This window comes from Anguilla anguilla, chromosome 5, assembly GCF_013347855.1.
Source record: "Anguilla anguilla isolate fAngAng1 chromosome 5, fAngAng1.pri, whole genome shotgun sequence".
NCBI classification, from domain to species: Eukaryota; Metazoa; Chordata; class Actinopteri; order Anguilliformes; family Anguillidae; genus Anguilla; species Anguilla anguilla.
The window spans coordinates 45,314,986-45,436,881 of NC_049205.1; the positions used below are offsets into that span (position 1 = coordinate 45,314,986).

Sequence of the window (121,896 nt, forward strand, 5' to 3'; positions counted from 1 at the left end):
AGTTGCACTGTGGGCAACAAACGGAGGAGAAGATTTCACCGTTTAGCACAGAGCTCCGTATCCTCCCTCTCCTTCAGAGCACAGAGCGCTGCTCAGCACGCAACACAAGCATTTACACAGCACTGTTTGGTATTTTATGCCTTAAATATGCACCAAACGCATTCGTTTCCATTATTTAAAAAAATACACATTTTTCCTGCAGATGAATTTTTCCTGCAGATGAATTTTCTGATGATGGATGACTCGGGGTTTCTGAGCGGTGACCAGGGCCAGGCGCTGATCCTCAGTGCAGTGACAGGCCCTGCGGGTCAGATGATGAGTGGATCTCCACGGAGCGGAGGGTGACCCGGCGACCCCGCGGTGTGAGGAATGACTGTCCGCCCCGCCGAGGGTTCCGCCCGCTGGGCGTGTGTTAGCGGCTCCCTGGCCCTCCCTCACAGCGGCCGGGGGAGCTGGGGGAGCCGGGGGAGCCGGGGCAGCTGGGGGAGCTGGGGGAGCCGGGGGAGCCGGGGCAGCTGGGGGAGCTGGGGGAGCCGGGGGAGCCGGGGCAGCTGGGGGAGCCGGGGGAGCCGGAGGCACGGCGGGGGTCTGAGGAGACGGCCGGCCAGCTGAGAATGCCGCGCTTCGGAGGACGCGCAGCTGGACCCTCGTCACGTTAAGGAAAGGAGGGGTTTATTCCAACTGCGGCGCTGAACTTAGAGAAAAACCCCAGGCCAAAACTAAAGCACTCACGCTGTCAGCACACGTGTAGCAGCGACGTGAAATTCACGCAGCGGTTAACTGTATGATAGTTGCATGAATATGATATATTCGTAATATATTTTGCTTTATCGGTATTTCCAGTTTCTCGCTTGCTATCCGCTCCAGTGTGTTATTTTCCAACGTTACCCAGAATGACTTTCGCCAGCCGCCTTCGTGACAACGTCAGCTAAAATGAAAGTCGGAGACCATGGCCATGTCCCAATACCCGGCAAAGCTACGCTGTCGCATTCCGGATGGATATCTGATCTAGTGCCACAGCAAGCTGAATTCACACTCACCTACTAAAATGTGCCTGCTGTGGCAGTATCACCGCATGTGATACGACCACATCACTACAGAACTCCACTTGAACCGCAAACTAAAATACTACACTAAATACGAGAACAGGAGCAGAATTGTGTTTTACATCACCAGCATGCAAATTCTAACAATGTCAACGTGTTGTTGGCTGGAATTTTCCTTCGAAGTTTCCTACGCATCTTTATATCGTTAAATGCTTTATATCGTTAAGTGAAACCCTCGAGCATCTTTTGCAGTTTTGTCCATTTTTGGTTTGGGTTTACATCTCCTTAATTTCTCTCCTTTAAAATCTTAACTTTGCTCGTCTTGCATGCGTTTTTCCCTCTACGGTTTGGTTGCCATATACGGAATGCCCAAATTCCAGTTAGAAAACCCCACCCTATGAGCAGCGGCACCAGCGTATGCCAGCAGGCAGCAGAATGCCTGTCTTTCTGCCGGCCTGATATGTCAGCGCGGGGACTGAAGGGTCGCGTTAGGGCGGTGCGTCAGGCTGTCGGAGTTTGCGTAGTTCGCGTTAGTGCGGTGTGTCGGGCTGTCGGAGTTTGCGGTCCCGAGCGTGCCCAGCGGATTCATCGCCACATCCTGTGGGATCCCATACCGGGGGCTCCTTTCCTCAGCTGCCGCGGAAATGGTTTCTAGGGGTAACGCGCAGGCCGGGGGACTGACCTGAACGGACCCCCCCCCCCCCCCACCCCGGTCACACGGGCACAGAGCAGGGAGGGAGCCCATCTGTCTGCAGACCTGCCCCCCCCCCCCATGTAGTGTTAGTCCCAACACAATAAATTTAATCTGCCTAGAGATATCATGAGCATTTAAGAGCCTTTCAAGTGATCCAGGGACCATAATTAACACCGGGGCAGGAAGGGGTGCTGGTGTGCGGAAAACCCGCCGAGCAGCAGGACCTCACCGTCGCAAGAGCAGTGACGATCTCAGCCGTATCGCTTCTGCTGGTTCCTTGCAAAATGAAAGCATGACACAACCTCTGACATATGAACAGTAGCTGTCTTTAGCGTGGAATTTCTGACAGTAATACCTCAAATGTGGAGAGAAATAGTACTGTACATCAGAGTGCATGACACTTGAGGCAGCCAGGTAGGCTAAGCGCTAACTAGCTAGCTTCCTAAGGCAGACGGCCAGGAGGCCTGTGGTAAGCGTCCTCATTTCTGCTGGCCACTGAACACCCAGCACCCTTACAGCAGCTAACTGGCTGGGGGGGGGGGGGGGGGGTGACCGTTATCGTCATTCTCTCATCAGGTCATCAGCGGTAATCCCTGTAAACTGTGCTCACGGAACCGGTCCTAATAAAAGCAGGGATAACCGTGTGATGAAGATGGCGGTAATGTGGGGAGGCAGATTAGAGTAACGCAGGGCAGGCGGGTGCGGGCGGGGTGCGGGCGGGCCACAGGGACGCGCTTCGCTCAGAGCGGCGACTCAGCACTGATATAAATACTGACCCGGGCACGTGGCGCAGGACATCCCACATGCATTCACCTCACACTAATGCATTTACAGCTCATCTCTCCCTCCCTCTCTCTCTGTGTCTCTGTGTCTAGGATGCACACACACACACACACGTGCACACAAACACACACACATGAAAACACACACACACCCACATGCACACAAACACATACACACACACGTGCACACAAACACACACACGTGCACACAAACACACACACACACACATGTACATTATGCAGACACACACACACACACACACTCACACCTCTCCTTGCTCAGACGGAGAAGCAGACCTCCATGAAAGTCTTTGCAGCCTTGAACACACAGGGCCAAACTGCTGCAGAGCCAGATAAAGAAGATTCTGGCTGTTTCCCGCATCTCTCCAACGGGGCCTGTTATACACCGTGATAAAATTACAAGGGAGATTTTCAGTTATAACTGTCAGAGCTGACAGTTGGGAGTAATATGTCTACGCCTGTGATAGGAACAATTACAAAAAGAAGTCAGTTATTGAAGCTTGACAGAGAAAGAGAAACAATGGGAGCAAGGACACTGACAACTTTTGCATGATTACTTTTCTCCAAGATGAACAATGCAGCACCTGAACCTTAAAATTGCAAATGGGGGGGGTGGGGGGGTGGGGCAGATAATTCACAGTGGTGAGGCCATGCAGATGGCTGTCAGCAACACCCAATGGGACAGCACCATTAAGACATGAGAGAGGGGGACGATGTGGATCAGAAAAACGAGAGCGGTCCTCCAGGTGGCTTGCACCTTAAAGATGCTTGGTCTGAAAGCAACAGCGTTAGCCCTGCCACTGGGTGGTCAAGGCCCAGTTGTGCCATGGCCGGCTATGGCAGGAGGACCACACTGACAAGGCAACAACTGGCCCAGGAGTGACATGTCTACCATCGCCTCCTTTCGTCGGCAGGAAGGGCTGCTGGTCAACAAGTTTGGTTGCATGGGGGCTGGGGAAAATGGGATAAAATACATGCACGGATAAATATTTCAAAAGGAAATATTTGTTCACAGCAACTATAAGCCAATCCAGCATACACCATGAAACACACTTGGGAGCCTCTACCTAGTGCACAGGGGCACCATTCAATGTACGCATGCCACTACATGATCTTACTTCCTCAATAATGTCTTGAACCAAGCTGAAATGACTAAGCATACGTGAAATTACCAACGACTGAAAAACGATACTGAGGGATGTCAACACAAAAGCAGGATGCTTTCTAAGGGTAAATAGAAGGTTTATCAAACGGTAGAGTGAGACAGATATGAAGTTCCGTATCTGGGATTCGATGAGGATGCTTCCTAAAGCCACATTGCTTTGCTCCGGGGTCATTTTTTATCCCACTGGTGGACTCCTGGCTGTGCTACACTAAACCTATTTGTCTTTGTGATCATCATGTGTATGATCGGTAAACACCGCAAGTGACATTAGCATTTTTCCTTTTTCGCAGGAGAGGCAGGGTGGAACTCAGCCTTCTTTGACCAGTTAACGCAAAGCACTTCAAGGGATCTGTGCTATTCTTTGACAAAAAAAAACAAAACTTTGGGAAGTACTTGGCTGGACATACCAAGTGTTTATAAAAGTGATTCAGAGCTTTTCTGTGCCCATTTAACATTTTTCAAGAGGGTTATCATAAAATTTAGCGAATTTATTCTAAAAAAATCACAACAAAACTAAAATTGTACTGTAAAAGTTAAGTGAAACATAGTGTTAAATAAACTGTTGAATGTTACATTCAAACATACACTACTGCTAATTTAGCAGGGTTGAATCCACTGGAGGGAGGTCCAGTAGGGGGGTGCGCTGTTGGGACCGGAGGGGTGAGAGAGGGTGTGGGGAGGGGAGCAGGTGACCCCCGGTGCGACTCAGGCTGCTTAGCAGCGGCTCGGGCGACACGTGCCGTCCCACAAAGCCCTGGCTGGAGCGCCCGGGGGGGGGGGGGGGGGGGGGCGAGGTAAGAGGATTGGGCGCACGTGCCCCACAGACTGGCTGACCCCTGGCCTGCGCTGACACGAGCCAGGTCAGGCCCCACCCCCTCCCCCCCGCCCCCGGCTTTGACAGACAGGCTCGGGGAGGGGGGGGAGGGGGTGCTGGTGTCAGCGCTAGCCAGTCAGTGGCCGGGCAACACTGCAGGATAATCCTGTCTCTTCAAACAGGAATTGACAGGTTTTACCCGTGAGAGAAAGGTTGGAAGCACGAGAATTAGATGGAGCATTGAGTCATTTTATCGTTTCATATCCACACACACACATTAATTACTCTTAAAAATGTCAGACCTTAAAAAAGGTGGGGTTCATTCCCTAATTTATTACCCTACTGTTTTGTCAAAGCAGTCAGTTTTACGACTGACTAATTTGCCTGCTTGTGAAGAAATATGCTGCTTTTCAAGTCCAAAGCCACATGTCTAGGCTTTAGAAATGAACCACAATTCCTCCAGTCATACAGAACATTACAGTTGTCCCGGTAATTAGAATATTGTCAAATAAGCGTTCATTACCAGCCATCTGCTTGGCACTCAACAAACTGAAAGAAGTTCATTATCACACACAATAGCTGACCTTAAATAACCCCAAGCTGTTTTCAACATGCAGTATATCATTGTGTTAGATGATGTTGCTGGGCCAACATCTATTCTTCAAAATGTCCAATCAAAACCATGAAATTTTTTTTTTTTTTTTTTAAACACACAAGCACACAACATAATCAGGACAATGACGAGCAGGCTCTGCATCCACTAAGCACTTCTTAAGAGGAAAGATTTCTTATCTAAACTAAAGCTGATTTAGAGTTTTTTTTTATTTTTCAAAAGCGCTACAAATGAGGTTTCTCGGTCATTAAGGGTCAGGACCGCGGGTACGAACGAAAGCAGCATTCTAAAATCCGCTTGGACCGCCCCCCCCCTCAGCATATTCACCCGAGGGGGGTGGGAAGGGTACCTGCAGGTAGGCAACGATGATGCATCTTTACCACAGAACCAAATAATGCTGAACAACCGATCAATTTCATTTAAAATCTGTTTTTTTTAAAACACACTGCTGGTGCTGAACATTTAATCTTTTTCTCTTGCAATCAGATCCCATGTACAATTAACACAGGCGAACAATGCACCCGCTCCGTTTTTTTTTCCTTTTCTTAAGAAACTGTAGACCACCAGGATTTGGATTTGGGGTAATCCACTTAGATTACAGCGGCTCAGTCTTAAAACACCGGCGCGGAGATCGCACTGAATTAGGTCACGGAGGCTCAATTGGCATTGGAGGTTTCCTATGAAAATGGCGCGTGTACAGCCACAATGCTTAATTGTATTACAACGTGCACGCGTTCCACCTCTTTCAATGGCACACAGAAAAACCTTAAAGACTCCAGGTTGCGCTGAAAATGAGTAATTCCATGCAAATCCCAGAAACTCCGGCCAAAATTCCATTTGATAAAACCGAGCTCATCTCCCAATCCAGGCTTCAGATAAGCGTAGGCAATTTGCACACAATCGGACTGTCTAATTCCCTGACACATCAAGATCATTTCCATATTTACACACTGTCAGAATCAGGAAGGATGAAGGACACACCCCCCTGCACGGCATGTGTACACACACACACAGACACACGCACGCACACACACACACACACACACACGCACACACACACACACACACACGCACACGCACGCGCACACGCACACACACACACACACGCACGCACACACACACACACACACACACACACGCACACACACAGTGATCAACAGCCAGAAAGATAACATTGTTTCAATCATCTCCTCTGCCCCAGCACCCGTTTGTAAACTAAGCACCTTGCATGGCAACCAGTCACCGGGGCAGTTCAACAATGAGCCCGGATTCACCAGCACATAAAACTGTCACGACCCGAGAGGACACAATGATGCTGACACATAATAACTCCCATAAATAACCTTAATCTGTCCTGATATTTCACTCACGTGGAATAAATAAATATGTGATAATGATGACTGAGATCTTTCCCCCTTCTTTCTCTACTCTGGGTTAACACTGCATAGGCAGAACTGACAGTTGCTACAGACTCTTTATTCATAATGCAATTGAACTTTTCACTTGGCTGATCGGATTTTAATTCATTCATTTTTGGGGTACATTAAATGAATTTGAGAACAGAGTGTGAAAAGAAACAGCAGATGCTCCATATGCCCAATGTGCAATTAGGAAAAAGCATACCAAACAATGCTACCTACAAGGTTTAAACCTCAGCATGAATTAGAAACATACAAATATACTGTTTCAGCTCTGGAAGGACAGTATAGCGCAACTGAGGCAGCAATTGCCCCTTTGTGGAGCTGTGAGTCACAGTTTACCATCTGAAACAGCTCTTAGCCCGACAGCACACGGGTTCAAGTGGGCATGAGAGCTGCACTCCAACATTAGTTCAGCTGTTTTTGCACAAGGCTAGCGCAGACCGGGAAATTAATATAAATCCACAAAGCATTTCAAAGGTCATCTTAACCTGTGTTTAATCTAAACCTAAAAGTGTTTAATAAAATTTGGCACATCTGTTGTCTTTGTCATATTAGCCCCCCCCCCGAACCCCACCCCGGCAAACCTCCTAAAATAATCCTTTCTGCCATCGCTGGGGGCCAGTGGTGCTTCTGATTGCTGGGAGCCGGTCTTTTGTGATGGAAAATTGTACTGATGGTGTGACTTTGACCCCCGGGGGAGGGTCAGCTTCTGAAGACTGTCGCCGCGGGAGGAGAGAGGGAGGGAGGGAGGGAAGGAGGGAGGGAGGGAGGGGAAAAGGAAGACCGCTCCAGCGGGCAGGAGGGAGGGAGCAGGGAGAGGGACCGTCTCCTCGGCCCTGAGGGCACGAGGGGGGGCGGATGGGGGGGCACTGGCGCGATGTACGTCGCCTACTCACCCATGATGCTGGAGTTCATGAAAGGTGTTGGGGACAATCCTTCATGGGCCACTAATCGGCTGTCACTCAGCTGATCACCGTAATGAGGGCTGTCTGTGAAGTCCTGAGGGGAGAGGGGAGATCACACGGCATTAGACACATTATTAGGCACCATCGCTAATTGAGCGCTATGACACTCCGCTCATTACTGAGAGCGGGAACGCGAGCGGCCAACTGTCCCCTGCAACAGTACATCTCTCATCTGCACCGTTAAATTTACCTATTTCAATCTTTTTGTGCTTGTGTCCTGGGGGGGGAGGGCTATGTCTGGAAGAATAGGCAGTACAACATGGAATAAGTCACAGATAATACAGAACACGTCTCACATTTAAACAGCCATAAGGTCAACGTTCCACACACCCATTCCACGCGGGGAGTGCAGAGGTAGTGGGCTCCAGGCGGGAGGCAGTGCTTAAACAGCACACGTGAGATAGACGCATCCACGCGGGCGTGTAACGAACCTCAGACCCCTGCGATTGTTGTTTTATTTATTGTTACCGCGGTGACACGCCGACAGACTCCCAGCAGCCAGCGGACGCAGCCCCCACTCTGACAAACGAAGCCAGCCGTCAATCACAGGCGCGCCCCTGCTGAAAGCGGGGCCGCGGGAAGCACACTCCCCCGACGCGCCCCCCCGCGCTCTCACCCCCAGACTTCACCTGCCTACCTGACTCACAATCACACACAGCAATTACCATCTGATCCTGCCACAGCACATATGCATTCCAATTTAACATTCATATACTGAATACAGACCAGTGTTATCATCATTGTTAACGACAACTTAGTTCATTTCGAATAAACATTTATTCTTCTTCTTTCTCTTCCTAGTATTACTATTATTATTATTATTATTGAAGTTCAATATTGTTCTTCAGTTTTTCTTAATCAGAGCAATTTATAGGTGCATCATCACAAAAAACCATGTATGTAGTGTATATATATGTGTATATAGTGTATATAGTAGATACAGTTGCCTTACAAACGTAATTACAGTAATACACACACCACATTCTGTAATGAGCGTGTATGCATGTGTAGTGTGTATTTGCAGTGTGTATGCATGTATATACATAGGTACAGCATGTATGTATGTAAGCCTGTATGTATGTGTACACACACACATACACACACACACACACACACACACACATGCTGTAACCCACATACTCCCAAAGAGCCTGTGGCTTATGAAAACATCCTCTTCCCAGTGCAGCTGAGCAGTGGCCTTTCATGACCGTTATCTGCTCTGTGGCTTTGGTCTAAATATCGGTCACAGCGTGGTCTCTCACAACTCGCCGGCTCCTGCAATGAGATACTGCGGAGCGGCGCTAATCCCAGGCCCTGTGGAAACCCGCCCGCGCCCCAGCCAGAGACGCGCCCGCGCTCCAGCCAGAAACCCGCCCGCGCTCCAGCCAGAGACGCGCCCGAAACGACGTTAGCTCCGCCCGGAGGGAGAGGCCAGCCACGGGCCTGGATCTGTACAGGCGTTTCCATCCAAACTCGCGGCTTTTACGCTCGACGTACTTGCGCTATTATCGGTCTTATTACGATCGCGCTCCTTTTTTTAGAGAAGACGGAGGGTGATGGAGAGATTTCAAAGACCGTGGAGCAGCGAGCGCCTGCGAGCCGGCCCACAGAGATTGGCCCTTTGTGCTTCTGCCAAGCCATTGTTTTGGCTAATAATGCCGTGACCCCATTCATTAAAAACACCACCCCTGCGAGAGGAGCTAGCAGGCAAGCAGCAACAACGAAAACAACGAGAACAAGGGCAAACCCGGTCCTCACAACCTACTCACATCCTGCAACAAAAAAAACACACACGCTCAAAATATCATAATGCATCTTCTGTGCGGCTGAAATGAAGAAAAACGGGGGAGTGCAAATTGCTTCTTAATCAGAACGCTAAGGCTCTTTTCCGGCTTGGCGCTGGCTGCCAGGAAGCCGGAGGAGGAGGAGGAGGAGGAGGAGGAGGAGGAGGAGGACGAGCCTGCAGGGTACCGCTTGGCTCTTGCGGGAAAGCGCGTGCGGCGAACCTCGCTCCCGGAGGACCGTCAGATCATCCATAACGGAACATTCATCATTTCCAAACGCTCCAGGGGCGCGGGAGGTGGAGGGACGGTGACGCGCGCTGTCGCTTCGCCCGAAGGGGGCGGTTACCGCCGGCTACGCGACCGCCAGGCCCCCGGTTACGGACGCGAGACGCGGCTCGCTCCCCCCGCCCCCCTCGCGCCTCTCCCCGGCGTTTAAGAAGCCTTCTTTAGCGGGTACAGCGGGGCGGTCCCAGGTGAGGCCTGGCCTTGCTTTAAGAGCTGGGATGGTGTGAAGGGAATGGGCGGAACCTGGCCCGGCCCACCGCGGGGACAACGGGTCCCCAGGCTACAGCTGCCGGCCGAGAGGCTCTCGGGCCAAAATCGGCGCGGCGACCCGAAGACGGCGTTTGCGGTGGGCTAATCGCGAACGAGAGGGAGCAAGAAGGAAATAAGCCCATTGGAGACTGTAAAAGACTGCTGTTCCTTCAGGGAAAGGCGACATCTGCCTCCGTAATTCTCACCGTCAGCTCACAGAAAAGGCCATGAAACTAAGGGGTTAAAGAGTAAAGCAGGGGTGTCCAGTCTTATTCGAAAAGGGCCAGTGTGGGTGCAGGTTTTTGTTTTAGCCCAGAATTACGACACCTGATTCTACTACTCAAGGTCTTAATTCAATTGGCTGAATCTGGTGTCGTCGTGCTATAACAAACGGCACTTTTCAGATAAGACTGGATAGCCCTGGCCTAAAGTGAATACGTACATACAAATAATACATAAATCAATTCAGCCATTCAGTCTCATTTTTATTTTTGTTCTCACTTTTATAAAAATGTAAAAATAAATAAATAAAACACTTTCAAAATAAAAAATTAAAACATTTATGAATCATTCAGAGTCAACACTGTTGTGGATGAACCATTGCCAGAGTGTCCAATATGCATTTAAAACAGTGATAATCAAGACTTCCCATCTCCCTGCGGGTTTCTACTTCTATCCAAAGGCTCGCACACTGAAACAGACCTCACTCAACAGTATTACATGGTACATGGATTACGCGCCAATCAATAGCTTTGTCCAACCTGTAGAAAAAACAACTTTGTTTAATTAAAATATAACGAAACAGAAGCTAGTTGGAATGGCTTTTTGAAAACCTGTTTTGTTACAGGGACCTTGCCAGTGCAGCTAAAGTGTTTCACCAATTAGCCACCACAATTCAAAGCCAAGTGTCTGCGGTCTGCAGAAATCTGAGGCTTGAACCTTTCTTGGCCAATTAGCATGCGCAACCTCCACAATCGCTTCTGATTTGAGTCAAATGGATGCTTAATACTGGAAGCTGTCAGTTCACAATCGAGAACGACGGCATCGTACAATGAAGTAACAATAAACTAAGAAAACGTCACAGCCCATAAACAGACGAAACGGTAACGGGTTAAAGACGATGCTTGTGAGATTCCTCACACCACCTGCCTGTTGGCTAATGACCGTTGCCTAATTGTCCGTTAGCATGAGAACAGGCAGATTAATGGCAGATAGCTCAAAAATAAGTTGGTAGTAAAAAACGCCGGCTCTGGTTCACGCACGGACTTTACCCGCCGTCCGCTGCTTCCCGTGTGCTCTCAACCTACATACCGCTACACAGCAACCGGATCGCTGTAATGAACAGCTGACCCTCCAGACCATACGGCCATAACGGAAGTACCTGCTACACCGCGGTAAGCGAAGGCAGGGGATGAGGCAGACATGGCGCGTGCTGTGAACACTTCAGAGAGAACGAAAAAGCGGAGAGCAGGGCGGTCAGAATGATGACGGGCGAGGACCGACGCAAACAGCTTCTCCCCGGGGTACATCTTTCCCTGACAATTCAAAGGAATCTAACAGGTGGAGCAAAAAACCTGGCTCTGGAGCGTATACACAGGAGAGGTGTCCTCCAACAACCGGCTACAACTGTATGATACACTAAAGGTAATGCTGACTAACTAGCCTTCAACAAAACATGCCAGCAATCATTCTGTCTTTCATCTGCTCCAAAGGAAGATGAAACAATTATAGCTCAAAAAACAAGTCCAGACTTGCACACAAGTCAAATGCAATTTGGGACAGCAAAAAGTTTTTTTGGGAATAAGAAAAAAATATATGTCAGGCATTAGGGAAGGGTAAGCAAGACATGGGAATTGCTTTGTTGCTGTTAAAAAACTCCAATAAATCTAATAAAACTTTCATTTATTCAAATCATATAAACGACATGCCCTGCTAGTTACTGGAGAGCACCAGGCGGATACTAAGGTGTGGTGCTCAACACGTGGAGATGGTGGAGCAGTTTGCTTATAGAGGCATATTCCATACTGTAGTCCACCCTGACAGCTGAGGCGCGTCAGTGACTGGGGTTCGGGAGGGGGATTTGTAATTTCAGGACAATTTCTCACAATAATGTATTAATACAGTGCAGGGATTTAAGCGTGCAGCTGAATGCACAATTACTACCACCGCAGTAGTGAGATTCCCACACATAAAGATGAGGACTACCGGTATTCAAACAGCGCTAAAAGAGACTTAACTTATCAATAAATGACATTTTTTACGCCAATTAAGGCAACAAGCCCGTCACTCTTGTTAAACTGTTAAAGGCTTCGCAGGCAAATTTTCATATACTAAATTTGCTTTCCTCTTCAGAAAAAACTGAGCCAATTAAAAGAAAATATATTAAGCATAAAAGGAGATTTACATAGTTGCACATTATCCGTTTGCTTATTTCCAGTCGTACTTTGCATATTCCAGCGCGAGTAATCCTGTAATACGGGCGCCCCTCGAGACCCGAGTAAATAAACTCAAGTCTCCGGTGCAGTGCCGGCCCGAGCATGCGGAGTACGGAGGAAAGAACATCTGTCTGTTTGCTGATGCCTGTCCCTCGCCGTGTCAGAAACGCTGATTTATATGCACCTGGAGCTGCCGTATCAACCATCTCAATCTCGAAATTCAAATCGAGTCTGCCGACGGAACTATGGCCTGTGGATGTTCATTCGGGAAGGGCACTGGAGAATAAATAAGGCAATCCAGCCCTGTGCGGATCTGACATTTAGCTGATTTCTAATGAGCAGCGACAGGAGATTGACGTTAAATGAAATCCATACAGGGCAGCAAGTGCAACCACATTGGGAGGGAAAGAAAGCAAAACAAATAAACAAACAAACAATTGTAGTGGAGACGCGTGCCCTTTGCAAGAGTAGGCAGGCTTGCTTCTCCGGAAGCATCCGTTTTATGTTGCACTAGTGCGGCTTTTAATGTGCTTCAAATGACAGCAAACAGCAAGACGCTAGTGCTGCCTTGCAATCTCTTACAGTGCCTGAAACAAAGGGGTGAATGTACTGCTAAGACTGTTCTTAAAACTACAAAAAAATAGTGCCAATACAATTCTATGACAAATTTATGAAAAAGAAACACTGATTTTTTTTAAACAGCTAATTGCTTTTCCAATTGGGAATTGACGGCACACATTTTAACACAAACCATTTGTGAATGTTTGTATTTCCCATAAAATTAAGTCATGTTTAGAAAAAAAAAATAATTTAAAAGCCCATGACTACATGTGAAGGCATGCTGTTGAGAACTCTGCAAATAATTATTGTGTACTAAAATGCTGCTCTTGGCAATTTCAAAATGAGGCTTGTGTCCCTGGGATTTTATTAACCTGTATTCAACCATATCCTTTCAGACATACTCAGTTCCTCTTTCTAGGGAAACTAAATTCATCGGGTATGCAGAAGGCACAATAAGGAAATCTGCTAAACCAGAAAAAATGACATTTTTTATTTCAAATCACTAATACTAAATAGTATTAAACCAAGTAAAGTACAAGTACAAAGTAAAAAGCATTTTTCAAGTATAATGTGCATCTCCAAACTTTAAAAACAACATTTTTTGTGGATAATCTAGAATAGAAGAGCCAAAATTTTGAAAAGATAAGGGTTTTGTGCATCTTCTGTATTTCTTTGGCAAAGGCTCTACTGTTTCAATCCTAATCTTCATACTCAGAATGAATGGAAACAACTGAACTAGTACTCCAGAAAGGTACTGTAAATTAAACTGTACTGTGCATGCTAAAGAGCTAGTTGGGTAATTATAAGGCGCAAGGTTTGCAGGGAGCCTGAGCCTGAAAGTGCAGTCATTACTGCACGCTTGTGTGTGGACTCAAAGGCGACGCGTCTGTCCAGGTGCTGCTAAATGATGTGAGCTGGCGCTGGGGTCGCGGCGCCGCTGCAGGGACGGCTCTTACCCGGGGGGACTCGTAGGAGGGACTGGGCTGGCCACCTGCGGCCCACGTCACCTGGCTGGCCCTCTCGTCCATACCTGCCAAAGGAGACGGAGAGCTCTGTCAGCCCCGCGGCGCTAGGCGGGAAGGGGTGCCCCGCCCGGCCCGCTCTCTGACACGCGGACACACACAGGGACACGCTCGCGGGGTGGGCACACACACACACACAGGGACACGCTCGCGGGGTGGGCACACACACACACACACACAGGGACACGCTCGCGGGGTGGGCACACACACACACACACAGGGACACGCTCGCGGGGTGGGCACACACACACACACAGGGACACGCTCGCGGGGTAGGCACACACACACACACACACACACACACACACGGACGACCTGATGGGACACACACACACGCAAACAGGCAGGCAGATTAACCGACAGACTCACAGGCAGCACGTACACACGGACCACCTGACAGGACACACACACGCAAACAGGCGGGCAGATTAATGGACAGACTCAGGAAGAGGGGTAGGTGTGAGGAGGTTTGAAGACAGCAGGATGAATAAACAGTTTATCCAAATCCTCATATCCTCACGTGTACTCAAAAGTAATTTATTCTTGGTTATAAAAATATATGTATTTAAAAAATCTGTCTGCAGTGCGAGCGTTATTTGGCTTTCACAGTGACATCCCCTTCTCTCAAAATGACACTTCAAATCGATCCTTCATAAACTTAAACCGAAGTTCCAAAAATGCCTTCCTCTGACTGATTTCTCAGAGAAAGCGACAGCAATGGCAAACAGGAACACTCTCTTTGTCCTCCGAAGGCTTGCTAGCTACAAAATGAGGACAAGAGTGCATCTTGAGTCATCCCAGACATTCGGCTGGTACGTTGCCCAATTTCTATTGTTTTTTTGGGAAGGAGGTAAAAAACAGACATAACAAGAGTTTTACTAGAAGCTGGTGACTAATCCATTATGTCTTTGCAAAGGCACCACTCCACAAAAATGAAGCCAATTTTCCGTGCATCATTTATTCTGGTTTGCATAAATCACGCACCAAAAATTAACAAGCCCTCTTTAATATGCATGCGCACTGAAGTTCTCTAAAAAGGCCAACTGGCATACGGCAATTTGGCAGTGATTTATAGAGCGGCCCGATCGAAACAGCTGAGCATCGAAACTTAATAAAACTCATATTTTAAAATGCCCGTGTTGCCAAAGAGAGAGACAAAAAAATAAATAAAGTAGACATTATTGTATGGATTCAACATCTGGTAGGTGATGAACAAATACAATCTCTGACCCTGAAAATTGCATTTATGGAGACTGCTCAATACAGAAATATGAGATCTGAGACTCTCCATCCTGTTTTAGCCAATATTGTTTTGTAGGTAACAGCATTCTATTCACCTCCCCCGTGTGAGCTGCGTAATTGCGAAAGGAGAATGCCATCAACAGATAGCAAGTTATAGATTGCGCTGTTCAAAATGCCATCATATTTGGCTAAACTGCATTACCGTTCATTCGATTCCACCCTCCCGTGGAGCCGAAACCGCATCAAATCAAACATCGAATCACAGAGAGTAGCACAAGACAAGGAGTGGGACACAACAACCATCAATTACAGACAAAAGCCGAAAACACGAGGCCATATTAAACGCGTTTTTTTCCGTCAACGTGCCTTCAGCGTGAAGAATAATCCTGCGGTCATAACAAACGCTCACACGGACGCGTGCGCTCGGAAACGTGTGAAGCTCGCCTGAGACCCGCTCCGCGGCACAGTGAATATGCTGTCCCACCTCTGGCGCGGTTCCAGGGGCAGTTAATCCGGCAGGCTTCCTGTCTGCTGCCTGGGCCCCGCCCCGCAGCCCGCAGAGAGGGTTCAGTCGCAGTCACACGCGCGCTCGGCTAGGCTCACTCAAGTTCAGAACAGAGAGAGAGAATTCTGCCCAGCACTGCAAATGCGTTTGGAAATACAAAGTACAAAGGAAAAGCCAATCATTTAAAAAAATAAAAGTCTTTAATAGTGACTATAAAAAGTACACTTTACCACTACTTCTCTTATTATTTTTATTACTATTACTACTACTATACCTACTATAACTACAACTGCTACAGCAACTACTACTACTACTGCCGCTGCTACAACTGCTACTACTGCTACAGCTACTACTACTACTACTACTACTACTGCTGTGGCTACAACTACTACTGCTACTACTACAACTACTACTACGGCTGCCGCTGCTACAACTACTACTGCTGCTACAGCTACTACTACTACTACTACTGCTGTGGCTACAACTACTACTGCTACTACTACAACTACTACTACGGCTGCTGCTGCTACAACTACTACTACTGCTACAGCTACTACTACTACTACTACTGCTGTGGCTACAACTACTACTGCTACTGCTACAACTACTACTACTACTACTGCTGCGGCTACAACTACTACTGCTACTACAGCCACAACTACTACTACTACTGCTGCGGCGACAACTACTACTGCTACTGCTAAAACTACTACTACTACTACTGCTACTGCTACAACTGCTACTGCAACTACTACTACCACTCATAGCCCTCCACCATGGCAAAGACAGCCTCTGGCAGCACGTCTATAGTAAATCAGCCTGTGTCCTGGAGGTGCTGCCTGTCAGTAACACTGGGCTTCAGCCCTTACAGTGTGTCTGCAGAGCAGGGGTCATTTCCACTCTGCTGGGCACGAGGACTCTCTCCCTCACCTGCAGCACACCTCAGTACAAGCGCCCGACAAATCCACATAAATAAATAAACACTGTCCTTTATCCATTCAAACGCACCACAGCCGCCCAGTCGCACTGGCTGGTAATCCACTTTGATGTCGGCCAAGCACATCACATGATTAATGTATGATTAATCTATCGCTCCCATAGAAACGAGCCACGCAAACATGTTCCGCTGCTGTGGAACAGGCTCGCGTTTTAACCTTTTCCTTTCCGGTGCATGCTTTTGCTCGTCGGTCGCCGCCCGCGCGCCTGCGCGCCATGGAAACGCTTTCAAGCGAGCAGTTACGGACGTGGCAGCACAAGCGCTTCGCGCGGGTCTACACGTTGTAGCCACACTCGGTACTGGCTAGTGCGGGAAGAGGGGTGGCGGGGCGCACTCTTGAATTCACCGTTCCCTCTCTGGAGTGTTAAAGTTAACGCGGACCTACGAGTGAAGTAAATGTCTCCCAGTATGCTCCCACCTCCTTTTGCAGCCTTAGTGCTAACTAAAGCAGGATGAGCTATTCCCTGCCAACACAACCTTTCATTCACATTACAACATATTACGACACATCGCATTAAACACTTTAACCTAAATACCCATTTAAAATGGCCGAAATGTTGCCAGGTTTATTTAAAAACTTTAAGATATTGTTCATGTATTTTCTGTACAATACAATTTTAAATAGCATGGCAACATTCGTGACATATATGAGATCAGACATCCCAACCGCTAGTAACATTAGCATTCAGGCACGCTGCTCATCTTTAATTACCCCACACTAACTGATCCGCCGTTGCACATCTATGATACATTTTGCTGCTTGGTGCTTCTCCGCACGTTCTGCATGTTATGCTACACGCAGGAAAGAATGGACTGTGATGTAATGTCATTTCCCTTGCTGGTTACGGCGCATTTAAAGTGCAGTTTAACCAAATGTAAACATACATCACTGCTGAAGGGACGTAAAGCATCGTGGTTTTTTCTCTCACACCATGGATCTGTACAAGTTTTGCCACTTTTTACTACACTCATCTTTAAATCAACAGATAGAAGCCTTGGTCAAAGTGAGCTAGTGAGATGTATAAATGCATTATGGGTATACTATATTTAAAGTATTGACCAAACTGGGGAAGTCCCTTCAAACAGAAGGAGACATACTGTATAGCCCGAGTAATAAAAAGCACATGCAATTTTGCTTCTGCGAAACAACCAAGAATACTTTGAAACCAGCAGTAGGCCCTAAGCTAAAAATACATAAATGTGAGAAATCACATTTGGCTTTTATAGTGTGTGTCATTTCTGTTATTTTGGCTGTTATGATTCAGCTGTTCAATTTAACTACTCACTACATCACTGGACTCCAGTGTCATGAGACAGTGCACATTAAAGTCAAAGACAGAGTGAGGCCAGTGAGAGTCTCCATCACTGTCCACTGAGGTCAAAGAAAGTCACCATCACAGCACACTGAGGTCAGAGAGAGTCTCCATCACTGTCCACTGAGGTCAAAGAAAGTCACAGCACACTGAAGTCAAAGAGAGAGTCTCCATCACTGTCCACTGAGGTCAAAGAGAGATTCTGTCACTGCACAATGAGGTCACAGAGAGATTCTGATTATGTCACTGCACAATTAGGTCACAGAGAGATTCTGATTATGTCACTGCACTCTGAGGTCACAGGGAGATTCTGATTCTCTTACTGCACAATGAGGTCACAGATAGATTATGTCACTGCACGCTGAGGTCAGAGAGAGCATCTCCATTACTATACACTGAGGTCAGAGAGAGCATCTCCATTACTATACACTGAGGTCAGAGAGAGAGTCTCCATCACTACACACTGAGGTCAGAGAGAGAGTCTCCATCATTACACACTGAGGTCAGAGAGAGCATCTCCATTACTATACACTGAGGTCAGAGAGAGAGTCTCCATCATTACACACTGAGGTCAGAGAGAGCATCTCCATTACTATACACTGAGGTCAGAGAGAGAGTCTCCATCATTACACACTGAGGTCAGAGAGAGCATCTCCATTACTATACACTGAGGTCAGAGAGAGAGTCTCCATCATTACACACTGAGGTCAGAGAGAGCATCTCCATTACTATACACTGAGGTCAGAGAGAGAGTCTCCATCACTGCACGCTGAGATTCTGATTGTCACTGCACACTGATGTCACAGAGAGATTCCTTCATTGCACACTGAGGTTAAACAAGGACTCTGCAACTGCATATAAGGCTCAGAGAAGGAATCAATCAAGCAAACAGCCATGCAATCTCCATTTATAAACACTGGCAGTAGAATGGGTCGTACTGAAGAGCTCAGTGTCTTCCATGTGGCACTGTCATAAGATTCATTGTGCTGTAATTGTGAAGTGGAAACGTATCGAAGCAACAACAGCTCAGCTGTGATGCAGTAGGCCACACAAGCTCATATAATGGGACCACCGAGTACTGAAGCGTGTAGCACATAAAAATCATATGTCCTCGGTTGCATCACTCACTACAGAGTTCCAAGCTACCTCCGGAAACAACGTCGGCAAAAGACCTGCTCGGCAAAAGCTTCGTGAAATGGGTTTCCATTGCCAAGCAGCCGCACACAAGCCCAAGATCACAATGTGCAATGCCAAGCGTTGGCTGGAGTGGTGAAAAGCATATCACCATTGGGCACTGGAGCAGTGGAAATGTGTTCTCTGGACTGATGAATCACGGTTCACTATCTGGCAGTCTGATGGACAAATCTGTTTTTTGCGGAATGCATAGTGCCAACTGGACTGGCCCGAATAGTGCCAACTGTAAAGTTTGGTGGAGGAGGAATAATGGTTAGGGGCTGTGTTTCATGGTTTGGGCTAAACTCCCTAGTTCCACTGAAGGGAATTCTTAATGTTACAGCATATGACTTTCTAGAGAACAGTGTGCTTCCACATTTGTGGCAACAGTTTGGGGAAGGCTCTTTCCTGTTTCAGCATGACAATGCCCCCATGCATAAAGCAAGGTCCATAAAGAAATGATTTGCTGAGTTTGGTGGGGAACAACTTGACTGGCCTGCACAGAGCCCTGACCTCTACCCCATCAAACTCCAATTATTATGGTCCAACTCCATATTAATGCCCATGGTTCTGGAATGATAGATTCACCAATTACATACACGATCATTTGGACATCTAACAAAAGAAAATACAGGCACACACTTTAAGTTTAAAACCAGAGATATTTTTGTCTCTGTTATAGCTAGTGCCAAAGGCAGTTCACTCACGTGCAGTATCTGTTGAGTGGAGGATTTAAATATGGATTTTATTTGGCACGCGCACAGCTCTGCGTGCTTGGCTTTGTCTCTGTTGTTTTCATGTCTGGCAGCCATGACAGATCTTTGTTCAACTTGTTACATTCCAATTCCTTTCATTTTAAGCATTAATAAAGGGGTCCACTTCGCCAGTTCATCCGCTGGCCCTTTTTAATCATCGCCACAGAAAACGCACCAGAAGTGAACGGCAAACGAACAAAGCTAAGCTAAGTCCAGTCAGAGCTACTCTCACTGGTGCGCATTACCAGGTCACCGCTACGAAATGGCGAATAGTCGTCCGGGAAAGCGCCAGCGGGGAAAAGTCGACGGAGGCTCAGAGAGAGAGAGAGACGGCGGGCATGTGACAGCCGATGAAAGGCTTTGCCTCACGGGAGGAGCGGCGGGACTGAGAACTCCATTCATCACAAATGAATTCCCTTCAGCCACAGGACCGTCCCCGACTGCCCTACTTCCTCACCCGCGGCAAATATTCCAGAGATGAAAAACCTTCACCGCCCCCGTCTCCCCGAAGATCCCCCGCCCTGGACCGGACCTCGCAAAAGTTTATCACATTTGAGATGTTTATGTTCAAATTCTCTCAAGTAGCCATTTTATTTCCAGGGAGGGACTGAGGGGGGGGGATGATGAAAAATTTGGCAAGCGCCTTTCTGGCACAGCCGCCCCAGCGGTGCATTATTTTTCCATTTTTAAAAAGGGAGAGGCAGGGACGCGCCGGCAGTGTCAGTGTGCGCAGCGGGCTTAATTTAAACCCATCAGGAATAAATAGCGTTAGAAAGTGGTCTTCGTCAGACTGCTGTAATGATGGGTTTGTCTGTTCTCGGCCCAGCTTAGTCACGCGCGACTGAGGCCAAGTCGCGGCAGAACTTCTCTCTTTCGGAAAAACAAAATAAATAAATAAATAAATAAAGCGCACGCTGGCATCTGCAAGGGAGGATCATAAAGTCTGTAATTGTGATGACATTAATTAGTTATGCTGCCATTTCAAAGAGCATCGTGCAGAATATCTGCCTGAAATAAATGGTCCGGCAACACAGCTTGCAGGAACATATTTTCCAGCATGTGATCACTGAATGACCGCAGTCAAACAGCATTACTCAAAAGGTTAGACAGAGACCAACAGGGATGGACAACTCTTGAATCCATGTAGCATTCTTCTTGGCAACCAAACAGCCAAATCTGGTGGCCTAGTCCTATTTTCAGAAGACCAGATTTATATTAGTGTACCTGTATGTGAATGTGAGTATTTATTTTCAAAGAAGAAATTCTTAGTGGTTTTAAATGCAATATCCAGAAGAAAAGAATTCAAGGAAGTTTGTAAAGTAGAAAGCATTAATAGATTCTGTGAAATTTATTTAATGTGTTAAATCTATTTTATTTCATCCCATTTATTAAGAAAATTAAATATTATGGTAGACTGAACTTCATTTTAATACAATGCTGAAAAGATAAGAGACTCAATGATAAACTAAGTTTCAGATAGATAAACTATGGTTGAGATATACAGTTAAATGCAAAAGTACTGGGACAGTGACACAATTTTTGTTGTTTTGGCTCCGTACTCAGATTGGATTTGAAATAAAAAGATGAATATGAGATTAAAGAATATATAATCTGCATAAAGTATATATATTTCATATAGTCCTCCCACTTTCGGGGACCAAAAGTAATTGGACAATTTGCTGCTCAGTTGTTTCTTGGACAGCTGTGAGCTTTTGCATGATTAGTTCATTAGCACAAGAAAGCTAACAAAAGGTCTGGAGTTGATTCTAGGTGAGAAATTTGCAATTCTAGTCGGTTGCTGTTGTCTCTCAGCATGAAGACCAAATGTCAATGCCAGTAAAGCAGGCCATCATGAGGCTGAATAATCAGCTAAAAAAATCGATGAGAAACAAAGCCAAGACATTGGGTATGCCAAAATCAACTATTTGATACATTGTCAGGAAACAAGAACGCACTGTTGAGCTCAGCAATAGCAAACGACCTGGTAAACCACGGAAGACCAGTGCATTGGATGACTGAAGAATCCTTTCAGTTGTGAAGAAAAAATGCTTTTCAGCTGTCAAACATCAAGAACACCCTCCAGGATGTAGGCATAGATGTGTCAAAGACTCCCATAAAGAGAAGACAACACCAGTACGACCTTAGAGGGTTCACTGCAAGATGATTTAACAGATTCAAAAAATAGTAGCTACCTATGTCAAAATAAAACAACCCTGATAGTTAGAATGATAAAGCCTAGCCACCACACCTCCTTCTTGCTACAAGTGGTTTGTGTACTCTGGAACCTTGGCACACCAATCTAATCAAGGCATAACCAACTGAAGTCCACCCTACACTAATGACTTTTAATATCACTAACAACTCATTTCTCCACAACATATACACGGCATAAAGATATAAAGTGCACATATAGACGTCTCTGGAGTCATTCTCATTAATATTTGTGCCTACATTCACACTGACAAACGCAAAAAACGAAAACATACAATCTGAAAAAAAAACACAAAATGTACACCAGAGGAATTAACCTGACCACAGTTTTAGACACGAATATTAAAAATAAAAACTGAAGTAGACCTTGTATAATGGAAAACTGAATGATTAAACACAGCGGGCATAATTTGCCAACACAAATTTTTTTCAAAGGCAGACTTGCTCAAGCCTGGAAAATAAGCAAATAAAACACACGTAGGCCAAAAATTTCTCTTTGAACGTGGCCAGAAACATTTTCAAGTGCACGTTAACTCATGCGCACTCCATAAAGCGCAGGAATCACGGCTGTGTGTGGTTTAGACCTCGGTTCAGAGCCACATTCGCTCGGCCCTCCGCGTTATTTTCCCCCCCATCCTCAAAGTCGGGAGCGCTTAACATGTTGAACCAACAGCGGATCCCTGCCAACGGGCTGTCAGGAACAAACATGTAATATCCGTCGTCTCTCGCTTCAAACACGTGTGAGCGTAACCTTGAATGGGCCGCAAATATTTCTCTTGGCAGCGTCTGAGTGACTGAGTAGGAGGCCACATCTTCACTGCCTCTTCCAAGTGATCAAAAAGGCAGCAGAATGTCAGCCTGCAACATTACGAGTTTACTATTCTGTCGACCACTTAAAACGGAAATAAAACGCAAGAAAGCCGTTTAATTACTTCAGATGGCTGCTGCCAGCCGCAGTTGAGAAAACAGTTTACCAAACATGGCATCAGAAAGGTCGTGATGGAATTTTTGCCTGCCAAATTGTCGAGAAACAAAACGGTTTTCGGGCAGAGCGAAATGCTGACAAAAATTTCCGGGACCCACGGCGTGGAGGCCACATGAAAATCCTGGTAGTTTTGTTTCACAAACCATTGTGGTTCCTTTCCTGGTTGGTCAAGTGACTGAACAAAACAGGACCACATTCAACAGATAAATCAAACGGTCCTGGTGCCAAAAGGATAATGCAACAGACCCATTGTAAATACAAGCAAGCTAGCCTAAAATGTGTGTGTTTACACATTACTACACATTAAATGATACCAGAACGCTTTACTAAAGATTACCATAAGCAAAGGCCAGTTTCTACATTTGAGATGTAATAATCAGTGAAAACGGAAAAAAGTGGCATATTTCTTTTGTTTATATGAGTAAATAAGAACATGAATTTCACAGTGATGAGACAGAGTACATCCACCTCAGCCCCCACCCCCCCCCCCCCCACCCCCCCACCCCACCCAATACCCCAGGTTCCCAAATGATTACCATCTGACAAGTCCGATATCGCGAGCCTCGCTCGGTATAAAAAGAGCAATCCACAGAAAGGTAACTGCGCCCGGCTTAACCACGTTAAAGCTGACAGGCTGTAAATAAGAAAAGGCGAAATTACGAGATGCGGGAGGGGGGCCCGATAAGGGAGCGGCGGGGCCCGTCACGCCGCCGCCCCTGCCACCGCCGCCGCCGCCGTCGTCCCCGGCTCCCGCCGCCCCGGCTCCCGCGGAAAAAAAAGGTGGCGCCGATGAAAGCCGGTTTGTCAAGGCTATCAAGGTGTCTTCATTAGACAGCCGCCGCACTCCTGAGCTCAGTCATCCGCGCGGCGCTGTCAGGGAGACGCGCGCGGGCCCGGCCAATCGGACGCCCCCGTTATTCCAGCGGGTCGGCGGGACGTTCGGCGGATTGATGGGATTCGCTCGGCAGGCGGTTTGACGCGGGGCTGCGTGTTTGAGCGCGCTACGAAAACGCAGCGGAGAGGCCCGACAGCCAGGCCGGGGTCGTGGAGCACAGCTCAGGTTTATAGCACTTCAAGCGAAGGCACAAGCTGCTCCAAGTTCCTCTCTTCTAATCTACCGCTCCTCGCACTGTCGTGACACGCAAAGGCGAATTTCCAGGAAGAGCCAGCCAAACCCTTCGCCAAAGACATAAAACGCACTGACAATTCAAATAAAGGCAGAAGGTACACGGCCTCTTGTCTCTGCCATTACAACCATAGTCTTTTTCTCCCTCTATCTGACATAATAATCTTACTTGATTCATTAGTATGTAGTGTAGTATGTTGATAGTGGCATTATTATTTGTGAGCTTGATAGTAGCAGTAATTAAATTAAGTATAATTAAATATATTTACAATATATAGCCTACAAGCTTGAATATTTTTCAAGGGCCTGAAGGATGAAGATGCCACCTGTGACTTTTCAGAATCAAAATCAACATCTTTTAATCGTTACATTATAAATAAAGAACTAAAATAAAGAAATACGATATTTAGCACAGGTTGCTCTTTAGTATCAATTGCACGGGGCCCTAAACGCTTTTAAACTAACAAGTTATATGGTGCAAATCACACCACTCCATTAATCTAAAACTTGAGTTGAGGTCAAGCCCAGCGAAGACATCCCAAAATGCTCATCACGTGAAGAAATGTAATGCACACTGTAAAGAACAGGGAGAGAAGCAAGCCTGACGCCACAATCCCAAGCGTTTATAATCAGTGCGTCTGTTACACGAGTCTGTTACACGGGCTCATTTCCACTGCGCTCCTCATTAGGCTGGTTAATCAGAGAACGCGTTAGTGGACTGATCCAGCAACAACGCGACCGCTCTTTCAGCTGCCGGCCAGGATGCTGCCATCTCCTCTACGGCCTCACTACGAGGATTAATATTAAAAACCCATGTCCACTTATCAGGACGCCATGTGACACAATACACAGATACACGACGCCACGCCCGGCCATATCCTGATAAATCTCAATGACTCAGTGATTGGCAATCATAAGCTGCTAATAAAGCCTTTGGGATGATTGCAAAGGCTCCAGGTCCACACACACACTCACATAGATCAATTCCCACCCCCCCCCTCCGCCCTCCAAAAAAAGGAAAAGGAGGCTGGCCTTCCTCATTCTCCCCTGCTGCCCGACCCAGTCACGGAGCTGTCATCGCCAGGGCGCCGTGGCGACGGCGAAGGAGCACGGCGGAGGACAGAGAGACGCGCCGGCTGCCTGTTAAGGCTGACCCGTCTGCGGCCCAGAGAACCCAGCTGCGGGGGGGGGAAAAAGCCCTGCCCTTCAGCTGCAACTCTCCTACAACAGAGAGCACTTCTAATTAACGAAATAACGCAAGAATCTTAATAACGAGGCCGCCGGAGTTCCATCACGGATGGGCGCACTGGCGCACGCGGACGGGCCTGCTAACCGGTGCCCCGGCCGCGTCGCAAACGCGACGTCGCTCTTCGTCCCGTGCGAAAACCCCCCAACTACTCACCGCGCACAAGCAAACACACACACACCTTTCATTGTCCGGTCATCGTTCCCCTGCACCGCCAAAACCACAGACAGCCAGAAGTACAACAGCCATCTTAAGACGCGCGGCTGTAAGCGAATCGTTCAGACTGCAGAGCGGGTAACGCAGAGTCCCCTAAGGTTTGATATTTATGGCTGCCATAGTGGCTGCGTTTCCATTCATTCCTGTGTAGCCTACACATGGCACTGCCCTTGTTAACAAGCACTATTTTCAAGCCTTTGTTCACAAGCACAATGGCGTACACAGATAAGCACGTGTACATTCAGTGCCCTATGAATGCAGCCAATTCCTCCACCCTGTGTGATGACATCATGAAACCAGAGAGAAAATCCTCCTGTTTATCGGAATTATAACCATGGTAACTGACAAAAAATGTGGGGTTACATGAATGTAAAGTTGATGGCTTTAGAAAAGACCGAGATTTAACGAGGGCTCGTTGCCTGTAATATATTGTTCTAAATCCTTCAAAAGACAAATTAAAAGCTCGGAATAAATCAGTGGCACATACTTAATCCCCAAGTCCTTTTAAGAGAAGAGATTGAAGTTCAATTTGATTGGTGTTTAGCGTAGTATAGGGGGAAAAACAAGCCTGCCAGACCCCAGGCCTAAAAATAACAAACCACATTATGCAAAGGCAAACATCCCTGTACATGGGAGAGGCGGTCCTGGCCACTGTTGGTGGATTAGGCCCACAGGACAATGACTTCCACTCATCAGCGTTTTCTATATGTGAAATGTAAATCCTGATAAATGCTCTGCTCTGCTCTGCTCTACACTCAGCCTGACTCACAACCTGGCTGCTAACGTTTGAGAAGCCGAGGACGAAGCATATTTGCAAACATACAAAATGCGCGCTAGAACGTACATCGGCACGCGTCACACATGAACGCGCGTGTGTGTGACTGCGTGGTCGCGTGCAGGTAGGGTGTTAAATTGTCTATATAAACAAAGGCTGATAATGATGATTTCAGCAGAGAGAGCAGACAGCAGGAAGTCTGGAGTCAGGAGCTTAACTGAGTAATACCTGACGGGCTGTGCTGTGAGGGTGCCTGGACTGGCGGCAACGCCGCCCCACACCTGCGCAGTGACCCAGCTGTGCTCGTCCCTTATCGCGCCGCTTATCTCCGAGCACAGACAAAGCCGGGCCCGAGAGGAAACGCAAACAGCCCAGCCGGCGGAGAGCTGGCGCTCGTAAAACCGCGTGGCGGTCGACCGGGGGGGGTGACCGCGGACCGCACGTAGACCCAGGCGCTCTCGGCGGCGCGGGTAAACAAAACGCCCGCGTCCGAGGGGGTCTGAGGGGGCGGGTAGGCGGCCGGCACGTAGCGCACGGACGACCTGCGGCCTCAGGGGACTCTGCCCTCCGCCTCCGCAGGTGCGCTGGGGCCCACCGAGCACCTCCGGTCCCGCTGAGGAGACCTGATGCCGCGATGCGCTCTGTGTCTGTTTGAGCCTTTCGGGTTTTCGCGGCGCGAGCGGATTTGTGAAGGACGCGCGGCGGGGATCTCCAAGCGGGGCGGGGCTCCGGGTCAAACGGGCGGGGCCGGCCGTCCCCGTCTCAGCGGGGCGGTGACAGCGCCCGCGGCCCACAGGGACTGGCTGAGGCCCGTCTCCCGGGGAAACGGGATGGGAAAATGGCCGTTAGAAGCCCCTCTAAGGTCTGCTGCTTGCAGGCTCGGCCGCGAGCTAAGGAGCTTGGGCCGCGCGCGACATGCGCAGGCTTTGGGCTAGGCTGACCCCCGACCTGTGACCCCTGACCCCCTGTACCACCCTGTGAGGGCAGGTGCAGTAATTACCTGTCACAGGGACGTACGCTAGCCAACACTCATCTGCCCCGTTGCTGGTTACAGTGTTACAGCAAGGCCGCTGTTATGACAGAGGAGTTTGTAAAGTCAATAGACAATCAATCAGCATCGTTTAAACACCTGTGTTCATTTTGAGTATGCCCCTTTGATATTTTCTATGTAGCATGTTCAGTAATCAGCGGCACCAGAACCAGCTGCATGGAAGCTGAGCCCTTTACAGATCATCTGAGATTCAATTCTGATGGACAAATTTGTCCGAATCCAACTTAATCCCACTGATTTACTGCGGGGTGGGGGGGCGGGGCTTAACAATTCTACAATGCAATGAATCAAAACCGGGGAGCTGGACTACGCACTACTCAACACTCACAGGAATGGGTCACTTCACCAGTTACGCCAGAAATTCTGAATTCTTTACGGAAAATATGTATTAATCTGACAGATTATGCACCAGCACAATTCTAAACACATTATAATGATCTGGACGGAGAACGTTTATCTGGAAAAACCCATTAATAGATTATTACATTCAATATGGAGTGCACGGAACACGCACATCTGCCACAGATCATTTGGAATGCGTGAAAACGGGGGTGGGGGGGGGTCATTAAAAACAGAAAGACTTGCGTCTAAGACCTTTCTGAAACCCTTCAGTGCTAAATCTTTTCAGACAGGGCTGGTGGCATAACGTTGATAATTACAATCTTGCCACAGGCAAGATCACCGGTAGGCTACAGAAAGTCCTGTCAATGCGCATACTGTCTACTCACGGCACAGACAAGTCAACGTGGGGACTTTTCCATTGTGGGCCCTTGTCATTTTCAGAACAGAATTAATTTTCTTCCTGCGCACACATTTCAGTAAAAACACTTTCACTATATTCAGAAAACAGAACAGAAAATGTGAACTCCTTTTACAAACTCCTTTTGCAATACTATGTCTACAGTCTGGAAGAATAAACCTTGACAATATTTCAGCATGCTGTTTACAATATTTTCCTTTTCTACCTGCCAACAAAATGCCCACAGCACAAGGGCAAAGGCCTCGTGAGCATTTATGAAAGAAAAACCATGAAGAGCATCACGCTGAACCTTGGACTGTCCTCACTGTTAGACACAGGAGGGAGAGAGCTTTAACAGCACCCTGTGTTTGGCAGTCCAGTCATAGTGACATCACCAGGCCTGGTCGTGACTTTCCGTCACCCAAATGAAACCCGGGTCCTGGCTGCTGCTGTCACACACACACACACACACACTCACACTCACACACACACACACACACACACACTTCTGCTGCGGTGAGGACAGCGATGGTGTTTAAGGGAGGGGGGGGGGCACTCATCTGGACAAGCGCTTCTGATTTTGAGTGCCGCTTCAAAACTTAATCAAACATGGATCTTTCCACACCCACTGGATGCACCATAACTGTAACAGATGCCCAGAACACATGAACCGCAGAAACCAGTTTGAGAACTAATACAACTGGAATACAGATTTTTTTTTACATTAGAACTATAACCTGTGAAGCCTGATGCTACACAGTTGTGAAGAATGTTTACATAACCAAGTAAGGTTGCTCTTTATGAATGCTTATGCTCAATGCATCCTGCCAAGTTAGAAATATCACTGTAGGTTGTAAGTAGGTGCTCGCAGAAGTAATTACCTATTTCCACAAACGGAGCCAAACCACGGATGGATTTTACATTAACCGCGAAGTGCGTTCCAAACTCCATAACGCGGTTTAAGTCATATTCTCCCATGTCCAGAGCAACATTTCTGAACTCTAAATTCCTTCTTTTAAAAAAAGTAATTTATTCATATGCAAGCCACACCCTTCAGCTCTGAAATAACAGTGACTGCAGGTGCTACGCTACGCGTGTGCGCGGGTGAGCCGCCATCCCTGAGGGCTCCCGCAACGCTCGCCACCTCCTCAACCTGGGAAAGAAAAACACGAAAGCCCAACCTGAACAAACACCCAGGCTCACGGCCTCACCGGCGCGTGGAAGTTTAGACTACCTCCGCTTTGTTTCGACGGTAGCTCCGCAGAGCCAAAGAGGATGTGTCCGTTCTGTGCCAAGGCAAACCCGGAGCTCTGATGCCTCCCGTCAAGGACAAAAACACACAAGGTAATTTATGTTTATGTTCAGGTGCACCTCATTCACTATATAATGTTCAGCAAACAAAAGCAAGAAGATGTAAAATAACAGAACGACACGGAACAGATTTACAACATTAAAGACCTCCCGTTATCCCCTCAAATATCTGGATTTGTTTAAAGACATAAAATAATTTTTTTTAAGGCATCAAGCTAAACTTGAATTGACTATTTAAACACAGAAACAGAACGCCTTCGCAGAGCCAGGCCGAAGGGAACGGCACAATGAGGAGCCTGCCATATCCTTCATCGTTCGCCATAACCGTTATCATTTTTGGCGGAAAGATATAACTGTGCCGTTCTGAAGCTCTAACCTCTTGGCGGAACCGCGAAGAGATGCAAAAGATGTGCCAAGTAACCTGCCTTCGAAGGACCTCCATCACTATGGCAACAGCACGATCCTCTGTAACCAAGTTGGGCGATGACCTGTGATACAGAAATGAAAGCTGTCCAAACTCGGGCCCGATCCTCCCTGTAGTAGAGGAGGCCCTGTGCCAGAAGAAGGCACTCATTTGAACTAGTGGGATTTCAACGCATCACAGACCCCAGCAGCCCTCGGTTCTTAGAGCGAGGTTGCAGGTTATCTAAAAATAAGCAGCTGCCTCTGGAAGAAAGAGACGTACCTTGCACAACACAGACGGGCTCCGAAAATGAAAGGAGGTCTGTTTAACAAAGGGCTGGGATGGGACCGCTTGACAAAAATTTTAAGTTCTGAAAAAGCACACACGTTTATACACACACACACACAGATATATATATATATATACATACACACACACACACACACATACACACACACATATATATATATACATACACACACACACACACACACATATATATGTACATACACAAACACACACACACACACACGTGTACATAAATATACAAATAATACTTCATTCAGATTTAGGGACTGGGATCCCTGCTGCTACATCTGTGAAGTGTTTAGACCGTCATTAATCACAGGCTCCTCTGGCAGTCCCGCGGAGGAAGTGCATTCTGCACGCGAGGAGGCCATCGGCTCTAATGTGGATCTGCATAAGCACGCCCTCGACAATCAGGGCCCGAGTGAGCCCAAATCAGCCAGGATGGGGAGAGAGGACGAGAGCCTTCCGGAGAGCCCGCCGCCGCTTCCTGTGAACAGCCTTTCAGCTGGTCCTGGAGAAGACGCGCTCAAGTCCCCGCCACCCAAGTTATAAATATTGCATCTGCTTTGAAATAATTCATTAGAAAGTAAATGCACCGCTTCAAAGGCACATTTTAAACAAAAAAATAAATAAATAAGTACATAAAACAGAATTTCGCAAATCCACTGAAAGCGCTTTGAAGATAAGCTGCGCTCAAGTAGACTTTTGTCACCTTTTAAATCGTGGCGTATTGCGCTATATGTGTCGGTTCCCTTTTTGTTTTCCAGCGAGAAATTATCTGAAAATGCACGCTGAATACTTTCCCCAAGTTCTTTAAGACCGTTTGCCAAAAGAAAATGAAATAAAGAATTGTAACCCCTTCTCTAAGTCCCTGATGAATAATGTGGAATCATGCTAATTCCTGATTTTTACCTGCTCATTAATAATTAATGAGCACATGAAACACCACTGACTAATCCAGTAATATAGATTAAAAAAAGAATCCAGGCTGAAGCAGAAAGCTGTATCGAGGATCCATCAAACGCTCACTGTGGAAAACACAACTGGCTGTGCACTTCACTCAGAGGGAAAGCTATTCGACTGAAAGCACCTACTGACGGCACCATCATTCAGCATTCCCTTTACCTTCACCGCTCTCTGTCATTTTATATTGCTGATCAGCCACCTGGGAAAGGAGCATAAAATAATTCAGCATTCAGTATTTTTTTTACACAATCTATTTAATATTGAACAACCACCCCACACTTAAGCAATCCTAAATAATTTACCCATGCATGTTAGGTAATGATGTTGCTTATTCACTGTTTGGTGTGCAATGATTATTGTGGTTCCTCCAAGATAATAACAGAATATAAATAATCACATCCCACTAATGTGACTGCAGAATCATTATCCAGCAATTAGCAATTTTAAATACTAAATTCAAATGAAATCAATCTGATATCTGTTGTAAATAAACACAGGTTAACAGGAAAAATTAGTCAGCCCGAATAACAGCGATTACAAAACAAGCATCTCAAAATTACGACCAAAACAAATAGGCTACAGGAATTTCAAATTGCCTTTTCATAGGTAACGGCAACAGAATGTGTCACCATGTTTTTCTCATCTCTCCTCTGAAGAATGTCAATGGAGAGCCTAATGTAACCTGCAGACAGGTTTCCTTACTGGGACACTCAAACTTAGATGAAAAGCGTTGGTATTTTTCTGCATAACAGCACTACCTCACATGGACGTGCCTGGCCAAATAAGGCAGTTATGTAGTCCACTGCAGCCTCTCACGCCTATACTCTTTTTTAAAAAAAATCACTGAATAGTTGATGACCTCATTATCGAATATCCCTAGAAAAACATATACAAAATGACATATGGAAACAAGTCAATACTGTGGGGGTCCCGGCAGCCGAATTTCAGTAATAAATTCGCAGGCCCAAACTCTAGGAGTGTTTAAGAGAGCTTCAAGCGTCCTTTGAAAAATGCTATTAGTATATTACATTTTAAATGACAGCTCAATGTTAAATTCATTCGAGGCGTGACGTTAATTTTCAGATTTCCATAAAAACGTGAAGGGCCACTGGCTAAAAACACAGGAGGGCTCCGCTACACTTGAATAATGTTCCATTTAAATCCCTAAATGTACATTCACAACGAGGGACGGTTACGGAGTTAGAAACGCCAAATTGCTGTTAATTCACCATTACAGCGCTTTGCCCTTCGATATACAACACATAAATTTCATATCACATTTTATTAGTGCCATCGCAACCACAGTACTAGAAACTGATCTTCAAAGTTATGCCCCTTAGCCGAAAAGAGAATTGCACAATTACGTAGCTCAGGAAACTGCAGGATACACTCCATTTAATGCAAAGCAAAGGCAAAGCAAACTGCTGATCTTACATTTACTACAGCACAAATTCAACAGTGTTCCATTGGTTCAGAAAAGAAAGCAAGCTGGATCGTGTCATGAAATGCGTAGGGGAGTATAACCTAGATATTTTACAGAACAGCAGAATGACTCAATGCAAACCAATGGGGTGCCATTTCAACTAGCTAATGCATACAGTGCAACTAAAACTATCATAAGAAATCCAAGAAACAAACTGTCCTGCGATGTAAAATGTAACGTGACCCCATTTTCACTGTAAAGCTTGACCCTAGATGGCTCCTAGTCGATTTCCATCATTCCTGTCACACTGATTCACTCAGATATCGTTTCCGGCCAAGCCCGCTGTAGGTGGAAAAGACAACATCACCGCTTCCAGTCTAAACCCTCTGAAAAAGAAGCTAATCAAATACCACTGTGATTTGAGTTGATCCACACAAAGACCAGCCAGGGACACGGAGAAAACACAAAGCTGTCTCCGACCACAGCCGGACGGTAATGACATATAACAATTGGCCGCCGTGTAGATCTGGCGCGTACCTGCATTCAGAGCGAGGTAACGCGCTGCTGTCCTGGTCATGTGTACCGGGACAGGAAAATCAATCACGGCACCCTGATCCAGCAGAGTTCCATTACAGCCTGCGCTAGCCTGGTTCCAGCTCCGCAGCGGAAACGGGGCATAAATACTCCGCCCGCAGTGCGCTACCGGGGGTGGCATCGCTGAGACAATGAGTGATAAGGGGTTGCGCAAAGTGCTCGACGCGCACAAACTAACTCCCAAAGTGTCGACGGCATATTAATCGCCGCTGTCCGCGTGCCTGCGATTTCCCGCGATGCAGGTATTTAAGGCGAGGGGAACACGAGGTACAGGCTGGACGACTGTGGACATGGAATCAAAGCCCACGAGACACGCTTCAGAAATGCTCCTTTTGGCCTTTTTTTCACGAGCAGGGAAATGGAGAATTTAAACATTTACCCGCGCTTGCAAAAAGGCCAAAACATGTTGCCACTGAACAAATCCCAAAAGCAGATCAGATCGATCGCACATTGGCAAAATCTTCTGCACCTCATCCCTGCCGGCTTTGTCCCCCTGACTATGGTACCAAACAAAAATGATTAAAAACATGAGGCCAGTGAATTACAAGGATGAATACAAGAACTTCCTTTCATGCACGGAACCCCTACTTCCAGTGATTGTTGTCCTGTCACATGACTAACACGACGGACCTAAAGAGTCACAGGAATACTTCTGCTTTTTCCCATTTCTTTCACCAACATTCTTCTTCTAAAATCATCAAGTTTTTTTTTTTCTTCTTGGCAAACAAGAACGATTCCATCCTGTCCACTTGTTTTTGCTAATTTCCCATCAGCAATGAAAACATCCTCCGGTCAACAATCCGGCTCTAACCACAAAGCCTGCTAAGAAAAGAAGGACTGCGCGGCCCAAAACGAGAGAACAGTTCAGTTTATGTTATTAATTTTTTTTAGCTTTTCATACAAACCTCACCACCTCATCACATGTGACTGGTGCTGCTGCGCGGTCAGGTTACAGTAAGCGTGGCAGTGTTCGGCACTGTGCGGACGGCTGAGGGAACTCTGTGGCAGACGCCGCTCTGAGAGGCGGGAGTCGTAGCCCGCGGGCTGAGTGCGCGCGCGGGGGGCCGCAGTCGCCCGCGGCGGGACGGGCAGCTCCGCGCGGACCTCCCGGCTCTCGCCCCGTGGGGGCGGGGCTTCCAGCAGCAGAGGCAGACAAACAGGAAGCGTGACCGATCCCAACTCCGACTGACCCGTGCGTTTTTTTTTTAAAAAAGTGCCACCAGACAGCAGGACATACCATTGTTTTTCTATTTTAAACAATAAAAGGAGGCCCACTTGGATGCTGGTTTGCAATAGACAAATTTTGTGAGACTCGCACACGTGCCTGTCCGCCCAATACTTTATAGGCAGCCTTGGAAACTACAACACTACAACCAATAAAAGGGTGTTATCATCACATTTTAGACATTGGTGTGCCTTGTCTCAGATTGTGCTTCTTGTCCAAGTCAAGGAAATACACTACATTTTTAGCACAACACAGTAATGTGGTTACAAGTCTGATTTAACTACTCCATGCACAGGTTATGAGTTATCCCCTGAATGGGATGATAAATAGGCCTGAAAGATTGCCACAGATAAATGCATTCCATTCACAAACAGAAATAAGCTAAATTGACTTCTTCTTGTACAGATTTAAGAAAATAAGCCAAGATTAAGCTTCTTCTCCATTCAGTGAGCCTGCACTACATCCATCAGTACAATGAACATTTGTAGCTATGTGGGACAAACAGTGGGCCCAATATCACCCATCAGCCAGTATGCTTGCCTAAGAACTGATTTTTTAAGCCAATGTGATGTTGTATTGTGCTACACCTACTTGAACAGGGCACAGGGTTGATTAATTGGGGGGTAACCAACAATATCACTTGCCCAGAGTAAGTAAAACTTTATTTACTCCCTCAGCTTTTGTTAGTATAAAGCTAGTAGGCTATTTGGCTAAAAAAAATACAATTGTTGACCTAGTTAGTTAGCCAGCATTATTTGGTTCACAGCAACATTAGCTAGTAAATTCTCTCACAGGTAAACAGTAAAACATTTAATGTAAGCTGATTTGGAGTTATCAACAAATCATTGGAAATGTCATAGCATAGTTAGTTGATTGTATGGTACTTCTGGCAAAGTTCATCTTCTTGAATTTTTGCTAAATGGGAACTATAATCATTTTTTTCATTGGCTATATTTGCCCTGTTCCATTTGCTAGACCTCCAAACACACTGCGTTTTTATTCTGTGAATGAACATGTTATTAAACATTGAGGTGTATGCCTTTTATTAATTACAGGGACATTTTACAGCCATTTATTACATAGTAAGGAGAACGCAATAACATCCAAATTGTGTGAGATTATACTGTACTGCTCTATCCCTAATGCTCTACCATATGTTTGATAACAGTCTGCCAGTAATAGAATGCATACATGAGCAAATAATATTAAAACTGATTTTATCGCATCAACGTTCCTCATGTAAATCACATGAACGCAAGATTTGAGCTATTTGGTTGCAGGTTATGAGCCATTACAAATTGGGTGTTGGCCTATGTGATTGCCCACTGCACTTGAAACAAAACCTTCAAATATCAGAATCAACACTGGCATCAACAGATAGCGATGAAGAAATACCGGATGTTGGAATCAACATAAAGTTTCCGTCAGCGCACTTCTACATGCGTCACAAGGCAAGAGCTACCGGTCGGACTTGCACCAACAGACTTCAGTGCTCACAGTTCTTAGCGTCACTTTTCCTCACGTTCTAATTCACGGCAATCAAATTATGTGGGTGATGCCATTTTCCCCAGTCGTCCACAGATTCACTTTGCACAGTCACTGGTATGGATGGAAATTAGAAGTTATGGCGTTTGCACTGAATTTACACGAATCGCGCAGTCATTGCAAAGTGTCAGTTGAGATGGACATAACTTCATTTCTGTGTAGGATCTCAGTGAGAGGCCAAGTAGTAAAGCATCAAGAGGCGCAAAGCTAATTTTAGAGACCTGTCTGTGCATGTCCGGTGATTCAGACATAAATGCACCAGGTCACATGATGCTGATAAATTCCATGCTATATTAAATCATATGGCACACGGTACAGTGTAAAATACAGAATTCATTTTTCTTTATACTGAATTACTATTTAGGTTTGTGAAAAATATTTTCTGCAACAGCTTATATTGGCCTTTTTTGGACAGACAAATTTCCATAATACTCGGAATATCATTTTATTATTCATTTATACCACCGCAGGTAAAGAAAAATTGAATCTAGTTAACTCTCACATCCTACTTTTAAGGAGAATTAAATTATGCATCAGTGTTCTTCGTCTTTCTTTTTAGATAAAAAGTGTTCTTCAGTTAAAAAAAAAATAAAAATACAAGCTTGAGGCACAAAAGGCCATTTTTGCTTCTTTTGTCTTGGTATTCAGTTAACCACTAGAAAGTGTGTCCTTTATATGGAACAGAGCTGTTACTACAAGCCTGGCTTTGTTGCCAGGCACAGCAGAATTATTCCAGAGACATAGTGCCCATTGTTTTCCCTCAGCAGAATCTGATTAAACAATAGGTCTGCTTTGGTGAAAGATCCCGCAATAGGCACACTTACTCAAAAAAGAATCCCCATTAAAGCAATTTGAGGCTTTTAAGAACAACTTTATCAACACGTGGAGAGCGGGATGCCCCTCCCCACCCTAACCCCCACCCCAAAGCATGCGCCAGGACACAGACGGACACATGCAGGCGCACGCCCCTCCCCTACCGCCAAAAGCACAGATGACCTTTGACAGTGCAACCAAACTGCGATGCGCCCACCATTGAGATGAGATTTAGCAATGTGTGAAAACCGCAAGAGCCAGTTCTTTGGGGAACTGAAGCTACAGGAAATCCCCACCTACTTTACGCAGCTCAGCTTGTGATTGGGGGAGGGCATACATGCATAAGCCAGCGGTTGGAAGGAGGAATTCCCACTCATACACCACAACAGAAAATGGGAAGGCAATCGAATCAATAATAAAATAAAACACGGAAGCAACAATTATTTAATATACTCCCCAAGCACTTCAGCATTTAAAAATAAATAGAAAAATAGTACATTACATTTATTTGGCAGCATTACATAGTATTCTCTTTAACTTGGGAAAAACAAATAGGCTCAGCACTAACGGTTTAGACAATAACTGACTGTACATGAAGAAACCAATACGATCATTAATGTCATTGATAAGCAATATATCTTCATCAAAAGATCAGCATCACACTATCACGAGAAAATAAACAACTGCATGAAGCAACTTAAAAGGTATACAGTACAATATTATTTATCACTGCATGAGCCAAACAAAAAGTCATGTAAATAACAAAAAACTTTAAATGGTAAGAAGACACTATGCATGACTGATACATAAGAAGTTAGAATACTGGAGCACAGCAGGAGCTGTCACACTAATATATCCCCAGAGAAAATTTGGAGAAATACAGCCCACCACAATCCGTGCTCTTCGTCCGAACTCGGTTTTCTTTTCGCACGCTAACTACAGTCCTTCAACGCCCATTCCAGATGGACATGTGATATTTCAGAGCCCAGATGTGTAAAGCACATGCAGGATTCACACAGGTAAAGAGGAGGATCAGACTGACTGTGAACACTGGTCCCGTCAGCTCCTCATTAACACGAACAGAACAATCAGCCAAAACGCCTCGAGACATAGCAACCCTTCACCACTAATCAATTATTTACAAAACTGAAAGCGGCAATAATAGAGATACCATAAATGATAGGGAGGGAAGACAGTCACTAAAAAGCAGTGAATATGGAACAAACATGTTACACATTTAGATACCAAACATGAATCCAACCTGGCGCACTGAATTGGCTGCTCCCCAAAGTAGTTGGTCGGTTTTTCCCACTGTTGACAGGTGGTGAAAACATCTATAGAGGGAAATATTGTCCAAATATAAGTCCACATTTCATTATGAATGCATTTAGTCCTTTCATATATGTATGCACACAAACACACAAATTTCAAGAGCACATTTATCATCATCTATTACTGAATATTCACTTACACTAATTTGGGACTAAAATTGAATAGGGAGCAAGTAAGTATTTCTGTCTTGTAAAACTGGAAAACTTATTACAGAGAAAATCCACGCTGAAAGTGTTTAACTGCTACAATTACTTTTCTAAACTGCAGGCAATGAGTGAGAAAATGGTGAGAGTAAAACCAAAGCACCCTTTGCAATTCATTTTAATATCTGTGAATTTGTTTGATATTCAACTTTTGCTTAAGGCATGTGGTTTGTATCTTTAATCGACGTTGTGTGTGTGTGTGTGTGTGTAGGTCTTCGCTGACCCAGAATTTAATTTAATTGAATTTAATGAGATCTAAAGATACACCAAACTTCCGGTGTTACTATTTATTTACGCAGACAAGGACTATGAGACGTGCTGCCAGTACTGTTTAAGTAATTTAATTTTCAGAATAATAGAATAATCGCATTAAATTTACAACTACACGAATTGAACAATATCCTACCGCGCTAAAATCCAGCAAATCACTCAATTCCTTATCCGTTCCAATAGCGGCAATCCGCTGCTGAGGGTTCATCCTGGCGGTCCTTTGCACCTATAAAATAAAATGGGCACGAAAAGCGGAGCTATTTTCTTCAGTCCCATAGAATGGCAAATATTTCCCTTTCCACAAAAGTCAAATCCATACTGCACAACAAAGTAACAGATTTCGGTTTAATCAAAATTCCCACTGGAATAAACTATTGCGGCTGACGATATAACTTCCACAAATGCTTACGCTATGGTGTCTGTTCAATTATATTACGAATAAGGCTATTGAGTTGAAAGCAATTCTGACCCGTTACCCTAAAATTTCAAAAGGCGTGCAAATTCTTCGGTGACACCGCAACTATTGTCAGAAAGCTCTTCTCGATTGAAGCAGCTTTATCTTCAGGCACTAACTCCAAAGGATATGTCGCCAATAGCAGCCTACTCATAAACTGACTTGAAAGAAAAGCTAATGACTACGTAAGTATGAAGACATAACTCCCCACCACAAATCGATAGCGATATGTAAAGCTGAAACCCAATTTGTGGAGAACACTGCGTCCCTACATACACAACACTACCCGACCAGTGTCATTCGCTTCAGCAAGCATCATCATTTTTTTTTCTTTTTTGTGCCCGCACGTATGGTTACTGTAGCTTATTGTATAAACCTCGCTTGGCTAACAACTTACAGCATTTCGGTGGTGTATTCGCCACTTCACGCCAACTACAACGTATTCAAGAATGATGAAGATATCAGTTCGTTTTGATATTTGGGAAGTATGTTAGTGCCTCGTTAGGTATAAATCAGTCACTGATAGAAAGAAATGGCAAACATGTAGGCTACCTACAATGAAGATACGAAAACAAAGCATACAGTACTAATAGTGTGTTCTTGATACAATTCGAAACATAAGCAACTTAGGCCACGTCGAGTTAGAGCGGTAAAGCAAATGCCGACCATTAAGCTAGCCTACTCCGAACCAGCTCCAGTCTTTCTTGTATCCCAACTTCTTTCACCCAGTCCGAGACCCTTTTTTCAAACTCACTATATAATGTTTACCTTTTCCCGTTTAAAAGTCCAACTAGGGCGATCGGATGTGAGAATGGAAGCCTTGTTTCCCTTCTTCTTGTGGTACAGAGTTTGGAATCAATGCGTTTGCAGCAATATTTGCAAAATATTCCCTGAATGTAACTTACGAGTTTCCCTTAGGCAGACATTTTTGCTTCGCAAACCTTATCACCACGTTGACGTTCGATGTTGTATCCTTCCGCCAAACGGAGCTAAATCATGTTTCTTCTTAACCCCTCATCCACCAAGGGGGTTTGAATGACAGGTCTAACAGACATATGGAATATTTTCTTTTAAACAACGTACTGAATATTTAAAATTAATATTGATTTATTTTATGGTCGAATTCAGAAGAAAATGACTAATGAGAAATCTGGCTCACCAGTTGTAATATCCAGTTCTAGAAAAAGAAATAAACACATTATACATATATAGTGAGCTCCATAATGTTTGGGACAAATACATTTTTTCATGATTTGTCTCTGTAAAATACAAAACCAGTCAATGACATAGGCCAAACCTTTGCCTTTCCAAAATCAACTGTTTAAGAAGAAAGAGAGCACTGGTGAGCTCAGTAATTGCAAAGGGCCTGGTAGGCCCAGGAAGACCTCTACAGGTGATGACCCAAGAATTCCTACCATAATTAAGAAAAAACCCCTGCCGACAGATCTGAAACACTCTTCAGGAGGCAAGCGTGAATGTGTCAGTGCCAATGGTTTGTAGAAGACTTCGTGAACAGAACTCCAGAGGCTACCCTGCAAGATTCAAACCATTAGTTAGCCACAAAAACAGGATGGCCAGGTTACAGTTTGCTAAGAAGTACCTAAAAGAGCCTGCAATGTTCCAGAAATAAAATTGTGTGGACAGATGAGACCCAGATTCACTTGTATCTGAGTGATGGCAAGAGTCAATCGTGGAGAACAAAAGGAACTGCCCAAGATCCAAAGCACCCCCCCCCCCCTAAATATGTGAGACATGGTGGTGGGGGTGTTATGGTTTGGGCATGTATGGCTACCACAAGTACTGGCTCACTGATCTTCAGTTATGATGCAACTGCCGATGGTATAATTAATTCTGATGTGTACAGAAGCATCTTATCTGCTCAAGCTCAACTGAATGCCTCCAATATCTGATCAATTACTCATGGAATCTTTGATTACAAGTTTGGTTTCTATTGCCAAATTTCTTCTACACTTGAAAGCCTGTGCCTTACATTGCCACTGACCAAGAGTTTCTCCAATCTTGTGTGTTTGCTCTTGAATTAAGGCACTGTGACATGGATCAGAGGATGTCTGATTAAAGACACTATCAGAACACAGGCCCAGACTGAGGCTTTGTCATTTGAGTGGAAGGTGGTGGTAAGCTGTAACACACAGTAGGTTAAAAGGATAGGCCTCCACAAAATTGAAAATGTTGCTTCTGTTGAATTAGGCATAGAAAATGGCATAAATCTGCCCTTTCATGTTGCAGTTTGAGGAGAAACTTTTGGTGATAAAGTGGTCTAGTGTTTCCAGAGACAGGCCTCACTTTTGAATGTAAAGAAGTTGAGATTGTCACTATGCTGTAAATGTGTATGAATGGTTATGGTCAGCGACATATTTGATTAAACATAATGCAAGCACATGGGAAAACAGCTACTCTTCGGTTGTTTCAGCCCATCAATTAATTTTTTATTTATTTTTTTATTTTATACATAAAAAAAGACGAAACCGGACTAACAATGAATAGGAACTACTTTTTCTTCCGCTGAGGCGAAGCCCAAAAAAGAGAAAAAAGTGGCGTGCTACGTTCATTTTGTTGTGAGTGACTGACAGCGGTTTACTGGCTCACATCTGAGTGCTAAAGCAACCCCCGAAGGAGAATTTGCGTATCATCAATGGCCATTCAAAATATAATGAGGGTTGTCTTCCGGATTAATTGTGAAACTTTGGAGATAAAATTTGAGGATTAGGGCCAAATACATGATCTTAAACATATTACATGTTTTATTACAGTATTTTAATATTGTAAACAACTGTTACAAAAAGGATGGATATGTTACCATCCATATCTAACTTACTATCACACAATAGCTCACACCAGGATCTACAGGGTCTGGATTGAAACTGAATTGATGATAAAAACCAATTGATTGTTCACCTTGAATGTTCAGTAATTTCAAGAAAATGTATATTTAGATGCTCCTTTCCTGTAATGTGTGTGTGTGTGTGTGTGTACGCACATATTACATACCTTACTTATATGATTCATATTAAGTCTAAGCTGCCATTGCAGAAAAATCAGAGCAAGAGATATTTTGGAAGATTCTGTTTTAAAGGAAACGTGGCTATTTCATTTACATGTATAAACTAAATGTATTTCCACAGAGAAGGCCACAAAAATAGCCTATATAAATCAGATAAGAGCTGAGCAATAAAAAATGAGCATGAAACCAATCTTTGTTTATGAGCATTTGCCTTGCTTTATTTTAGTTTTGTAGATGAACAAGAATATTAAACAAACATAGTGTTTATCACAAGGTTTGGGTTCTTGATCTGTAAAAAATGTTTATGTTTTTAAACATTCATAACAGATAATAATTGTGTTTTATTTTGGACTACTTTCTTTTGACAAGTTAAAACATTTGCATCCAGTGGTTTTGTTGTTCTTGTACAATAATTCATCTCATTTTAAGGCATAAATATATTCACATCCACAGAAAAAAATGTCTATTAAAGGTTTTTTATTGCTGAATTGATCCAATAAATTCAACAAGATTCTATTTGTTGATGGACATTTCCATTCTAAACACAATACACAATTTTATTGTTTAACGGAATGCATGGTGCTGCCATTTAAATAAACTGTCATCAATTTGCCCTAAGAGCCTACTAATGTATCCAACTAGAGCGCCACCTGTTGACAATTAAATGTGATGAATCTATGTAAATTGGGTTTGGGCTGTCAATATTATTCCAAACATCCTAATTAATCTGGCAAGTGATTTATTTTAGCTTCTGGATTTTCTCTTATTTGGAGCCATGCAAAGCTTAGTAATTTTACTGAAAATGTACTGTTTTCATATATTTCACGCATACAGTAATGAATTCATGAAAATATACTCTGCCACAAAAAAAATGCATGTTGAAACTAGATCTAAAAAATATCCCCACAAATCTAAGAAAGGAATATAAGAAAATTAATAATTTGTGACTAAAATGCTTACGTAGAGGCATAATATAAAAAGGTATTCTATTTGGAAACTGGAAATTTAGCATAATAAACGCACTCCTACTAATGGCTTTTTTTTTCTTTTGAGCAAAGGATACAAAAAGACAGCTTGCTTTAATACAATGAAATAGAAACTGAATAAAGGTACTCCTATAGCACCATTGTCATTTTTCATGTGCAAGATACGCTAAACATAAAATACTAATATGCCAAATATATCATACATAAAACACAATTATCAGTTGCATTTTTTCTTTTTCAGTATGAGGAAATCTGGTATTATATATTCTGTCACGTCCATCTAGTAATTATCCTAACAGAACTGTGCAGTGGTAGAAGTGAATATCAACACATTAGAAGGGTCAAAACCAGACCAAGAGCCTTTGAAAAGAAACAGCATGTTTAATTAATCATATGTGATAGTGCCAATTTGTGGGCACTTATGATATGCACTCAGAAAATTAAATAGCCAACCTATCTCATAACATTAATTTAATTTAAAAGAATTGTTTCAATGCTGTGTATACTATCATAAAAAAAGATGTAATGGTGAAATATTTCCTTGAAACTATGAAAGAATACTGTCCTTTTTCTAGATAAGGATTAAAGGTAGAGTCGGCATTTGAAATGTAGCTATAAGAACGTGTGTTTAATGCATAAATCATAAAACACATGTCAGAAAACAATTACTATATAAACTGCAGAGCACCATCTGTTCACTAGAGAACTGAAGGCAGGATCCAGTGGAAGTCCTGTGTTGCTATATGTGTCAATAAATCATGTCCACTAGGGGAGAGCCGGGACGAAAGTAACACTTTTTTGTTTGATCCATTTACTCCGAAATTAATAGAAATAGAGATCCCATATTTTATGATGCACAACTTGCACACGTCCTTCACTATTATCAACTGTAATTATCGTTCTAGGATATATGAGTTTAACATAAACAAGGCCGAGAATGGACCGAGTGCAGTGTTACTTTTGTCCCTGCCGAGCGGGACGAACGTAACACAGGAGTGGGTCGGAGGTAACCGTAAATTAAGGGTGCTCGTATCTCTGTTTTTCGGGTTTGTAATTCTTTCACTTCCCACCATTATCTCTGTGAAATATCCTCATCATTATTCACAAAGAACTTTGCTTCGATAACCCAGCATAGAGATCAGAATACATCATTATGAAATATAAATAAAGTTGCCAGAAATACATGTTTTTGTTTTTTTGTCCCTGGAAGTTTGGCATCACCCACAAGTGGTTGGATTGTAAAACTCAAGACTCAAATGTACTCCCAGTTACCATTTCCTGGCTTGCCAGAAATGTATTTATCATTCAACATAATGTAGATTGTAGTCTTTCTTGGTACTGTACCTTTTCAGATATTTGATACATAATTACAGGAGGCCCTATATCAGGGTGCTTAGTTACATGCTACACATGCTTCACAAGAAAAGTTGCAAAAAAAAAAGCTACATTAAGCTTAATTGACCAGTGGTTTAAACTGATGTTGTCTGGAATATGGAATTACACACATGCAACCGATGAGCTTTCAAATGGTTGATGCGCAGGTACGTGACTGCCAAGATTTTGAAGAAGTGCAGGTCATTGATTAAGCATAAAGCTTTTTTTAAAAGTTGCAGCAGAAGCATGTCGTTTAGCCAATAAGATACAAACATATGCATTGTGGTTTAAATATAAACTTTATAACCAAATTTTTTTCAAGCATCGACATACTGAGCAGCCATTTAAAACCAATATTACTTTGAATACTTCATTAACGATTCATCAAACTCGCGCTATTTTATATCTCCTTTTTCTCTTATTTCGTGATGGCCTGACTATATCACCTATCCCTCAATCAATAGCATGTGCCATGTCAGTTGTAATGTCTCTTCACATTAATTACTTCAACGGTCTTAAGTGGTTAAAGTGGTAATTTAGAAGCCACGGCTTTTGTGTTAGCCTACTTCGGGACCCAACCTACGCGTCCCTGAGGCCGAGGATGGGAACAGTTGCTTATCCGATAGGATTAGAATATCTGTGCTGAGGCTGAATGGAAAAAATACCCATCATCCACTATACTCCTGTAAACTCCGTGTACGATCATGGCTCCGCCGAAATAATGCGTTTCGTCTGATTAAGTCTACACCATAACGGGTAAACTAATATTTTACTCAAATTTGAAATTCTAAACATGCAATTAGTTATTATACCACACTCTCTTCTCCCGTCAAGATGCAGTAATGGGTCAGATTAAAGTCGGAACACTGTCTAGCGGCTGCAGTTGTTGCGCCGGGCGCCATGTTCGTTTGGCTAGTTAGCTAGCTTGCAAGTGTTAGCTAATGAATGTGTTGTGATGATTTTATATATGTTAGTTATATTGGTTCGGTTCGCGGTGAGTCGAGGAAAGACTCCCGTGGAGGCCAATCTACAGTGTTAATTTTGACAGAGAACAAAGTATTCCCATATCCCTTGAATATGTTCCCACCAGTGCACAAATAAGCAGTTGGATGCATTTGTTGACAAAAGGTATGGGATGGCAAGGGGCGGCACTAGCAGTAGCACTCCCGTGGCTAGCTAGTTTACTAGCAGATGTTAGCTCGTACTTGAGCGTTTTCGCTTGGCCTGCAAATTAAACTATTAGATATTAACGTAGCGTCGCTCTTAAACCATTGCTTTATCCTGTGAGCTGTCAAAAACAACCATTTACATTGCTCATGAAAAAATGCCAGAAACGTTTGATGGGATCCAAACTATGTAACGGTCGCTAGCTAGCTGAGATACTTGTCAATGCTAACTAGATTGCTACCTAGCTGAGACACTTAGCAATGCTAACTAGATTGCTAGCTAGCTGAGATACTTAGCAATGCTAACTAGATGACTAGCAAGATCGCTCGATCCATCAAACATGGACGTATTCTCACCTCGTAACGTGTGCTAATTAAGGTTGGCTAAGTTTGATGAGTGATGAATCTTACAGTCAATTTTAGTTATTAACCCTTTACAGTGTAAGATCACACATGTGATTACAATGTTCTTAATTGAATATTCGAATCCTGATATAAGCAACAGCACCGCTGGTATCAGAAAGCACCGGAGTTCTAGAACACTGATTTCAATTCTTTGGGAATAAAACAAAGCATTTAAAAAACTGCTATTCCAAGGGTTGATAAAGTAAGCTTACATTTCAATTTTATTTGCGCTTTTTACAGAGAACTGTCACAAAGACACTTTAGAGAGTAGCAAGGCAAGAGACAGCAAACACCAGGCCTGAACCCCCAAATAGCAAGTACGTAAGGTGAAAAAACTCCCAATGGGGAGAAAACCCTTCAAACGGCATTCGTTGCTTTCAATTGCATTTGACTTAATTCCACTAATCTATTTGTCTAGAAGCAATACTACTTCGAAAACATGGGCCTTATTATATTTAGCTGGCAAGATATTGACACTGCAATAATCCAACTTTCCCAACCTAATGTGTTTTCACAGACTAAGAGGTCGTTTTGTATGGAATTCCAAGTTAAAACACTTTGAACATGTCGTTGCGTCATTGTAACCTTGATTTCTTCCTTGACCAGTTTCAAAATGTCGGAGCTTTTTATGGAGTGTGAGGAGGAGGAGCTAGAACCATGGCAAAGGAGGATCCCAGAAATTAATTTGGTGGATGATGACGATGACGACGACGATGAACCAATTTTTGTTGGAGAGATCCGTAGCTCCAAAGTGACTCCAAACACCAGGCCAAGTATGAGTTTGTCCCGCATTCGACCCTGTTGCTTCTACCCAGCGCTCATTTATGTTATTAGGTAGATAAATTGATACTTTGAGGCTCATGTACACCACACTAGTAGCGGCTTCTACACGAAGCCGCGCATACTATGTTTTCGCGAAGCTTCTGCAAAGTAATGGCAGGGATGAGATGGTGTACACCGGAAGCCAATGCGCATGGATCACGAGCGAACCAAATGCGGGCATGCTGCAGCACAGCTTTGCAGTAATCGTCTGTTTTATAGTTCCGTTTTGCTTCGCGATACAGCGTATGTTTATACACACAAATTTGCTATAAACTGCTGGATGTATATCCGAGTGCATCGTTATATCAATACATGCGCGTGCCATTTTACCACCTGTAATGTTGGAGAACAGAAGGTATTTCAGCAAGGAGCTACAATGCTGAAGAGCTAGCCATTTTTGTTTTGTTTTACAAGAAAATTAATTACATTTTTGGCGAAAAGTCAGAGTTGCCTCTGTCAGATTTCACTGAGGGGTTCGTGATTTTGAAAATACACACCCAATATGCTGATTAAATGCCATGATTGGGAGAAGGGTCACCACAGTCTGTGAGATGGCAATATAGGAAGTTGTATCAAAACTGAACTGTTGCTCCCAGCCAGTTTGATTTCTCATTTGTATTTGTTCTCAGTGTTTGCAACAAGGGCTTTTGGACAGCTACATAATGTGCCTAGCATTAAAACCGCAGATTATGACTGCTGAGGAAGATACACAGAGTTTGTGATTGTGAATTAAGTTTTTTGCACCTGCCTTTCAAAGCTTGTGATTTTGCTGGGGCATGATGAGCTTTGTCAGTTGTCTCCCATCCACAAATTATGAATGAAATCTTTGTTGTGCCACTGGCAAGTTCTCGAGGATGGTCATTTCAGCACAGGAATACATAATGAAAATAGTTGACAGACGTTGTGAAGGGTATTGATAATTCTCCAAGAATGAGAATTAAGGTTGAAATACCAGGGAGAGGGAGGAGAGAGGCTGCTCTGAAAATAACTCACTGCCCAAGTGAATTAAATGTGAGAAAAATGGAGAGGGCAAATAGCTATAATATCCACCAAACTGTTAGGTATGGACATTTTGCATTGCATTTTTGGTATTTTTGCTTCTTGTAATTTTGTGGTAAAATAGGGGGGCCTAGATATAAATATCAACAACAAATTGCTGCTTATTTCTGTATAGAGAACTTATGTCTTGGGCATGACTGAAGCAAATGTAGCCTTCTGGAGAAAGTGCTAGAGACATGAAGCAAATGGAACTGTTGTGGACGCGAGCGACATGGACTGTCGGTCCTACCTGTCAGTAATGCGCCATGGCCACTACACGTGGTGTATATGAGCCTTTAGTGCTTCTGCTGTTTTGAGGAATGCTTCAGTGGTGAGGTATCTGCACTGAAATGTGCTAATTCCATGGGGTTGCTTTGCTGTTTGAAGATTGCATCTGCTATTTTTGGATTGATATATTCAGTTCATTTCACAAGGTTTGCTATGTGCCCAGGTCCCGCTCCTGTCGTAAAAGCTGTCAACCAGCGGCAGATCCTGCCAGCCGCCACCCGGAGCGTCATGCCCGTTTCGCCGGTGATGAGGGCCGGGGCCACCGTGCCGACGTCCCCCCAAAGGCCCCCACAGGCCACGCCCGGCCCTCAGCCCGTCTCCTGCAGTTCCTCCGGACCCATAGTGCCCCAGCTCGCTGTCAGGGCAACAGCGCAGTCCGTCACCAAGTCCTTACTCATTCCTGTGGCATCTCAGCCTGGATCCCTGCCCACCGTCACACAGTCCGTGTCCCACGTGTCCCACGCCTTATCCGCACAGTCTCACCAGCCCATAATTATCAACAACCAGGTAGCGTCTGCGTTCACTTTACTCAATACTTTTACTTCCTGCAGTTTATTCATATGTTCCTTGCATATCTGTAACTGGTAACATCGGTCTGAGGTAATTGGAATGTATTTCCCATTTTTTGTGATCCACGTCTAGATTGAAGTTGATCAGAACAGAGCAAATACACATTGATTCTTGATTTGAATGCTATCGTATGAAAATATCTTCCTTGTCATTCAGGGCTACATAGTGACATCTTCCCAGATAACCAACAATTCTACGTTCATCGCTTCTCTTGGGAATCAGTATCCACCTGGAACATCTTTCACCGTTCTTCCAGGTACATGTTCAAATACTTAAGATTTCATACTGAAAGTAACAAATGTGCTCCTGTAATCGACTGCATCTCAATATGAGCAAAAGTATCTGGACACCGCTTGGCCTGGGGCTGTTTTTCATGGTCTGGGTTAGGACCCTTTGTGCCAGTGAAGGCAAATCTTTATGCTACTGCATACAGCGACATTCTAGACGATTCAGTGTCATGTGTAATGATTCCTTCTTTTCATCCTTGCAGCTGGACAGCAGTTGCTGCCACAGGTGACTTCTGCGAAGGCTGTACCAGGGGTGGTCCACAGGCCCCAGGTGCAACTAATACAGAACAACATTGTCACCCTGGCCAACGTGCAGAGCCCTCCGCAGCCAAAGCAGCCGGCTGCGCAATTCTGCCCTACCAAACTGCAGCCTATACAAATGAACGCGGCCACACTTCAGCCCATACAGGTTGTATCGTCTGCAGTGCAAAGCAAGCTCGTCACCCCGCCAAAACCACAGAACTCTCCTGGTGCCACATCCAAGCAGCCGTCACCTTTACTGCAGGTCATGAGCAATACTACAGGTATGCTGAAAGATGCTACGCTATGACTGGGTCATTGGCTTCAATCTGGTCGCCATTTTTGTTAACCATAACCTTTATCCCTGTGGGTCTGATTTTGCTTTCCTTTCAGGAATCGGGATGAATGCAGTTAAACGGGACTCTCCACCTGATGCCACAAGCAATGCCACTAAAAGGACTAAACTGGAATTGGGTGCGTGTTTTTTGCCTGTAAATTAGCTCAAAGATGGGCATCAAGGGCTGTATCTGTTTCTGGTTTTCATGTCAAATTCTGGCCTTAATTACTTAATTAGTCCTAACATTTAGGCTACACCATCTGCATTTTTTGAAAAGAGGATGAATCACAGTCGAAGACTGTTTTTGTGACCCTATATGAAATACTGTACTGTTGTCTAGTCTACGTGTTAACCAGTGTTGGTCTGTACAGCTAGTTGGGTAATTTAGCCTGGCTATAATTGGTGGAAAAATACCTGCATACACACACTGGCCCTACAGGACTGGAATTGCTCACCTGTGTATTAGTTTGAGGTAGCCGGTTCTGTGAAACGGAAACATGAAAATTCAATGAAGCACCAGGACTTATGAATTTGCATCTGACATTCGATCGCATTTTCTTGTGATGTTTAGCATAAGTGAGGGAATCTTCACATGCTTGTCAATCATCACAAGAGAGCAGTCCATAATTCTCAGAACCTTCAGTTTATGTGCAGCTTGCATAAAGTTCCAAGTATAGAAGAAGCTGTAAATAATTAATGTGGGAAACTTATTTTTTACAGGAGCTTCCAATGTTTCTGATTGCACACAAAATGGGACTCCTTTTAGAAAGAAGTGTCCAAGGTGCAATATTCAATTTAACCTCCCAGATCCAATGAGAAATCATATGAGGGTGAGTGCCTATTTACCTCGTGACGTGCTTGCCAGTTGCAACACTTCAAGTCCTGCTGTAATTTAAAAAATTTTTTAAATGCTGTGACTGAAAATTGCGTTGCTGTCGAAATGGTCTTATGATCATGACTGCACATTGTCTTAATTGGACTGAGTATTAATGGCAGGTTTCTGTATCTTTCTTGTCCTGTAGTACTGCTGTTCTCATTTGATAGACAGTGTTTTCCCGACAACGTCCAAGCTGGGTAAACCTTCCCCTCCAGTCAGGATGATGGATGCCGAGAAAGGAAAACTCATTATGCTGGTCACTGAATTTTACTATGGGAGGCATGAGGGGGACAAGATAGCCCAGAAGGATCAGAAGGCCAGCATCACTTTTAAGTGCAACAGCTGCCTGAAAGTCCTGAAGAACAATATCAGGTATTGCTTTTATAAAGACCCATGAACTTCATTCACGGCAGAGTTTTCTGAACATTGATGTTGGGCACCGATTCATTTTGTAGATTCATGTTTCATCCTGTAATGTCTTGGTCCTCTTGTGGCAACATGAATATTGCTTGATCTTGAAATTAAGAATTTTTACAGACATTCTTGGAAACTTGTGGCCTGTATCTGTATCTAAATATCAGAAAAAAGGCTGTGATATGGCAGTCTGGATGTACATCATGAATAAATAAGTTTGAAAGTGTAGGTAACCGTTGAATAAGTTTAAATAACAATTTATTATGTGTTACTGTTGCTTTAACAACCAGAGGATTCTGTAAACTGGACCAATTTACAAGCCTTTGCTGACTAAAATTGGTGATATATCAACGAGATGAGAAAGTGAAAGTCTAGGACAAAGTTTAAGGGTACATGTTATTATTGGGGGTGTATCGGTGTCGACCAACGATAGTTATAGAAACTCAACTTAAAAGTTAAAATGTTATTAGCCAGTAAGCTAAGTTTATGGCCGATATGGTGACATAACAGACGTGCGCCAGAGGAGGCGATTTGATGCGCTGCCGCTGCTGCTGTAAATGAAGTGAAAATGTCACGCTTAAAAATAGCCGAATCACGCGCTTGCTGTGCATAAGCGAGCGTCATGGTCTCGGACTGAATCCAGCCCGTGCCAGTGCCAACTGCGGCTGGCAGCCTCTCACAGCCAGCGCACAATCGGCGTTACCTCGCCCAAGGGATATATGGGAAGGACTCAGTCAGTGGGGATAGCGGTGTTCTTCACCTGAGCGACTCCTGCTGGCCGTCCGGGCGCCCGCGGCTTGCTCACTGTGCACGCGTATGATTGGGTCTCCTCCGTCCCTGCTCTGCATTTGCATGGCTTGTGCCTGTGGTGTGAAAAGAAGCAGCTGGCTGATGCCGCGTGTTTTAAGAGAACCATTTTCTTATCATGTTTACCAGCCACTCAAGCAAACTGTAAAGATCCTCAGTAGCTCTCCAGACTCATGCTATGTGCTTAATAAAGTAAGCAAGTTACATGTTGGTTGAAAATGGGTGTTACATGTATTGGCCAATATGGCCAGTTGAATGGCGGTCATTGATACTAGCCCCACACGTTCCATATCTGGTTTTAAAAAAATTTAGCGATTTAAAAAATTTAGAGCTTGAAAATTATAATTTACTTCAATTCTTAAGATGTTAAATTAAAAAATTGAATTATTAAACAAGCTTGAGCAATATTCAGTTTCCACAGTCATTTTCATATTACAATGCAGAAAAAGTTTGGCTGTTTTTTGCTACTTGCTACAGTAGCTGTGGTTTGTGCCACCTATAGAGGCAAGAGAGAAGAGGCAGCAACAGCAGTCAGCTAATTAAGAAGTGCCCCAGATCTTCCAAAGAAAATGTAAATGTAAATGAGATTGTTTTGGAAATATAGCAGGCTACAACATTTACTTAGCTGCCTTATTTGCATAGTTCATAGCCTTAGAGCAAGGAAGCTAACATTTTTGGCTTAATGTTTGCCTTAATGTTTCTATACAACCTGCTTCTTTACAGGTAAAATGAAATTTATGTAGACTGGTCTGAGTTTTAGAATAGATAGGACAGAATAGAATAACCTTTCCCATAGGTAACTTCAGGTGAAGCAGCCAGCATACAAGTAATTACATAAACAATTTACATAAATTACATTAAGAAAGAAAATGACAGAGATTGCATTTATGCAACTAGGCTAAGCTAAGTGAGGCTGTTCTCAGAGTGATTAGGCCTGCGATTGTAGGAGGCTTTAAAGTGAGGACTGTCTGTCTGTAGAAAGTGATAAGGAACAGAGGCAGGCCAGAAGATGCAAAATGCTGCAGCCTTACATTTATCCCCCAGATAGAGGGCGTTCTCAGGAGGAATTCCCATCTGGGGCAAGTGATGAGTAATGGCCGTTAGTTTAGGCGGTGGAGTAGCTGTTCCTTTGATGGAACAACGTGACACTTAGAACACTACAGAGAAAAGGCCCAGTAAGCTGTTTTAATGGGTTGGGTGCGTTGTGTTTTTGCACTGTGCGTCAAGCGGCTAAGGTCACGGTTCCCTCACATAAAGATGTCTATTAGAGGAGCTGAAGAAGCAGAATGTAAGAAATGAAAAATGGGCCATGCCTCGTAAGGGCAGCCTTGGCAGGCAGGGCCGGAGAGACCGAAACCGAAACGCGAGACATGTGCCTGCTTGTGAGCTTTGTTTAATTGCAGCCATTTTAATGGCTATGATGCTCTCTTTGAAAAGTGAGGTGCAAGGAGAATCGCCACTAATATGTCTCATTTTAAAAGCCTATGGGAGACGATGCACGGCGTTGGTCCATTTACAGGTCATACCCTCTTTTGAAGACACTTTTTCATTGCATTTGGCTCATTAATTACACTTTATCCTTTTCCAAAAAAAAGGGTAAAGGTTTTCCCCGTTTGGGAATAAAACATGTTGGTCTGTGCAGGTCCGATTACTGATCTGGGTTTAAAAAAAAAAAAATACATTACTAGCTAATTAGGACATAGCTTTCAAATGATTTAAGTATGCCTGAATTTAATTAGACACAAACACTAGATGAAGTGTGCTGGATTTACTGCACAGTTTTTGTACACCTATTAAGTTCTGAAGATATGTCAGTTGCATGAAAAAGCAAGATATTTTGAGTGAATCTTTCTTACTTTCAAGCATGGTGTGCTTTTTAGTGTATTTTAAGTATCTTTTTTGTTGACGAAAAACAGAATGGAAGCCAGCACAACCCCCCATTCCTATTTGAATGTAATGAATGTGGTTGTGGTCTTGTTGGTTTATTTTTATGACGCTTTGTCAACAAGCTAGACGAAGTTCGCCCGACGCTGGCAGCGGCGCCTCGGGTTTTGCCGAAGGCCCAGTTTCCGCGTCGACAGCGTGGTCATGCAGGTGTCTCTTCTCTCTCCCCGTGTGCGTCCTCGCAGGTTCATGAACCACATGAAGCACCACTTGGAGCTGGAGAAGCAGAGCAATGAAAGCTGGGACAGCCACACAACCTGCCAGCACTGCTTCCGCCAGTACTCCACCCCCTTCCAGCTGCAGTGCCACATCGAGAGCGCCCACAGTCCATACGAGTCTACCAGTACGGGCTGCCCTTTCCCTTACCCCAACTCCACAGTACTTCAGAACACGGGTTCCCAACCCTCATTCAACAGCTGGAGGTCTCGTCGAGCCGCTAATTAGTAGAATAGGTGCGCCAAATTACAGTTGAAATGAAAACCTACAGGGCAGATCTCCAGGAACAGGGTTGGGAACCCTCTGTTCAGAAGCACCCACCCTGCACATTTAGCTCGCTTTATGTAGCTTTATTTTCACAGCTCCCCATCAGGTTTCACTGAATTGCAGAAAAATATTTTGAAGTTATTGTTGAACCAGAGCCAGGTCCTGCATTCAGATCCTTTTTAACAGTAGATATGTTTGCATGGCAATTTCTGTAATTGATTTTCTTGTTTGCTTAAACTTGTTGCCTCCTGGTAACGTGTATCTTTCCTCTCCTCACATTGCTTTTCAGCCAATTGCAAAATATGCGAGTTAGCCTTTGAGACTGAGCAAGTGCTCTTGGAACATATGAAAGACAATCACAAGCCTGGTGAAATGCCCTATGTTTGCCAGGTATTTATTTATTTATTTATTCATTTGTGTAATTATTTATTTTGCTAAAGCAAATCTGAGAACAATGTCGAAATCATGCCTTTGCTTTGTTCCCCCCAGGTCTGCAACTACAGGTCATCGTTCTTCTCTGAAGTGGAGAGTCACTTCCGCTCCGTTCACGAAAACACTAAAGATCTCCTCTGTCCCTTTTGCCTTAAAGTCCTCAGAAGTGGCCACATGTATATGCAGCATTATATGAAGCATCAGGTGAGAGAATGAAAATACATACATGTGTTAAATACATGCACTTTCCAACATAAAGATGATGCATGGACTAAACCATGGATGGTTTTTGCAGTAAAGAACTATTTACAGATACCAATGCCGTTAAAATTTCTTAAGGTTCAGGCTGGGATGTTTTTGTGACTAAAAAAAAAGTTATAACGGTCTGAAAACAATGGACTGTGTGTTGTCCATACAGACATTAGTCTTTTTGTCACTGACTATACTTACGTTTATATACTAAGTATACATAAGTAATTAATTGAAAATTAAAGACATACTATGTATTTTTAGCCTTGCTGTGGTCCTGTGTATATGCCCACTCGCCTTCGTTTTTGTATTTAATATCCATTTTTATAAATTGTTTATATTTTTTATCCGTTTTTTTGTATTATATATCCATTTTTCGATAGCTATCGCCATCGAGGAAAAGCAATCCCAAGGTTGAGTTTGTTTTTATAACGAGCCCTGTCGGCCTGTTTCGCTTCGCTGTACTTACGCTTCTACACTTCCGCCATTGCAGTAGTTAGCTAGCTACAAACGCTCCGCTAAAACCTGGTGCCACCCCACAGGCTCTGTAGACATTTAATGTAGTGTCTTCACTCAGTATTTTTTTTAACAGATTTTCCTTGGTATATTTTTTCACTGTGATTGTTGCTAAGAATGTGCTGATGTTTATGAAGTTTCAGGACTTCAGCAAAAAAAAAAAAAATCTTTGAAGTGGAAAATTTGCTCTTACAGCCATTCCTTTGCAACTTCTTGAATTTGTGTTTAAAGCCTGCTGATATCAATTCTATGTAACAGCAGGCTTGCTGTACTTTTCATTAGAGTGGTTGAGCTCCCCTACGCCATTCTGCAGTGTGTAATAGGCTGACTCATTTGCTTACTTTGCACAGGGAAGCCTTACCAACAGGGATGGAATTTAATATACCATCAGAGTGAAATTTTTGTTGCTGTTTCTTTTATTCTTTAACGCTTTGTTGAGGTTGCAGTATGGTTAATTATATATCCGTGTTTAGTGAACCAGCTGTTGATTTGAATTTTTTTGTATTAATATTGCAGAAAAAAGGAATTCATCGATGTGGCAAATGTAGGCTGAATTTTCTCACTTATAAAGAGAAAGCGGATCACAAGACTCAATTCCATAGAACATTTAAGAAACCCAAAACCTTAGAGGGGCTCCCTCCGGGAACGAAGGTATGGTTGTCCTTGATTTAATGTCACGATGGCTTTGGAGCAATTGAATAAGCTAATGAAAAATTGGACACTGAAATTCAGGGTGATCCAAGAAATCCAAGATGTCGTCTGTTTGTTCAGGTCACCATTCGTGCTTCTCTGTTGGGCGGGTCCTCCACTTCAGCCGGCGCCCCGAGCAGGTCCATCGTCAGCATCATGCCCAGCAGCCCCACCTCCAAACAGCCGAGCAAGTCGCACTCCAGCACAGCAAAATCAAAGTCCTCCTCACAGAACAGCGGCCCTGGAAGGGCCAGGCCTTTCCAGACCAAGAAACAAGAACGCCTCAACTCCAAACTACAGGAAAGGAGCAATGAGGCACTGAGGAATGTCAGGTATTCAGCTTTCACTCTTAGCTTGTCCACATTAGAATTCCACAGTAAGCCTTTCCTTGTTTTCTCAGTACAGAGATCTTAGTTTAGTATTAGTTTTTTTGTTTTTTTACATTTATTTTAACATTCATTTATACTGAGTAGGTTGACTGAGCATGCTTTCTCTTTTGCGCCCTCTAATTTTATGATTATGATTTATTTTTGTGGTGTATCGGGTTTCCATAAAAAAGAAATATATATATATATGATTTTTTTATTTGATTTTTTATGAGAAAGGGTTTGAAAAAGGAGTGATAAATACTCACCCTTTTGTTGCACTGACAATTGTCTGGATAGAAAAATGATGTAACGGATACTGTGTACTAATTTCTTTGTTCTCTTTCCCAGAAATCACATGGGCGAGCAGATATGTGTTGAATGTTACACAAAAGTCACAGACTTCTATTCTCACTATCCAATGGTGCTGAACTGCGGTGCCTGCAAGTATCGTACGTGCTGCAAGAAGTCTTTTGAAAATCATATGATCAGGTGAAGTTCATTTTGAATCCATTTGCAAATACAATGATCTAGAAGTATTTTCCCCTCTCTTTTTACGGTTTAGTCTCCTGTCAATTTTGTTAAAGGACACATTTTTTCTTCTGCAGGTTTCATAGTGCTGTTTCCAGAGACCGATTTAGAAAAACGAAGAAGCCTCGGGGTAGTCTACGGTAGGAGAATAGTACTTCCTGTGACACACAATGTTTGTTTATTGCATGTTTGTTTTGAAGCCAGGTGTCTTTCATGCAAGCTTGAAAAGATTTGATTCTGGCTGTGTAGCGGTTAGAGACTTCATTATCGATTTAACCATTGATAACGCTCTCCTTGTTCTTGACCTTTAAGTTTTTTAATTTATTACCTCTGTGTGTTTAACTGTGGCATCTCTCTTGTCATGAAAATGTTTTTTGCAGGAGTATAACCCTCGTTTGTCTCAACTGTGACTTCCTGGCGGATGCATCGGGCACCAACCTCATGAGCAAACATTTGCTTGACAGACCAAACCACAATTGTCAGGTCATCATCGAGAAAGGTAGAGAGTGTGTTTATGTGTGTGTGTCATATTAAGAAACATTTCCTTGAAAGTTACTTGTGTGACAACTCCATGTATTTTCACATTTTGCAGGAATTTCTTCTACTGAGGAAAAACCCAAAACTGGGTGAGTTTTTCTTTTAACCACTGGCTGCTGATGGATCACTTCTCTGTATCTTGTATTTCTCTTATGTATCCCAAAGCATCCTAGTGTATCCTAAAATAGGGACAAAATCCGGATATTTTAAAATAATAAATGGTTCATGTTCAGGCTAATTGCTCTCTTGTGATTCTATTGTCTGTAGAAGTAGAGTGTCTAATTTAACATAATTTTATGAGTACATTTCAATTTCAATACTTGATAATCTTTAAAAAAAATTGATTTCTTCTTTAATCAGAAGCCCTTTCATGGTCTTCTTCAAACAGGGGTCACTTGGATATTTCTTTTGTGGCTAGTTGAAACTTGAAGAGCTTTTTTAGTGGTCATTCCTTTAGTTTGGATGGATAAAAGATTAATTAAGGGTAATGTGTGTGTGGAGGATGAGGAGGATAAAAATGCAGTCATGCATCTCTGTTTAGATGCACGTGTCTGCAAGTGGATCCTCAGATTTCTAAAGAGCTGTATCTAAGCTCGATTTAGAAAATGTTGCCAACAACTGTGGAGCATTTCCTTGAGTTGCATAGTTTTCAAATAGTTTCAAATAGTTGCATAGTTATCCGGAATAGAATAATCCTGAAATCCTCATTGACCATTTGGAACTTTCAGCCATGATGCTGCAGCTTTAATATATTTGTGTTCTTTTGTATAAACAAGTAGCTAAGTACAGAAAAAGAAATGTAACACGACTGGGGGGAAAAGTGCATCCATTCCAATCTACTTGGGTTCTTTGGAAGATTTCACTGATGCATTTCAGAAAAAATTTAATCCACTGAAAGTGTTGGGTTGGGCACTAATAATTTTTACATTTTCTGTATGATTATTTTGCTTTGAATAGCCACCTGTGTAATTGGTGTGGCCATTCAAAGATTTTATATGTAATATGTTTTGAAGCATTTGCTGGCTTTCATCTGAACAGTCTTAATTGAACTCCTTTGAGGAGGTGTCCTGCATGTAATATTTGCTTGCATTATGTCCTTTAACAGGCCAGAGCTTCAAACATCTGCAGGAGACCCTGGTGACTTTACGGTTAGTTTGGATGATTTGTTGAACTGTAACAATAAAAAAAACCACTTCACTGTCAACTGTTGGCAAAGTCTTAAAAGAACTTTGAAGTAAATTTTACTCCAGCAGAGTATATTTAATCCCTTTTAGACACTTGAATTAATTAACACTGAACATGTTTATTATGTATATGCTTCAATTTAGCATTTCTCTTCATTTAACTTTAAATAGAGAGTTGAATCGGACGTTCCGAGTGGAGATTTGGACCCTGCGGATACAAGCAGGTAATTGCGAAACCACCACATAAATTGTTTCGATGCATTTTAGCTCGTTCCTTTATTTATTTTTTCCCTATTTGTTTGATGGTTTAGAAAGGACAAAGGAGACCCTCAACTCGATTCTCATAACAAGCCATCCGAGGAAAGTCAGGCAGAACCTTCGGAGGTCAAAGATTCCAGGCCTGCTTCTGAAACGGAGAGCAAAGGAGGTGAAATGCCTGAAGGCAGCCGGACTGATGCGAATGATAGAGGGATCCCAGAGAACGAAGAGAAGGAAAAAGACGAGACTCCTGCAAAGGCACCAGAGCCGGTCGAGAGGGACACATCACCAGGAGAGCCCAGTGGCGGAAGCCCATCTGAGAAAGAAAAGCAGGAGGAGCCGTTGTCAGAACCCACGCCTCCCTCCAGACCCGCTGACCGTGAGACAGAGGAGGTGGAGGAGGAGGAGGAGGAGGATGGGTCGCCAAAGGAGGACGTACCGTTCGAGGAGTTCCTGAGAAAAGCCGAAGAGCCGGAGTCGGCCGGCTCGGATGCCAGCGAGCAGGGCAGCGCCCACCTGGAGCCCCTCACTCCCTCAAAAGTACTGGAGCACGAGGCCACCGAGATCATGCAGAAGGGCAGCAGCCCAGCTCCCGAAAGCAAAGCTGAAGCTCCCTCTGACAGCGCCGATGAAACCAGCCGCCCCTCCAGCCCCGACAAATCTAAAGACGCCTCGGCCTGACAGGAGCGAATGCAGTTTTTACTTTGACACTTGTTGCATTCTCAAACCTGTACTGTGAGGCGCGGAGGAGGGGCGGAAACTTTTGTAACAATACTGTATTATCGATATACACGTCTCTGAACAATTATCTGAAAGTAAGTCAAATGTTTGGCTGAATGGGTGCAGAAATGAAATGAGTTAATGTGTTACTTGAGATACCTTTTCATGTACAGTTTTACTACACTCCTGTAAATGGTAGTACTCCTGCCAGTCTAACAAGCTAACAAGTGAACCTTCGGAAAAACCATTGGACCATCCCGTTAAAGTGTTTTGTGCATGTGTTCTGACTGTGTACAAGGAATCATCACTTTTGTTCTTGTTTCACGTAAGTAAGTGCTTCAATGGTAAGGACCTAGGAAGATGGATTAAAGGTTATCATGATCCCAATTGGTGTAATATATCAAAATGCTTCTTAGCCAGCATGTAATACCAGAAGGGCAGCTACTTTAGGACTAGTGTATATTGCAATAAGTGTAATTTAGGCATGTAGCAAAGGATACATTTAAGTTCTCAATGTGAGGTCAATGCATTGACCTTAATATTTTTGCTACCCTTTTATTTTGCTGGTAGATGTAGCAATTTTATATACTGATTTTTGGTACCTCGCATTAAAGGTTCATGGTTGCTTTTTGCTTCTCACAGTGTTAAAGTCTCCCTGTACTTTGTGTTGTGTTACTTTCCCCTGCTTTCAGTGGTAAGAAACGGAGACTTGAGAACGAATGTTTAAAGACGTTGCAGTCGGCTGTGGCTGCTTTTAAGGACTGTAAATAAACGTTTTGGTGATCTCACTCAGAGCAGTTGTGTATGTATATGATTTTTGGAATCATGTTTGTCACGATAGAAACACATTTCACCGTACTCACTGTGGGGAAAAAAAAAAGAAAACTTTTCTCAATAGCCAATGTTAGATTTGTTTCTCTGGATCATTTCTGGCAGCATGTTGTGTCTCCTCGTCCATGCTCACTGATGCCTCTGGGCTTGAGTGTTATCCACCTTGACTGCCTGACAGGGCAGTCCCCTTTTCACCCTTGTTTAAGACACCCATTGCTAAGAGCTTGTTGGGCCAGAAGATGTTCTCGCTTTGGCCATGAAGGTCCAGACTTGCAGTCAGCCCCACAGTGTGACAGATAATTAGTTAGTCACTCTGGGATAGACGGTTGTGTTCTATGACCCCTCTTCATCGCATAGGAGTGCCTCCTCTAGAATGTTATGTGTTCTGAAACGGCACATAAACTTTGCGAAATGTAGAATACATCTGCTTTTAGGCATTGCAAAAATTGTTCCATTGATAAGGTTATTGTGTCAAGAAGGAATAAAGGCCTGGGAGTCAATTAGGCTTCAATGCCTGCAAGCTACAATGATGCTAATGCATCTAATTACACTGCTTTTTGTCAGGGTTTATTTACTATTAGGATTTCTTGCAGAGACAAGCACATGGGTAATAGTGGGATAATCCATTTGCTTTTCAATTTAGCCAAACTTGATAGAATTTATAATTAAAGGAATGAGCCTTTAATTTGGTGCCAGATGAGTGCAAGATGACAATGGCTTCACTGAAATCTTTGGGATAGGGGACTAAACTTGAGTGTGAAACTGATGTTCCTTGGTATTAGTAGCTTCAACTACTAATGCTAAGGAATGTATTGATTCTGCTTATGTTGCATTTGGTTCCATTCAGCAGGCATTTTAGCGGTGATAGTTTCACATGCCTGTTTTTTTAGCTATGAAATTGTAATGATATTGCTCATAAGCCTGCACATTATAAACTATCTAAAACTTTACCACTATTTTGCTTTTAAATGATTATTTCTGTAATAATGACTTGGCAATACTGTAGTAATTGATCCCTCACTGAGGTCAACATGAAAGATATCTGAATTACTGCATTTCAAATTCCAACTCATGAAAAATTCAAACAAACATTTAGTTTACAGAGTGTCTCAAATCTGAGAATCCAAGGCATTCAATCTGCAAATATAAATAATTGAATTACATATAAATATGAATATGAAATTTTCAAACATTTGCAAAAATTCCCAGTATGACAGTATTTCTGCAACTTGGTGGATTTGCTACTTGTTTGCACTCAAACTGAAAATGGCGCGGTTTGAGTGCTTGTTCTGCAACAAAGATTTGTTTGAATCAGGTGGCAGGCAGTTCATCTGTCATTGGAGGTAACATTTGCAGAATATTTGGTTCAAATTAATAAATGTATGGAGATGTGCTCAGATCTCTACTTGGATCCAATGTTTGGAGCAGTACTTTCCTCTGGCGCCTAGGTACTAATTCATGCATGCAGTATTTTAAGACTTTACAAGATATCTCTAAGCCTCCTTGGTCAAAAAGACAGGAAAAGAGAATAACAATACGATAACATTAAAGAACAACGAACAATCATCCACACTTCTTTGATTTTTTTGTATCTCCTGAGCCCATGCTTGGTATAAATGTAGGCTTGTGTCACCCCAGGCTATGCCAACCTTGTTTGAAGCGCCACGCTCCTTTCACAGCGCATTCTCGTGGATGAGGTCTCGGTAGGAACCACACTCCTGCCAGGAAAGTCTGCCACAGCTGAGAAGTGGTGATGGGCCCAGCGTGGGAGCAACCTCATCTCGCTCGTGCCCAAATATTGCAACTTTTTTTCATTTTGTATGCGTATGGAGTCAATCCAAGTCCCCGCTAATGATGCACAGTGGGAGGACACTTCTTGCAGCGATCATCATCGATGCCTGAATGTGGCGACACCCCAGGAGCGTGCGACTGTGCGTGCTGACAGGCTGTAAAATTGTGAGCGCCCTTCCGTTTTATCCTACTTAAATGCAGCCTTCGTTTCTTATGTTTATGGCTAACAAATACCTGCTGAAAATTGAGAATAAATGGGGTTTTTCCTGTTCTTTGAGAAATCTCAAGATTTGATTTTGTTGAGTAGGCTTAAAGGCCTGCTATGGGGTGCCTGCCATAATGTGCAATCAGATAGCATGGCTTCAGAGATATTTAGATATTTTGCATTTGAACATAAAAATGGCTCAGCATTCACCACTGATTAGTACATCAGTAGTCTGATCTAAAAAAAAAAAATGAATACAACCATGTTTTTATACAAAAATGTATAAAAGACAGAATAAACCTTACAGCTAATATTAATTTTATTCAGGTTTTCACCATATGTAAATTGAACATTTTTTTACTTTGCAATTATGACAGACTTGAAGCGGAAAAGACATAATTTGAAACTGATGCTAGGGTGTCGTGTGTAATAAATAGTAGCTAGAGCGAGAAACAGCCAATAATAATAATAATAATAATAATAATTTGAAAATATAACGAAAACATATTCCATGCAAATGATCACATAGGTTGTTGACTGCTGCTGCACACGTTAATGAATAGTGTGTATAATGTGAGACTCCAATTTGCACACATCCTACCGTAATTGTCTCCTGTCTTTTGCTTGCCATAAATCATCTTTAATTATAACTGAGCAAAGGAAATACTGCGTTTCTGTTGGAGCTTCGTTAATTTTCTGTTAATTTTCTCAACTGTTTGTTGATCGGTCAGTACAATCACGGTAAATGCTTGCTAAAGCTTTTCCATCGATAAACCAGAGTGCGCCACTTCAGATTCTCAGTGGAAAACATAGGAGAGGTTTACGGTTTACATAAGCCAATCACAGTAGACTTTACAGGAACATTGAAACATCCCTGTTACCAAGACAACACGGCGCACAGCAAACTAAACTACAGGGTTTCGCTAACCGCGAGGAGCAAAGCAGGATTTTACTTGATTTATACGAAAAATAACTGTTTTGATACTAACACTGCCGTGACGTTTACCGCAGTTATGGTAAATGAACCATACTATTTTCATCTAATCTATCTAGCAGTAAATTTGTAATTTAAAATCAAATTGTGACCTAGCTAACGTTAGTCTAGTTTACTGAGTGTTGCGCGTCAGTTTACAGTTAGTTACATTTCAAGTAAGTCAATAGATTTTAAATTTATCATTAAAAATGTATCCGGGACCGAAACAGTAAACTATAGTGGTAACTCATACAGACCATATCGTTTAGCTGGCTAGCTGCTGGCTTGTTCAGTTTGGCTTGCTATTCTGATAGACATTAGTTAACGTTAACGAGTCTAACGTTACCTGCGATATGTCGGTTCTAGCGTTTGCAGCCTTTCCATTTTCAATATCACATGTAGCTGAAATTAGCTTAGCTAGTCTTCCAGTATATAGTATTTGGTAGTGTTTAAGTTTACTTAGTTGAAATTGAGAGTAGAACCAGTATTGTTTCAGGTGTGTAGCTGTCTGGCTAACGTTAATGCACACTTGGAATATTGCCAACTAACGTTCGTTGGCCAATGTCATGTTTTACTTCGTTACAGACTTCGATGAGTCAGCGGCGTAACATGACACAGAGTCAACAGCAAAGGATGATCCTAGAGAATCGGCGGCAGGAACTGAACTACGAGGATCGGGTCAAACACATCAACCAGGAGAGGCATTTGCGAGCACACGTTCAAAGTGAGGACCGACAGGAGAAGAAGAGATATATGCGAAAAATGCAAGAGGAACAACACGAGAAACACATAGAAGATTCCCTGATTCAGGTACATTCACTCAATTGACTAATGAATTATTAGAAACTGAGGCACTTAATGTGGTGTTTTTAATTTGATATGATATTTTCTGGGTTATTTTCCTTGCATTAAAATAAAATACTGTACTCTCTCTCTCCATTCAGGCAGAAAGGGAAAAAACTATGAGAAAGAAGCAGCTTGAACAAGAGGAGAGAATGGCTGAAGAACTGGCTCGCATCAATTATGAGAAGACTAAGGATGAAAAACTGAGACAACAAATTAAAGAGAACAGGTCATTTATACAACATGTTATTAAAGTGACTGGCCTTAATAAAGCAAGATCTATATGGGCATGTCAATAGGATTTTTTGGTTTTCATGAAGCTAACCCTTCCCTACCACCTTACACATATTTCGTAAGGACAGAAGCCCGCCCTCGTAGTAATTGTTCGGTTTCTTTGGTTTGTTAGCCTTGAGCTCCGTGAGTTGGAATTGAAGTTGAAGGCAGCATACCTGAACAGGGCGAGGGCGGCTCAGATTGCTGAAAAGGAGGCCTTGAAATGTGAGGCAATGGTAAGTCGTTTCAAGCATGAGTGGTGATAAGGCTGTTGGCGTTTGGAGGATGAGAACTGGGTTAAATTAGCAAAGAAGCTAAATTCGTACACTGCACCAGTGATCATGTTTAATCATGTTCACAGAATAATGAATCAAACCGTTAAATCACCAAGCTATACCTCCTGAGTGGAAGATCCCATTGAGACACCTGTGCATTGTGCGTCACCGTGCACTGTGCCTGGGGTCACTGTGCATTTTTTACAAAGTTTCTCTCACCTGCATTTCAGTCATTCCTCAGCATAAGCTCATCAGGTGTTTGATTGCAGTGTTAGACAGTGATCACTCTGATACCTCCTCAGTCATCCAAGTTGATAAGTCAATTGCTACTAAAGGATGATTGACAGCAGTGTTTCCGCACTGTTGCGTGCTGCATTCAGTTTGGATATTAGAACCGCAGACATGTGGCAGCAGCACATTTTTGTCGTTTTGTGTTATAACAGTTTTTGCCTACGCATATAATATCACATGCACAGCATGATGGAAAGCTATTCATAGTAATGGTTTGCACAGGGCTAGGCTAACTGCATGCAGCAGGTGCAGTACTTGAGCAGTGCTCCAGTGCAGTAAGTACAGCAGCTGACCTGGTAGATCCCAGAAAAAAAGGGGAGGCTAACAGGGGGAAATGTTCGTGATAAAAGTGCATTTACGATAGGAATGTAATGTCTAACATGGCCTGTATGTGTGTAATATCAGAAGGTGGAGGCAGATTTGTATAGAGAGCAGCAGAAAGACAGAGAGCGAGTCTTGGCGGAGCAGGAGAAGGTGGATCAGAAGCGCTACGAGGAGATGGTGCGCTACAACTGGGAGCTCAATCAGCAGCTGGCAGAGAAGGAGAGAGAGAGGATGGAGGCGTACAAGGAGTTCCTCAAGGAGAAGCTCATGATCGACGAAATTGTCCGAAAGATATATGAGGAAGACCAGAAGTAAGTGTGCAGGCATCATACTGGGAGAGTGTAAGCTTAAGCAGCTTCTGCGTTTGTGATCTTTGAGTTGCGCCTCTTCCCTCCATTACAAAGACCACAGTCAAAAAGCTAATGGGCCTTTTCCACAGGGAGCAGCAGCTGAGACTGGAGAAGGTAACAGCCACCCAGCGCTACATTGAGGAGTTCCAGCAGCAGCAAGCCGAGTGGAGACGGATGGAGAGGGAAAGAATGGAGGAAGAGAACAGGCGCATTATGGAGTACGCCACCTACCAGCAGCAGAGGGAGGAGGACAAAATGGCCAAAGTCAAAGGACGCGAGGAGGACAAGCAGATTTTGTATAAGATGGTGAGAAAGTATCAACAAACGATTTGAGAGACTGAGTGGGTTTATCCAGCTAAAGCTCAGACTCTTGGGTCAGAAATCCTGACCATGCCAGGGCCAGCTGTGACTGTGAGTCCTGTGGAGCAGCACGCAGTTGGCCTTGGCTGAAAGTTAGACCAGGCTACAGCTAGCAGGGTGTTCCCCACCTCCTCCATCATACAGTAGCCCCTCTGGTTGATCCAACTAAAGCGTTCGAACTGGTGGACTGCAGGGTGAAATCCCCTGTAAATCCAATTTATGGAGGATTTTACAGTGACTGTATTTAAAATTGTGATTGGAAATTGCAAATTGGGAATGTAGGAGAAAATACAGGGATAAGAAGTTGGGGAGAGGGGGAGGTAACTTTAACCCTATTTCCACTAGTAAATGCATCTATCTGAAGGTGCATTGTGTTGTGCTTAAGTAGGAGCTGATTATTCTAAAACAGTTGAAACTGTGTCCTTCAGTCCGTTTGATCTTGTGTTGACAGCTGAGTGAGAAGATGGAAGCCGAGAGGCAGAAGCGTGAAGAAATGGAGCGCGTGCGCGAAGAGCTTTCTCTGGAGGAGCAGGCGGAGGCCGTCAGGCAGAAACAAATCGTGAGTGCACATTTCCTACCTTACAGCATCATGTTGTTCAGTTTTTACAAATCTGTTTACACTACAACTGTGGATACGGCGGGTATCCAGTGTTCATAGGGCTATAAAATGCAATTAAAGCGGTGAAGTTGCTCTTGGCGAGTAACACACAGGAGAGAGGAGCTCCCAGGGACTATTCTGAGAGGACGCTTTCATTTTAAATGGCCATTATTAAAGAGTCTTTAATTATTAAGACCCTGAAGAGAACAGTTTTGCAGTTTGCACACGGGTAGATAGTAGCTTGCTTTTGACAGCCTCTGAGCAGGATGTTCCAGCACTGTTGATTTTCCACTGTAGTTTTCGGGCTAGCGCCGAGCCTAACTAGATGACCTTCAACAGGAGGAAATGGAGAAGAGAATCCGGCAGCGGATGGAGATGCAGAAGACCCACCAGGAGCAGATGGCCTTCAAAGAGATGCGGAAGCAGGCCGAGAAGGAGGAGGAGGAGACCTTCAGGCAGACGATGATGGCCAAGTTCGCCGAGGACGACCGCATCGAGCAGATGAACGCCCAGAAGAGGCGCATGAAGCAGCAGGAGCACCGGCGGGAAGTGGAGAAGCTGCTGGCGGACAGGCGGCAGCAGCTTCTGGCTGACAAGGTATGACATCACTTCCTCCCTCCTAGTATGCCTGCCAACAGGTTCTGCTCCTCACACAGCATCAGTGCGCTGCGGTAGGAGCAGCACTTTGGCGTGTCTTATTGGTTAGTGCTGCAGTGTGCGTCTTTGAGTAATCATTCCAACAAAGCAAGCTCTCATGGGTTGAACCGGCTCAATGGGCTGCTTCATGTGAAACGTCCACTGAAGTCACTGAGAAACAGGCACTTGTTTCGGCCAACAAAGGTCGCTTTATCAGCAAAGAAAATAGGTCTTGGAAAGCATGGTGTAACACGATGCTAGAAGACATTTATAAGCGATTGACCTGTTTAAATATGCATTTGTTATATTTAAATAATTTATGTTAAATAATTTCTACTTTACAAATTCTAGATAGGCGAGGTTTTTTGACAGCAGAACTCTCTGGTAAGTAGAAGAAAAAATGTGCAGATCTGAGGTGTAATTTTGATTTTTGTCTTTGAAGGAGCGCGAGGCAGAAGAGAAAGCCCTTGAACAAAAGAGGGAGGCTGTTAATCGGCAGATCATTGAGGAGGAGAGACAGAAGCTTCTTAAACATCATGCCACTAAACTACTTGGTTACCTTCCAAAGGTAAGAAAATAAAAAGTAGATAATCAAGGTCCTATTAAAGAAGAACCATTGTGGTTTATTCAAGGGTGAACCAGGGAATGAATTTTGTCAACGAGTTGTCTTAACTTTGACCTTTTATCAATTGTTTACAAAGAGTTTCCAGGTTTGAAAGTTTCAGTATTATGGCAGTGTTGAATTTTCCATTTTATGACTGTAAATTGTATGCTTGCTTCAGTGCAGAACAAAGCCATTGATTTATTCCATATTTCATAGGGTATCTTCAGAGAAGGAGATCTTGACCACTTTGATGAGGATTTTAAAAGAAATTTCCAGAGACGGGAACCAGAAGAATTTCCTGAAGATGACTGGGGAGATGTATGAAGAGTTGTTGTGTTTTTGTTTTACCACTAGATGGCAGTCTTGTCCAAGTCCACATATTGTTCTTTACTATTCATAGCACGTTTTTTTCTGGATTGTTTTGTTTATGGGAATATAGTAGAACTAAGAAGAGAGAGTATATCCGCACACTGTTTTTTCTGCTCACAAAGTGATTTAATGGTACAACGTTTCGACCTCAAAGGTCTTCGTCAGGGATGTACTCTCTCTTCTTACTATTTTTTTATCCTGCACCTGTTGGAATATTTCGGATGTGCGTGCATTCCCTCGGACTGCAAATATAGTAGAACTGACAGTGCAATCACGCTAAAGGTAGAATATTCACATTTAAATGTATAGAGTGATACAAATTTTCATCTCCTGAGTACTACATTCTTCACTGGTATGGGACAAATTTGATAGTCTGCTAGTTGCACCATTCTGAAAGTGCCTGCTGTTAAAGCCATGTTTCTAGTTGCATAGTCTCACACTGAGAATAAAGATAATAGAATAAAATATTTTTTAACGTTAAAACATGGGATTTTCTTTATTTGAATGAACAATTGAAGCAAAAAACTTATGTAATACAGTAAGGGGTATAGTCAAAGTTCTGAAAGCCATTTCCCTTCCAAAACATATCTCTATGATCAGAAATAGCAGTGACCATGTGGTACTAAATACAAGAAGGTCTCAATAATAAATTCTAAGAAGTCTCAGACAGTATTTTCCTCTTGGAGACGGTATCAGTTGTAGAGCTACTGCATTCTCATCCACTTAAAAAATACAAATATTTTCCTCAGAGTTCTTGATTGTATAACAACTTCTATGATTTTCCCCAGTCAAGAGCCTTCATAAATTCCTCTTCAGTAAAAGACAGCATCTTTGCAGCTTCAAAATGCATCTGTCCAGACCAAAAACATTGCATATGTCAATGCGATTTCATTTTTACATGGAAATCAGCATCCTGCAGAGATCCTAGTATTTTACACAGCTAATTTAATTGGTATCTTACCTTTTGTCGTTTTAAAATATCAATAAGTTTGAGCTGTTTCTTAAATCCTGATATCAGTTCTGCTTTCTGTCTCTCAAGCTTCTTGTTTTCTGCCTGCAAAGCCTCCATCTTCTGGTGATCCTGATTGGCTGAATCCTTTCAGGAAAAATACTTGTTTTAAAATAAAGTAAAACATCAATGGAATTTTTAACAACATCATCAAGAGCCAAACCCGAGTGGCATCTGGTGGAGGGTGCACTTCTTGCTTGTCCTAATGGATGTAGACATTGTTAATAGCTTTTACAGCTAGGTTTTCACAAAAACAGAATGATCACATCCCGTATTCAAATTACTGTTAGCGGAACTAGTAAAGTGCTATGAATGAAAAGCATACTGAATAATTAGTAACTAGTTGTAAACCTCACGGGAAAATGCAGTGACATGGGGATATGTGTACTGTAAACACTGTGTACTGTATGTGGTTACAGTATACAGCTGTATGGCTGCTACTGCTACTGTACATGTTAAATGCACAGGTGGAGTTAAAGGTATAGCCAGTACTGTCCTCTGCTATTGACAGAAATGCAGTTTTTCATTGGTTAATCGAAGCAAGGCATGTTTAGGACAATTCAGTCCTTCACGTCATAGCAGGCTTATTAATACATGATCTCTGAGCAATGCAGGGCACACCAAAGGTAAGGGCAGGGATCATCTGCTTTGGTCTACCTTACTACTCTGCTTTATCTTGTTCAGTTCCAGCTTGAATTTCTCTGCCTCCTCCAGAGCTCGGTTGAGCCTGACCTCTGTGGCGCTGTGGTTGGTCGTTGCCTGTTTCTGTGTTCTCTTCAAGCTCTCTATTTCCTGTACAACATAAGCAAGAAGCAGCAGCTTTATTTCTGTTTATTATTATTAAAAAAAATAAAAATAAAAAAATAAAATCACAATCAAGGGGGGGGGGGGGGCATTTCATGCGTGTGGACGTGTGGATTAAGGCCAACACAGCATCGCCTTCAATCTCAAGTGTACAAAAGTGGCAGTACATATAATTTCTACCTTACCAGACACATAGCACACACATGCATTGAGTTTATGGGTTTCTGCCTTTCTGCACTCAAATTTCTGCATTCATTTTGGAAAATGACATGACAATCTCTGCCAATATTGGGTCTATTCAGCTAACTAACACAGTACTTCATTTTTTGATACAAGTCTATGTACAACAGGTGCCATCTAATGTTGACCTTTTCAGTTCTACATCTGATTTCTGGACACTAATTGAGTGAAATATTGATATTTACATGTAGCTACTCCGCTAAATGCTTTATGTAGCAAGCTACCTGGTCACATTATTCAGTTTAGTAAGTTGATTTCAAACAGTATTCTTAAATAATGTCACTTTTCTTATAAATATCATCTATACATAGTGCAATCTGGTCAGAAACAAAATCACAGAGATGCCAGGTACAAAACCTGACCAAGATGCAAAAACACTGGATAACTTGGATCCTTTTAACTTGCTAATTTTGGTTTATTGCATCTAGACCTATCTGCAATGTCTGTACCACAAATATTTGACAACTCTGATTTCAGATGCCTTAACTGCACTCCAACCTCGGTCAACACTGGGGCATTGGTATATTGGCATTTCTCAGAATTCCAAAGATATTTCATAAAAGCCTAAGCACTGTGCTATCACCAGGTGCAGCAGGGCTTCACTTTACAGAGCCCAGCTAACCACGTTAATGTAGCTGTGCCAGGAATTCTTCTGCCGTGGGTTTCATTTCAATCTACATTAACAATCTTGTCCAGGCTTAATAATGAAGACCTTTAAGTGCAGGACATTCAAACACTTCCATATTATAAGAACGTAAGAATATGTCATGAAAAGGACAGGCAATTCAGCCCATCTACACTCATTCACCTGCAGTCTACAGACTGTCCAAGACTACTGCTGTCTTGGAGGTGGGTTATCAGAGGAGTGCATGCATTGAGCTGCACTGCAATCTGTGGGCATGAACAGGCAAGTGAGGCCATGTCACAGCTGATTATTCCTAAACAAAACGAGGGAAACATCACTGAACTGCTGAACTGAATGCTAAACTACCTCTTGTAGTTTCATTGCTTACACTTTTTGAGTTCAACCGCAGTAATCCATATCTTTTCAGTAAGTGTTTTTCTATAGTCTTCAAGCTATTTTTCACGTTAACAATGGGATATTGTTTGCGCTCACAAAACATCTAGACATTTGCAAGCATAAACTACTATTACATTGTATTAGCCAGAATGCTGGGTCTGAGTGAAGGACAGCTGACCTCAGACGCTGCTGAAATGACGAAAGGCATAGCTGCAGAATTCAGTGAGAGAATATTTAGGATGGCTGGGCTGCCTGACGCAGCCTGGCTGGGCACACTCAGATGTGGTATGGGTGCATGACAGTAGCCATGTTTTTTTAGCTCAGGTGATGTGTTTCATGCTGGCCCCTCTCTTCATGCCTACCTTTTGTAAAGCAATCACTTGATGCTGCAGCCCCTCACATTTCCTGCTGGAGTCTTCCGACAGGACTTTGTGCTTTTCTAGTTGGCTTCGCTGAATGTTGGTCATCCTTTGCAATCGGGCACGATCCTCCTCCACCTCCTTTATTTTGGCACTCAAATTGGCATTTTCATCATCCTGACTCAAACAAAAGCATTAGAGAGTAAGTAGGATGTTTTAATTGATTGACTTGAGAAAACCTTTTGTTTGTCTAAATTAGTTATCTAATGCTATGACTCTGTTTAGAACAGAAAGGTCTCATAAGGCCCATTCACATTCTGTTTCTCAGCTATTTACAGCTTTTTAACCCTCTCTTCTGTGTAACTAAATAAATCAAATATCAGATCAAATAAATATATTCTGCTTTTAACCTCCTTGATTTCCTGTTGGACCTGGTCTCCTTTACCTTCTTGTTATATTCCTGAGAGAGCCTGTTCACTTCTTCTTGCAACACTCGAAGTTTTGCCTTAAGAAAACGAATCTGAGCCTCTGCAAATATATTGACATAGACGTATGTATTATCCTCTTGCAAAATTGAGTAAAATACAGCATAATAAAAATATCTGCTAAATTGTGTTAATCTGTGGTAATAAGAAATGGGATTACAGTATTAAAGTCCAAATAACAATGGAGTTATACCAATTAAAATTAAAATTCTACAAATAAAAATTCTGGAAGAAAATTTTAAAATAAAGTGAGCAGTTAAAACACACCTGAACCCATTTCATTACCAACACTAGGCATGACATCGTCATCAATATTTTCATGTGTTCCCCCTTCTTCCAGTTTCCCCTCAATGGTGCTTATGGTCTTAGCCAAAGAAAAGTCCACAAAGTCTTCAAGAAGTGCAACATCATCTGCTGTACAGTTTTTTGCTTTTCTGAAATAAAATGGGAATGACAGTTTAATTTAGACACAGATATTTTGTTTATAACTGCAAAAATATTAGCCACTATTTGTAATAGTTGTCAGCACTCGATCCAATTGTGTCACCTTGTGGGACTACCAGCCACAGTCGGAAATGGATATCCTGATTCGATACCAGATCATGTAGCCCATCCACGTACTAGACCAGTGGCTCAACAGACTAACAGGACGAGCTCCCAACAGCCCCAAACTCCTATAATATATTATTCCTGTTGGAGCTGAAGTAGAGACATTTCCAGTGTTGCTTTATTTTTTTATCATCCCATCTCAATTTTAGACTTTTATGTGAAAATATTACATGGGTTGATTGAATGGACGGCACAACTTATCTTGAGAGACTTCAATCGCTTACTTTTCTAACATATAATATCCACAAATACAGATGAATATTACTTGTTAATTGTGGTTACTTGAGTCATACATTCAATTTTATTATGCAATTAAATGTATATTCAATTCATAATAACAGTGACAAACGCATCAACATAAACACACAATGACAAATGAAACTTACTTCGGTACCTTTTTTGTTCTGTTTCCAGAAGGAAGTGCAGTTTGGTGTGGCTTTGGTGAGGGCAGAGGCTTTGTCAACACCTTTTTGTTAGACAAGCAACAGGACATTTTATTCAGACTAAACAATCAAAATCTACTTACTTTTGCTGTACTGTGTGACATGGAGCATTTGCTCATTTTCACATATCAGTCACTTTAAAAGTTGTTCAATTGTAAAAGCTAGGAACTAGACAAACACTCACAAGGAATTCAAAGGAATTCTCAAGGTATGAGAAGAGGGAAAATTTTGAAACACTGAAAAACATTCCGACAAAGACCACTGGACAACTAAAGGAATTGCAGTTCGAAATCAGTTTAGCAAATAAGTTCCAAAACACTACTGAAACAATACTGCAAAAGCATCATATAGTTCTGGGAAATCCTTTTATAACTGAAAATGTTCTAAACAAATGCTCTATATGGTCTATAATTACAGTCTATAATTACACAGTACCTTTGCTGTGGGCTGTCTTGCTGAAGGTGCTTGTAGGTCGAGGTTCCTTAATATAAAAAGATAAGAAAATGTAAGCAGAAAGGCACACCTCTCACCAAGAATACAATTAAACATTTATTTTGTGTGCACCTATGAAACATGAAATCGAACACTAATGAAGTTCGACTGTCCTGAGGCAGATATTTATTACATTTATTCTGATGTACTCAATGATTAGATTAATTTATGTGAAGACATTAATCTGTAACTCAACAATTAATCAATCTATTTATATACAGTACATTTTATCCATAATACAGAAAAATGTCATATAATGTTCATTACATAAAGTCTTCCTTCTCATCCTCAATGCCAAGACTTAAATGGGAGGAGATCGGTCTTGATAACACTTCATTTTGTTCTCTCTGAGGGAAAAAAAACAACAGGTTTGCATATTCTACCATATGGTGGGATCTACAATGACTCCTGGTCTTAATAATGATAAAAAGGGAAAATAATAGATGGGAACATCTGGCTAAGATTTGAAATGTTTATTTTTTAACTGATTTTAAAACTTGGTTATGTAGTACTTATGTGAGCAAGGGCTGTAACAAACTGATTATTTGAATCTTTTTTTTTTTTACCTGTGTGGTCAGTGAGAGGGAAAGAGAAAAAAGATTTTGCTCACTTACCATAACCTCTTCAGCTTGTCTGACAAGTTCAGCCGTTTTTGCTTCCAGCTTTGCATTCATACGCCTAAAAAGAGAATGTTGTAGCTCTAATATAAAAGACTATAAAACTGTGATTGTGTTTATTGCTGCAGTGAAAAGTCGGTGAAACGCAGTCTAGGCATTCAGGTGAAAACCCAACATTTGGCTGAAAAGCCAAAGTTGTCTAGGATGTAGCCCTGCCATATATGGGGAAAAACCTTAGCTATACTGGTGTTAATCTAGTCCCTTTATGTAAAAGCGTCTCTCAACCTAGGCTTCTAGACTCTGACTTTTGTTCACGGTGAAAAAAAAGAAAGAAGAAACAGTAGTCTTTTGACTGAACACATTTTCCTGTCAATATATTAAAATACTAATTCACACATTTGAAAGGATCAGACAAGCAGTCCTACTTGTATTCTTCCTCTTTGGCAAGCAAATCCACTGGAAGTGAGGTCTTTTGAGAAAGTGAGGAAGGCTGATTCATGAGTCTCTGACCTTGAGGCCTCTCTGTCTTTGATGACTGGGGTTTCTTCTGCTGGAGAAACAAACAAGTTCATAGTATTCTACCTTTACTGTACCTCCCAACTTCTCTGTCTCTCTCACTCACACACAAACTCACATGCACGAAAGTATCTCATGTAAAAATAAAAGAATAAAAACAAACAAATAAAAAACCATGAAAACTACCCCCCCCCCCCCCCCCATGTCTTAATAATACCCTTAAACTTGCAATAAATAATGGTTTTAAATTCCATCACATAATCCATGGATTTTCCTAAACATAAATTATGCATTCGTTAGCTTTCTTTAACAGCAACATTTGTTTCTTTTAACATCAACATTTGTTTTTGTTTTGATTTTTATCTCCATTTCAAAATAAATTCACACAGTAGGCTAGAGGTTTTCTCTATGGACTTCCGTATAGCTACGAGCCTGCCACACGTATTCTTTAATTAGGAAACATTAGCTAGCTAATTAACATGTTCTAGAACCGGTACGTCTACACGTGCATTTGTAACGTTAGCTACTGACACAGGAAGCGACCGAACAGCAGTATTACAGACTGAAAGCTAGATATCTTATACGTAATCAGGTCAGAATTTTACAAAATATTCGTTAAAAGGCACCACTTGTAACGGACTGTGACGTTACAGATAGTACCTGAACAACGTTAGCTAACATTATTTGGCTAATTAGACGAGAGTGGACTTGAGTTGCCAATGGCACCGCAGTCCCTTTCCTTTGCCAAGCAAGAAATTGATTAGCTATTGATTTAGTAGGCCCACCTCTTCAAATGAGAAACGTCTTTTTGCCTCAGCCATTTTTCAACCGCGGTGTAGAAAGCCCTGGCACAGGCTAAGTTAGCTATACTGTTTCATAAGAGCGTCACTGTTGCCATGCAACAGTTGTTCTGCATCCAGTCATCAGTTTCACGTTTTCTCATCTCGCGACACAGTAAACTCAATACAGCTGGTAGTGGTTTTTTGAGCACTGGAAATACGTCCTGCTCAAGAAAGACTATGTAGGCCTGTTGTTATTGTCTGAAAGTCCGCACATTTACACGAATTATTTTAATTCTAAACTATTGATACATTCAGGGAAATTGGTGATTGTTTGCCAAATACCAGCTTTTCAGTATGTGGTTCACTGACGTTTACAAAAAGATTTCGCAGCATATGCACTGTGCAGATATTCACCAAAGGGACGAATGCTATTAAAGATGTATCGTATCCGATCGTATCGCTATCTGATATTCTGTCACCACTCCTCTGCATACTGCCCACTCCCATTTCTCCTTGTTGCTGTTTTTATCCTTACAGTGCGCCTGCGCCACCACTGCTGGCAGCAGCAGCACCAACATAGTCGAAGGCGTGCTAGTAGTTGCTCTCTGGGCTGCGGCGGAATTCTGAGCGAAGCGTGTTTTTCTATCGTTGTATTTATTTGTTTTTATACGCCTAAATTGTCTGATACTTATCTTGTGGCCATGGTTTGCCATCGTTTCAGCTGGTTTAACTAAGGCTAATTTTGAACTCTCAGCAAACGGGTGGGTCCGTGATGTACCACAATCGAGGAAGAACCGCTTTCTCAAGGTCCAGGTTGAGGCCTACTTGTTAAAGATCCCCCTCCTACCCTGCTGAATCTAATCGTGATGGCTGAGGATCAACAGCAACCTGGTCAGCACCCTAAGCCTAACTCGGGAATAGGGTCTTTACCGTCCCTTGTCCCTGGACTGCACGGAGGCGAGGCCAGTGCGTTGCAGCACAAAATAAAGAACTCCATTTGGTAAGAACACAATATCTAAATAATATCTAGCCAACGTTAGCTAGCAAGGATGGTTACGGTCTGAAGTTTGTAAATAGTGGTGTGCTTGCTTGGTACGTTTTAAACTGACGTTACCTACCCAGTTAATCAAAGACGCTTTAGCTAGCTAGGTAACAGGATGACAGTGTTGGGAGCTAGTAGCTGGTTAGCCAGCTAGTCTAAGTTCATTTCCCCTTAGACTATTATGACAAGTGGTTGCCAACGCTATGGAATATGATATCGACAGTACTGTAGCCAGCTAGTTTGCTAGATAACGGTAGGTTGGTAACCTCTGAATGTGAACATATTAGACGAGTCTACTCTCAAGACAGCTAGTTGAACAGCAGTCCGACTAGAGCTGTTGTTGGATTTTTTTTACTTGTTACAAGACCCTGGTGACTGTGGGCAGGTAGACGTTTGCTTTATACTGTAGCTGACGACCTAGCGTTTGCTGACTAGTATTTACTACTTGCTTCCATGGCTCAATTCAGCTGCTACTACATCGCGACTAAGCATGCAGTAACTTTAAATTAGCTACCATTTGGTAACTAGCACAGTACGTAAGTTGGATGGTATATAGCTAACTTGCTAATAGTAAATGAGCAACGTGAACAAATAACTACCGTTAATCTGTGCAGGGGAAAACTCATAAACAACTCCGCTGCTTCAATCGTGGATTGCCAAATGAAATACTTGTAGCTAGGTAGCTATGAAAACTGATGGCTTGTATTTGAAACGGGCCTCTATCGAGAGTTCTTTGCTAGCTATCACATTGCATGATGTCATGGATAAAAAAGGCAAAGTAACTTTATATGGATAATTGAATTCTGTATGGAAAGGCTGCTTGGGTAAGTAGATAGTATTAGCTATGTGTATTTGAAAACGCAGAACATCCGGGAAGCATCACGACGTGACCACTGTCTTTGTGACAAAAGATGATTTGACATTGCTTATACTGCAGCAAAATCATATCTCTGAAGTTAACATGTTAGCCAGACAATACAAATTCGTTGTATCAGTATTGCTATCAAAATGATTGTGAATCCAATCCACTGCGTCCCGCATGCCGTGCATGAATGCAGACCGTCCACGCTTATAAGAGACTGAAGCCAGCAAGTAGTGGGGAAAATGCTGACACTATTATATCACTGCCTCCACCCCTCCACTACCACCTCCCTCAATTTTCGCAGGTTTTGATGTGAATTGTAATGAACGCTACTAGCTTTTGGGTTTCGTTAAATAAGCGCTGCCAGGTAACTATCGTTCATTGGCTAGTTTCTGTTGTTAAAAATGAAATGCCTCCCGAAATGTGAAGGAGACGAAGCAAGCACGATTATGAACACGATTGTTGTTTTGACACCACGGCTCTTGCTAGTATAAACAGAGCATGGGCGTAGATTCCCTCGTATATCCGTCACCCTGTTTTCACACTCTAAAGACAGTTCGGTTGTGCAGCCGCTCGTATTTGCTAAGACCCGATAGTGCTGCCAAGAGCCCGCATACGATTGCTATATATTTACTCTCCGTTGTTTTATGTGCTATTGGGTTCCGGTATTACACTGCACAGGGCAGTGGCTTTCACAGAATTGATGTTGATTTATATGCAATGATGTCATGTACAACATTTTTAGGTTTCCCTAAGCCTAAACCTTTTTAGGCTAGTTTTCCATGGGGTCAGATTTCTATATGACGGCTGTCTTAGAGATGTCAACCAATAAGTCAAGCAGAAGCCTACGGTTTCTACCTTGAAAATATCTATCATTGTGTTCTGCAACAATGCGAAGTCTGCAATATTTCAGTACTGAAATGTTTTGTAGAGCAGTATTTTATTAGCTTTTATTAAACATAAGCATCAGCTCACCCTGTAAGGACACCACATCCCATGTATGATCATGTCAGTCATACGAATAACATCTATTTTTTTTAACAGAGAAGTGGCCTAAAAGTCAACTGCTGCTTTCTGTACTTTACCACTGAAACTGGGCTCTATATTGAGTTTATCCTGAATTCACAATTTTCATTAGATTTTTTTTTTTTTTTTTTTGAAACAAGCCATCACCATCTGATCATGATTATGCACACCTTAAACATAAAGGAGAAATTTATCCAGGTTCACTTTTTAAAATGTGCTGTCCTTTACCTGTATTTTGCTGATACAAGAAATATTCATGCTAAAATGAATAAAAAGACGTTTTTTCTCTGCAGCCTCCTGTTTAGCCTACAGTCTTCCATAATGCATTTATTCCATGGCTGCAACTATGAAAGCACCATGCATTGCAGTTTGGGAAATTAAAATGAACAGATCTTGTGTAAAAGGAAAATATCAATGACATTGCAGTGTACAGGGACTAAAAATGTTTAGCTTTTGTGTAAACTTCACCTTAAAATAGTGGCTTCATAATAATGACATGTCAACAAATCATATTCTAAAGCTGCAGTGTTTCCCCCAGAAATTGTTTTGGGGTAGGTACTTTTTGTATAGGGAGGGGAAAAGAGAGGTACTGATGAGAGGATACCCTTTTTGTTATTTACCAGCGTAATATAACCAGTTACCCAGCATTGCATTTCACAGCATATTTTAATCTGCTTTCCCCCCATGAGATTCTGACACATACCACCTAGTAGAAGCATTTTATTTATTTATTTATTTATTTATTATTAATATTATTCAATCGCATCAATTCAGGTTTTATTTCAGAGGAAATTATTAGTCCAAATGCATGTCTGTCAAGTTTTATTATCAGTATTAATGAGTTTGCCGTTTTATGCTCTGTTATAGGCGATGAAATGCAAGGTCAGTTGCCACATATGTCTCGGATTCTCATGGTGTCGTTAAAGAAATCAGACTCACTCATTTGACACAGTTAGCCTCTACCCTGTGTTTTTAATGACAGGCTATTTAATAAAGTTGTCGTCTATAAAGTCAGTATTTTAGATTGGTAGCTACAGTATCCTTTTGCTGTGAAAGCATTTAGCTGAAACAGTGTATGCAATGCTAGTCTTGCCCAAGAACCTGCAGATAGCATCAAACAAAAGCTGCGGTATTTCAGATTCTGGGGTTGTGCAACATTGTTAGGAAAACATACTTTGATACCCATTTTAGGCCTCTCATTTAATTTGATGTTCTCTGAGGACTGATATAGCCTGTGCTATCTTTTTTATTACTCGACTTTGATATTGAACGCTGTCGCTCATCAAGTGTATTAATCACAAAAAATTTGTTTTAAGTAAAAAGTTTACTTTTTTCGAAAGTTAAAAGACATTAAATTGATTAGCCTTAACGCTAACATCAGCTTGCTCTCTATCTATGTCTACTGTACTCGAAACAACATGTAATAAACACATAACCGGCTGTGGAAAATATTTAGCTTGGTGGATATTACTGCATCATCTACAGAAAGTTAATTCCTTGATATTCTGATCGCACATGTGGGACAGTATGCTGCAGGGACCACATACGCTGCTATGTTAGATACTGGCTATGTTGGATACTTCTAATGAAGTGATATCGGATATTGTTTGTAACAGTCTGTCGTTGTTGAATCGTAAATTTAATCGTAAGCCTGTTTTTTGTCTTTTATTAACGGAATGTAACAAGTATCGATTTCTGCGTTTTTTTTCCCTTAACGTTGGATTTAGGGGAGCCACACCGCCTCTCCTATTAAGTGCTACGGGAAACCCTGAGCTCTGTGATGAATAAAATGATTTTTTCAATTATTTCTTTCTATATATTGTAAGAAAATATAACAAATTACTATGTTTGTAGTAAACTTCTGGGTAAACTTCAACTTAATACGGTGGCTTCAGAATAATGATACAAATATTATTCCTTTTATTTTTTGAAAATTTGTTCAGTCATTTGAACTCTGCTGTCAGATTCCTCATGACTAAGGCTATGATTTCTGGAATCTGTAATTACACATATAGCCTGTGTACATATTTTTTTTATTGACGTTGGCCACTGAAAGCAGTAGCCTAACTACAGCTGAACCTGGTGTTCTTTTGGCCTCAGATTTATCCTCTCACTCTGCATTGGGGAAAAAATTCAGTGTGTACTTGCACGTCACATGTATTTATAAACATGTTTATAAATACATGTGTTGCATCCCATTGCACAGAGTGTTCATTTATGGTAGGGAGAGACGCTGTGAACAAATTTCACAGCCTGCCTACCTGCCCAAGATAAGCTGGCATTGAGATCATAAGGTTTTTTCATGTAATCACAGGATGCTGTTTCTTTGATGTGGTTTCCATATGGGGAAACAAAACTGTGGGGATACAGTGATGACACAAAGCCTGTTTAACTGAAAGGTAAAAACAGCTTTTTGCCAAGTTTGTGAATCTAAAGGTACAGGCCTATATATATGCTCAGAAGAGCCAGGTTATGTACCGCTATTGTTCTGCGTATACAATACTCATTCTAGAGTCTGGTGACATGATCATACAGATTGGCTATTCTTGATGGTTTCATGCCCCCCCGTTACTCTTGAACTTGAAACCTAAAATGACTGTTCTGTTCAACCCTTCCTACTTTTTAGCAGACGTGCGATTCACATAATGGTGTGAACTCATGTGAACCAAAGGGAGTCATGCCGGACTACCACTCTGTGAAAATTCTTTGTTGAAAAGTTCTCAAAATTTCAAAAAATGAAATCAAGACTTGAAAGTAATTTTCTGTGCATTCCGATGGAGACACATTAAAGTGTGTTAAAATTGCAGATCATCTTTGACGAACATATTCATGTTATGTAGAGCTCATGTCCTTTGAAGCCGAGCTGAATCCATATTTCACTAAAATGGTTGTGGTTTAGAATGGGATGAAACGAGCTGATTCTCAGACACTGAGATAATTTCATATTTTGTTATTGTTTGCTCTGCAACACACTGCCTGTCGCCTGCATGGACGTTAAGGGTCTTTGAATGTGGGTGGAAAGAGAATTTGAAATGGCTTCAAGTCCTTGAATTGCTTGCATTGGTGAGTGTTGGAACCCTCTGAATAGCACTTTCCATCTGTCTTTGGGATCTCAGAAGAGTCTGTTTTCTCGTAGTCTAAATAGTCAGCATTAATTCCTGTCATGACGTTACCATTGCTTTCACTGTTAAGGTTGTAAACAAGTCAAATTTTAAGACTTTTTCCTAAATCTCTGAATGTGTGCCAATAAAAAATCATTTAATTTTATTTAATGTTACTTTCTCCAAATTCTTGTCTTAACATCTGGTTGATACTACCGATTCCAGTGGCAGTCAGCTGGTAAGTCTACCATTTATTAATGCACGACTGCGAGGCTGTGCTTGTATTTATTAATATATTTGACTGAATGCAGTGTTAACAAATGGCTCCTTAAGTAATTGAGATTTGGTTCCAGTACTCATTGGAAACAACTAAGAGAATATCAGGCCTCTTTTCGTGAGAACATGATTTGATTTTCCAAAAATCCTGTATAACCATGGAGAGGGAGCCTTTCCATTTTTTGTATTCTTTTTTATTTTCTTTTCTCTAAGTTCGGATCCTGAAGTTGATATAGTCTACATTTCTTCAAGCTCATTGCATTCAGTATTTGAAGTGCTTGTTTTTTTCCCCTGTATTTCACCTCTGTATTTCTCTTTTCTGCTACATCATGGATTGTGCAGTTGAGTTTGTAGTGCTGTCCTATCACCGCAATGGTCTCTGTCTGTTTGGAAGACTTTGGTAGACTAGCTTACACATCCTCCAGTGTGCATGCAGCCAGGCACAGCGCTTGACCAACAGCCCTACGTGCACTGCTTCATGTGGCAGGCAACCAATCAGACGGAGGAATGGCTCTGGTGCGAGGACTATCCTGCCAACTGAGAGCCTTTCTCCTTTTTGGCCTTTTCAGAGGACCGTAGTGTGTATCGCTAAATTAAAAATAGTTTGAAGAGTTGCGGTGATAGTAAATCATTGCATTTGAGAAACGATGGCATTAAGAATTTGGCAATGCTACAATCAAAAGCAAAGAAGCAGAAACAAGCTTGCGGGTAAAAGCCAATTTGCTGTGGAAATACAAACGCTATGTAGTGGGTCTTTTTTTAACTTTGATCAGTTAAAGTCCATCTCCAGAATTTTTAAAGATAGATGAGCGCAAAAAAGGTCAAACTGCCATCTGTGGTAACACAGAGGGGTTAATTAAAAATGTGCAAAATAGTGTAATATATGTCTATAATATAATCTAGATTTTGATACCTAGTTATGTAACTGCATGTGAAATCACAAAGCTTCTGAACAAAAGTTTCCTTTCATTTCCCGGTAGTGAATTTGCAGTTTTATGTTTAATGTGTGTCCATTTGAGCTTGGTCATGTTGTTGTTACAACAGGCTTCTGTGGTTTGCCTCTTTTCCGTCTGATCTAGTTTTACTTCCGGGCCTAGAGTTCTCGCTTTGGAAGGACAATGGAAAACACTGGGGCTTCTTGATTGCATGCTTAAGTCCCTTGCTATAGTTTCTGCAGTTTAGTTCCCTTTGGTTTATGGGCCTATAGCCGCTAGTGGAAAATGGCTTTTTAAAAAACTTTTATGGGGGACTCTCTTTGAATGAGGTTAGGCTTGTTGGCTTGCTTGTGTAAATTGATTATAGATGAAAGGACAGATCAGCGAAGTGCTTAGGGTATGATTCTATGAAAGGAAATGAAATGAAACAGGGAAGGGTTGTGCTGTTTGAGGTGCAGAGAATTAATCAATGAACTGCCTATGTAGTATTTGTTTAATATGTACTGCCTAGTTCAAGTGGAGTTCTTTTTTAAAAATAACTTTGGTCTTTTTCCAGAGAAGCTAAAACGTAAAACAAAGTGCATTCAAAAGAACAGAATGTTAAAGTTTGTGTAGCTTATAAGCTGTGGCATGTATGTTGTATGCAAGATAGATTTTTCTTTTGAAATTGTGTATATTTGTAGCTGTAGTGTGTATTTGTCATGAGTAGCCTATTGCATTTTAAGCATGACCCATTCAATCAATCAAAGTGTAAGGCTTCGTAAAAACCATGTAGTGGTTTTCTCTGGATTGGCTTCATTGAGTACGATAGAAGTTTGTATTATTTTGATGATGTGCTTTTGTGCAACTCATTTTCATGTTTGATGACTGATGTCATCTCCTGAGAATCAGGCCATTTATTTTTTGACCATTTGTAAAGTGATGCTCTGGAATGGTACGCTTGTGCAGTAGGGTAACATTGTGGACCCATTTTGGTATTCCCCCCTCCAGTTTTTTCAAATGTTGGCTCTTACACTCTGGTGAGGTATCCACAGAGACAGCTAATTACATATGTGTCCAAAATTGGCATGTTTATGAGTTTATCGACTTGTTACGATATTGATCTTTTCTGGCTGCAGTAACTGAGTGCGTGATGGGCTTGGGAGTTGAGACGTCAATCAAGGTGGGGGGAGGTGCATGACAGACATTTGATAGGCTACAGTTTAGAGCTGGGACCACTTTTCAACAGAATATTTTGGAAACTGTGTTGCAAGAACACTGCATTTCAGAGGGGGGATCCTGTTGTGTAAATGTTCAGTGTCTCCTTATCCAGTTGTTCCAGTTGTGTTCAAGCTTTCGAAGTGCCAAGATGGCTTTGTTTTAAGATGGGTAACATTGACTTTATTTAGCTCTGGAAATCGATAAAAGCCTAATTCAGACAGATTGAGTAGCCTTGGACTGCAGCGGTATCAGTATTGAGGAGTCCCAGAAGGGGCCTGGGAAGACTGGTAGGGTAAAGGGTCACAGGCCATGGGGAACGTATCCTTATAGTCACTTAGAGAATCCTTGAATGTCTGTCTGTTCAGTCTTATTATTGGATCACAGCCAGTCCATTACTAATGCAGAGAATCTGATGTCTGCTCTGCGCCTTTTAATTTAGGAATTATTTTCCCTGTATCCCAAAGGGCTTCTTTAGCTCAGATTTGGTGATTGTTTGTAAGGAACTTAAAGCACTGGTAATTTCAAATGGGTACTACAGGAAAATCATATTGTTGTTTATTTGTAGTTTGTTCTCACACACATCATATTATATCGCAGTAAGGCAAATTAAGGCCAAAACAGGATTTAAGGCCAGGAATGTGAATTCTGGGATTACCTGAAAATGTATGTTTCTTGGGGGGGGTTAGGGAGTGAAGGTTGGGAAACTATTAGAAATGCCAAATTTTCCTTGCACCTCATAACAGCGACAAGTGTTTGATTGAAATGACTTCGTTTGTGATTTAAAAAGTTTTTATTTGGCATTTTCCTCCAGAGTGCACGTTTCTGGGATGTCTCCTTGCGTTGAGCAATGCAAGTCGCCGCTGCCAGAAAATAGCATGTGCTGGTGGTTCTTCATGTAGAATACCTAAGCACTTACTAGCTGCGCATAATAACAAATCATTTTTTTACAACTACAAAAAGGGGAACTAAAGTGACCAGGAGGGAGGAACAGACACAGCCAAAGAGGCAGAGAACAATGTGAAAGTATGGAGATGCCACGAAATCGCTTGGGGAAAAATCCTGTCAGAGTTGGCTGCAGTATACAGGTTTTTGTTTAATGCTATTGCCAAGTGGATGGTGTGTTTCCGCAAGAGTAACCTGATGAAAATAAGTCACAAGAGCATGCCATTCTCAATATTAATGGGCCTAATGGTTTACACTTTTGCTGTGCACAGTGTACTGCATTCAATTAGCAAAATATCAAAATTTCACCATTAAAACACACTTTTTATTCTTACTGTATTTTTCAGGAAATCCAATTTTCCCAGACTATTGTGTTTTATTCACCTTAAATGGTAACTTTCACAGAAAATGTTATATATGCATAAATATATATCTGAATAAAGCCTTACTGATTCTATAAAATAACTGCTATTTGTATGTAATAGACAAACTCTAAGTAGGCATGTTTGGGAAATGCTGAAGTATTGTTTAGATGTGCCCCTTGGAGAAAAGGCAGTAAGACACTGCAGTTTTAACGCTGGTAGAGGTTTGCTCTGCTGCAAACAAGCAACAGAAGAAAGACTGATATTTATATGTGCTGGTGTATAAGGTGGCGATGAAAGGGAGCTTCAGGAGCGGATGATCACAACACACAAGAGGCCTTGTGGGAAGAAGTGATGGATTTCTAAACGGGTAGACGAAGCAGACCGGATGCAGCAGGAACAATGGCCTTTACGTAATATCACTAAACAACGGGAAGCTCGGGAACGGGACTGGGTTGAATGAGCCAAGCGAGGAAGAAAGAACATAAACAGAAATCATCAGTGCCCCTGGTTTGAGACTATGTCCACTGCATGTTTTAATACCCTCCATGAACTGCATTCCTGTAGAGGGGTCAAGGGGCATGCCCCCCAGAAGAAATTTTTTAAAAGAACAGCTGTGCAATTATAATTTCTTGTGAATTTGATGGGGAAAATACTAAATACTACTGATCACAACATGAGATCCCCATCTTTATTATATGAAATTATTTTTCTCATCAAGCTATATTATTGGGGTGGTTATTTGGCATGTTTTATTATATTAGGGGGGGTTGTAAACCCCCCTCCCCCCCAAGCCCCCATAAATGACACCCTTAATACCATCAAAGACCAGTCAAGATGAAAAGACTTGAGCAAGGAATCGTGCGGAACAAGAATAAAGGCATTGTGTAACTTCCACACGAAATGTAGACACCTGAGCCTGACCTCTGTGTGGTGTACATATGGGACAGTGTTTTCTGAGTGTTAGCGTGCCGTGGCCTATATTGTGTTGAGCAGTAAGGGTTCATGTGAAGGTCAGACTGGGGCAGATGATAGCTGATACTGTTGATCTTCACTGGAAAGCTGGTGCACATTTATAAGCTTCAGTTATGAAAAAGATCTGCCCTTGGCACGACTGAGGTGGCACTGGACAGCTCTGTGGAAACTAGGAATAACTGTCCCTCGTGTCTCTGGCTCGAAACGGACAGCCTTTTGGAAGGCATATATTGGCTATATTGTATCTGTCATTATATGTCAGAGAGTTTGTGGTACTGGCCGTCGTTTGCATTTCAGTACTTTGTATTTTAATGAAAACAGTTTGGTTTATCACTTTAAACAAAGCCATGCAAATTTGCATTTGACTGCTGTATAAACCAATCAAATTTGAACTTCAGTTCTTCCAAGGTATCCTGCCACTTAGGCTACTGTTTGAACCGTCAGAGGGGGTTGCCTCTGAATGGATCCTGACCAATGGGCACCAAATGAGACTTGGGACAATACTAGGCTACCTGTAGTAGTGATTTATGACCGAGCATTGTGTACTTCCTCAGGCCATATCCGCACTGAGGGCAAGTGTGTAAGCACGTATATCCACCCTGCAGTCACCAGCAAGAGTGAGTAATGGCAGTTTGTCCCCATGACCAGTGGGGATGATTATAAAACTGCAGCCATGGGTATCTGTTTGTCTATTCACTTTTAGTATACTACCTATCTCTCCTAATGAGGGTCTGGCCTGTTTTGTTTTTTTACCTCAGCAGGTTGTTGCTATTCTGCTGTGCGAAGGCGGGGTCTATGGAAATGTGCTTGTGTTTAAGTCTGTATCAGGCCCGACTGTAATTATGTGAAAGCAAGTTCCCTGCTTCTTTATTAGCTGTTCCTTTAGTGGCGCGAGTACACATCAGAGCCAAGTGTTTTATGGGGTACAGTCTGATGAAACTCACAATGTGCCACAGAGACCTTTTAAACTTCTTACCATGGGACCCTGTTTAAGGATGCTGGTCTCTGTAATGTAGCTAGCTAAAGATTAAAGATGTGTCAGGCTTTGTTTTAAGTGTCTTCCTCGCCTCTTTCCGAGAACGTGTCTGAAAAGCAATTCAGGAGAACGGTTATCAGTTCATCAACAATCCATGCTGTTTTGTTTTGCTATTGCTCTTTGCAGTTTTACATCATTGATGTGTTGATATGCTAGCAGGCTCATCCAGTTACAACCTTATTGACGTCCTGTCACTCTGTTTCAGGGCTGGGTCTTGGTTTCAGAAATTCCCGCTGAGCTGCCTGTGTGTACATTCTGTCTGTTTAAGATTGGAGTGAAGGTGAACTTATTGTAGTGTATTGAAGGAAAGCTACCGTGAGGAATTGGCATTGATAAAGAGCATTCCATTAAGGATTGATTAATGTGTTATTTTTGTGTGTAACTTAATATGTTGTCTGTCTTCAAACAACGACACTCATAATTCCCTTTTGTTTTTAGTTTTAGTCATTCTGTGGTTTTATGAGACTGCGTGTGTGCGTTTACTCCCACACAAAAAATGAAGGAATCGAGCTGACTAGTTTCTATGCAGACTTTTGTCATTGCAGAGAAGTATTAAGGATATGACCATGAGATCCTGAGCTGATTACAGTGTTGGATCCGTGTTGTAACGATTGTCAAATTAAAATAGGGACAGAAGACACAATTTTATTTCCTCATCCATATTCATGGTGATGGCCTCAAGGTAGAATAACACAATAGGCTAAATGATTATTGTATCATGCTTGAAAGTGTGAATGAATAAATATCTCTTGGCATAGAGTTCTTATTTGCATATTGGAGTTTCGTACAGTTCTTGGAGGTTAAATATAGGCCTACTAGGATATGAATATTGCATTTTTTATAGCCTACCCATTTCTCATATGCATATCATTGCCATAAGATAAAATATGTAGGTTAATTGAATACAGTTGCACAATAACACACACACAAAAACACACTTCATGTTCGCTTTATGGTTTTTTCACGTTGTGTATGGCCAGACTGAACACCATAATTTTTAGTGGCCGCGTGTGCATGAACTTCGTAGACTTGAGAATTCTGTATTTGAATACATAAGCCATATGTATTACACAGCGGCAAAATGTGATGGGTACTTAAGAACTTTCCACAAAAAATTATTGGTAGATCTCTTGATTAGAAATCAACAGTATTTGGAATACTGTCTCATACAGAAAACTGCCTTAGTTGTTGTTTTTAAAAAATGTGCTGCTTATTTAATCTGTAGATTTTCTGAATTTGTTTTCCACAGGGCCTAATAATAGAAGGTTGTGGTGCATATACGATAAATACAGGCAATGACCCATCCTATTCCTTGGCTATAGTACTCCAAGGCTACCTTTAACCCCGCCCTGTGCTGCAGTAATGAATGTGTATTTTCCACTGCCGTCCAAACACCTGTAAATACTGTGGTTTCCTGACGAAAATCAGCGAATGAGCTGGGCCGGTGCTGCGGCTCGTTTTCCAGTAAAAATGTTGCATGTAAACAGCGCGAGTTTGCTCAAGCCAAGCCACTTCCAGGCAGGCATATTTTGCCCCGAGGCGGCGTGCTGGGCATTTAATGAGGGAAGGACTGCGCCATGGCTTCTCTCCGACTGCTTGCGCAGGACAGAAAAATTAAAGCCGAAAAAATGGAAGCCTAGGCATTGACAATGGAGTAATGCTCCACCGCGGCTGTCTTGGCCACTGTACACGAAGCATAGGAAATGATGCGTAGGTGTGCAACCAAATGAACGGTTGCTAAGAATGGACTTTTATGGTTCTTATCTTTAAATGTGATTTTATTATTTTCTTAGGTAGGATTAACGACAAAGGCTGTCTCTTTTCCAGTCTATGCAAGTGCTTATGGTATGTACTGTAAGTTTTGCAAAGGTCATCGTTTTTTGAAACGGGTATGGAAAACTAGGCAGATCTTCAGCATCAGTGATTTTTGTTTTCATGTTGGTGCAGAAATTACTGTAAGTGACAGTGGTGGTGGCAGAGTAGGGCTGTGGTTTGTGAATAGTACAAGATAAATTTGCATCCACCTGCATGTCGACTGGGAGGGTCACATGATTGTCAAGTTGTGTCTCTGATAGTTGGGGTAGAACAAGATCATTAGCCTATTTTTCCCTTAAGTCAGTTTTTTTTTTAGGATTCTTCTCTGCTCTCTACTGTCAGTGCACTGCTTGTTTACATCCCAATTACATTTTAGATCATATTCCTAACCCACAGTCTGTGTGTCAATGTATTTTTCCGTTGTAATTATTTATTATTCACTGTGCAATGAAGAGTTTTGCTTTGTGAATGCCAGAACACTGTTTAGCACAGGATGTGAGAATGCGGTCTCTCTGGCCCCGCCAGTTCATTTCAGGCAAAGACTGCCGTCTCAGCAGGGGTCTCTTTTAAACTGGAGTAGTCCACCGGAGGGTAAAGAAATACAGCTGGAAAGGAGTCGTCAACAAGCTTTTATTTTCCCTTTAATATATTATAAGCTGCAACGGAGAAGGCTTGGCATGCCCTTGTCCTCGTAGGAGCCTACATTTTGGTCACGTGAGGCTCGTCTGATCTTTTGTGTCTAATGTTGACGTTCTGGATTTGAATGTAGGGCTATACCACTTAATGCTCATTTTCTTCCCCATTGTGAAAGTCTCACGAGACTTGATGCATTTCTGCTTCTGAGTCTTTGAAAACTGTTTTTTTTTTGTGTCCTGCAGGGTTTTTACATTTTTAGAGAATGACATTTAAGTAAGCTTTTATAAAGACTATGTAAGGACTTTGCAGAATGACCTTAGCCCATTTTATTATCAGGAAAATATTGAAAAACATGCCTGTGAGTTAAAATTGGGCATCCTGACCAGCCATTGAGAAAGTCTAGGCCATAAAAGTTGACCCATTTTGGGACGGTGGTACACTATATTCTTGTGTCCTAGAATCGAGGGCTTGGACAGATTTTCCTGAATCCTAGAATTTGGACAGAGCTGCTCTGCATTCTCAGTCTTTGCCAAAGCAGCAGACTGCCCTGGCATTGCATAGGGCGGGCGGATTACTGCAGTAACGGTCATTTTCGTTTTAATTTTTTTGAAAGACACAAGACCAAAATAAAATGGCAACCATAGAGGGCTTTACATTCATAGGATGTAATACGGTTTTGCACAGGACAGTGATTCCACCTTTGAGCTGATGTTATCAGGCTTTTCTCAGAGGTAAAATGAGGTTGGTTTCATAGGGATTTGATCACAGTGTTGATATCAGGACTGGAAAGACATTTCCCACATTTTTTCCTCTACGTGTAATTCTGTCCGCAAATTCAACTTTTTATGGGTGTCCAATGTTTTGCAAACAAAGGGTCAGTTTGAACGAAACCTAAATGAAAGTGCACGTTAATGAGCTGTGCTATTGAGCATCGTGATGTAACGATGCAGAGATGCTCGTTGGATTTGTACTCAGAGCTCTCTGAGAGCACATTGAGTCCTTTTTGAAGGATGTTCTCTTTTCCCTGACTGATCCTTGGCCGGTGTGAACTCGCCACTGAGTGCGGGTGCGGCTGACTGAGGGCGAGTTGGCGTGATGGTGAGAGAGGACCACGGAGGACCCTTCCTCCTCTACAACCCCCCATCCCCCCCCTCGTGTCCACGTGGGCCAGTGAGAATAGAAGGGCTTTGATGTTCCAGCCATCCCCGCTCGCCACCGCCTGCGGTTGCTAGGGTTTAGAGAGGGATAGCGGGCAATCCTCTTTCTCCCCGCGGCGGCCATGTTGAGGAGGCAGGCGGCGAGCGGCCAGGGCTGTCCCCTCGCTGCCGATTGGCTGTTTGCGTTGTTTATAAATAGTGCCGGAGTGGGCAGCTGGGACCGTCTGGGGACTGGCGGCATGGACAGTGCGAAAGGGAAATTAGGAACATCTCCACAAATAGTCAGTCCCACATCAATATTCAGGATTTGTTTAAGTAAGATATAAATGAGACCTGATGGTGCTAACATTGGTGGTCATTATTCAAATAGTCTATCTAAGGAGAGGAGAGCCTTTTTGGTAAAGTGAACCAGATAGAGATGAGGTGATAAATCCAGAGATGTGTGTGGGAGAGGGCAAATGTTTTCTTGACCACTTTGAGTTATCATTTCTTCATTTGTGTATTTCTTCTTGTCATTTCTTCATGGAATTGTGGCATCTAAAACCACAGAAAAGCAGCATTGCTTGTGATTTGTCCTCATGGAAGTTCTCCTAGTTGTGACTTACTTCCTTTTCTTGGAATATATTGCAGTTTAGACCCACAGATCACATGAATTGTAGCATAGACTGACCAGCTTTTTGAAAGACCAACAGTTGCTGTTAGTTTTAACCCTAAAGATTTGTGGAGACAGTTGTAGCCATTAATCCGTTTACAGTGTTTACATGGTATGTAAGAGTGACAGTCCCAGATTTAAATCAGATTTAATTTGATTAAACCATAAAGCTTGAGCTCTTGCACACAGGCATTCTGCCAAGTAACCCCTGTGAAATGGTTAACTGGAAGACCATCTTGGACCTATGGAGCACAGGGTTTCATTTTTCTGTGCAGTTCATCGCTGTGTGGATACACATGCTGAAGATGGTCAACAAGACCAGGGAAGAGGGGAAAAAAAGATGTTCTGACGAAGGACACTATCTCCAAAGCACTTTAGCGTCCTTATGGTTCAGTAAATACTTTGAAAGGGCGTTGCTGTCTGAACCTTTTTTTACTACAGAAAAAAGAAAGTTTTGTACAAGGCATGAAGGCATGCTTACACAAGAAAGGCTGGGTTTCTGTGCTGTACCCTTAAGCTTGTAGGCTTGCGCTCTGAATAGATTGTGGTGCAGGCTGGTATCAGTCACTCTCTCTCTGGTGTGTCACAGCTGTGTGTGCCCCCGTGGTTATGAAGGTCAAAGTCAGATTCGTGTTTGATGGCACAAGCCTGTCTAAAGTTCTGGCCTGGTCTGTCTGGCTTAATGCACAGACGAGTGTGTTTTATTTTGTGTACCAGTGGGAAATGTTAATTCTGCTTTGTGTTGGGTGCCACCTACCTGCCCCCCCCCCCCCCCCCCCCGCCCTTTTCCCCAGTGCAAACAACCCCTCCCTTATGAAGCGCAGGCTTAAACTGGGTTTTAACTGTTCATTATTTCATTTTGGGCTCCCGTAGTTTGAGAAAATCCCTCCACAAAAGCAGGGCGGGAGGCTTTGCTGCGTTTAATTAAAGGGCAGATTGATGGCTAATGCGACTGATCGGACACTGATGGGCTCCTGAGCCCCTCCCCATCTTTCATCCCGGGTGGACCGGTCAAGCCAGGGTTCCAGCTTGGTGCAAGTGATTAAAGGCTTAGCTGTTTAAGCAACGCCTGGTCAGGTGTCACTGAGTGGGACCAGGAAAATGTGTTTAATGGTTGTGGAACATGAGAAAAGCAGATACGTGGACCACTGTAAGAAATTCTGTACTTTTCTGTCAGACAGAAAAGTCCAATTAGCAAGGCTCACTGCTATGTTGGACTTGCGTAGAAATGAGTTAGTTACCCGGACAAAGGTCACCTTTTAGCAGTCTTGTAAGTCTCACTGTCCCGGTCCCACGTGGTAAAAGCTGAATGAGTTTTGAAGTCTGACCAATTAGGAGTGTAATCGTTACCTCAGTTTCACCTGGTAGCGACCAATGAAGTCCAATGGTTTCCTGTTTTTACCTAGTAACAACCTAATTAGACTGGCCTGCCCAGACTCACTTAGTAACAGCCTATTAAGTCTTAAGATCCTTGCAGTCTGATAAAACAAGGGAAAATGCATCAACAGGCCAAAGATTTTATGGTCTCTGTAGATGAAAACTTTGGCACAATTTAATTCATTCCAGTTCCTCTGCCCCAAATGAGTACTGAAGCGATGCCAATCACAATATTGAAGTAGGTTGTTATATGTTGAATTAACGGAATCTTTGCAAATTGGCTTACAACTGCTAATTTATTGTATGGCTAGCTTTTTAGTAACATCTTGGGAAGATTTGGTGTGTGTGTGTGTGTGTGTGTGTGTGTCACCCCCCTCTCATTGAACATTTTGTCTTGCTTTTGTGAACACTGCAAAGAAAATCTTTACTGTGAAGATATTAAATCACAATAAACTGTTGACAAAGTTGTTAAACAGGTGGCAACACATGTCAACAACTCTGCCAGGCAGTCATGACATTCTTAAGCTTGATTAGAAGATGATCTCGACAAAATCGAACCGCAACTGATCACGGCGCCGCACATAAACGTGTGTATACTCATTGCTACTTTGAACTGTTCATTTAGTGACTCTCCACACCAGTGTGGGGCACAGATTTAGTAAAGGAACTTTGACAGATGGATCATTTCAAAGTCGCTTTAGTGTATTGCCAAGGTGGTATTGGGTGAAGATGGTATGTTCATTCTCAGTAAGATGAGGGGATGGAACACAGCCACTCGTGATATTTTAGACCAATTGCAAGCTCCTCAGTTTACATCGGTGTGCAAACATTTCAGCTAGTTCGGCCAGCAGGGATGTGCACGCTGCAGTCGCCAAAGTCAATGCGGAGTTTCATTTTATCCACAAACGCGTCATTTTACGTCATTTAGGCTACTTCGTACGAACTAGCTGAAGTTTGTTTCCGCTGCAAGTACATTCGCAGCTTTAAATGAAGTTTCCCACGGTTATCACAACCGCAGAATCATTTGTGTTACCCACTGGAATGGAGCGTCTAAATGAACTGTTCGATGCTGAATTGAGAATAGTCACGTTTGACTGCAGTTCGATTTCGGGAGAGTTTCATTTCGTGTACACTCAGCTTTAGGGATTCAAGATAAGGATGAGTGGCAGATGTGCAGGGTGAATTACTGTCCAGTTTCTCTTAGTCATCGGAAATTTTACGGGTATTTCTGTGTAAGGACATTTTTGTTTTGGAAAACACCAGCTGAATGTTGTCAAACTAAAGTGTTATATAATGTTTTTTATATGTTTAAAAAAATGAAAGCATTCTGCTGGGGTATAGGTAGGCTAATGCTCCTCAACCACTTCCAATGTGTCGTAGCCTCTGTTTGATGACTGGAAGTGGAAGTCTTGGTGGCAGAGCAAAGTTTGTTATATTGACTTCTGTAAGCTTAGCCTTTGTTGAATAACAGGTGTATAATATTTGATAGGGCTTGCTGAATGTTGAGTGAAGTATCCTTTAGGTTAGTGTTAAGGAATTGTATGCCTATGATCTTTTAATCTAAACTATTTTATGGATAAATGGAGCCCGTCTTGGCTTGTTTCTGTGTCTATAATTTGACAAGCAGAAGATGGGTGAATTAAGAAGTACCAATCCCCAAAGGGAAGTCAAGTAAAAAAAAAACAGGAGTACAATACAGTTCTTCAACTGCCTTATGTTAGTACTCAGCCATGGATTAAAAAGATAAAAGCAGTGTTGTACCTAAAATGTCAGTGTGTAAGGGCTCCTTATATTAAAGGATAAACACTCAGGCATGGACTGAGGGATCTGTGAGACTTTGTGATGGACAGCACAGCTTGTTTCCATTAATTATGCTCATATTGGACCTTCAACCCCATATTTATCCCCAATCCGAAAGTCAGCATCCATCAATTAACCTTTGAGGACACGATATGTTGCGTTTGGCAGTAATGGGCCGGCCTGACCTGACGTGACTTTTCTTGACGGATTCGAGAGGAAATTGGGTCAAACGAAGGGGGGAGGAATGAGCGTGCCATTTTCAGTGCGGCTCACAGGGCCGGAAGACCATCACTGAGGTCAGCGTCTGTGAGAGATGTTGAGTCAGCCTCGAGGATGATGGGATACATTGACCCTTGGCACTCTGCACATGTACATGGCCACACTCTATTGTCTTTGACAGCTTGGACATTTATGTGAAGTTATAAATGCAGTTCTGTTACAGTATCTGTATGTAGAGTAAATATTGGTCTGTACTAGCTCAACTCGGCCCAGGCTCCACACACTGCTGGGCGATATTATTAGGCTTTTAGTGTTCGGTACAGTATATCTCCAGGTGTTTTTTTAAACATATGATATCATGTGCTCCAACGTGGTTATTAATAGCCTATATCTGGTGTGTTATGCAAGTAATTTTTTTTACTGAATGAAGTGTCTGTTTTTCTCTGCTCTTTTTCAGCAAATCTGTACAATCAAAAGTGGACAACATATTGGTGAGTATTTTGAAAGCATTTGGTTTGCAGTATGTTTTGAAGTTTCTTTATAGATGTTAATACCATTTGTAACTGATATTTCTTAAATGCAAGGTAATGACTGCTGGACACGTTTTTTTTCTCTTTTTTTGCACCCTACCCACCTATTTTTGCACCCCAATGTCACCTAAGCCTTGGTCTTTCTCCTTTGTTTACATTAAATGACGGATACCTGAAATAGTGATGAAATTAATGACATGGGTGTCAATTACTGATGTAGTGGGCAACAGTGTTTCACAATACAACTAGAAAGGTTACAGTTCCTGAAGGAATTGTGTGGGCTTGCTTCAAATTCCAACTGGCACTGTCCTCAAGTCTCAATGCATTTCAATGAGGACGCATAGCTCAGAAGAATCACGAAACCGTCCAGACCCATGGCGCACCGCAGCGTTACATATACAGCCAGGGATCAGCAAGTAGCAATTATGTTCCAGGGATTAGTCATATCCTAAAAGTGACACGAGTAAAACTTGGCTAACTAGCTAGCTATGGCATGTCCTCACCTCGTAATGTTATTTGTTGTCCTCCGTGTGTCCATACATCTGTATCGGTGGTTGTAGCGTCCGTGTGTCCACACATCTGTGTGTCCATAGCTCCTACTCATGCGTGCAGGATAGCATCCGTACGCGCTAACTAGGTTAACTAAAGTAGGCGAAACGCAGACATGTTAGGGTTATCTAAAGTAACGTTAGGCGATAAAGCTGTGCTTAAAAATCTCATGCCGTTGGAAGTGCGTCCTACTAAACGTCCATGAATAAGTCAGTGAGCACCTGCGCATGCGTCCTACTAAACATCCCACTAAACGTCCATGAATGAGCCTCTATTGAGTGACCACAAAAAAGTTCAATATTTCAAAAAGTTTTGAATATTTCAAAAAATCTGAATACAAACAATGTCTGGAACTAGCCGGCCATTTTGGTGTAAAAAGTTTGACTGTAGTGCAAAAACTGTAGGGCTTGTTAGAGCTAGAAAAATGGGCGGAAAGAGCAGATAATAAGAAATATGAAAGATACCAAGAGTGGGCTTGCCGGAAGCAAACCCACTAATGAACAAAACGGTAGTCAGTCAGCACCAATGGGTTGCCAGTTGTCATCGACGTGTGGCCTGTAGTGCACTGGTGGTTTTAACACACTGTAGCTGTGACTCCAGACTGGTCCTTATGCATGTAGCATAGCCTGCTTCCAGTGACTCATACAGAGATGCCCATGTGCTCACAGCTCCAGTGCTGTTCAGCTTGCGATTATGTTTGTTTGTTTGCTTGTTTGTTTGTTTTTTAATTTATACTGCCATATGATTCAAGCTGGTAATGAAAATAATATAGTCTATCACACCGTTTCACATGGTAAAACTTTTACTTCGACATGAAACCAAGGATAAGTTGAATTCCTCCGCCCTTTATAACCTTTTTGTCAGTTTGTTCGAATGTAACGATGGCTGTGATTGCTTTACGCTCTCTCAATGAATATGTTTCAGGTATTCTGAAGTGTGAGGCTAAAGGCATGATTCTACTCTTAATGGCTTTAAACTTGCACATTACAATGTACACCAAGTGCATTTCATCTTTTCTATTGCAGTGAAGGAGTGTAATTTATTTTACTTTGTGGTACAGCATTTCAGAATGTCCGTTACTATATTTATCACCTCCCGTCTGAGCCAGAGCTGATGAGATGTTACGCCATGATCTGCAGCAGCTCTGGAGATGGCCTTACGCTCTTTAAATGGCTCTATCTGCTTGTTTGTGTTGTAATCACCGCTGTTGATTTTGGAAGGCAAGTTCATTGTGTCTAGCATGTCGTGGCACCGTTTTGATGGCTGTGTTTCAATGAATTATGAAGGGCCCACATTCACTGATAGTGGCTTAACACCGAATATCATTTTTGCGAAGACCTAATTTTTCAGGTCTTTAAGCCTGCTTCTTTTGCGGAGCTGATTGACATCTGACCCTGTACCACTTTTATCAGAACTTTCCCGAAAGGCACCTGTGATTGACTTGGATTTCATCATTATGGTGTCTCAGGTATAGCAGGTGTTGGTACGTGGTCAGATTTGGCCACCCGCATCTTAAATTGGTGTCCACTTGGGTGTTAATAATAATTTATTCCATGGGCAAACCTGTTGTGTTGTAAAACCTGTTGTAAACCTGATGTTTCTGTTAAAGTCAGGAAGAATGAGTTCTCCTAATGAATGTCTGCATGTGCATCAAACCTGTTGAACTAGAATTATAGCTTTTTGTGGTCCTTGTGTGACTCAAAATTGGGCGATGAACCCATAGCCTTTAAATGAACAGATAAGGCCGCGCGGTCACAGATTTGACGGTCCTCTGTTTTGTCACCCTTCAGTGCTGCGTGGGTCCACTAACCGTGTCAGCGTAATCGCTGTGGGAACTCTTTCTCCTCCCTGCTCAGTTTGAGTAATATGTGGGCAGAAGATAGCCTTTGGTGAGCGTGCTCGGCCACACCCCAGCCCGATAGCGCGGTGGTTAGCGCTCAGCATGCAGCGCGCCGCCCGTCCGACAGGCTGGGGCTGCGCTCTTCAGCATGTAGAGCAGCGCTCCAGCGCACCGCAGCCGAGGGGCCGCAGAGACAGGGCGGGGGGAGAGGCTGCGGGGAGAGGGTGCGGGGAGAGGGCGCGGGGAGAGGGTGCGGGGAGAGGGCGCGGGGAGAGGCTGCGGGGAGAGGGCGCGGGGAGAGGGCGCGGGGAGAGGCTGCGGGGAGAGGGTGCGGGGAGAGGCTGCAGGGAGAGGGTGCGGGGAGAGGGTGCAGGGAGAGGACGCGGGGAGAGGGTGCAGGGAGAGGACGCGGGGAGAGGACGCGGGGAGAGGGTGCGGGGAGAGGGTGCGGGGACAGGGCTCCATTTTGGAACCCCGCGGTTCTGCGCGAAGCGTCGTACCTCGCGGGGAAATGCGCCTCTTTCACCCGACCGCGTTTCGGTAAAAGCTCAGACCCTGGCTCCCGCCCGCGTCCGAAAAAGCGGCGCGCTTGTTTTTACCGACCCAATCCCCCATCCTCAGACCGCACGACATTCTATCGCGAATCGGTTTGTTTTTTTTGTTTAAAAATCTCTTTAACTCCGAAACGTAGGTGAGGTTGAATTAGAGCGATGCCTGGCGCGGGGAGCTGGATGCTATAGCAACGGCACGGCGAGATCAAAGGCGCTGCGTTTTTCAAAGGGAGAGAGAGAGAGAGAGGGGCTGTGAGAGGCAGGGAGGGGGGCGGTGCCTCTCCTCTACACGCCGCTCAGGTTATAAATAAAGAGCACAGAGCCCTACAGCCAAAGACCCGTCCTCCTCTGACAGTATAACAGAGAGCCTCATTCACTGCGTTACGGCTGAGGGCGTCTCGGCCATGTTGAATCGTGTTCGCCGTCTCCGATGCTCGGGGTACGGGGACCGAGGGACGAGGACGGGAAACGCCCACCGCGGTTTTTTTTTTTTTTTACATCCGCCGCCGCGGCGTTTGCATCAGCCCGCCGAGGCTCGTCGACTTTCGCGCGAGTCCAGCGCCGCCCGTCTAGCCGTCGCGGGCGCCGCTCCCCATTGTCTGTCACGGCGAACATCAAAGCGAGCAGCCCGCGGGGGCGTCGGGGAGACGGGGAGGGAACGCGGCGCGATTGTCTCCGAAAGGAAGCGAGCGTCGAGCGAGCCTCTCGGAGGCTGAGGCTGAGGCTGGCGCGACCTCCGGCGCGCGGGCTTCGCCTTCGCTGCGCCGCGCTAGCGGGTGATGCAATCTTACAGGGAATGTTGCATCGGCGCCCGTCATGAAAGTTTCATGTTCTAGCCGTGTTTCGGTTGCATTGTCTCCCCGACCCAGACATCGCTCGAAAGCGCCGCAGGCGCGTCTGCTGTGCGTTTGATTGAAAAGAGGGTGACTGGGTAGTTTATCTTCTGTACCTTCTCCCAGCTACAGGAGACGCCAACCATAGAACCACCGGTTTTTAAAGAACTGAGTAATTTATTTAATCATTAATTGAGGAAATTATGAAATATTGTAAAAAAAAAAAAAAAAAAAAAAAAAGTCAAGGACCGTAAAGTGCACCCAGCTCAGCCACCTGTATCGGTATGAGAGGTGTCTGTGGCGCTAGCACGTAGCGCGCTTTGAGCGTTAAGCTCGGGCTGCAGGGCTCCGCCCCAGGTGTGCCGGCGAAGGACGACTGCGCGGACGCTTCCCTTTGTCTGCGCGAGCGGACGGGCGTGGGCGTGGCTCTCTGCGTTCTCCTGCCTCGCCCCTGCATCTGGCCTGGCCTGGCCGACTCATTTCAAGAAAAAATAAATTAGTTTGGCAGGCAACCAATGGAATGCATGCACTTCTTATATATATAACTTCACCCCCCCCCCCCCCCACTAATGCTGCTCAGTGGCTGGTAACTTTAGCCATTCATGAGCTCCCGTTCCCTTAGCAACAAAGAAGCGAATGGAAGAGATGGGGTGGGGGGCTCTGTCTATTCTTAGAAACCAATTGAAAGTGGAGGGGAGATCCGGGGCGAAAAGCCGCGCCGGCAGCGTGTTTGGCGGGTTGGCGGCCCGGCGTGGCTCCGGCCACAGGGGGAGAGGGTTGAACATGGGGGCGGGTCGCCGCTTCCAGAGGTCGTCTCGCACGAACGCATCCCCCCTGCTCCCACACTGCCTGTCTGGCTCGCAGCGGCCGTCTGGAGTGACAGACACGTGCCTGCATCCTCCTGTTTGTGTGTGTCTGTATGTTTCTGTGTGTCTGTGTGTGCCTGTCTGCCTGCCTGCCTGCCTGCCTGCCTGCCTGCCTGTCTGTCTGTCTGCCTGTCTGTCTGTCTGTCTGTCTGTCTGTGCGCACGCACGTGTGTGTACACGCACACTAAAAATACTTAACACCACTACTCACAGCTGCTCAGGAGATGTAGCACATCCCGGTATTGTTGATTGCAAAATACCAATCCAATTTTTAAATATTCTGAGGTTTTTTTTTTATAATAAATGTTTGTATAGCAAATCTGTGGGATGTTTTTTTTTTCTTCTTTTTTCCCCTCTTCCATTTTTGCCGATATGGTTTAATGGCTTTAGAATGTGCAGCTTTCACTTAGCATGTGCAAATGCATGCATTTAATGCCGTTGAGATTGCCATTGCGAGCATAAAGCCGGGCAGATTTGCTTTTCCTTCATGTGGCCTCGAATGCATTGGCCTCGTATAGAACGCTCATTTTCCCCGTAGACCAGACACCATGAAAACAAAAGCTTGTTTACGTGGGCTTAGCTGTCTGTTCTGCTTGCCTGCGGATTAGGTAGACCTCAGATTAACGCTACCTCAGATGACTTCCTCTGGGGGGCTGGGGGGGGGGGGGAGCCTGTGTTTGGGGCGGGGGCGTTCAAATTCCATAGGGCCTGATCCCCCTCGCAGCTTTTCTCCACTGAAAAGCATCTTTGAAGTTTTGTAATGCCTGTTAGAGGATAAATATAGCCTCCTGGTTGCAATGCTTTCCTTGAACTGTACATCACAGTCTATTTCGCAGTCGGTGTCTGACAAAAATGTCTGCTGTGGTTTCGTATTTCAGTCCGCTATGAAGGGATGCGTAGCTCATCGTAAACATGCAATGTGAGAGTAATCTCTAATGGATGTGGCTAGTGGTACATTCTGTCTGTGAACCTGTTAATGTTCCTTTCAGCCCGTTGGCTGAATTTAACTCATCCACGCATGATTTAAAAATACAATCACTCTGAACACCTGCATTGTTTACCCGAAAACTCCCAACGCCACTATGCTGATCACACCATCTATACAATGTGCCGACGCACTGAGCACCAATGCCATTTACCGGAACGTTCCGACGCCGCCACGCCGAACCCTTTGCCCACCCACAATGGGACTACGCCGCCAAGCGGCTGGCCTTTCTCTACTCTTAAACCCAGCATCGGAGAGCTCCGCCCGAAGTCGGAGTCTGTCCGTTTGCCTCCATTTACCCCAGCTGAATTTAAACGACACCCGCCCCTTTCCCACCATATTCTCCATTCCCTTTGTAGCGCGAGCGCCGGAAAAACGGCTCGCCGCTCGTAGCTCAGGGCCCCGCCCACACACGCCGCCCCTAGCTCAGGGCCACGCCCACACGCGCCGCCCGTAGCTCAGGGCCCCGCCCACACGCGCCGCCCGTAGCTCAGGGCCCCGCCCACACGCGCCGCCCGTAGCTCAGGGCCCCGCCCACACGCGCCGCCCGTAGCTCAGGGCCCCGCCCACATGCGCCGCCCGTAGCTCAGGGCCCCGCCCACACGCGCCGCTCGTAGCTCAGGGCCCCGCCCACACGCGCCGCCCGTAGCTCAGGGCCCCGCCCACACGCGCCGCCCGTAGCTCAGGGCCCCGCCCACACGCGCCGCCCGTAGCTCAGGGCCCCGCCCACACGCGCCGCCCGTAGCTCAGGGCCCCGCCCACACGCGCCGCCCCTAGCTCAGGGCCCCGCCCACACGCGCCGCCCCTAGCTCAGGGCCCCGCCCACACGCGCCGCCAGCGCCTGTGCTAGCGGAGAGAGAAAGCGGCTGGCGCTCTTTGTCTGTGCCCGCATGTGTGATCTGTACGTGCGTGCGTACATGTACACGGGCCGGCTCTCGTGCGTGTGTGCACACCGCCGCCGCTTCTTTCTGTTGTTTGAACAGCTGAGGTGGTGCTGTTGTCCTCAGACTGCCCAGGTGGAAAGCGTTTTCTGAAGCCCCGGGCTCACGCGTAGCGCGGCCGAACTCGGCGCCCCCGCCAGCAGGCCACGTGCCGCTCAGCACACGCTACGCTTCCCCCCGTCTCTCTCCCCGCCCACCCGGCTGTTTTTCTGAACCTTCAGCCGAGGCCTGTTCGGCTTGTACTGTTTTAGAGCGTATGAAGTGATGTTCTTTTTTCCCCCCCACAAACATTTCAGTGTTTATATACTATGAATCTATTTATTCATTCCCTTCCTTACTCAACCCTGGAGGGCCCTGTTTGTGACTGAATGGCCACTGTAGATCTTTCGGCTGTGGCCGTTTCGTCACGCGTACAGTGCCTTTCTGACTTTCTGACGTTTGTTTATCCCCGAAGCTGGTTGTGTTCCCATTGGTGATGGTAATACTGTACTCTCTCACCACTGCGCTGTCCCCTGAGGGGTTTGTCCCTCAGGAGTGTCCCTGCTTTGTCTGAACTTTAGGTTTCAGGCTTGGGTTTCCGGCCCTGCCCTCCCCGGAGCGCCTTTTGGCCGGGTTCAGCGAGTCTGTAAGCGAAGGCACGACACGACCCCCCCCGTCCCCCCCGCTTTGGCCCCTGTCTGGGGGGTTCGGGGGAACTCTACCCCATCACATGCTGCGTCTATAGACGGCAGCTAGGAACTGGAGATTTGGGGAGCGAGACGTTTGAGGGGGCCCATGTTTCTGCGCACCTGTTTCGCTGTCTGAAACCGCGTCCCTCAGCAGCGGGTCCCCAGGCCAGGCTGAGGTTCGGGGCGTGGTAACGGAACGGCGCGGAACAGATGGGCGGTGAGCAGCGATATGGAACAGCGGCGTCACAAGGAGTTTCTCCACATCCCAGCTCCCACTCCCCCCCCCCCCCAACATGTCCCGCTTTTAAATCTCTCGCCCGCGTCCGTAATCCTGTTTCCAAGACCGTCCTTAAATTTGTGAACGTGTAGTGGTTTCGCTTTAGAACCGTCTGTTTCCTCCTGATGTGTGTGATGATGGGTATTGTGGGAAATGTGGTCTTTTTGTCATGCTGTTTATTCTAAAAACGCCATCTTGTCATGCCCAGTAATGTGGAAAAAGCACGCGCTGTATTCTGAGAGGCCATAGTCATCTCTTTATCTGTATTGTGGGATGCCTCCCTTTTGTCATCAGTATTGTGATTAGCATTATGGCAAGCCAATGTTTACCCTGCAATAATGTTGATGGTTTGCCTCCAGTATTTCCAGTCCTTTATGACGCAGTTGTCGCTGTTGACTGATGGTTTGCCATTACTGGGCTTGACTTTGCTCCTTTACCCCTTATCTCAAACAGGACCTTCAGCACTTTATATTAATGCTCAGCGTTATACCTTAACGGTAATTATCAAATATTTTTAGAGCACAATAATGATCATCACCACCATGTTGTATATTGCCTTTCTTTTTGTCTTTTTAATACCCAATAGGGTAGTAAACATCCAAACTTCAGAGGCCACAAGAAATGCTTCCAGAAAAAAAAAAACATCACCAATGATTTCATGTTGATAAGCCAATCGGCAGCAAGGTGGTACAGGTTCTGCGTGATTATGTGGTGTGTTTTTATTAATCACATTGAAGCTGGTGATTGTCATTGCACGTAAAAAACATTCACTAATCGCCTGTATGGTGTATTGCCCTGTCCTGCTGTGTGTGCAAGGCCCTGATCTTGGAGTCTCTCAAAATTATGATCTCAGAGGCCGTGAGCCTTCCTGCACACTCCTGGCAGCGCAGCCCCATAATTTCTCTCTGCCTGTAGCAAGAGCGGGACTGAGGAATCTGCCCCTTGTCCCCTCTCTTACTGTATCGATACCCTTTGTTAGTAGCTACTGGTCACTGGTCGTGCTAGCCCATGGAATGCTCTGTCTTTTGAACATAAGGACATTTCAAAATCTGTTTTTCACTAATTGACGTGTGTTATAAATACAGATAACTATTTTTTGCTATAATATGGCAACTCACTATAATAACAAAATCAAAAACAAAAAGTGCTCATAATTTTATTGCCACTCTTGTAGCATTAGTGGGATGAAATAGTCAAAGTAGCAGGATGAAATAAGCTACCAATAAAGTTTTGGTGTTCTGATCAAAACATAAGAGATATTTCTGTTACAATTTACTCAATTTAAGCAACTTCTCATTTTCTCGATTTTGTTTTCTTTCAAATGAAGCGATTTCTCTTCAATCTCACAATGCTTCTAACTGTTGTGTACATATTGTGCTCAATAAACAACACAGATGTTACGCACCGGAAGACGATTGGCTCAAACAGGAGCAATAATTTTGTTGTAGTTCAAGTCTGGGTCATCACCCTTGGAATATCTCTGTTTATAGAACAGTTTATTTTTTCCCCCTGCATTTTGCCTCTTTTTTCTGCTTAAAATGCAGAGTCCTACGCTAACACAACCACTGGAATTAGAAGAGTGGCAGTGTTTTTAGCACATTCGGTATCGTAAGGTAAACGGCAGGGTGAGATATCATATATATGTAGGAAGGCCCGTTACCCAGTACCCAGTATGGCCCATGTTCTAGCGCTTTCCCCTTTTACCTCCGGTGCTCTCCTGACCGTGCTGCATAGGCATTTACAGACTCAGTCATTCAATGCTGCGGGACTCAGACGCCACTGCCCGTCTCCGTCTAGACCGTTTTAAACACGCAACCATTCTATAGTCGCCGCTGTTGAAAATAGCCGTCGGCGAGGCAGTCGCGGCTATACGCGTAGAACATTACTGTCAGTGTTTCCTGAATCTGCTGAGCTTTTACCACTGTCTGGAGTCCCGTCAGTCTCTCTCTTTGTGGTTACGCACTTATTTAAACTGCATGTCTCAAAGAAAACCCACAAATTACATTTTGGCATTTAGCAGACACCCTTATCCAGACTTTCTTAGATTTCCCTATATTGTCCACATACAATCCATTTATACAGCTGGATATGAAGCAATGCAGGTTAGATAACTTCCTCAGGTTAAGCACCTTGCTCGGGGGTACAACAGCACTGCCTCAGCTGGGAATCCAACCCACAATCTTTGATCTGTGGTTACCTAACCATTATACTGCTCTTCTACCTGAGACTAGCTGCTGGCTAATCTGCCACATATGAGACTAATTCTACGATTACTTTGTTTTTTGGGGCCGTAAATTCTTTCTTACACAACATAACAGCGAGCTGGCCTGTTGCACAGGAACCAGAGATGTCTGGCTTCTGGTTCCAGACATCGGGTTAAATGTCAGTTGAAAGCAGAGGAGCACTAGAAAGATTAGATATTTCTCTTGTGCTTGATGCAAAATATTTGAACTGTACACCTGTTTCATGTTCCCTCTCCTTGTTTGCCCTCCCGGTTTTGTTTTCACAGCAAGATGTTGAGAAGTTTACAGACATTGAAAAGCTCTACCTCTACCTTAAGTTGCCTTCTGGTCCTAGCAATGGCAATGACAAAAGGTAAATGCCCCGATTTTGAAACGTCTCTTTAAAATGGGATGATGTCATGGTTTGCAGATGTCCTTTTTTCTGTCTCGCACGACGCAAGGCTCGTTAGAGGTCATGATTCTGTGGCAATGAGCGAATATCTTGGCAAGTGTCACTTGCTTTCTTTCCTTTTACATTTAAAAAAATGTCTTGCATTGCTTTCTTACTTTGGTCTTCCTTTAACCCTTGGATGCAGAGGAGAGAAAAGTTATAGATTTTTCTAGGTCTTTGACACATGAATTTTCTCTTCAGAAATGGATTCAAAGAAGCAATTAATTGTTAATCACACTCCGGCTTTGGAATTTTTGTTTTTCACTATTGACCAGACAAAAGCCATCCCTAAGGAATGCTGAACCCACACCCAACGAAGCATGCTTTTCATGACTGGAAACATTCCCTCTCTTAAACTTATTCAAACACTGCTCTCTACCTCAACCTCTTCTGACTTTCATATGGATTATATGGGAAACTTCCTAGAAGCTCTTTCCAAGGTCAAGAAGTGCTTTGCCAGGAAACTTCATTTTAGTTTTTGCTGTTAAAGTTTGTTTATGAACTTATTGTTATACCATTATAAAGGATTATGGGTAATGATGATAATGGTTTTTTATTTTTTATTTTGAAAAACCCAGCTGTCTGTTTTTATTTGTTTCCCCATATCTATTCATCACCTCAATTCCCAAAACTCCACACGGTGTTCGTTAGGACTGAGAATCAGAGGGGGTCCCCCAATCCTGGATCACTCTCATGGTACTAAAATTTCTCTTTTCAAGGAAAAAGAAAAATGGAAAAAAAGAAAGATTTACTGATGTTTTTAAAAATGGACAAAAAAAGCCCCAAAAAGCAGACTTGCTAGCTTCATGTTTTGTCAGTGCTTAAAAGCTCCCGTTCTCTTCCAGTGATCAGAGCTCGATGTCATCAAGCCGCACGCAGCAAATGCACGCGTTCAACTGGATCCGCAATCACCTAGAGGAGCATCCAGAGACGTCGCTGCCCAAGCAAGAGGTTTACGATGAATACAAGTGAGTGGCTGGCTGGCCGGCCATGATTGGGGGGTGTGGGGCTGACATTTAAAAATCCACAATGCATCAAATGTACAGAACATCTAATTGAACACGTTTACTGCAGTCCTCTTTCCAGTCAACATAAAAAAATTAGTTTAAAGCTTCAGACAGATTTATACATGTTGAATGATAATGGATAATGGAAGGAGAAGTGCACTTTTTGTGGAGAGCATCCAATGGCTAATACCCTATAATCAGTCTTAATATATGTCAGGATAGATTAATGAATCCTTCTATCCCTATGTCCAAACCGCGTATGGCGCTATGTATTGACCATAATGAGTACTGTGGATATTGAAGTTCACATGCAGTTCTTCCTCATGTTGCTCTTCCATAGCGGTTTTATTCTTTGTCAGTAGCTCAGAAATGTTTCCCTTCCAACCCCTTTCGCATTGTTCGCTTTTTAAAAGCGCTTGTTGTATCTGGCGGGGCGAAAAGAAGGTTTGCGCACCTCTTCCGCTAAATGTAGGATTGTCCTGTGGGCTCATCTTACTCCACCAAGGCACCTGGTGTTTATAGAAAGATGTTCCACCACACGCTATTTTCCATCAGCAGAGACACAAATATAGCATAGATGGTGAAAGTACTGCGTGTCGCGCATTTGTAACATTAGAACGGAAATAAGAGAATGTCACGGAGTGTTCTGCCGCCATTATGTAATGCTCTGTTTGGGAATGCCCATTCTGTCAATTGGTTTGCGAAATTGGTTTCTTTTTACACGGACAAAGGCTATTCAGGTTATTAAGTTTCTTTTCTTGTTGACTTTATAAACTAAATGGTTGCTTTTCATTATTCACGCAGTTTATTTAAGCAGTGTGTGTAAAACGGCACCGGACCCGTTGTGTTTTAAAAAAGTAACCGCTTTGTGTTTCCTTTTCAGGAGCTATTGTGACAATCTCGGCTACCATCCACTGAGCGCCGCCGACTTCGGAAAGATCATGAAAAACGTCTTTCCAAATATGAAGGCACGTCGACTCGGCATGAGAGGAAAATCCAAATATCCTTCTCTGGAGTCCTTTTTAACAGCAATCTGCCACCAACTGGACTTTGGTTGCTTGACCATCTGTTGTTGTAGTTCATCTTGTCACTAAATATAGAATTGAAATGAAATCAACAAATACAAGCAGGAACTTGCTGGTGAGGATTGGGGCACTTAGGGAAATCACACGAGAAACCTCCTCATAACCTTTCCAGAATACGAGGTTACAGAAAGTCAGATTCTGTTTTAAAATGGAACGGTAAGCTGTGATTGCTTTTGGCGCGAGGGTGTAATTATTTTTGGGAGAGTGAAAACCGGTGGGAAAAATGCATATGCGCGTGCAAATTTTATTTTTATTCCGGCGCATTGCCGTTGTGAAATGGATATTGTTTGTTTTTCCCGGTTGCGATGGCAACCGAAATTCAATACGAGAACCAAAGTAAATCAAGCCAACTTTAAATGTTTTCGGACATGGCTTCCACGACAACCTGGCTGTGTGTTTTGGGCCGCGGCTTCCACGACAACCTGGCTGCAGCGCTTCATATCGCCGCAAATTTATTGGCGCGCACACTGTATTGGGTTTTTTTTTTTGGACGTAGGTATAATGTCTGATCAGCTGAGACTAGCTGAACAGCGCCCCTCATTGAACAAAGAGTGGGTGCAGAGGGCGGTGTCAAACAGCAAGGCACGCCGCTTTTGTGTATCCTCGATTAAGACCTGAGCTGGATCCAGTGGCATACGCTCCCGCTGGAGCTGCTGCAACATTATATTTTCAGGGTCATCCGTATGCCCCACGACTCTGACGTTTGATGTTGTACACGACTGCCTTATGTGCGAGGGTTACCGCACCAACCTCACGCGCGTGTAGACACGTGCAAACGCGTTCAAACACCAGCGCACGCACTTTCACGCGCACAGCCATATGCTCCATATGACTTACTTCGTGTTGTACAGAAGTGGCTGTCGTGCTAGGGTTCCCACCGACTGTATGTGTATCCAAACACACACGGTCACACAAACGGAATCACTGAGAGGCGCACTTCACCATTCCAGTATGTGCCCTGGGGCCCTCTGCAGGGAGGCAGGGGTTCTGCAGGGATACCTGCTGCAGTCATATCACTGACTTTAGTGAATCCAATCGGTGACGTGATTTTCAATAGTCATGAGCATAGCAGCACTTTAGAGTTTTTCCCCCTTGTTGGGGGTGCTGCAGTGAAAAAAGTAGTCCCAGGGCCTTGGGCTGTGAGGAGCTGAAGGATCATTAGTGACGGATGCTGGAGAAGTGATATCAGTCTGGTCTCAAGGTGTGAATGCTCTGCAGCAGACTGCACTGTGACAGACACCCCTCCCACCCCTGGGGAAGGGGGGGGGGGGCAGTGTTGTGCTGTGCCCACTTCCTGTGGATCGAGTCACACCGCTGGAGCGTTTCTCACATGCATCACGGGAGATTGCTTTGTGTCGGGTGATTTCCTTCTTTTCAATTTTTTTTTCACTTTCATATTAGGATTGAATTAATATTTTGAATTAGTGTTTGTATCTTTAAGAACCTGTTCAATCAGTAATTTTTCAACAGTTATAAAAGAAGAGCCAAAGAAAATACATTCTGTGATATTCAGCACTTACACTGTTAAGATTTCATATTGGTTATATAAGGCCTTGTTTCTGACTTCATCACCAAAGGGATTTACATTAAATCCCCCCCCCCCCCAGCACACACACACACACCAGTCTGCAATGATGGAAAACTGGCTTTTACAAAATTATAAACATCAGAATATATATTGTGCCTGCTTGTTACTTTACGAGTTCTGACTGAACCATAGGGACTGTGTTGACAGCAGGGCTTGCTCTATAAGCTTCTTTATGGGCATGGCATGTTGATGAAAAAAAAAAAGTGGTTGCTCATGGTCTTTATGAGAGGGTTTTAATACTGCAGTTTTATTTGTTGTGCCTTAACGACTTCTCACATACTGCTATAGTGGGCTAAGGAAGAAGGCTTTTGTCCACATGCCATCTTTGCCCAACCTGGACTTGCATAAGACCGGTGATGGGGTAAGTTTGCATCTTTTTCCCTTATTCCATACAGAAAAACACACCCGCTTTGTGCAATAAATATTTGTTATCTTTAGCAAGCCAGGAAAATCATGCATGTTAAAGGATACAATTTTGGGAAGAATCATGTCAAACCTGTCAGTGGTTTTAGGGAGCTGATCCTTTGCCAGTGTTCATTTTTTGCTGTTCAGGGCATTTTAAATGGCTTTGTTGGTCTGCAGCACTGATGTAGACCCCTGTACATTGGTATAGCCTGCTTTTTTGAGCTCCTTGGTTGGGTGGAATGGGACTTTGAAAAGTGCTAAAATGTGAGCCACAGGTAAAGCGTGGGAACCCCGATTGGAGCCGTGGCAGAATGGGTGGCGACGCGCTGGCTTTGCTGCTCTGCGGCGGCGTCTTTAACGTCCCCTGTGTGTGTGCCGCCAGTGCGAGGCGCTGGAGCCGTCGGGCCAGCTGCAGAGCGCGGACGAGGAGGTGCGCTCGGCGGCCTGCACGCTGGTCTGCGAGTGGGCGCAGAAGGTGCTGAGCCGCCAGTTCGACAGCATGGAGGACCTGGCCCGCTTCCTGCTCAACAGCCACTACTCGCCGCCGCTGCTCGGCGCCAAGTCCATGGCTGCCCTCGCCGTGATGACCGGAGTGGCCACAGGTACGGGTCACAAGCGCATACCCATAAACCCTAAAGCCAAATGAGGGTTCGGTAACAGTGATACAGTAGTAACAGAAGGACCACTGTCTGTGCGGTCTGCCTTACTGATGCAGTGAGGGATCACCCTCAGTGTAGGTGCTATCTGAAGACATAGATTTCCCTCTGGTGGCAATAACTAGAATTTTGTGTCAATGTACTCATGTTATTTTTAGTGAGTGAAATGATGTCCCCCGATTGAAATTGTCCAGTATATATGCCAGATTAGGCAAGTATAATGTAGTTTGCTTCTGATTTTTGTGGTGAAAATAATTTTTCTGTTAAAATATGAAAAAGCTAGTAAAAAGTTGATTAAAGTGATGGAGACATAGGCTGCTCATTGGCACAAACCAAAAAGTAAAGAGGTGAAAAGTAGATTGCCATCTGTTTGTTGATGAAATGACTTGAGGAACCACAGATTGCTCGAGAAGTGCTCCAGGTAGAAGTGGTGAAGAGACAAATCAATAGATACGGCCACAATATTTTGCTCAGCACTTCCAGCTGTACAGAGAGACGGCACTGCTGAGCTGACGGTTTGTGTCGCTTCCTCGCAGGGGTGAAGACCCCGACGCAGGCGTCTGCGTTTGTCCCCACGGCGGAGGCCAACTCCTTCCAGCCCCAGGTGAAGACCCTGCCCTCCCCCTCCATCGACGCCAAGCAGCAGCTGCAGCGCAAGATCCAGAAGAAACAGCAGGAGCAGAAGCTTCACTCGCCCCTGCCGGGCGAGGCCCAGGGCAGGCGGGCAGACGGGGGCACGCCTGGCGTGGGGGCCGGCATCCCCTGCAGAAGCCCCGCCCTCCTCTCCCCCCAGCCCACCATTGGCATCGTGGTTGCAGCCGTACCCAGCCCCATCACGGTAATCTCGCCTGCATTCGACGTTAGGGTGCGAAAGGCCCGAATTACACCAGGAGCCGTGCGGACGCTGTGCTGCGTCCACTTCCTGTTTCAGGCTATGCCGAAACTACACTACGTCTGTTATGCCACACCACGGCTGTTATGAAATAATCCACTAGCTCCCACTAGCGTCCGCTCTGCTGCTGGTATAATTCAGGCCTAAATGTTCACCAAGCTTGAGGTTAGGCACCGTTTCAGTGATGATTTCAGAAGAGAACATATGAAGTGAAAGTGTTGCTTTTGACCATTTGAACTGAAGGCTGTAACTTCCCATCAAATTAAAGAAATTACATTGCTTTAAACAGTAACTAAAGTACAACTAAATAATTAATTAAAATATACTAATCACAGGGAATAATTGCAACTGGATATGTTTTCTGCGGTTTTACAAATTTTCCTGTGAGGGCAAGAAAGATGAGGTCTGTGCTCATGCTCTCACATTCACTGCCTTTTCCCATAGTCGGTGTTTGATATTATGGTATTGAAATCAATGTTCAAAATTATTAAATAAATAATACTTCTACTTGGATGAAATGTAATGCTTTGAGAGACTTGATATTCATGGTTACGCTGGTCTGAAATGTATTATTATTATTATTATTAAATTATTTTTTTTAATAGTAATGTTTTCATTTTTCTCCCAACATGCTTATGTTCAGAGAAATCCCTTCCGTGCGACTGTGTCTGTCCAGTTGTGCATGAATAAGTGGTTGATGACTATATTGTCTTGGTGGTCCTGTGCAGGTACAGAGAAACAGGCAGTTGATGACATCTCCAAGCCCTGTGGGCACCGCGGAGGGAAAGGTCCTGCCGATGAACTTTCAGGTGGTCACCCAGTCCATGCAGCAAGTGAAGCACTCCCCTAAGGCCCCGCAGAACGTCCCCGCCAGCCCCGTGGGCGACCGGTCCGCCCGCCACCGCTACGCCCAGATCCTGCCCAAGCCGTCGGCCGCCAGCACCATCTCCCTGCGCTCCCCACCGACCCTGCTCATCACCAACAGCCCCATCAAGACGGTGATGCCCTCCCCGCACGTCAACGTGGTGAAGATGACGACGATCTCGCTGTCGCCCGGCAGCAGCAGCAGCAACGGTGGCGGCTCCGCCCCCCGGCCCGCCTCTGCTGGGTTGAGCAGCGCTGGCCTCTACGAAGAGCACAGGCCCGGCCCCCAGGCCCGGAGCGGCTCGGCCGTGTCCCTGCAGTCCCCCGCCGGCAAGCTGGGCCGAGCAGCTACGACCCCCACCATCGATGTCAAGATGGAGCCCGAAGCCATAACGGACGATAATCAAGCCCTCGGTGCCCACAGGCTTACAGCCACTCAGGACTCTGCCGCTGGGCAGATGGGTGAGGGAGGTGCTAAGCCAAGGGCCGCCAGCGTGCCCACACCCCGCAACAAGGGCTTCCCGGGACTTGACGGGACAGGCAGGACCAAATGTGGCGGGAGGTCCCCTACCAACGCCAGCACTATCGGTGGCAGCAACAACCACAACACAGACAGAACTTTGTATCTGACCATGTCTGGCCAGAGTACCAGCATCACCACCAGCGGCAACAGCGCAGCTGCCCTGTCACCCAAGGAAAGTTACCCAGGCTCGAAGAGCCCCAGGAAGCGCCCGGCCCTCGGCTTAGAGCCCAGCACCACACCTGTCAAGAAGGTGTTCATCACCCAGCAGCCTGTGGGGTGCGTTAGCAGCCCTAAACTAGGTGGGAGTGCCGCAGTGAAGAAGAACTCCAGGGCGGGGACTCCATGCAAGCCCGAAAGCGCACCCGGCAAAGTGACTGTGAAATTGAACTCCACGGTCGCCACTCGAATTGTGACCCTTTCCGACTCCCCCGCCGGGAACTTCAGTGGCTTCCAGACTGTTGTCAAACCACAGGCCTCCACGCAGGTCAAAAAAGAAGGGACTCCCTCTGGAGTGGATGCCAGCGACCTTGGTGGCTCCGCCCCCAGCCAAACGTTACTGCAGCACTCAAGCAGTCCACAGGCCATGTCTGCTGGCTCAGGCATGCTCGACACCTCCGCAGTCAACCATATGAAGAACGCCATGTGGGTGGAAGGACAGCAGCAAGCCTACGTACAACAGATACCGGACCACAAGCCCGTTTCCACGCCGGTCATGGACCAGATGCCCATGGTGGCCCAAGGTCCGGCTCAGAGTCAGCTGACCCTCCACGCGGACGTCATGGGATTTGCGGGAACCCAGCCGAACGTGGAGTACTTCCCGTTCAACGATGACGACATGACGCAGGACAGCATCGTGGAAGAGCTGGTGCAGATGGAGGAGCAGATGAAGTTCAACAGCGGCCTGCAGCCCTTCGGCTGCATGGACATGGCACTGCAGGGCCAGTCCGCCATCATGCAGGGCGCTTCTCTGTCCGCTCACCAGATGGGCACCCCGTTCTACCACTCGGCCCACAGCAGCGGTACCCCCATCCACACTCCTACGCCCACGCCCACTCCCACTCCGACGCCCACCCCCACCCCAACCTCCGAGATGATGGGAGGGGGCCAGGGCTTGACTCGGGAGAGCCCTTGCTCGCGGATGGCGCCCACCACCCCCGTGGACAGCGCTCTGGGGAGCAGCCGGCACACGCCAATCGGGACCCCCCACTCCAACTGCAGCAGCAGCGTCCCGCCGAGCCCGGTGGAGTGCCGGAACCCCTTCGCCTTCACGCCCATCAACTCCAGCATGACCGGCTACCACGACGCCAGCATTGTCTCCAGCAGCCCCGTCAAGCCCATGCAGAGGCCTACCGCCACCCACCCGGACAAGGCCAAACTGGACTGGATGAACAACGGGTACAACACGGGAGGGGCCGCCTCCGCCATCTCCAACAACGGCATCGGCATCCTCCCCAGCTACCAGGAGCTGGTGGACGATCACTTCCGGAAGCCGCACGCCTTCGCCATTCCCGGGCAGTCGTATCAGTCGCAGTCCAGGCACAGCGACGCCCACTTTGGCCGCCTGACGCCCATCTCGCCGGTGCAGCAGCAGGTCGCCAACATGGCGAATCTCAACAAGCAGGAAGGCTTCGCGGTGCCCGCCCCTCTGGACAACAAGGCAACATGCTCCTCCGGGGGGGCCACCTTCAGGTGTCGCAGCGTCAGCCCGGCCGTACGGCAGCGCAACCTGAGCGGCAGCACGGCGTACGCCAATGTCCCCCGAACTGTCGTTTCCCCCTTCAGCTCCCCCATCACCCCTGAGGTGCTCAACATCTTCGCCAACAGCCAGCTGGACGCCAACGCTACCAACTTGGCCCAGAGGAGCCAGTCGGTGCCGCTCAACGTGATGATGCAGACGGAGGTGCTGCCTATGCAGAAGCAGAGCAGCAACAGCAAGAAGATCACCAACGTGCTGCTGAGCAAGATGGACTCGGACGGCGACGACGCCGTGCGGGGCCTAGGCATCAACAACATGCCCTCCAACTACACCGCCCGCATGAACCTCACCCAGATCCTGGAGACTACCACGCCCGCCTTCGCAGGAGGCGTCAACCACCAAACCATGGTCAACCCCAGCCCTTCTGCGTACGAGTTCCAGAAGCCAAGTTACCTCACAAAGAATGCCAGGAGCGAGCAGATGCCCTTCTCTTCCGGAGACAGCCAAGCACAATCGGGCTCTGGTGAGCCGCAGCCAGAGCAGCAGCTGCAGGAGCAGCAGCTACAGGGGCAGCTGCAGGAGCAGCTACAGGAGCAGCTACAGGGGCAGCTACAGGAGCTGCAGGAGCCAAACCAGCCACAGCTGCTGCCCCAGAATCCCCAGCAGCAGCAGCAGCAGCAGCAGCTCGATTTCAACAGCACTGTCAAGGAACTCTTGGGGCATGACGGCCTGCACCCAGACTCCCAGCTTATGGGGCAGGGGCCCCCAGAACTCAACGCAGTTTCGTCCGATTTCCCCAACGACATCAGACTTACCTCAGAGCTTTCCAGTAGCATCAATGACCTGAACACTCTGGACACAAATCTACTGTTTGACCCCAATCGACAGCAGGGACAATATGATGATTCTACACTGGAAGAACTGAAAAATGATCCGCTTTTCCAGCAGATCTGCAGCGAGACAGTGACGTCTGCTGGCTTTGACTGGTTGGAAAGTAAAGACCAACCCACAGTGGAAATGTTGGGTTAAAGCTTCTTTTTTATATGTTTGAATGTGTATTTTTGTTTGTTTGTTTGTTTTTTTGGAACCTTCTCTGTAATTATTGTCATAAGAGTGCAACAGCACACTGCAACAAGAATCTGGACGCACCGACATTTGTCCAGTGAGAAGTGCCAGCCTGAACAGAAATAATCGCTCTTACGAGTATGTTGAGTTTTATATTTCCGTTTTATAGGTATGCTGCATCACAGTACATTGTTGGTGCTTTTGGGTCCCCCGATTTCCCCCTCCCTCTAAGAATTTTAATGGAATCATAAACTATTGCAGAGAGTAATTTAGGTGAAGAGGCATGCTTGAATTTTATGTTTTTGCAAAAGAACGGTTGTTTTCAGGGTACAGTGTTCATTTTATTAGCATGTTTGTTTTTCTATTTTTATTTAAATAACTGTTTCCTGAGGTTGTACTTTAAAATATAGATCATTACATGTTTAAGAGGCGCTGTGGACTGAAAGATTTTCTGTTTTCAGTTGTTTAGACTGTTCTTTATAAGCTAAATTTGTTTAGCTGAAGTTGAGTTTTCTTTAAAGCCTCTTGCCTCTGACACATTTACTAAGGGCTGCACTCAAATTGATGCCAGCTGAAGGCTTCTGTTGTGGTGTGTTTACTGAACATCTGTAGAGGGAGAACAATCGTGAAGTAAGGACAGATTCACATTCACAAATGTTTCCACCAGGAATGTCCATCTTGCAACTGACAGACCAGCAATACTCATAACAATATTCATCATGTGGGAGGGCGTTTTCTGCTGCTGCCATGGTTTTTTATTTTTTTGTACCTTTTCTTAATCTTGTTGCCATTTCAGGTTTCTAGAAGGGTAGCAGTTGCTGCCAGGTGCTTAATTACAAAGTTATCACATACCAAATCGGTAGAAAAACCTTATAATAACTAATGTCCAAAAATGTCTGGTATCTGTTAAAACCCAATCTTATCCCTTTTTTTAAACAAGTCAGATGATGGGTTTTTGCTGAATATTTTTTAAGAATATAAGAGGAAGAAAATCTTTGTAAGGTGCCCAAAATGAAATTGTTCCAAGTTTTTATGTGCCATCTAAATTTCAAAGTCTAGGCAACATTTAATTTACAAATTGATTAAAACTTCAAAGATAAAAGGCAGCTGTTACAACACTACTGAATGGGATATATTCTAGGTTTTAACAAATTGATTTAAAAAAATTATGGACTCCCTATATCTGATATTATGCATTTACAGCATTACTTTTTCTGGATTTGGCGGTCTTCATGATGAACATCGCTTCTGTCTTCACACTCTCCTTAACATGCGATGCAGTTGTGATGAGGTTGGTTTGTAGCTTGCTGTGTGTGACTGGTGGACTATTGAAGTTGAAGGGTCAAGTATAAATTCCATGAAGGCAATTCAATTTTAGTGTTCATTTTGAAGATGTATTGAATGCCTAATGCTGCCCTCTTCATAATATTAAGCTTTTCTGAGCTTGTATATGGCTCTTTTAGGAGAGTGAAAAGGAAAAGGAAAATCTGACTGCTTGGTTATTTTACTGTTCTGAACTATTTAATCACTTGGACATTAAATATATCCCATTATATACAAGTCATATATCGTAGGATCTGCTTTGGGGGCATTTGGCTGATTTGTTAGTCTGTTGAGAAATCGGAATATGAATATGTTGGTGAGAGACATGTGGTATCCAAGTGGAACAGATATTTTTTCCTTGTGTGGCTAACTGAAGGGGTAAAAGGTACCCTTTGTGGTTCATAGCAACCTTGTGGCATAACAAAATATATTAATTGGTCGTTTTTACAATTTTATAATAATAATATTGACAATAGTAACATATAAGCCAAATGTTTGGGGGAAAAGCAGCCTTTATGAAGGCAAGTGTCTACTTATGGGGGGGGGGGGGGTGTTGGAGGTCTACAGCCTTTCAAGTGATTGCACTTACACAAACATTTGTATTTTTGAGACAAGGAAAGTGATCCAGTCCTACAGACAAATTTTTGGGGCCTTTGCTTTTCTGTAATTCTTGTGGAGTATTTGTCCCAAATGAGGAGTTAACATTGGTAAAACCATATGAAACAAAATGTTTTCATTGGAAGGCAGTGGTTGTTTGTTTTAGAGCAGGGGTGTAAAACTCCAGTCCTGGAAGGCTGCAGCGTCTGTAGGTTTGTGTGGTTTCCTTTCAATCAGCTGCAGTTTAAGGCACTTGAGAACAAGGTGTTTGGACTCTAGTCCATCAGTGACTTTAATGAATCACTGGTGCTGAAACACACCAAAAGCCAGCAGACACCGTAGCCCTCCAGGACTGGAGTTTAACACCTGTGTTTTAGAGGTCTTTGCCAGTTTACAATATATCTACAATAGTTTCAGATTATGAGGCTGAATAAAATTTTGAAAACCAAGTAATATGTCAAATTCTAAAAGGTGCTTTACAAAGTTGTGACTGGCTATGTGAACAGCAAAGATGTAGGCTGCATTAGTCTTAGTTCTGGCAATTAGCCTTATGTCCATACCAAAGAAAAGCTGCCTACTTGGATACAGATAAGAATGGGCTCTGTAGCTATCCTCCATCTGATCTGCCACTGTCCACTGCTCCCCACTGAGAGGTCTCTGTCCTTAATGGCACACGGGTTGGAAGGCCTTCTGCCAACGCATTTGTTGTGAAAGTCTCCAGGATAAATTTTAGGGGAGGGAACTGGGTATTGAAATTGAATGCTGTTATTTTTAAAGTGGCAACTTCTTCGTTGCACAGGGAACCTCGTTTGAAAAGCATGCTGAAAAACACTACTGGTCTGTTTAAAAAAAAAAGAAAAGAAAAAAAAAAGAAAAAATGATGTAGCAGGATGTTCTTTGTGTGAATTTTGTCAACTGTTGTAACTGTTCCTCACATGTGAAAAGCTCCATTTGTAAATATGACAGATCCACAGGAAGAAATCCAATTACTCAAGACACTGTGTTATGACCATAATTATTAAGAAATATGGTAGTTCTGTGTACCTTCACAAGCGCTTTTACTGGTTGTATTAGATCTGCTCCTAGCGAGATGTGCTGCAGCTCGAGCTTCTTGTACAGATGCTGTTTGTCGGGTTTCTATCTTGGTGATGTCTTTCTGTTCCCTTTCTGAGATTTATAGTGCTGTTTTCGCAGAAAAGATGTGTATATTGAGTGAGAACAATAGCATGGTTTATTGGAGAAAAAAGGTATTATGATATATTTAGCAGGTCGCTTGTCTCTCCGTGACAGAGGTATATTGTGCCCAGAACTTAGCAGCAGACACACTGGAAATTCAATAGCTCAAATTTCAGCAGGCTTTGAGGTTCACGTAATTGCACTAAACTTTTTATGAACCAAGGGTTTGGCGCCTCTTTTAGGACAAATGAAACAATTGAAGCCCGCAAAAAAAAAAAAAACAAGACAATATTTTTGTAAAGAGCTTAAGAAAGAAGAAAAGACGATAATTAACAAAGAAGAAATGTCATAAAAAATGACACTTAATTGTCTTATGTAGCAATGTGCATTGATCTCAGTGAGATAAGTCTTTTACTCATTCTCATACATGAGAATATAAAACGCAATTTAAAGAAAAATTATTAAAAAATGAAAAAACTATCAAATATTTCCTTCACCATGTTTATAAATAATCATAAGCATGCATGTGTGTTGAATTCTGTTGTACAGAGTATCTTCGTAACCACTTTCTTCGCTGTAATAAAGACTGGTTCTGTTAACCAGAAAGGATAACTACTCGCATAACAAGTTACTTGCATTGTTTGATGTTTACTAAAATCAAATTTGTACTTGTTCTGTATGTTCAGTTTACGGATTTGTTCTGTTGATTTTTGGTGTTTTTATTTCTTTTTTTAAAGAAAGAAATGCATCTCTTTGTGAAGAAAACTTTTATACATTTTATTTTGTTTTTATTTTTTGGCAAAACCGTTGATAAGCACTGATATTTGGACTTTAATGAAGAAAACAGAACACTTCGTTCATTTAATGCATAGGGGTTGCAGTGACTACCATGCTGTACTTTTCACTGACTCTGTAGGAACCACCTAAAATCCCTCAATCCATCGAGACTTCTACAACCTTCCACCATGTTGTTGTCTGGTGCACAACGGACCGTACAGTAGTTTGGTAATGTTGCAATAGCAATTCAGCAATGTTTATTCTTTTCTTTTTTAAATTCAAAGTGCTCCCAGATCTTGAGATTTTTTAAGTGGTTTTAAAAACCAATAAACTTTTTTTTTTTTTAAGAACTTGGTTACTTTGTTTGAACTTGTGTTTTTTTTAACCCCATTGAATTGCTATAGATATTTTCATTCACATTACCGGTGCAACTGTATTCCTCTGACAAAATTGCTTGTAGAACTCGCAAGCCATAGGATAATGTTGATTGAACAAGATAAAACTGATCCCACACAGCACATGCAAAGGTTCACATTTACAACCCTTTAAGCCTTAAGATAATCTACTGATTGACACTACCTTCTGAACAGCTAATTGCTTGCTTAGGAAACTGCAGTTCTGACGTGCAGTATATGTAGTCATGTAGTGTGCACAAAAACGTTTTTGGTCACCTGTATTGCATACCTGCGGCCTGTCGTCCACAGCGTCACAGCAGCAGGGACATTTTGATTTATGTTCAAATTCTTTCTAGATTGTTCCATCACTTGTCAACAGCTGTATCATTAGCCAATATAACATCAAACTGTGTGTGTGTGTGTGTGTGTGTGTGTTCAAACATTTGTGATGTGGGGGAGGGTGCAGTGGTTTGGGTAGACTCATGCAAAGGCTTGTGTCATTACTCAACTTCTGAGTACTGCAAATATTGTAATTACTATTTTTAGATTGAGGTAATCCAGAAAAGTGTGTTAAGACTGGTGCACACTGTGTTATGCATCAGTGTTCGTTGTATAGGGAGTCAGGATTTGGTGTATATGGAGCACGGGCTTATGCCAAGAAAGCAGAAAAGCTGTGAAAGTACATCCACAACAGGAGATGATATCTGTAAACTTTCCCATGCAGTGACAGAGCATTCTGTCGGTTTTATTTTGGGGGAACTGAGCTGGAAATAGGATTTTTGGTTATGGAATGCAACAATGTAGATTTGGCATCACTCTCACCATCTGTCAGGATGCATTTCTGCTTATGTTGTGAGTTATTATGCTGCAAGCCAAAGTGGGGAAACGGCATTTTTAGCCTAACTTAAATTAGTTTTAATTTTTTAATAACCCATTTAAAAACAAATTCTATATCCTTTTTTTATACGAAAGTATTATTATTGTCCTTTTAACGATGTACAAAATTTAGCAATCCAATTTAAATCTCAGCGGTTTCAGTCGACAGTGGAAGATGGGCTCTCCAGATGGTCATTGCACCACTGGGGAACCAGGATAGGGAAGTGATGCGATCGAGAGGAGGAGGAGACCACGCTGAAGACAGTGGATGAGCTGTGCAGCCTCCTGGCAGGAGTGTAAGTATTTCAAACTTACTATGTTGAAAGTTGCTATGCTGTAAGCCAAAGTGGGGAAATTGGATTTTTAACCTAATTTAAACTCATTATTTTATTATTATTTGATATCCTTGTTTATACTGAAGTATTATTATTGTCCTTTTACCCATTAACAAAATTTTGTAATCCAATATACACAGCAGTTTGAAAAGACTGATTTGTAGTTAACACTAATCTGATACTTTTTACGAAGCAAATATTTAATGAAACTTTTTATTTAATTACATGATTGTGTAAAATCCACACAATTTAATTGCAAATACAATTAGGAGGAGTCACCTGATGTTAATGTATTATCACTGTGAAATGGAAAGTTTATTCATTAAAATTTTCAGTTACTAGCTTAACAGTTCTCTGCTTCCTCTATGCCTGACTGCAAGGCTGGTACATACAAATTTAGAGTTAAAAAATTTGAGTTTAAAAAATTCAGTTCTCAGAGATTCTGGCTAGATCTCAAATGTTGTGTGTTGCTTCCCCCTGCTGGTAAAAAAGCAACATCACATTCCAAACATCACCCGCCCACAGTTTATGTTGGTATAGATATTACATGAGTGTAATCTGAATTTTTGGTGTTGGACCAAATGAGTTATTTTCATGCAGCGGGATATTTTTGCATTGTTATCTTGCTACCTAGAAATTAGCACCAAAGAAGACCTTAATTGCAGTGGTTTTTAGAGAAATTAATAGTGTAGGCTGCCATTTAGGGTGAAGTCGGCTACATCTGGCTGCTTTTTGGCAAATCGGCTTTGACAGCATCAAAATAGCTATGCAAATAAGGCATACTTCCAAATTTGTTTCTTTTTTTGTTAAGTCAGGTCTCCTCTGTTGT

General features: G+C 43.6%; 5 protein-coding genes across 12 annotated transcripts in view; 3 read left to right on the forward strand and 2 right to left on the reverse strand.

Moving 5' to 3' along the window:
* LOC118227551 (transcription factor 12-like) overlaps positions 1 to 39,989 on the reverse strand; it is a 101,005-nt gene extending 61,016 nt beyond the window's left edge. The window contains exons 1-5 of one of the 3 annotated variants that reach the window (XM_035418130.1): positions 39,808 to 39,989; positions 38,722 to 38,811; positions 38,042 to 38,114; positions 13,792 to 13,865; positions 7,453 to 7,555 (exon numbers count right to left, since the gene is read on the reverse strand). In XM_035418130.1, the coding sequence (XP_035274021.1) occupies positions 7,453 to 7,555; positions 13,792 to 13,865; positions 38,042 to 38,114; positions 38,722 to 38,793 (322 nt within the window). In that variant the 5' untranslated portion in view covers positions 38,794 to 38,811; positions 39,808 to 39,989. The remainder of the gene's footprint in view (positions 1 to 7,452; positions 7,556 to 13,791; positions 13,866 to 38,041; positions 38,115 to 38,721; positions 38,812 to 39,807) is intronic. The other 2 variants (XM_035418127.1, XM_035418128.1) reach the window with 2 other exon arrangements.
* A 5,042-nt stretch (positions 39,990 to 45,031) lies between these two features.
* Positions 45,032 to 60,375, forward strand: znf280d (zinc finger protein 280D). 3 transcript variants are annotated; one of them, XM_035419481.1, is made up of 20 exons: positions 45,032 to 45,177; positions 46,599 to 46,765; positions 48,304 to 48,647; positions 48,867 to 48,966; positions 49,201 to 49,521; positions 49,631 to 49,711; positions 50,295 to 50,404; positions 50,597 to 50,823; positions 53,802 to 53,959; positions 54,389 to 54,489; positions 54,589 to 54,735; positions 55,813 to 55,947; positions 56,068 to 56,318; positions 56,703 to 56,843; positions 56,960 to 57,022; positions 57,263 to 57,381; positions 57,475 to 57,508; positions 58,525 to 58,567; positions 58,775 to 58,827; positions 58,915 to 60,375. In XM_035419481.1, exons 2-20 carry the CDS (start codon positions 46,606 to 46,608, stop codon positions 59,540 to 59,542), a joined length of 3,216 nt encoding a protein of 1,071 aa, XP_035275372.1. In that variant the 5' UTR covers positions 45,032 to 45,177; positions 46,599 to 46,605; the 3' UTR covers positions 59,543 to 60,375. The 3 variants fall into 3 exon arrangements, with proteins under 3 accessions (XP_035275372.1, XP_035275375.1, XP_035275374.1); XM_035419484.1 differs by lacking the exon at positions 45,032 to 45,177 and adding an exon at positions 45,226 to 45,549; XM_035419483.1 differs by lacking the exon at positions 45,032 to 45,177 and adding an exon at positions 46,232 to 46,309.
* A 2,895-nt stretch (positions 60,376 to 63,270) lies between these two features.
* mns1 (meiosis-specific nuclear structural 1) lies at positions 63,271 to 68,787 on the forward strand. 2 transcript variants are annotated; one of them, XM_035417446.1, is made up of 10 exons: positions 63,271 to 63,424; positions 63,967 to 64,191; positions 64,326 to 64,453; positions 64,631 to 64,733; positions 65,469 to 65,698; positions 65,827 to 66,043; positions 66,549 to 66,656; positions 67,035 to 67,292; positions 67,774 to 67,899; positions 68,152 to 68,787. In XM_035417446.1, the coding sequence occupies exons 1-10, from the start codon at positions 63,422 to 63,424 to the stop codon at positions 68,257 to 68,259; spliced, it is 1,506 nt and encodes a 501-aa protein (XP_035273337.1). In that variant the 5' UTR covers positions 63,271 to 63,421; the 3' UTR covers positions 68,260 to 68,787. The 2 variants fall into 2 exon arrangements, with proteins under 2 accessions (XP_035273337.1, XP_035273338.1); XM_035417447.1 differs by lacking the exon at positions 63,271 to 63,424 and adding an exon at positions 63,458 to 63,557.
* tex9 (testis expressed 9) lies at positions 68,772 to 76,138 on the reverse strand. Of its 2 annotated transcripts, none has more exons than XM_035417449.1 (12): positions 75,685 to 76,138; positions 74,809 to 74,930; positions 74,381 to 74,444; positions 74,034 to 74,113; positions 73,710 to 73,755; positions 73,218 to 73,297; positions 72,490 to 72,656; positions 72,183 to 72,265; positions 71,741 to 71,914; positions 69,971 to 70,105; positions 69,266 to 69,400; positions 68,772 to 69,154 (listed from the first exon to the last, which is right to left on the reverse strand). In XM_035417449.1, the coding sequence occupies exons 1-12, from the start codon at positions 75,718 to 75,720 to the stop codon at positions 69,077 to 69,079; spliced, it is 1,200 nt and encodes a 399-aa protein (XP_035273340.1). In that variant the 5' UTR covers positions 75,721 to 76,138; the 3' UTR covers positions 68,772 to 69,076. The 2 variants fall into 2 exon arrangements, with proteins under 2 accessions (XP_035273340.1, XP_035273339.1); XM_035417448.1 differs by having other exon boundaries at positions 74,809 to 74,933.
* Positions 76,139 to 76,222: 84 nt separating this feature from the next.
* LOC118227231 (DNA-binding protein RFX7-like) lies at positions 76,223 to 118,965 on the forward strand. 2 transcript variants are annotated; one of them, XM_035417444.1, is made up of 10 exons: positions 76,223 to 76,681; positions 95,552 to 95,585; positions 105,644 to 105,729; positions 106,459 to 106,503; positions 106,653 to 106,775; positions 107,698 to 107,814; positions 109,764 to 109,848; positions 110,275 to 110,494; positions 111,085 to 111,386; positions 112,169 to 118,965. In XM_035417444.1, exons 1-10 carry the CDS (start codon positions 76,548 to 76,550, stop codon positions 115,550 to 115,552), a joined length of 4,530 nt encoding a protein of 1,509 aa, XP_035273335.1. In that variant the 5' UTR covers positions 76,223 to 76,547; the 3' UTR covers positions 115,553 to 118,965. The 2 variants fall into 2 exon arrangements, with proteins under 2 accessions (XP_035273335.1, XP_035273336.1); XM_035417445.1 differs by lacking the exon at positions 106,459 to 106,503.
* The last annotated feature ends 2,931 nt before the right edge of the window (positions 118,966 to 121,896 follow it).

What these genes read in the sequence shown, in the direction of transcription:
- tex9 (XM_035417448.1), bottom strand. Translation starts at nt 75,720, where the DNA reads ATGGCTGAGGCAAAAAGACGTTTCTCATTTGAAGAG. An exon ending in GATGAGAAGGAAGACTTTAT is followed by an intron (nt 73,756 to 74,033) that starts GTAATGAACATT and finishes TTTTATATTAAG; the next exon opens with GAACCTCGACCTACAAGCAC. An exon ending in AGATAAAGCAGAGTAGTAAG is followed by an intron (nt 69,401 to 69,970) that starts GTAGACCAAAGC and finishes TTTTCCTGAAAG; the next exon opens with GATTCAGCCAATCAGGATCA.
- LOC118227231 (XM_035417444.1), top strand. Translation starts at nt 76,548, where the DNA reads ATGGCTGAGGATCAACAGCAACCTGGTCAGCACCCTAAGCCTAACTCG. An exon ending in AGCAATGGCAATGACAAAAG is followed by an intron (nt 105,730 to 106,458) that starts GTAAATGCCCCG and finishes GGTGTTCGTTAG; the next exon opens with GACTGAGAATCAGAGGGGGT. An exon ending in AATCCTGGATCACTCTCATG is followed by an intron (nt 106,504 to 106,652) that starts GTACTAAAATTT and finishes GTTCTCTTCCAG; the next exon opens with TGATCAGAGCTCGATGTCAT.
- znf280d (XM_035419481.1), top strand. Translation starts at nt 46,606, where the DNA reads ATGTCGGAGCTTTTTATGGAGTGTGAGGAGGAGGAGCTAGAACCATGG. An exon ending in CCATAATTATCAACAACCAG is followed by an intron (nt 48,648 to 48,866) that starts GTAGCGTCTGCG and finishes CTTGTCATTCAG; the next exon opens with GGCTACATAGTGACATCTTC. An exon ending in GTCCTGAAGAACAATATCAG is followed by an intron (nt 50,824 to 53,801) that starts GTATTGCTTTTA and finishes GCGTCCTCGCAG; the next exon opens with GTTCATGAACCACATGAAGC.
- mns1 (XM_035417446.1), top strand. An exon ending in CCTTGAAATGTGAGGCAATG is followed by an intron (nt 64,734 to 65,468) that starts GTAAGTCGTTTC and finishes GTGTAATATCAG; the next exon opens with AAGGTGGAGGCAGATTTGTA. An exon ending in ATATATGAGGAAGACCAGAA is followed by an intron (nt 65,699 to 65,826) that starts GTAAGTGTGCAG and finishes CCTTTTCCACAG; the next exon opens with GGAGCAGCAGCTGAGACTGG.